Genomic DNA, 121,592 nt, shown 5'->3' on the forward strand with positions numbered 1-121,592 from the left:
AAGAAGCATTTGTCCCTAGGACAATGGGATTTAATATTTCAAATTCCCTTAAGTGGCTGAATCAGAGATACTAGAGATTAGAAAGACCTATTAGTTTTCCTGGATGTCACCCAGAGAAGGGTTGTAATTTATTATATATTTACTAGTGTTTTGTCCAATGAGTTTTAAAAACCCCAAGCATGAGGGCTTCCACTGCTTTCCTTAGAGACTATCCCATACCCTGATACCTCTCCATCTAGATTTTCCTGATACTGAGCTAACATTTTTGTAATGCCATCCTATTTCTCCCAGTGGAGCCCCCACTTTCATATACACCCACTAATAATTCCTTTCCCTTCTTAGGGTTCACACCCTTCAGATGCTGCCAGACTCTCAAGCACCCTGATCAATTTTGTTGCTCTTCACCCAACTCACTCCAATTTGTGTCAATACCCTTCTGGAACTAAGGTGCCCAAAACTGAACAAAATATTCCAGGCACAGCCACATCTGACCCATATAGAAAGCGATAATAAACTCTCTGCTCCAGGACACCTTAGAAGTGTAGCCTCAAAATTCCACAGGCCTTTTCTGTGGCCATTTCACACTGCAAATGCATTTAATTTGTTGTCAGCTGTGTCCACTAAATGATTGTAAACTTCAGGAACTTTGTCTTCATACTTGCTTGCAAAGTGTACAGCACCAAGAGGGTGCTATATGCATAATAAATCAAATAAAATAAAACAATGCCTCTCTCAACTAGGTCTCTTTCAGCATTTCTGCTTCTTAGGTTTCTCCCTGTCACTGAGCTGCCTAAATTATTTTTTCTTGGCTCTTTCAGGTGTGTGTTTCCTAGCTGAATCTCCTTGTTTAAGTGTGATTTGCTTTAATGCAAAAGTTATTGCCCCTAGCTCAATGTAAATTTATTCTGAATCTCATTATGATAGATAAAGATGAATTAAATACTGGACTGGAAGTTGGTGGTTGCCTAGGGACTAGTGATCATGACCTGACTACATTCAATATCGGAAAACAACAGGACAGTCATAACTAGTAATATCTTCAAAAGGGCTAATTTCCCAAATCTGAGGAAAACTGTGAGCAAAATTGATTGGGAAGACAAATTTAGACAGAAAAATGTGCATAAAAATTGAGAATTCTTTAAGAATAGTTTATTATATGGCTAAAAAGCCATCATTCTACTAGCAAAAAAACAGAACAGCTTTGGCTAAAAGCCCATCCTGGTTCAGCAGCGAAATGAAGGCAACAAGTACAAATAAATAAATATTTAATATACATATAACAAATTAATAAGGACTAGATAGCAATCTGCATATATTAGAATTTATTAAATGCAGAAAATTGATGAGGGAAGCTAAAGACACCTGAAAAAAAACCCATAGCTGCCAGGGATAAGGATAAGAAGTTTTTTCAAATATACTAGGAACAAAAGAAATTCTAGCAATGGTATAGGTTAGATGAATATGGTAAAATTATTAATAATGATACAGAAAAGGTAGAAGTGTTCAATAAATAGTTCTTTTCTCTATATGGAAAAAGTAGGATGAAGTACGCATACCATAGGAGAATGACAAAGTGCTGTCTAGTCCACTAATAACTGAAAAGGATGTTAGACATCTGCATCGAGTGATGAACATTTTTAAATCAGCAGTGCGAGATAACTTGCACCCAAGAGTCCTAAAAGAGTTGATTGAGGAGATCTCTGGTCCACTGATGTTAATTTTTAATAAATCTTGGAATACTAGGAAAATTCCAGAAGGGTGCTAATATTGGGCAATAGTCAAAGAAGGACAAGTGGGATGACACAGGTACCTATGTGCCAGTTTGACTGACATCAATGTAGGCAAACTAATGACAAGCTGATATGGAATTCAACTGATAAAGAATTAAAGGATAGGAATATAATTAATGCCAGTCAACATGGTATTATAGAAAATAGGTCTTGTCAATAAATCCAATTTCATTCTTTGATGAGATTATAAATTTGTTTGATAAGGGTAACCATGTAGATATAATGTCCTTAGACTTTTATATGGTGTTTGACTCAGTACCACACAACTTTCTGATTTAAAAAAGGCACTATGCAATATCCATAAAGCACACACTATATGTATTGCAAACTAGCTAACAAGCAAAAAGAAAAGGAGTACTTGTGGCACCTTAGAGACTAACACATTTATTTGAGCACAAGCTTTCGTGAGCTACAGCTCACTTCATCAGATGCATTGGATGTAGCTCACGAAAGCTTATGCTCAAATAAATGTTAGTCTCTAAGGTGCCACAAGTACTCCTTTTCTTTTTGCGAATACAGACTAACACGGCTGCTACTCGAAACCTAGCTAACAAGCAGATCTCAAAAAATAGTTGTCAATAGGGAAATAATCATTGACTATGGATGCTCTGACACGGATGGGTTTGTTGTACCAAGAAGCAGGGCCCCGCTGGGACCAGTGATTCTGCAGGCAGCCCCAGTGCGGGCTGGGGACTGTGGTCTCTGCAGGGGGTTGCACTGTGATATGCAGACCCTGCTCTGCTGGCAGGACCTGGAGCTGCTTCCCCAGCCCCAGGAGGGTGAAGGTACCAAGGTGTGGAGTGCACAAGAACACACGCACCTGGAAGGTACCACAACGTGTGTGGGGGACACACATCCTCACCCCCCCCCCCGAAGGTACCATAACATGTGGGGTGGGGAGACATGGCACATCTTGACCCCCTCCCCATTCAGGTATACCAGTGGGGCGCAGCCTCACACCCCAGAAAGTATAGCAATGTGTATGGGGGTGGGGGGGACCGCCTCACTCCCCTGGAAGGTACCACAACGTGTTGAGGGGTAACGGCCCATCCGGGCACCCCGCACCCCCAGAAGGCCCTACAACACGGGGGGGAGCAGATCCTCACCCCCCCCGGAAGGTACCACAACGGCGGGGGGGGACACACACCCTGACCCCCACGAAAGGTACTGGGGAGCGGGGGAATTAATGCGCCCCCTCCACCCGCCGGAGCCCTGGCGTTCAGCGCGTGAGCTCTGCCGCCGCCTTTGCGTCACTTCCGGCGGGCAGTGGGCGCTGTGGTTCCGGGGTCACGGGGTCTGATCCCCCGGAACGGTTCGTTCTGCTCGGAGCCGGCGCTCCGGTAATTTGCCTGGGGAAGGCCCGGGCCCGGGCGATGGGGCGTGGCGGGCCGGCGTGAGGAGAGAGACAGTGGGGGAGGGGCGGCCTCTCTTGCCGTGGGACCGAGCGCGTGGAGGGGCCGGGGGCGCCCCCCCCCCCGGATTGGGGGGCTCGGTGCTGCCGCGGGGGGGGAGGGTCTGTGACATTGATACACGGCCTGGGAGGCTGCCAGTCTTGCCCCTGGCGCAGTGGCCGGGACCTGGCCCCTGTGCCCGACTGAGCAGGGTCCCCTGCCCGGGGGCAGGTGTTCAGGGAAATCGGCCCCCTCCCAATCGCGCATGGGCGCCAGCTGTGGTGCCTAAAGGGCTGACAGCCCCGGCTGCGAACAGATGGGGGTGATGCTTAGCCCTTGCTGCTGGTATCCAGACTACTACTTAGCCTCCCTGGGGTGTGACGAGAGGAGACACGTCCCAGGAAATAACCCAAACGCCCATCCTGCTCCCTCGCACCGAGGCCCTAGGATCTGCTGTAGAAGATGAAAGGATCAGTTTATGCCGTTGCATCAGGGAGTTGATCCCGTGCGATGTTTATACAGATGATCCCTACTCAGTACTCTAGGGGAAGGCACAGCCTTCCCCCCCCCCAACACCTCTTTCAGAAGGGCTCTGTGCAGGTGAATGGGAATCACAGTAGCCACAAATTTAATCCTATTTTTTCCTAGTGCCAGTCCCAAATCAAGCTCCAAGAAATAACTCAAATATAGTATTTCATCCTTTATTCTCTTCCCCTCTCCCTTGTCCCCTCACCATATGTCCCTAACCCCTGTTTGCCAGAAGCTGGGAATGAGCAACAGGGAATGGATCGCTTGATGATGACCTGTTCTGTTCATTCCCTCTGGGGCACCTGGCATTGGCCACTGTTGGAAGACAGAATACTGGGCTAGATGAACCTTTGGTCTGACCCAGTATGGCCGTTCTCGTGTTTAGGCAATAAAGGACTCTGCAACATAATTCATATTTCCAGTTTGAAGGTATCTGCTCTTTAATCTACTATATATTTGAGGAACTGTTGCAATAAGAATTTGTTTCTGTATCCACTACACTTCTCCAGTCTATGCACTGCAGTACATTCCAGTATAATTAAGACAGGTACTTCTGGAATGCTACACATCTGACTATAAAGTATCTAATTGCCAAAATGACATAAATGTCATAAATGCTCATTGGCAGTTACACACCACTTTGTAGGGGATCTCAATGAAAACTTCCTGCTGCAAGCCGATAGTCAAGAGTTTCTTAGGGTAGTGATTGTGACTTGACCAATGCCTTATGCAGAGACTTAGAAAACTTCAGTCAGCTGTATTGATACAGATCTGTTGGTGTAAGAGACCCTAAAAATCCCAATCAGGACAATTTATATCCAAATAAAAACTGAAAGTAAATGAAATGCTAATACAACCTTATTTCTCTTTGATTTACTGTTCACAGTTTATTGGTGGCACAGCTCCATAGCTCTGTCATCATCAACTGACTTAGGTGCAAAAGCTTCTTCTAATATTATTTTATACCGTTTTGGGGCATAAAACAATGACATGGTCTAGTAGTCTGATTCTAGGACAGGGACACAGGAACTCCTGAACGCTAATTCTGGCTCTAATACCAATTCCCATTGTGCCTGTGATTGAGCCACTTAGCCTCTCTGTGCCATAATTTTCCCACCTGTTTATTATGGATAATACATATTATGTAAATAGTAAGCATTATGACTGATAGTATGGGGATTATTTGTTGTGTGTGTTGTTTTGGACAGACTTCCTGCTAACTAATGTCAGGAGACAGTGATTGTACCCGAACAAGCCCATCCGTGGGGTCTCCATCGGATAATGAGTTCCTGCCAGATCGGCCAAGGTATGTGTGCTCACTGTCTCCTGATCTTATTGCCAAGGCTCGTGAAGAGCTGCAGGAGAAACCTGAATGGAGGCTTCGTGATGTGCAAGCCCTCCGAGACATGGTGTGTAAGGATTACCCTACTCTGGGCACGTGTCTGGACGATGCTTTCTTGCTAAGGTTCCTTAGAGCCAGGAAATTTGATTATGACCGAGCGCTACAGCTTCTGGTGAACTATCACAGCTGCAGGAGGAGCTGGCCTGAGGTCTTCAATAACTTGAAACCATCTGCAATTAAGGCTGTCCTAGCATCTGGCTTTGTCACTGTGCTGCCTCACTTGGACACTGAGGGACGCCACGTTGTCTGCATTCGTCCAGGTATTGTAATGCCTGAATTCCCTGGTTGGAACAAGATTCTTTGTGTCTTTGAGGTATCTCTGACTGTGCCAAAGTCTGTTTCTTGCTCCCTTGCAGACACTGGTGACTCTTGCAGATTACATGGTATTGCTTCCTTTTGAAATCTGAAAAGTTACTTGTGAAAGGATTAATGTCTGTTGTTTGCCCAATTTAGATCACTTTTTTCCTATTTTAGCAATAGCTGCAGTTGACTAAAACCAAAAATACAAAGTGGGTTAATGTGGTTGCCTGATGATTTGAGAAAAATATGAATGTGCAATCAGTCTGAGATAGCAATAAGTCTGCTGTCTTCTAGATGCACGTTTATAATAAGCCTCTTCGACAACAAGCTGGGGGTTCAAGGTGGGGCAAAGAGCCTCTGACATCCCAAATCTGCTTTCAGTGCTGCCAGGTTTGCTGTAAACTGTTTTCATACGTTGCTTTCCCGTCTACCTGCTTTCTTTCTGAGATGAAATGATTTCTCTTCTAGTAATCTGTGCTGGGGAAAGTAGGGGGTTCTTAAGACCACGGCCTTTGCTCCTTGAAGTAAATATGGCATCTTGCTTGAGAAATGTTACTGTGAACTAGGAGTGTGGGTGTTAAAGAATAACTTTGGAGTTCTGGAAAATAGATCATCATTTTTTGGCATATATATATAGTCATTTTATATTTACTTTCCAAATAACCATACGTTTTGTAACCTTAGACAGATGGACACCAAGTAATTATCCAATTACTGAGAACATTCGTGCCATATACTTAACATTAGAAAAACTCATTCAGTCTGAAGAGACCCAAGTGAATGGAATTGTAATCCTTGCAGACTACAACGGAGTCAGTTTATCTAAGGCATCTCATTTTGGTCCTTTTGTAGCCAAAAAAGTGATTGGAATTCTTCAGGTAAGACCTGCCTCGTGCACTGTAAACTACTGCTTCTATGTCTAGAGTTCTGCTAATGCTAACAAAAATATTCATATGTTGGCTTTTACCTGAATGCTTTTAAAAATGCGTTTCTGCCTTCTGCCAGCTCTTAACTGGTTGATGCTGGCTGCTAATGGGTCTGACTTTATACTCCGGGCCTCCCAAGTCTGCTGCTACTTTGAGAACTTGAAGTTTGAGTTGTTGAGCCCGCTTGCCATCTGGTAGGGAGAGGATACATGAAGTAAGACTAGGAAGAAGAGACCCCCCTGCTGATCTTTGAGTGTTGATAATATGCTCTGCTGTACAAATGGTCTTTGCTAAAGGAGCTTCCAATCTAGATGGGACATAGAACCATTCACACACTGAGCCTTGGGTGATTGCGCAAATTTCAAGTGGTGCTGCAGGAATTTTGCAGAGTTGACTTTTGAAAGTCTTCCCTGAAAGTTGTGTTTTGAGGAAAGATTTCTAAGAGGAAAGAGGTTGAGAAGAGAGAGGCTGCTCCAAGCCTAGGGGGGCAGCATAGAAGGAAGTGCAAAGCAGACACAGGTTACTTTGTCTGAGTGGCAGGAGAGGAACATAATTTTAGTTGTAGCATTTTCTGTAGTCTAGAGCAGGGGCGGACAAACTTTTTGGCCTGAGGGCCACATCGGGTTTCCGAAATTGTATGGAGGGCCAGTTAGGACCCCTGCCCCATCCAACCACCCCTTCTCCCTTACCGCCCCTGGAACCCCTGCCCCCACTGCCCCCTGCCGCCTCATCCAACCCCTCCCTCCTTCCTGACTGCCCCCCTCCCAGGACCCCTGCCCCCATTCAACCCCCCTGTTCCCTGCCCTCTGACTGCCCCAACCCCTATCCACACCCCCGCCACCTGATCCCCGCTCCGAACTCCCCTGCCCTCTATCCCCCCCCCCCCCACACACACACACCTTACCACGCTGCCTGGAGCACTGGTGGCTGGCAGTGTTACAGCCGCACGGCCCAGAGCACTAGGACAGGCAGCCATGCCGCCCGGCTGGAGCCATCCACGCCACCGTGCAGCACAGAGCACCAGGTCAGGCTGCGGCTCTGCAGCTGCGGTGCGTAGCAAGATCTCACAGCCCCACCACCTAGAGCATTGCGCTGGCAGCATGGCGAGCTGAGGCTGCGGGGGAGGGGGCTAGCCTCCCAGGCCAGGCAGGACGGTCCCGCAGGCCGGATGTGGCCCACGGGCCGTAGTTTGCTCACCTCTGGTCTAGAGGGGAGCATGGTAATGTAACTGTGGGCCAGCTCCTCTTGAATGACTTTTTCTTCTTCCCGTGAGCTTTAGTCTAGTCTGAGCTGTGCATGCTTTTTTGCTGGATCCCTGCAGGGAGAATGGGGAGAGTTCCGTGGAGACAAGAATAGACACTTAATTGCACACTGGCTAATACTTCTCACCATTCTTACAGAAGTTCCACAATCTGAACATGATTGTTTTGCAAAGTTCTGTCTGAATCCACAATTAACTTACACAAGTAAAATGGGTGATAAATTTCAATTGATAAATACAGATATAATAAAATAATTATACAGAAGTTTGGGTGAGGGACTAATACTTGCCATTGAAGACCCCAGTTGAAATATGGTGTAAGTCACATGTGAGATGAGTGCACTAGTTCTTATTTTATAGCAGATGCTGTTTGGCACACTTGAAAGCCTGTGGTGAGAGGAGATGACCCCAGGGCTAGAATAATCGGAGTTTTTGCTAGCTAGATTTGGGGTAACTTGGTTGACGCATGCAAAGAAGCTTGCCCAGATTCTGACCACACTACCTTGCTTTTGCAAGAGTTATCAATCTCTCGCTGCCAAGAGCCCCCAGCTTCATTAAACATTTTACAGAGGGAAAACATTTGTGCAGTGCAAGTGTCCACTCTTCAGTCCAAGCAATGAATGCGTTCTCTGTACGGCCAGAGTTGGTTATTGGAAGAGGGAAGCGTCAGTAACTCAATGATGAGACCATAATCCTTAAAAACACCTTTTCCCTTTAGTGATTCTTCCTACTGAAAGCCTCCCAGTGAAAGCACCATGACTAACCTTATTTTTTAATTGCAATTTATACTGCAGAGCCCTGTGTTCCACTGGCAGCTGAGACAGCCTTCTAACTTCCCTCTGCTCCATGTGCTGATGTGGTGTCCACCAGTGTAGGGCCCCTTTATCTTTTGCAGTCAATTTGACCAACTGGTCAGATTTCCAGTTGAATAGTAGCAATAGGTTTTCTCCTTCTGTGCAAATACATGAAAGTTTTCCCAAATAACATGGGCTCTGACCTTTAATCATTTAAAATGCTTTGTTTAAAACATGGGCTTCTTTCTGGCCAGTCAGTGCTTTTGATTCCCCAGTAGTACAGGGAATCCGACCCTCAGAATCCAGGGTCATTCATTTTGCGTAATTTTTATATAGGAGCTGCTCCTGCCTTAATTAAAAACATATTTTTTCAAAAGAAGGCTGGGGCAAAAGTAGAGACATAGTAAATGAAATGTACTATTGGCGGTACATCTCCTGATCCAAGAGTGCTGTCAGGCTCTATGAAAGTGCCAGACACTCTGGTTTTTGTCTGATTCTTGCACCCATATACTCTACTTCACTGCATCAATTTACATTTGAACTGCAAATAGAATCTTGGGAGCAATTGGGTTGTGTGGGCAGTCAGTGTCAGGAAGGTTAAATAGAAAAAGCTGTCCAGTGTTTCTAAACCGCTGTAAAAATCTCCTCCTCCCCCAGGATGGTTTTCCCATTCGAATCAAAGCCGTCAATATTATAAATGAGCCTCGCATATTCAAAGGAATTTTTGCCATCATCAAGCCTTTTCTGAAGGAAAAGATAGCAAACCGGGTAAGTGATTGTGCCTTTTAATATTGGAGTTAATGACAGGCTCTTTGCTGGACATGAAATGTAATGAATATTGAAACAGATAAAAGTTGGAAATGGCAGTGTCCTTTACTCAATCTGCCTGTGACTATATCATCCTTTGCTTCCTGGCTTTTGTCTGGCTCTGTCATAACTGTATCACTTTGAACATGCTGAGGGTTAGGGAGACTGGTCAGTAGGATTTCTCAGAAGAATGACAGAAGTGATTGGCTTTCTTTGATAAATACAACTTGGCATTTTACCTGGTTAAATGCACATTTTTAGGACCTATATTATGTAATCAGTATAGTAACTTTCCTCTGGAGTTGGGATTATTGAGCCAACAGCATCCTATGCATTAATGTTATGTTTGTTGGAGGAAATCTTCTGAGTTGTCCTTTCTCTCACTCCTCTTTATTCTTCCCCTTCCTTTCTCAAAGGTCCTGTGTTGTTGTAACTTTCTCATCAGCTAAACAGGTTGGATGCAGTTCCCCCTGCAGTTCGTTGATTCTTCTCTTTCACATGCAGAAGAGGATGCCTCTCTCCACAAGGCTGAGCGCTGCCTTCTCTGCACTCCCAGTCCTTGTGAATGAGTTTAGACTCAAACTGAACTGGAAACGTAGTTACTGTGATTAAGATTTACTAGCTGGATCGCCTATAAGGCGAGACTTTCAAAAAGGTATTGAACTGGCTTCTGCTCTTGCATGCACAACGTTGTGCACTGTCCTTTGCAAAAAGAAAATGATGTTGCTTGCAATTGTGCGTGCAGAGCCAGTTGAAATATGCCCCCTTAGAATTATTTAAAGAGCAAAATAGACTCTCCCTACTTGTCATGTGCTGGTCTCGCTGGAGTTTTAAAATGCTTAATTACAAGCTGAAAAGGTGTCTGATACTTTAATAAAATATATTTTGGGATTTTCTTCCTTAGTTTTTTCTTCATGGCTCTGATTTGAATTCTCTTCATCAAAACCTTCCACAAAGGATCCTTCCTGAAGAATATGGTGGCACATCAGGGAAGCTGGACGTCGCTGCCTGGAATGAGTTGCTGCTCGCCTCGGAAGAGGATTTTTTGCATGACTTCTCTCAGCTGGTTCTTCCAGGTGACAGCTCACCATCTGAAGCTGTAATGAGTGGGGATGCTGAGGAGAAGCAGAGTGAAGAGCCTCTGCGAGGCATGAAACCTCAACTCTACTACTGTTATTAACAAGTCAGTTAAAGGAAGTTTTTCCTTGCACAGTCAGTCTAGATGCCCTGTCCTGTTCTGAAAGGAGTAAGAACACAGTGGGGTTATGAACTCTCCTTACCCCAAACCTCCAGTTTGTGAGTAGAGGCATTTTACGCTGTGGAACCAAAGCAAGTTAAAGTGGGTGAGATGGGGGGGCAAGGCAGAGTTCTCTTTGGAATCTAGGCAGGTCACACAATTCCCAAGCCACCTCAAGTGTTAAGGATTGTTAATCTCAGTGTGAAAGATGCGGTCTAGAAAATTCCTCTTAATAGTAGTGAGAGAAAAAATATCTCATTAGAGTGAATCTCATAAGTGTGTGTCTCAGGGTAAAAGGCAGAAAAGACTTGCTAGTTTGGCAATCATCAGAAAACAGCATCATCACTGCACCCTGCAAAGTGAAGCTCTGTCAGTGGAGATTGTCAGAAATGTCCAAGTCACAGTCCTGGACCTAATTACCTGGTCCTGTCTGTGTACTAGTATGTTCCAGGAATATCAGAATGTGTACTGGAGCTTCTCCCTGATATTTTGCACACTCTGTGTGTGTAGAATTCCTAACAGATTTGCCCTTTGGATTTGAAAGGAGAAAGTTACCGTAATTTTGTAAACATTGTGACTAGTTATTTCAAAGCATAGTGTAATCAGACACAAATTCCACTTCCAGAAAATCGAGCCTTTCAGATCATGTATTGCATAGCTTTTTTCCAATAAGATGCAACTTTGAATATTTACAACAATATAGACAACCTGAGAAGAAGTGAGGTCATTCACTCAGATATAATCAGTTGCTCTTTCCTTCAGCTGATCGCTTTGATGCCCTGCCTTACTTTTCAACTTCCCAAGTAACTTAAATAGAATCTATGTGGAAAGATTTTGTAGCAGGTAGCATCTATAGAAGGCAATATTAAGTAAGAGAAAGCACGGTAGTTCTTGAGCTACATTACTTTGGATAGAATTTTTGAATCTGAGTCTTCGTAAACCAAATGCAGACAGATATTTTTAAAGAATGTTCAGATTTGTTGTATTGCAGTTGTTCTCTGTTCATGTTTGTCCTGATTTAAGTAACACTGTTGCTATTTGTCATCCCCTTGTCTTTGGATGGCAGCTTCTTTTGTAAAGTGTAGACTTTGGTCAGTTCTGTAGGGCTTAAGCTTAGGTTATGTGTTCCAGTACTTCAGATCCTTAGTTCTAATGTCAAATGAGGTTAACACGTTCTGCATCTGTGTAGGCTATTCCCCAAGTTCATTCTGTGTCATGGTATTGAATTTTAAATGAACTCTGAGCACATTATCTTTGCACGTCATGCACTATATAAATAGTGCAAAGGTGAAACCTCATTACAGCCAGGAAAGCACACCGCGTTATTTAAAAGGGTTTGTCAGTGGACAAGAACACTGATTATAACCAAACACCTCATCTTTATAGCACTTTTTAAATGGCTGGAATTTCTTTGGGGGGATAGGGAAGGTAAATCTTTTTACTGAGGGCCGAGTGGGAAACAGGGACCGGTTATCTTACTGTAAATATGAAAGGTATGGTCTCAAGGAGTTGGACCATCCTTTTCTCTGAGTGCCAAACTGTGCTTGTTTGAATGTCTCTTCCTAGATTACACCATAGCATAACTTTGTTGCCAAAAAGAGTTTGGGAAGGAATAGATTAGGGAAATCACAGCTCCCTGACTTGGTAAAATGCTAGCTCTTTTATTCAAGCAATAGAAGCATGGGATTGGGTTTTGAAAGGACTAAAAAGTATAAAGCTTTTTCCAATTAGCAGTTCATAGCTCCAGTGGGGACAAGAAGTTCATATCCTGTCACTTGAACAGAAAGACTTTAACAGAACACTTTTACTGTTGTGTAGGATGCTGGCAAGAGTCTACTGAGAGAGAGAGAATATAGCTTTCTTCTTTCCTTCCCCTTTTTAGGTATGAAAGATAATGGGAGCCTGCCTCTAACATCAATGCATGACAGCCCCTGCCCCTTTCTATACTAGTCTTAATTTTCATGGGGGAAAGCATTTCAGGTGAGAAATATCATTCCTGTCATTAACAATCAGTCAGCCCCCAACTTTTGTGCAGACCTGGCAGAAATGCAAGGCTGGCTAGTGTCCCTTCATTTGAGCAAAACTTTCCTCTCAGATCTACTGTGCAGTGCTTAACCTTCACGTTGCTTGCCGTTATTGTGGAGATAAATCCAGCTCTTCTTCCACCTAGCAAAATAAGCAGAATGTGGCATAGCTTAGGTTGACAATTATGGTTTTAAGCAATCTAACTAAATTAACTGCCAGAAATGTGTTGGGGTGTCTTGGATGGTTTGAGTGAATGCTGACTATTAATTTCCCTCTGTCCACCATGAAAAATTAAAAAAAACAAAACACTCCAGGATGCAGCATTTGTCTTTGAAGTGGGTGCATGGCAGGCTTTATTCTTCCTCTTTCATGGTTGGGTGGTTTCCCCTCTTAAGACTACATCTACACTGCATGCCCCTTTTGGTGGCATGTAGCATACACACACTGCATTTCTCCCTAGCACTAGTATAAAAAGCAGCACAGATGATAAAGTACTCCTTAGGTGAGTAGAGGAAAGCCATGCCTAAAGCTGGTGCATATGTATCCTACTTGCCCACATAGTGCCTCCCCACTCACTGCTATTTTTAGCAGCATAGTGTCCTGCTGCTAGAGTCTTTCCCCAAAGCAGTGAAAAGTTCTGGCACTGAGGAGCCACCAGAGCCTCTCCTGCCCCAGAGCCTTTCCTTGGCATGTGTAGCTACACACCAGTGTGGATGCTGCCTGCTTTTCACTGTGACATGTAGCTACCTCTGCCCTGCATGCCACCAGGGTGCAGACATAGCCTAAGAGGAGCTGCTCTCAACTAGTGAAGAGGGAAAGCTCCATGTTAGAAAACTTAACTTCCTCCTTAAAAAGGATTTGTAGGGGGGAAAGTCTCCAGCAACCAGGGCAATACCTGATTTTTTCAGTGCTTTTTCACTCTGGCATGCCTTAAACTATGGCAACCAAACTAGATTTCATTTGTAGCCTCAAACCAAGGTCTTCTTTGGAAGACAAATTGACAGTTTGTAGTACTTTATCCTTAAACAAAATAGCTTTGGTCATCTTACTTGTAGATGGAGACTTAAGTTTTCCCTCTCAGAACTTTTGTTTTGGAGTTGTTAGACTCTTTGGAATCTAGCTTTTAAATTCATGATAGCTCTGTCATCAGTAATACAGCATATGTAAACAAAGCCAGTACATTATCCATTACTATCAGCTGTAACTTCCTAATTCCCTCATGGGGGCAGATGCTTTGCTTGTCTTCCCAGAGAAAGTGTGGACTCTCACAAAAGGAACTAAGCTTAACATCTAGACGCTGTTAGTGCTTTGGGTACCAAAATATTATTTAAAAAAAAAAAATGTAGAAAAGTTGACCTGTCAAGCCCTTTAATGACAGGCAGCCCTTGTGTCTCAGAGGCTGATGGAATTATGAAGCTAAATAGGTAGTGTAGTTGACAACAAGCCCACACTTCTAGTGACTTATCTTTAAAGTAGAAGGGAAGGAAGAGCAATGGAGTTAACTCAAAAAATCCCTTTCGGTATTAGAATTATCTGGCTGTTTCAACTAAACTTTTTTCTAAAAATCAGTTCCATGTGAAGCTAGCTGAGTGAGGACAATGTTAGAAGTAACAATTCTGGCTAGGCATTAACTGAGAGAAAGGTACTCAAACTGCCTTGAGCAACCTTGACTGTCTCATGGGAAGTAGGACAAAGGTTAATTGCATACTGTAAATAAAATACTTGAATTTATATGAGGGTAAATAGGTGTTATACATACAGAGGTCTTTTTCAGGGAATGAGGGTGTTTTGGCACAAGTTTAGTAATATACAAGATTGTTCAAATGATTTTGCTTTTTGGTTTAAGTGGACTTAAGGTTGTTAGGTTTAATATACATCTGTTATTTTGATAAAATGTTTATTTTTATATTGCATTTTATAAAATGGAGTGGTCAATGTATGTACTTTTATTATGCATGACTGGGTATTAAACAATTCTATCATAACAATCTAGTTCATTTTAAGTGTACATGTACAATACCCTTTTTCCAAGTTAGGTTAGATGTCATGGAATCACTCCTAAAGATGCAACTTTAAACTTATTTCCCTCTTGCATTTGTAATTAAGTTGTACTAAACTGAGCATGAGCTGCTTCACTCCTACTCAGGCAAACTGAACTCTTGATTCATCAAATATATAGACATGAGGCTAATGCTTCCAGCAAGATGGTTGAAGTTTGAACAAAAACAAGAAGTGCTATCAACTTGAATGTTAAAGTTGGCTTAGTTAGCTCAACTGAAATGCCATTTGGCCATTTTAAACAAACAGTCTGAGAATCTTCATAGGTGAAAGTAAGATGTGACCTGAATCTGCTGAGATGCAAGAAGACATGTCTATTCCAACTAATTAACTAAACATAGTTAAAGTACCCGTAATAGGAGATAAATCTAACAGTAGACAGCATTTGGTAACTGGTAAAAACTCAAGTAGGCTAGTGTGCTGTACACCATGCAGTCAGCATCCAGGATAGAATATGAAATGAACATCTGTTGCCTAGTATCGACAACTACATTAAATAAAAAGGGAGTCCTAATATCTATAAATTAAAAGGTTATCTGACTGCTAATTGTACTTTAGGGTTGGCTGTAGGATAGAAGATAGTGGGTAGGCTTTGCCTCTTGTCTAGCTTTTCCATCTTTCCACTCTCCTTCCTTACCAGCATACAGTTGTGTATCGTGTCCTTTGTTATAAAACACACTTATTGGCCAAATTACAACTCCTTAGCATGTCCACTTCCTGCTATGGCTGAGAAACTTAAACATGCTCTTAGGCGTGAATTGTCACCAACATTTTACTAAAAAGAAAAAGGAGTATTTGTGGCACCTTAGAGACTAAAATTTATTTGGACATAAGCTTTCGTGAACTACAGCTCACTTCCTTCAGTGCCTTGCATAATGACAGGTTTCAGAGTAGCAGCTGTGTTAGTCTGTATTCGCAAATACAGACTAACACGGCTGCTACTCTGAAACCCAACATTTTACTGCATCCTAGTGCACATACAAAGCTAAAAATTGAAGACGTAAGCTTGGATACCTACCTCCTTCTGGTAAAATAACTAGTGTTAGTGGTCTAATTGTAATAGTCTGCAGTAAAAAGATAAGTCCACTTTGCTATGTGTTTTGTAAGTGTGCTCATCACAGACTCACCATCCAATATATGATTCAGCATTGGAGGACTGGAATGAAGGTGTAATCACCATGTTTAATCAGAGCATAGATTAAGTCATATGACACACCACTTGAGCCACATAACTTTCCTTTAAGTCATATGGTAGGCTAATACAGCTGCTGAAGTTAATTCAAAATATCATGGGAGATTATGAACTTGCTGCACCAGTCCCTGCACCTACCTGGAACAGAGTTTGAAAGATGCTTTGAACAGTTAATCTATATTTTAATCAAATGCATTTATAGTGCAAACATTGACAATGTGTATTAACTCAGACAAGCACAAATTGAGAATTAATAAAAAAATTTCCAGCATAATTTTAAATTTGAAACAGAAGTATCTGAGTTTAGAGTTAAATCAAAGTTAAAATATTTGGCAAATATACTAAATCAAAGCATAGTTTCCATAAAACCTAAAAGTATTATTCTGGGAACAGGAATTACAGTTAACAGCTACACATCTTCAAGATATTGGTCTTGGAGGGAATGTGTAAGTTTCTGCCCACAAACAGGAGGGTGCTCTTTTAGACAACCTTTTGCAATGGAATGTAGAAGCTTATGCAGCATGGCTTACACTTCCACATACTGAAGCATTTAGTGCATTATGCTAAAAACGCAGCTTCTTTTATATTACTGTGTGTTTAATTGTTCTCTTCAATATTGTGTTTTTCTTCTGTGCTGTAACACTACTACAGTTGTGGTGATAGATTTCAAAAATGCACTAACAGCTAACCTCACGTATAGGTCAAAATAAAATAGTATCAAAATTAATGTAGTTGAGATACAGCATCAAGCATTACACAATCCAGCAGTTTCTATCCACCTGCATGGAACATGAAAAGATGCATTTGCCTTAGTTTCAAGAAATAACTGAAGCAATACATGACGTTTTGGCTTTCAGCAGAGGAACTTCAGGCATTTTCATAATCTCAGACAAGCACAATCATTTAAGTGAAGTCCCGATTGGTAATGACAAGAGGAGCCACTAGGGTCCAGACATAGAGAAGGAGGCAGACCCAGCTTGAGGAGATCTTCACCCACACAGCTGGCCACTTGCTTGTCACGGTTTTGAAGTCTGCATCAGGGCTGTAACAATGGAAAAGAGAGTTGTTAACGACAAGCCTCCTCTTGCCACCGTCTCTGCACTTTTACTGAACTGAAGGTGCAGCATGTTTGGAACATTCCACCATCATTTCCAAAAAGGCTCCTTGTCTTATAAGTGAAGACCCTAAACTGCAAAATCCCTCCTTTCAGAACTTTAGAGGTGTCCTGCCACCTGCCAGTCTAAGTACATCCCAGCCTATGTATGTTTATGCATCACCATTCTTACAATTGGCCCCACAGCCAGTTATGAACCAACTTCCGTTCTTTAATTACAGGCAGCTGTTCTTCCATATACTCTTTCCTTGTTTAAGACAGCACTCACAGCAGCACTAAATGAGAAAATGCAAAGCCACCCCATGTAGTAGGTCAGCCAATCACAAGAAAAAGGCAGTAAGTAGGTGGTGGGGGCACAGCCTCAAGATGGACAGTCTCAATAGCTCTGGGGGAACCCTCAGCACATAAGTGGCTTCCATGTCTGTAGCTACCAACATTCCTTTTCCTGTTTGTCTTCTCAATCTCAAGCTGGGCAAAACCAAACTTTTCGAAGGACAGAGTCCCTGACTAACTCATTATGCCAACAGGAGGAAAGATACACAACCACAGGAATCTGAAGAAAAATCTAGTCAGTCTGGTATCTTTTGTCCTTGCAAATTTGGACAATCCTTTATGCAGGCCGCCCCGCCCCCTTCTGTCAATGCCTCAATAAAAAAAAGCTAGTCACCACAACTTTGATGCAACTATCATGAAGGAAAGATCTGAAACCACAGATATCCCAGATTTAGGAGTAGCCTTCAGACTTCCAATCCCTAAGCTACCAGTGAACTCACTGAATATCAAGGGGAATGGGGCATAAGAATTCCTCTCCCAGCTGGAATTAAAGCTGCACAGATAGTCAGATCAGCCACCCAGAGTTGAGGTAGCAGGTGCACCTTTCACCTACCTTCGTAAATATATTTTATGTTTAAAAAGTTAAACCCATTTTGTTCCTACCTGTACCAGTTAGTGAGTGTCATCATGATGTAGAGAGAGGCAAGGAGCAACATGAAGTGAAAGAAAGCGTAGCTGTACTGAACTGCCCCTTTCTCATTGTCCATGACCCGACGAACTTCTCCATCTTCCACAGATCCACCATCCATTCCCACAGGGTCATCCAGCATGGCACTGTCACTCCCAGACAAAGTCAGCTTGTTCACCTGGCTATTACTGGAAGAGCGGATGCTGCAAAGTGACCCAAAAAACAAAAGTTAAAAATCCACCCTAGAGAACACAGGGGTGGGTTTCACTAGTGACTATAACTAGTCAAATCTTTTATATCCCCCAAAATGTGTTGCAATTGACTGACATTTTTCCAAAAGGGTAAACAAGGAACGCTCCTTAGGAGATCCATTTCCATTCATGTTACATATCGGAGACCCAAATCTCTGGAATAGGAACATATCCCTCTCCAGAGGCACCTGACACTGCTCTGGATATCACTGCAGGTGGCAGCATCACACCAGCAAGTTAACTCCTAGCCCCTGCTAGAGCTGGAAACTCAAGACTAAATGATTCCAGTTGCTATCAATGGAAGCAGTGTGCTACTTCTGAACTTCCAGTCCAAGCAAACACCTTACCCCAATGTGTTTATTGTGATTGGAGGTCAGTTCAGAAACTCCTCTCCTACTATTTACCTCTGACTTAAGTAACATCCCCCTCCCCACTTCATGCTATTATGGCCTATTTTAGCTTAAGACTTCAACTAATTAAGAACAGGGCTGGTGAAGCCTCTACCCTCCTCACAGTTTTACTAGTCTTCCATATTTTTATTTGCCCACATCAAGCTAGACAGAGCCTTGTGTGCAAGGCAGGTAGATTTCATTCATAAATGCACCCAGTTTTCACAAAAGGAAGGCAAGTGCTGTTTCTGCTTTGAGTGACTCAGATCTTACCTAGAATACAGGAGACAAAGAACAAAGATACCAAGTCCAACAATACTCTGTGCATCCCACCACTGCAAGGACTTTGGTGGAGCCTGAGTAGCAGGTACAACAGTTGCATTAGCTGGAGTTATTGTGGGTGCAGTTATCTGTGTGATGATGTTCAACAAACTTGGGTTGCAGCTTCTATCTGAAAGAGGTTTACAGAAAAAAAAAGTTTAGTAAAACTCATCCCTGTCATCTTCTGTCAGCCAGGTTTGTAGTCTAGAGTTCCTGTTGGACTTCCAATTGCTCTTGGATTCCCTAGTAGCATCAGTGGCAGGAAGTCTTCCCACATGCACTTGACTAGATTAGTGTACTCCAATCAAGCCCTTTCTTAGATCTTTGCACAGATACCATCCTTCCCACATGCCCATCCCCACACTGCTTGATTCTCAAAATATTTAGTTCTGTGTTTCACTAGGAAGGATTTCACATAATACAACAGATAAGCCTGGACTAGAGAATTAACTTCAGTCCAGACCTTATCAACCAGGTCTTCGGGACCTCCAGACTAGATTGCTGCAATATGCACCACACAAAAGAAAGCCACTGAGAAGCTGAATAGGACCACCTGCCTATGTAGCAATTCTATACCCGAGTAAGCACACGTTGCAGGGATTCTCAAATGCATCATTTGATCATCAATCCCAGCACAATGGCTTCTGATAACAGTAAGCTCCACTGACACGTTTGTGTTTTAAAAATGGAATACCTTACTACCAAGGCAGATAGATGCTTACCAGGCTCATTAGACATAGCTGACCAAGTGAGATACATTGTGTAGAGACTAATAACAGAGGACTGGAGGAGGCCAGAGTGAGGTTGATGTTCCTGTTTAAAGACAAAATGCTCTCCAGAGTCAAAAATGGCATTTCAGATACATCTGCATTTAATCCTAATTGCTGCAGATTTGCCTAACATCTAGTACAGGGATCGGCAACCTTTGGCATGTGGGCTGCCAGAGAAATCCGCTGGCGGGCCAGGCCGGTTTACCTGCAAGATTCAGCTGATCACAGCTCCCACTGGCCGAAGTTCGCCATGCCAGGCCTGCGGTGGCTGTGGGAAGCCAGAGACACACATTCATCCCTCTTGACCCAAATACATGCACTGCGCACACCATCTTTGATCAGAAGCTCTTGCTTGACAAGACTAACTGTAGCAGGTTTGCAAAATAAGAGTCTAGCATATAACTTCTGAGCAACATCTAGTAATCCTCTGTGGCATATTAGCAGAGGTGGTGACTCAAAAGAGATTTTTTTGGGGGGGGGGTGGGGGGGGGGGAGTAGCAGCTTTAGAACCCAAGACCTGTCTTTAACAGATATGCCCCGTATTCTTCAAAGGGTGTTTAACCAGGTGAAGCACGTGTATTCTACCTGATGCAGAACTATTTTGTGTTTAACAGACATCTAAAACAGGTCATCAAAGTATCTCCCTGTTACAGTCACCCAAAATACAACCATCCAAAGTCAACCCTCAATTTACCCATGTGGAAACCCGCATTAGATAAGAAGGGTTGCAGAGTTATCATAAAGGGCAACTTGGTTTCTTACAACAGCAACACAAACAATCAGAGCAAAGGAAGACTAATCTATCATCATTCATTGTTTGCTAACTAGGCCAAGGGTTCTTAGAAATTTTCATAGCGCACCATATCTCATGAAAGTTTTCAAAAGCATCTTAATGACTTAAGAACCTAAATCCAATTGATGTCATTTAGGTATGCTGAAAGTTTTACCCAGCAACTCTTGGATGCCTCCCCTCTGATCCATGATAGCTGTAGTATCTCTGAGGCAACCACAGCAACTGCTTTCACTAAGTGCACCAAGAAATAATTTGGTGCATTGTATTTCAGATGTGTCTAATACAATGACAGCTAGAAATCAGCATCATGTGACATGCCAGCTTTCTGCAGATGGTCAGTAAAATGTTCTAAATGTCCACAGTTCAGGAACTATTGCATTAGGCTCAGTTTTCTGCTTATTTCTAGTTATCCCACACAATCATTAGCATGGTCTCATCCTGTGACAATTTTTTCTGAATGTGTATTATAAAACAGCAAATGTATACTTCAAAGGAGATTTAAAGATATTGCTATCTGTGTACAAAAGGATTTAACCAAAAATAGAAAATGTAGTACCTGAACTTTTGGAAGGATAGAAATGATGGAAACAATAATGCACAAGATCATATTAAAGCTGATGAAGAACTTGTTCTCGGTACAACCATCAGGTTTAGTGTAGAATACATAGAAGAGCACAACAGAAATTATTGACAAGATGTAGGTCAAGCTCGTACAAGAAAATAAAGCTGAAAAAGAAAGACAAGTTAACTCAACACAGGGTGGAAACAAATACTTCTGCGGGCTCCCCATTGGAACACTTATCAGCCCTGAATTTTAGAGGCAAGATTTTCTCTCTACCCCACACAGACTGGGTGCCTTTATAGTGCTCTTCTTTCAAGTTATTTATAATCTAAGGAGCCACAGAGGTTAGTGTTCTCAGCTAAAAGAGTTAAATTGCTAATTGTTATGGTTTTGTTGCTGGAGCCATTAAAAAAAAAAAAATCACATCAACAGCCTACAAGCATGAGGTGCAAGCCACATTATCACCATTATACAGACAGGGTGACTAAAAAGAGCTGAGCTGACTTGCCTGAGGACATTAAGGGAGTCAATGGCTGTAGCCCTGTATTCAGACCATACCTCTCTATGTAGCTGGGCACAACAACATTTAAATTTTATTTCTTATGACCATCAAACTGGGCAGTGACTGACAGGTCTACTTCCCATTTTAATTAATGTGACTAGAACCAACGTGTACATAGAGCTATAGTGGAGCAACACTGCAGCTTCTACCTCCTCAGATACCTATGGAGCTTCAGCTGTCGGATGCAGATCAGAGTACAGCATGTACACAGTGGCAGGGCTGTAAGAGGCTACACCTTATTTTTGTACTTACACTACGTACGCATGGTTTGTTTCTTCTAGTTAGGTTCTGCATTCTCCGATTTAGATACCTACCCACATACCAACACCTAGAATTTCCTTCCTCCATTCGTTCAACCCAGGACTCGTTCCAGGAGTGAGCAAAGTCCACAAGCAGCACCAGCTGGATGAGGATAAAGCAAAAGGCTCCAAGAATGCCAATAATAAACCATGCTAGAAAAGACATTAAAGGGATTTAAGTTAGAGTTATTTCTCATCATTTGTATTTTACTAGGTAGAAAAACTAGCCTCAGATTAACCTATAAACTGGCTTATCAGCTTTTAAGAGGAATAGTGAAAATACAGCCTGGAAATTCAGTCCCCTAATACTCTATGGCATCGATCCTGCAAATACTTACACATGTACTTGGCTCTAGAGCATGCAAGTAGTTTCACTTACTTCAATGTGACTCAAATTAAGCACGTGCTAAGTATTTGCAAGATTGGGCCCAGAGTGTTTTCAGAGAGAAGAATTCAAGATTTAATGTAAGACACTATTTTCATGTACGTAAGTGATCATCGAAGTTTATGAAAGGTGATTTAACTCCCCAACAATCCTACAAAATGGATGCAAACAGTACTAGTCATAGGTAAACACTTCCTTAGCATAGCTGACTGAAGAGAATAGAACTTCTTAAAGGTCTTTGCAGAAGATCCCTAAAATGCCTTGGCAAACAAAGTCTTTCCCGACATCTGCTAATATCAACAGTGACAGAAGAGAAATGAAAATTTTGTCAGTCATACGAACACTTAAAATAATTAAGGTATTTAACTATAAATATGGAGCTCAGCCCCGTTTATCTGAAACACTGCAGCTATGCCCCAGGACATGTACTGCTTACCTCGTTACTTCCCTAATTACCAGAACATTCCAGGGAAATAGGGTTGCACCGTATGTATTCTACAATAACCATAACTTGGAATGCACCAACTATAACCTCTGGTAATTTGTGAAAAAGTTTGTATTTTCAAAAGCGATTCCACGACTATATATTAACTTTACCTCTTGTGAAAGGCCCTTCAGGAATGTAAAAGGCTCCAACCATGATACCAACTATGGCAGCTATTTTGAAGAACCAGAACCTTTTTAAAATAAAAAGACAAACATGTTTGACAGTGTTGGTCCTCTATCTGTACAACGAACCCCGTTTTAAGTGAACAAAATATGGCTGATTAACAGACATGATTGTCTAATAATGACAGTACAGAATTGTATACAGTCTATTTGGGGATGCTCTGAGATGGTCTTTTCACACAGGAGACTGCCAAATAAGAGTAGTCTTTTGAAACCTGCACATGCTCAGACAAGGTACTTATACACCCAAATGGGTTCTTGGTGATGAAATAATACCTATAACATTTCACAACTGAATAGTGTGAAAACACTGTTCAGTGCTTTAGCCTGGAGAGAGAATGTTAAATAAGACATTTAACAAAGGCTGTTAGTTATTTTAAAAGGTTTCTTTTAATTAAAGTATCCTAAAAATATATTTGTCAAGAGTCTCCCTTTCCACTGCCATCTTCTTTTTAAAAAAGGGAGATAAAGATGGAGTTTTAAATGAATGCCAAACTCCAGAGAATGATAAGTGTTTGGGAAAATGACAGAACAGGTGAGTTATCTGATTTCAAGGCATAATGTTTCAACGTCTGATCATCAGTACTTTAGAAATGCAGTGCAAGTAGGAGGCGTCCTAGGGATCTTGGTTACCCCACACACTTTCGGAAGCAGTGCTCTCTAGCAATCAGCAAAGGAACTAAAGGACTCAGTCCAGGCTGTTCATCCAAATACACCAAAGGAATCTGTCACTATCTGGGAAAGAAATTGGTAAGAGACAGATGAAGCAAGTTAACAGGCAAGTCAATACCATGCCTACATACCCATTGTGCACGGAGGCTCTCGGATCATTACTCGTTTTCACTTGTATCATAAGAAGAGAGAAAATGAAGAAGAACACTGCCATGGCAAAGCTGATTCGATAGACTGCCCTGTATCCAACCAGCACATCGCAGTTGACAAAGCCATTCATGTGTGGTAGCTTGGTATGAAGCCCCTCATCACAAAATCCAGGCACCTGGATAAAAAAGAGGACTTGTAACTTGCAGTTCTAAGACCGCAGTCACAAATATGTGGAATACACAAATAACACAAGGGTCTCAGCTAGCTTCCCTCTGGTAGCCATTGTGAGAAAAGGCTTTGCATCTGGTCCACAGGCAGAGATCAGATTTGTTCCTAGTGTCACCTTTTCCTCCCCATTTCACTGCATAACCAACACAGAGAGAGTAACTACTTTCCTTCTGGGTAAATTATCAGGGTGTAAGGCTTAGAGCAAGGATGTGAATTTGGTATCCTCATTCTCTAGGCTTGAGATGTCCAAGTGTCACAAACGTGAAATCAATATTTCAAACCAGGAGCCAAACAGAAAACCATTCCATATATATATTGTGGCAAGTCTCCATTATATTCCTTTGCCTACTCCTGCCTGGCAGCCTCAGTGGCACCTCACTTCTGAACAGACAACTGGACTTTTTGGCAGAACTCAGGCCACACTGGTCAGTTAATATTTTTGTTGCTCCAGGTCTTGGAATCCTCTTCTCCAACCACCACCCTTTCTTCCTATTCAAGGATTTAAATCAACACAGCAGGAGCATCTGAATTAGTGGTGTAACATAAATCTCTTCCCCAGCAACGTAAAACCTGAATGAACTGCTCTACAGAGAGAATTTGCAGGACAGTGACAGACACTCCGAGCAGTGCTGTGCTGAAGACAATGTGAATTTAAAAGAAAAAACAATTTACTTAGTTTACATTTCAATTGTGCACATGGGCGACGCTCTAGCAATCCAAAGATTTACAACACAGTTTATTTTTCTTCTATTCTGAGAATTTCCCCCCTTTCAACATCTCCAATTTATTTGGGCACGTGTGTGTGAGGTAGTCCACGGCGAATAATAAGAACTTGGGGCTACTAGCATAGGTCATGGCTTTGTTACAAAAAGATCACAAATGTCTTATATATACACACCTTTTTCAGCTGCTCTTCCATTCCTGGTGCTAGCATGATACAGGCAACAAGCGTACTGAGAAGAAGGAGGAAGGCATAGATAAGACGTGTCACTGTGGAATTCTTGCTGTTTGGACAACATCGGCACAGCAAACATGAGGCACCACTGCACAGACATGGAATCTGGAGAACCAACATGGGAACAGTAAGGGTATTTCTCTATACAGATCTCACTTTCAAAAGGGCTAAACATCATCATTAACCACAGTCCCCTACTCAACCAAATACTGCTTCCCTGGAAATTAAAATTAATAGCCCCAGTCACTCACTTCCTGCAGAAGTTATCACAAAAATTAGAGACCAAAGTGATCAGTTTAGACAGCAAGATTCACCTTGATGGCATTTTTCCCCCACAATAAATTCTTTATTGCTCTATCGTCTTAATTTAAACAGTGGCTCAAGTGATGGCACTCCCTTTTACACGTGATTATATTTTTAGTTTTATAACAGTACTCCAAGGCATAAAATTATGCATGTACAATACAGTTTAGTTTACAAATCAGAAGATTAAAGAAATATGGCATGGTCATGTCAAGGACTCGAACCCCAGACGGCACGGTTCGTTGTCTGACCGCAGAGAGACAAACACCACCAGCAAGGTCCAAACACAAGCTCTTTATTGAGGAGTGCACACAACAATAGAGAGTGCCCGTCTCCAAGGAGAACCAGCTGCCTCTTAGGTAAAACTAGTAGGTTTTTATAGACAGTTCCAGAGTAACAGCCGTGTTAGTCTGTATTCGCAAAAAGAAAAGGAGTACTTGTGGCACCTTAGAGACTAACCAATTTATTTGAGCATAAGCTTTTGTGAGCTACAGCTGCATCCGATGAAGTGAGCTGTAGCTCACGAAAGCTTATGCTCAAATAAATTGGTTAGTCTCTAAGGTGCCACAAGTACTCCTTTTCTTTTTACATAGACAGTTCCGTGCATCACAGATTATTCATTAAGCAGCCCACCCCACCCATTAGTTAAAGTTCTCTTTCTCTATTATGCATACCCCTATTGTATATAGCTTTTAGCAAGTCCTAATGCCTCACCAAACTTTATCAGTATGGTTGTCAGACAGGAGACGAGGAGTTAAGAACAGACATAGAACAGGAACGTGGAGTGAAGACAGTGTGTCTCCTTATCTAAACAAACCGTTCTCAGAACATCTGGTACAAAAATGCAGGTCTCCCCTTATCTCACTCCGGGCAACTTAAACAAGTATTTTTTCATTCTACTTGTCTCGTTCAGGGACTTTCCCAGCAACCTTTATTGGCCTGACTTTGGTTCGGTTGGCATAACTGCTTCATGTTTAATTATTCTCACTTAACAGTCACAAGCCCTGTAATTACATTAGAACAAGTAGTTCTGCACTTCTCAGCATGAACATGCAAGACTTATTTTGCTTTCTACTTATTACAAATGGCTACCAGGCTGTAGGAACCCACTAATAGGAAGGAAAAAACACAGGGGGCAGAGTTCACAAGCAACACCACTCCCCTTTTTAGAAAAAAAATGTCTATAATTCATAATGTGCATAAAGTTATACTGGGGCAGCAATGAATGATTTGCTGTTGTCAGGAATTCTATTCCTCATGAATTGTGCACGCTCAGATTTGAAGTTCTTGATTACAGAGAAGCTTTAGGAGATGTTATTTATGAAAGGTTGAGTGTGTTTGTTTCTTTCTACTGCTATCAGCATTTATCAATTATGGAAACAAGTATTTAAAACAAGTTTCTCAATTTCTTATTTAGAAAGTGATTTCAAGAGCATCAAGCTTAGGAAAAAACCCAACCTAATCGGTTCCAGTGTTTTATGGCAGTACATAGAATATACAGTACCAACAGTTTTACAACTATTTAGCTACATCTTAAAAGTGTTTCAAAGGTCATTGTCAGTAATTTACACCCACAAACAACATAAAAAACTGAATTAAATAATTTATAGGAAAACAGTTCTTGTTTAAACTTAGACATACCATTGCAGTATTTGCAATCTTAGCACTGGACTAATGCAAGAGAACTAGAAAGTGAAGGTAGCAAATACATTTTCATTGTTTTAAGGTTAATGAAATAAAAGTAGTAACAACAAAAGACAACATAAGTGGTGTCACTAGATGTTTAAGATTCTTTGTTATAACAGACTAAGTAACCAGCATTTTTTAAAAGCTTCGCCGCCCCCCACCCCGGGTTTGTGGGCTTTGCCCTACAATAACCCAAATGAGCCTGTGCTATGTTCTCAGAGCAATTTGTGTGTTGTTGATGACGCAATGATTACTTCCTGTGTTACGCTTCCTGAAGTTACAAACACGAGGAGGGACTTCCCACAAATAAACAAAGAGAATGTCTATAGTATTCAAAATGAGGCAGGAAACCCCTGAGCTACAGCAAGAAATCCCCTGGGTCCCTCGGGACATTTACCAAGTACCACTTATCAATGTCAACCCTTCCCCCCACCGCCTGCCTATCCAGCTCGAGCCTAGCAGCTCCTGGGGGCTGGGCCTGCCTCTCGCTATGTGACCGTACAGCGCCGTGCACAAGGTCTCTAAACTCGGCCACTGCCTGAAGGCGCCCCCCGAACAGCCGCGATACAGGGCTCAGCGCCAGACACAGCAGAGCCCCGCTGGCAGCCAGCGACACTAGGACCCAGAGCTCGGGGCGGCGGCGGGGGGGGGGGGTCCTCCGGGCCTGGAGACGAGCGTTAACGGCAGTAACAACACCCACCCCCGGGCGACCAGGCCTCACAGCCCCATCCCCCCGGTGGTGGGGCGGAGGGAGGAGCAGCATTGCCTCTGCGCGGATCACACGGGGCTCCCGCGATGGACGGAACTCGCACCCCACCGTCAGCGCCCTTCAGGGGAGGCCACCCCGCCACTCACCCAGCTGGCCAGCGAACAGACCCCCAGCACGGCCCCCATGGTAACGCAGCGGCTGCTTCCAGCTCCCTTGCCGCTTCCGATTTCTTCTTCTCCTCCCCCTGCAGCGACGCCACCTGCGTCATCACGGTGCACCCGCCCCGCAGCCTAGCGCTCATTGGTCACGTCCCGACGTTTGGACGCATAGAACGATCCGTTAGGAGAGGGGAGGGGAGGAGGCAGATCAGCCAATGAGAAGACAGAGAGCCCCTTGGAGGGTGGGCTGAGGTGGCCGCCTCCAAAGCGGTGATCGGTGACGTTTTGCGCAGCGAGGCAGTCATTGGCTGAAGAGACCAAGTGGGTGGTACCCGTGTTCGAGCCAGCCTATGGGGGCACTTAGTCAGCTGGGTGGAAGGTGACAGGAAAGGCCCGAGGCCGTTCAAGGTCCCCTATATCTTCCACCCCGTGGGCGGGGCCATTGGCGGCTCCTCTCCCCCTCCCACCAACTGCTATGGCAACCGCCAACCGCCTCCCGGGGCATCAGGCCTCAGCCTCCCCTCAAGGCAAGCCGGCCAGCCCCACCACAAGGCCACTGTACCCAACCCCAGCAGCCGCGGCGAGTATCTGGAGAGAGACCAGAGACAAGACCGATATGGTCATTTTCTTAAACGGCAGAAGTGGGGCCACGGCAGCATCTTTTGCTGGCCACAGACTCTTTGAACATTCGCTCTCCCAGTGTATTGTGATAATAATGCAAATCCTTACCGGCAACTGGCAAATTCATAAAAAAACCCCATCCAGGCCGGTCGAATACCTGCCAGGTGGTAACCCTAAGAGGGGAGTCATGCCAGCGTGATGTCACAGCGCCATGACGGCACAGGGGCATGGTCCCACCATGATGTCAACGTGCCAGCACCGGGGTGTTGCCGTGAGCCATGATGTCCCCTCCTTGCATCCTGTTTTGGCGACGTGTCGCAAGTGGACATAATGTCATGTTTTGCCATAGAGAGGTGGGGCCCCAGTGGGCAAGCTCATGAAGGTGTCCTGTGAGGGGGTGCTGCCTGGGACTTACTATGCATGGCTGGAAATACCCATAAATCAAAACCAAATAATGAACACCGGTCTGTGCAACCAGATGAACCATGTCTGGCATCATGTTGTGGCCACTGTTTTTCTTGCCTGTTCTGATGGGGAGAGAGAAGAAAACGACCCCACAAAAACCCAGGTAGCCTCCTAAAATACATGTCTGTCTGTTCACACTCTGTTTTACCATGGTAATAAAGTAAAATGATTTTTGAATATTGCTGTAACATATTTTAGTCCCATCAGCATAGGTAAAACCAAACTCTGTTGTAACACAGTTGGGATTACATCACATCACCCAACAGGGCATGTGATCATGTAGATAGGCCATTGTTGGATTGTCTTTCATTGTAAAAGTTCCCCCAGAGCTTTACAAACATACATTCATCACTGAAACAGAGTCATCGCTGGACAGAATCTGGTAAATCTGAACTGGAAAATCAAAGATTGTGGAACTTTTCTAAAGTTCACCCACTTGAGCTGCCAAAATTAGATGCAGCTATCAGTAGATTGTGAAGATGTTCAAATATGATCATGCATACTGTCTGGTCTTTGGTGGACTCCTTGGACTTGGCTTCTTCATGAGGGGTGGGGGGAGTAAATGACGATGCTCTCTCACACCCACCCACTCACAGCACTGAAATGAGCTGTTACTGAGCAGATTGTATGATGATTCTCTCTCCTTTCAAACATGCTTTGATGAGCAATGAAAATTAACAACGTTGACCTTTATTATAGTATCACTACTGGCATTTGAGTTAACCGCCATTAGAGTGGGGCAGTTCACATGTCTGGGAGCTATTGTTTCCGGCTTTCTTCAAACTCAAGACATTGATGCATCAGTTACACTTTTACAGTCACAAAGGAAAGGGCAAAATCAATTTCAAAGCTCCCTTCCCTTATTCCCATAAATACTCTCTATACTCCACCTAACCCGATAGGGGAATGAGAAACAAATACCAACTCTACCTCTGTTTGTTGTACCTCTATCTCTTCTCATATGAGTAAAACAATGAAAAAGTCAATACCTCTCGTTAACTTGGGGATGAACTGCGTGCTATCTTTAAATTTAAACATTGTAAGGGAAAAATACACGCATGTGCTTCTGTGAGCTCTCTTCCCCTTCATCAGCAAGCTTCTTCATGCTTGCCTAGCAGGACTGGCTAGACTCCTGCTGGGTTTCAGATAGGTCCTGGCTCTGCATGGTTGGTGTCCCCTGCTGTATCTCCCCTCTCCTCCTCCTTTCTATTCACAGCAGGGGTCACTGTCTCAGGCTCCACCTCCACATGGGTCTGCAGGGTGGCTGGTGGGATCTCTGCCAAATATGGCCTGCAGCTCATAAAAGCGGCAGGTCTGCAGGGCAGCACCAGATCCACTGTTGCCTTCTCCAGATATGTGGTATCCCTGGCAAAGTTCCTTTGCATTCACTTGGAACTGCTGCTCATCCCTTTTCCTGCATCCCCTGTGCAATCTTCTCATAGATGTCCAAGTTTTTTATGACTGTTCCACAGCTGTGCTTGCACCACCTTTTCTCCCCACAGGCCCAGGAGATCCAACACTTCCCGTCTACTGTGGGCAGGAACGCTTTTACTACCTTGTGAGTGTGTAGCCAGCATGGTTGTTTGGGCTGTTACACACAACAACGATCAGCTGCTAGGTGTGCTTACCAAGGTGGGCAATCAGGAAAGGCATTTCAAAAACACACAAGGCTTTTAAAGGTGGAGGGAAGGGGAGGCAGGAGCAGAGGTTTCTGGCCTCTGAGACCCCTGGACACTGGAGTTTAAAATTGTGACCAGACCATTGTTGGAGAGCTGTTGGAAAACTGTTAGGGTTGACAGAGGTCATGCAGAGTCCACAATTGCAGTGTAGGAACATAAGTAAAGTAGGTTGACCATAGCTCTATGCCCTTCAAGGGAGGTGGTTTTACTGTGTCACCATAATGGGTTCTTACATTGGCTGGAGACAAAACTCAGTGTAGTCACATGCACAAATAGGCTGATGCAAGGTGACGGATATCAACTTAACTTTGTAGTGTAGACCAAGCATCAGTTCACATTTCCAAGGTTGACTTCACAGCTGAAACAGCAAGAGACTTACTCCTTTAAAATGAAAGCTGAGACTGGAAAATAAGAAGCAAACTTAAGAGAGGTGCTGATCTGCTATAACACAGTGTTCCCGCCCAGTTCATGCCCTGCCTCTAGTATATTGCATCTGGTTAACAACACACAGCAAAAATACAGAATTTAGCAAAGACAGCAAAGGAGAAGCCCATGTCTGGCTACCTAGATTCCCATATCAAAGCCATCCCTGTAGTATGTGAGCAAATGAAACTGAAAGGGAATGGAGGAGGGGGCTGTAGTGAGGAAGACTAATTGATATCAGTGGTAAATTAGCTAGGGCACCAGAGTTTATATGCCAACTTTGAGGAAAGGAAACTTGGAATTTTTAACGGATACAAATGGTCAGAGCCTTGGTTGTACTTCTCATCTAAAAACTGGCTACGAGATAACCAGACGTGCAATAAAGAAGCCATTTTCAGCATGCAACTTTAATACTTAGACCTTCTAAACAACTTTATAATTTAAAGGCATAGTGTAACACAAAGCAGGGGGAAATCAACAAAGCAAGCTAAAAACCTATACATTTTGGCCATGCATGTAATCAGAGCACACTCAACACATTAGATTGGGCTTTTCATCCTGAGTAGGGTGACCAGACAGCAAGTGTGAAAAATCAGGACTGGGTGGGGGTAACAGGAGCCTATATAAGGAAAAGACTAAAAATAGGGACTGTCCCTATAAAATCGGGATATCTGGTCACCCTAATCCTGAGACCCATCATCTCTGGGCCCTTCCTCCAGCTGAATATGGGAAATTGCACGCTGGGACCTGTCATCTCCATGGGCCACACTCTGTAATCAGGTCATCTGTGAAAATTAAATGCGCTCCCTGGGACATGACTCTCCTAGTAAGTCACTAATATGGTCTCTGGCAGGAAATACCCAGACCTTTACCCTATTAGAAGCCTAACTTTCTTCTCCTTTTCACATGCACCAAAAAAATCTCTAGGCAGGAAAGTTCACAGCTGAATCTCAGCTGCTTCATTGTGTGTGCAACATCAGGAATTCTGCATTCTCTTCCCAGTTGTATCACTCACTCACTGTGTGAGCAAGTAAGTCACTAAGCAGTTAGATACCATTGTGATGGATGCTATAAAAAAGTTTTAGCTATAACAGGGGGATAAAGATGTCTTCACAGGCCATGTGAGGCTTAATTAATGTTTGCAAAGTGCTTTAGGCTCCTCACTCAGATGGCATGTGCTCAGGAAAGGCAAAGGATCATTATTAACATAGAAAGCTTTTCCCTTCAACTTTATGCATCACAAGTGATTTCCAAATGCTTGTTCTGTTTCTGAGCATGCATCTGGTTCTGCATAACATCATTTCAAACCACACGTGTCTAACAAGAGATAAGGATGAAGTCGTCCTAGTGCTATCAACTGTGGGAAAAGAAGCAGAATATGCCATGAGGTTATCCTAATCATTTACAAAAATAAACTGCTGTGGTATGTGAATTGCTTGGGCCAGACTGAGCAAATGGTGCATCCCGTAAGTATCTATGTGTTAGTTGAATGAAGGGGCAAGAATTAAGTGCTTGAAATGTAATCTTGCTTGGGCAGTTTCTAAAGCAAAGTGTAGCGTATCTGGCCAAGCCTTTTTGGAGACAATTCACTGCAGTTCTTTGTGCAACACTACTGGCAAGAAGCTATCAGGGTTGTGGATTAGTGCTGTCCATATTAATCGCAAGGGTCTCCTTACATGATAGTGAAGATGTGGAACTTTCCTCTGTGTTCACTGTAGTAGATGATGCTTGTTTCTGTTTTTTCACAAGTGACAGATAGATCCTGAGTAGAATTAAAGAATTTAGAATTTTTTACTTTTTAGCCAGACTATTTAACATATTGGAATTTCAGAACAGGAAAGTCTGGGTTGTTGACAAGTCAAGCTTATAATTTTACAATTACAGGTAACATACGTGTTCCTTTGATCATTGTTGCTCTAACCTATGTACATGGCTGGGCACTGGCCTGTCTTGTGGATCGTATGTGTTTCAGAAACACTAAGCCCTGGTCTACACTAGGACTTTAGGTCGAATTTAGCAGCATTAAATCGATGTAAACCTGCACCCGTCCACACGATGAAGCCCTTTATTTCGACTTAAAGGGCTCTTAAAATCGATTTCCTTACTCCACCCCTGACAAGCGGATTAGCGCTTAAATCGGCCTTGCCGGGTCGAATTTGGGGTACTGTGGACACAATTCGACGGTATTGGCCTCCGGGAGCTATCCCAGAGTGCTCCATTTTGACCGCTCTGGACAGCACTCTCAACTCAGATGCACTGGCCAGGTAGACAGGAAAAGAACCGCGAACTTTTGAATCTCATTTCCTGTTTGGCCAGCGTGGCAAGCTGCAGGTGACCATGCAGAGCTCATCAGCAGAGGTGACCATGATGGAGTCTCAGAATCGCAAAAGAGCTCCAGCATGGACCGAACGGGAGGTACGGGATCTGATCGCTGTATGGGGAGAGGAATCTGTGCTATCAGAACTCCGTTCCAGTTTTCGAAATGCCAAAACCTTTGTCAAGATCTCCCAGGGCATGAAGGACAGAGGCCATAACAGGGACCCGAAGCAGTGCCGCGTGAAACTGAAGGAGCTGAGGCAAGCCTACCAGAAAACCAGAGAGGCGAACGGCCGCTCCGGGTCAGAGCCCCAAACATGCCGCTTCTATGATGAGCTGCATGCCATTTTAGGGGGTTCAGCCACCACTACCCCAGCCGTGTTGTTTGACTCCTTCAATGGAGATGGAGGCAATACGGAAGCAGGTTTTGGGGACGAAGAAGATGATGATGATGACGAGGTTGTAGATAGCTCACAGCAAGCAAGCGGAGAAACCGGTTTTCCCGACAGCCAGGAACTGTTTCTCACCCTGGACCTGGAGCCAGTACCCCCTGAACCCACCCAAGGCTGCCTCCTGGACCCAGCAGGCGGAGAAGGGACCTCCGGTGAGTGTACCTTTTAAAATACTATACATGGTTTAAAAGCAAGCATGTGAAAGGATTACTCTGCCCTGGCATTCGCGGCTCTCCTGGATATACTCCCAAAGCCTTTGCAAAAGGTTTCTGGGGAGGGCAGACTTATTGCGTCCTTCATGGTAGGACACTATACCACTCCAGGCCAGTAACACGTACTCGGTAATCATTGTACAACAAAGCATTGCAGTGTATGTTTGCTGGCGTTCAAGCAACATCCGTTCATGTGTTATCCTCAGGAGAGTGAGATATAATCCATGGTCACCTGGTTGAAATAGGGTGCTTTTCTTCAGGGGACACTCAGAGGAGCCCATTCCTGCTGGGCTGTTTGCCTGCGGCTGAACAGAAATGTTCCCCGCTGTTAGCCACAGGGAGGGGGGAGGGTTGAGGGGGTAGCCACGCGGTGGGGGGAGGCAAAATGCGACCTTGTAACGAAAGCACATGTGCTATGTATGTAATGTTAACAGCAAGGTTTACCCGGAAAGAGTGTAGCCAGTGTTTTATAAAATGTGTCTTTTTAAATACCGCTGTCCCTTTTCTTTTCTCCACCAGCTGCATGTGTTTCAATGATCACAGGATCTTCTCCTTCCCAGAGGCTAGTGAAGATTAGAAAGAAAAAAAAACGCACTCGAGATGAAATGTTCTCCGAGCTCATGCTGTCCTCCCACACTGACAGAGCACAGACGAATGCGTGGAGGCAAATAATGTCAGACTGCAGGAAAGCACAAAATGACCAGGAGGAGAGGTGGCGGGCTGAAGAGAGTAAGTGGCGGGCTGAAGAGAGGGCTGAAGCTCGAATGTGGCGACAGCGTGATGAGAGGAGGCAGGATTCAATGCTGAGGCTGCTGGAGGACCAAACCAGTATGCTCCAGTGTATGGTTGAGCTGCAGCAAAGGCAGCTGGAGCACAGACTGCCACTACAGCCCCTGTGTAACCAACCGCCCTCCTCCCCAAGTTCCATAGCCTCCACACCCAGACGCCCAAGAACGCGGTGGGGGGGCCACCGGCCAACCAGCCACTCCGCCACAGAGGATTGCCCCAAAAAAAGAAGGCTGTCATTCAATAAATTTTAAAGTTGTAAACTTTTAAAGTGCTGTGTGGCATTTTCCTTCCCTCCTCCACCACCCCTCCTGGGCTACCCCTATTTGTGTGATGAATGAATAAAGAATGCATGAATGTGAAGCAACAATGACTTTATTGCCTCTGCAAGAGGTGATCAAAGGGAGGAGGGGAGGGTGGTTAGCTAACAAGGAAGTAGAGTGAACCAAGGGGCGGGGGGTTTCATCAAGGAGAAACAAACAGAACTTTCACACCGTAGCCTGGCCAGTCATGAAACTGGTTTTCAAAGCCTCTCTGATGCGTACCGCACCCTCCTGTGCTCTTCTAACCGCCCTGGTGTCTGGCTGCGCATAACCAGCAGCCAGGCGATTTGCCTCAACCTCCCACCCCGCCATAAACGTCTCTCCCTTACTCTCACAGATATTGTGGAGCACACAGCAAGCAGTAATAACAGTGGGAATATTGGTTTCGCTGAGGTCTAACCGAGTCAGTAAACTGCGCCAGCGCGCCTTTAAACGTCCAAATGCCCATTCTACCACCATTCTGCACTTGCTCAGCCTGTAGTTGAACAGCTCCTGACTGCTGTCCAGGCTGCCTGTGTACGGCTTCATGAGCCATGGCATTAAGGGGTAGGCTGGGTCCCCAAGGATACATATAGGCATTTCAACATCACCAACAGTTATTTTCTGGTCTGGGAATAAAGTCCCTTCTTGAAGCTTTTGAAACAGACCAGAGTTCCTGAAGATGCGAGCGTCATGTACCTTTCCCGGCCATCCCACGTTGATGTTGGTGAAACGTCCCTTGTGATCCACCAGAGCTTGCAGCACTATTGAAAAGTACCCCTTGCGGTTTATGTACTCGCCGGCTTGGTGCTCCGGTGCCAAGATAGGGATATGGGTTCCGTCTATGGCCCCACCACAGTTAGGGAATCCCATTGCAGCAAAGCCATCCACTATGACCTGCACATTTCCCAAGGTCACTACCCTTGATATCAGCAGATCTTTGATTGCGTGGGCTACTTGCATCACAGCAGCCCCCACAGTAGATTTGCCCACTCCAAATTGATTCCCAACTGACCGGTAGCTGTCTGGCGTTGCAAGCTTCCACAGGGCTATCGCCACTCGTTTCTCAACTGTGAGGGCTGCTCTCATCTTGGTATTCATGCGCTTCAGGGCAGGGGAAAGCAAGTCACAAAGTTCCATGAAAGTGCCCTTACGCATGCGAAAGTTTCGCAGCCACTGGGAATCGTCCCAGACCTGCAACACTATGCGGTCCCACCAGTCTGTGCTTGTTTCCCGAGCCCAGAATCGGCGTTCCACAGCATGAACCTGCCCCATTAGCACCATTATGCATGCATTGGCAGGGCCCATGCTTTCAGAGAAATCTGTGTCCATGTCTTGATCACTCACGTGACCGCGCTGACGTCGCCTCCTCGCCCGGTAGCGCTTTGCCAGGTTCTGGTGCTGCATATACTGCTGGATAATGCGTGTGGTGTTTAATGTGCTCCTAATTGCCAAAGTGAGCTGAGCGGACTCCATGCTTGCCTTGGTATGGCGTCCGCACAGAAAAAAGGCGCGGAATGATTGTCTGCCGTTGCTCTGACGGAGGGAGGGGCGACTGACGACACGGCTTACAGGGTTGGCTTCAGGAGGCTAAAATCCACAAAGGGGGTGGCTTTACATCAAGGAGTAGTTCAGGCAGGACTTCACGGAGGGTTCCAATAAGAAATGGTGCACCTAAGTTATTGTTCTTATTGGAACAAGGAGGTTAGCCTGGCCTCTGATTGATACATGGCTAGATCTACCTCGCAGCACCTTCTCTGTGAGTGACTGCAGTGTGACCTAGAGGAATGAGTCCCCTAGACAGGGCAGGAGGCAAATGAGTACAAAACAAATCTTGTCTATTTCTTGTTTTGATCCACTCCATCTATCTTTTACATCTTTGGCTGGCAGCAGACGGTGCAGAAGGACTGCAAGCCATCCACATCTCATGGCTGCTCGGCAGAAGATGGCACAGTACGACTGCTAGCCATCCTCATCTCTTGCCTGCCTGGCAGAAGATGGCACAGTACGATTGCTAGCCATCGTCATCTCTTGCCTGCCCGGCAGAAGATGGTACAATACGATTGCTAGCCATCGTCATCTCTTGCCTGCCCGGCAGAAGATGGTACAATACGACTGCTAGCAATCCGTATTGCCTGCCTGCTCACCATTAGACGGTTCAATACGACTGACTGCAGGACTAAAGAGAATGACCTGGTCAAGTCACCAAAAATTTAGTCCCTGCGCCCATGTCTGCCCAGGCGCTCCCAGCCGACGTGGCCAGGAGCACCTCGGACATGACGAGGACGGGTACCAGTTATACTGCACCGTCTGCTGCCAGAAGGCAATGGGTTGCTGCTACTGTGTAGCAATGCCGTACCGCGTCTGCCAGCACCCAGGAGACATACGGTGACGGTTACCTGAGCGGGCTCCATGCTTGCGGTGGTATGGCGTCCGCACAGGTAACTCAGGAAAAAAGGCGCGAAACAATTGTCTGCCCTTGCCTTCACGGAGGGAGGGAGGGAACGGGGGCCGGACAATATGTACCCAGAACCACCCGCGACAATGTTTTAGCCCAATCAGAGTGCTCCATTGGGCTGCTCTGGACAGCACTCTCAACTCAGATGCACGATTGTTTGCCGTTGCTCTGACGCAGGGAGGGGCGACTGAGGACACGGCTTACAAGGGTAGAGTTCACGGAGGGTTCCAATAAGAAATGGTGCACCTAAGTTATTGTTCTTATTGGAACAAGGAGGTTAGCCTGGCCTCTGATTGATACATGGCTAGATCTACCTCGCTGCACCTTCTCTGTGCGTGACTGCAGTGTGACCTAGAGGAATGAGTCCCCTAGACAGGGGAGAAGGCAAATGAGTACAAAACAAATCTGGTCTATTTCTTGTTTTGATCCACTCCATCTATCTTTTACATCTTTGGCTAGCAGCAGACGGTGCAGAAGGACTGCATGCCATCCACATCTCATGGCTGCTCGGCAGAAGACGGTGCAATAGGACTGCTAGCAATCCATATTGCCTGCCTGCTCACCATAAGACGGTTCAATAGGACTGACTGCCGGACTAAAAAAAATGACCTGGTCAAGTCACTAAAAATTTAGTCCCTGCGCCCATGTCTGCCCAGGCGCTCCTGATCGACCTCACACAGGCGACCAGGAACACCTCGGACATGACGAGGACGGCTACCAGTCGTACTGTACCGTCTGCTGCCAGAAGGCAATGGGTTGCTGCTACTGTGTAGCAATGCCGTACCGCGTCTGCCAGCACCCAGGAGACATATGGTGACGGTTACCTGAGCGGGCTCCATGCTTGCGGTGGTATGGCGTCCGCACAGGTAACTCAGGAAAAAAGGCGCGAAACAATTGTCTGCCCTTGCCTTCACGGAGGGAGGGAGGGAACGGGGGCCGGACAATATGTACCCAGAACCACCCGCGACAATGTTTTAGCCCAATCAGAGTGCTCCATTGTGACTGCTCTGGACAGCACTCTCAACTCAGATGCACGATTGTTTGCCGTTGCTCTGACGCAGGGAGGGGCGACTGAGGACACGGCTTACAGGGTTGACTTCACGGAGGGTTCCAATAAGAAATGGTGCACCTAAGTTATTGTTCTTATTGGAACAAGGAGGTTAGTCTGGCCTCTGATTGATACATGGCTAGATCTACCTCGCTGCACCTTCTCTGTGAGTGACTGCAGTGTGACCTAGAGGAATGATTCCCCTAGACAGGGGAGGAGGCAAATGAGTACAAACAAATCTGGTCTATTTCTTGTTTTGATCCACTCCATCTATCTTTTACATCTTTGGCTGGCAGCAGACGGTGCAGAAGGACATATTGCCTGCCTGCTCACCATAAGACGGTTCAATAGGACTGACTGCCGGACTAAAAAAAATGACCTGGTCAAGTCACTAAAAATTTAGTCCCTGCGCCCATGTCTGCCCAGGCGCTCCTGATCACACAGGCGACCAGGAGCACCTCGGACATGACGAGGACGGCTACCAGTCGTATTGTACCGTCTGCTGCCACAAGGCAATGGGTTGCTGCTACTGTGTAGCAATGCCGTGCCGCGTCTGCCAGCACCCAGGAGACATACGGTGACGGTTACCTGAGCGGGCTCCATGCTTGCGGTGGTATGGCGTCCGCACAGGTAACTCAGGAAAAAAGGCACGAAACAATTGTCTGCCCTTGCTTTCACGGAGGGAGGGAGGGAAGGGGGGGACTGACGATATGTACCCAGAACCACCCGCGACAATGTTTCAGCCCCATCAGGCATTGGGATCTCAACCCAGAATTCCAATGGGCAGCGGAGACTGCGGGAACTGTGGGATAGCTACCCACAGTGCAACGCTCCAGAAGTCGACTCTAGCCTCGGTACTGTGGAAGCACTCCACCGAGTTAATGCACTTAATGCACTTCTGTGGGGACACACACACTCGAATATATAAAACCGATTTCTAAAAAACCGACTTCTATAAATTCGACCTTATTCCGTAGTGTAGACATACCCTCTGATGCTGTAGTTTGCTCTTTTATAAACCAATTAATCACTTCTCTGTCAGCTAATAATAATCACTGGACTTCTTTTTTGTAAAATGTTTAGTCTTCCCCATTATTAATGATTGCCACTTCAACTGGATCTACTGGGCACAATTAATAGTGGAGTTTTCATTTAGGAGAATTGTTTTCCCAGGAGTGTAGTTCAGTTCCTGTCGGTATTTTCTTTTAGGCTGAACTGTATTCAGTTATCCAATCCTTACAACCTGCTTTGAAAACATCACTTAAAGTCATTCATCCCTAAGGAACATTAATAATTAAGTATTGGGCCAAGTTCTGCCTTCAGTTACTCATACATGGCTGTCACTACTGTTGACTTCAGTTATTCTTTAAATTGGACACTCATAGTTTCCACAAAATCTAGATGTTTTGTCAAGGCTGGGAAACTCTCCAAATACAAACACCCTAACTGCTACAGAGTTCCCAAATTAGTTTCACTGGAACATGCTCTACTGGCATCCAGTAAATACGGTATTCTTTCACTGTTAATGTCTGGGTGTTAACACATATGGTTTATCCATAATTCCCCAGTGAAGCACCAGTCAGTCTTTTCAGTTGGGTCTCTTCCCTGCTTACTGTCTTTTTCTAGTACCTCAAGAAAGCAGTGTTTGGTGGGGAGTGGAAATCTACAAGGTCCATATTCTTACGTGCTTGCATTGGTCCCACAATGACGAAATCTTTCTTTTCTTTTTATTTCTCCTTGTCTGAAGCACTTGCTCACTATTTAATAATTTCCATATTTTTTACTGTATGTACCATTACTGCATTGTTAGCATCCTTGCCCTTCTGAGACTCTCCACTCTTCTGTCATGTCATGGGGATAAATGAGTCATTCTATTTGTGATCTGCTGAGCTGATTGGCAGCTAGTCAGGGTAGTATTTTGCGCTCTGTGGCTGTTACTAATGCTGCTAAAAGTTTTTTAATATATTTTTTCTCTGTCTAAATCTTTAACAGGTTGAGTCACTGTTTCATTCCCATCCCCTAAATGAGTGTGCACACAAGAGTCACTGTTATTTTGATAAAGGGGTTATAATCTCTGTATCTTTCTAGTTTTGTTTGACCAGTTGGTTCTTTCAGAATTTGTTAATTTAGGGTCTCGTCTAAACCCCTAGAAATGGGAACCTTTCCACCGACTTCCATGGACTTTGGATCAGGCCCATTGTTTCCTGAAGGTGATTGGTAAAACAGTTGGAGAGACATATTAGTATCTATCTAACATTCAGAAATTCTATTATTGAGCTATTTATTCTCATTGTTTACGGATGCAATAGTAAAATGCAAACATATTGAAGAGTACAAAAATAACAGAAAAAAGAAACTTTTGAAAAAACTTTAAAGACAGACATGCTAGTATGAATATTGTACAGAACTGCAGTGACATCTGTGAATCAACCTCCACAGGGACCAGCAAAACTAGGTTGCCAAGCAGAGGCAGGTCTTTAATTAAAATGTGAACATTTCACTGGAAATCAAAAAGATCTTAAACTCTGACTTTTGGGTCCAGCTGAGCTGCACTGGGTATAGGACCTGAGAAGGAAGGGCCAGCATGTCTCTCCCAACCCCTGGGGCTGCTGGTGCCTGTTAGAGCCTCAAGGCTGTTCTAACTTGCACTGGTAGTAACAGCCCACAAGGACTGTTATTTTAGCCTGGGGTTATTGGAACCCAGGGCACACCAGCCAGTCCTCTTCACATCCCAGCACATTCCCAATGCACACCAATGCCAGAGGTACTATGCTATTAGAAAGTAGTATAAAGCCAGCTCTCCCACCTGGTGGTACTAATTAGAGCTGCTTTATGATCTCTTTATGCTGCCAGAGCATTGTAAAGCATCTATGTGAGGACTGACCAGCCCTTAATTTAAAGTGAGCACTTCAGACATGGGGTTGCCAATGGAATTTGGGGTCTTTAGTGTGTGCTTCTTTGTGTTCTGATATCCCTTTAGAATTAAAACAGACCAGGTAAGCTTTCAACCGGAGCAGTGTACACCCCCACCCATGAACATAACTCCAGTCACTGTTTCAAATGTTTTTCATCTTTTTTTCTGGACCTCTTTATTTTGGTTCAAATGAGGTTTTGCTGCCTCTCAGCCAATGCCCTCCCATTGGAGCCTGCACTGAAGTCATGCTGTTAAATCTATAACATCAATTATTCCTACAGCAATAGGAGAGGCAGCATGACCCTAGTGGAGTAATGTCGGGACTGGGAGACAGGAACTCCCAAGTTAATCCTGCTTCTGTCAGTGACCTGCTGTGTGGCCCTGGGTCAGTCCCTTAACCTGTTAACTGCTCTCTCATCTATAGAATTGGAATAATAAAATTAATGCAGCCCAAAGGGGTGTTGGTAACCTTAATTAACTCCTTTTTGCATACAGTTTGGAAGATATAGATTACTATGCAAGTGTTTACTTTTGTATTTATTAATTGATTCTGCTGTTATATACTCACAATTATGAATGACTTTGCTCCAGGATTTGGAAGAGGTAGCAGCAAGTCGGGGGGGGGGGGGAGCGGGATCATAGGTCTTTATGTAAAACATAAACATACCTCAGCTGGTATCAACTGGTATAGCTATGAGCGCTGCTGATTTACACTAGCTGGGGCCCTGGCTCAGATATCTTCAGTGATAGCATATATAACAATACAGAAAAATACAGAGCATGGCCATTTCTCTTTGTTCTTGACGTCCTCTCTCTTTCTTTCCATTGTGCTCTAGCACAGACTTCCGCTTTTCAAGAGGATGCTCTGAAGGCAGTGAAGGAGTTAATACTTCTCATAAGTCGTGTTAATCATGTAAATCCTCCTGGCCTCATCACTGACATTTTAGATGCTAGATTTTTGTCGCACTGCCAGGAAGTGTTTAACATGTGACAGTTGCTCATGTTGTTTTTGCAGTGGTTTAAAAAAAGAGGGGAAAACAGTCGCCTTGTGTTTCCAGTTAGGAGACTGAATACATTCCTAAAGGAAAAACACATGATCACACAGTTGCCTGAGATAAATCCCTGCCCACATTTTATATTTAAGTTGAATTATTATTGTGCCCAAATCTGATAGCTAGAACTGTTGCCTGGCTTGACTTTTCCAAACATCTTTCTCCTTCTGTTCAGAAACTTTAAGGGAAGAAAGCGAAAAATGAATTCCTTCAACTTCTTAAAAAGATTTACTTTCTTGACCACATTACCAACACAAACATTTCTCCCTGCAGTTTGTTTGTTTATTCAAAGCTGGTTGGAGACCCAGGCTGTAGGTTCCAGAAATATTTTCAAGATAACAAAAGTGGGCAGCAACCTCCAAAGAGGTTTCAAAAAGATTCGCATCTGTATTTAAACTCAAAAATGCCATTTATCAGGGTTTGTAGAAGTTTGAGATTATCCAAGTCTCAGTTGATCCTGGTGCACAGTAATTATTAAAGGTGCTATGGCCAAGATCTTAATAAATGGGTGCCAAAATTAGGCTCCTAAATTCATATTCAGGCATCTAAGTAACTATATGTGCTGAGGTGCTGGCACCTTCTACTGACTTAAATAGTCAATCACTATATCTATCTACCTCAATTATGCTAGCAGAAGCACAAAAACAAAATACAAAACAAAAGAAAACAAACCCTCTCTCCCACAAACCACCAAACCAAACCATATATATATATATATATATATATATATATATATATTCAAACTAGCTGGTCTAGCTTTAAACTTCTAGGAGTGTTTTACAACCAGTCTTTTGCAAAGTGTCCTTGTAATTGTATTGTGTGCAGCCCACTAATTAACATAACCACAGTATTCTTGGTATACACATACATTTCAGAGTCTTTGACAGAGAACAGGATTGCAATGTTTACAGTTTTCCTTTCTATTTACTGGGAGGTTTGATCCCAAGTGAAGAGGGTTTGGCCTTTGGGACATTCTTCTTCGTGTGATGAGGATTTAGGAAACTGCTTTTCTGTCTCTCATTTCAAAACTCCAGTTGGATTCTTTTTAGCACAGAAAACTCACACACAGTGTTGAGATGAGGCACTTAAGGATACAGGATGCTTCATAAATTACTATTAATAATTTGGTCTTTCTCTTCCAAGTCTTGTCGCTCAGGGTGTGTCACTGCATTCCAGCATGTGTGAGTGTTTTTTCCATCCTAGACTTTTTTTTTTTTTTTTAGTGCCCCTGGGAGTCTAATAACAAGATATCCAGCTCCAGGCCCCATCATCACCTTCAGTGGCGTCAGGAGATGCTGAATCAACTGTTCTCCCTTGGGTAATGTTGGGCAAGTTAAACGCAGATGTTTAGTGCTCATGAAATCAGTACACACTTTATGCAGAAACTGACCACAGTTTGCAATGTCTCAGGAGTGGGAAAGTGGGGGTGTTGTGACAAGCAGCTATAAAGAATAGCTGCTGCAGATCATGCCTGAGACCAGTGGGCCAGTCCAGGAAATTCATTTGTTAAGACTTAAAGAATAACTTTTTTGCAGTCACATTTTTGCAGAGCTGAAAGAGCTCACTGAACACAAAAGCAGCAAACCCTGCCAGATTTTGCCTTCATTAACATTTCAATATCTGAAGTTAAGTATTTTTTCACTCGTATAAATAGCTCTATTATCAGTTTTCTGTTCTTGTGAAATACAGTCACACTTTGTTTTTCAGATTTCAGGGAAGAGTTTACATTTTTAATTAAAAGTGACCAAAATTTGCCCCTGATGTAACTATATTTGCTACTGCTTTTAGGTCACTTCACTGGGCTTTGGATCAGGCTGTAGTGGATGAACGATTTGGCACCATAAATGCTTCTAGTGGATATTCCTCTCCAAAGATGACGCTGCTTCTTACAAACACACTTTTCTGGGTTCTCTCATTTCTTGTGTAATTGTATGTATCACATACCATTGGAAGTCAGAATAGGACCTGATGGTACGTGCATGGATTTCAGAAGTTTCCCGTTGTGCCACTAATGAAGAACTGGTTTATAGGCTGAAAAATACTAAGACTTTGCAAAAATACAGCATCCTTGGCTAGATGAAATGGTATCAAATAGACACTTTTAAAATCAAAATCTTGTTGGATTTAGCAGGGATCTCTAGGATTCTCAACTCAACTAAAAAAAAAATGGTGACCAAAATATGAAACCTCCTTGTCACGAATGGTAGTTGGCAGTGTAATCTGTGCTCAGTTACCTGTCAGCAGGTGGTGAAATTTGGTTGCCATTTTGTGCAAGGCACCTGACACTTTTAACATGAAGCTGAACAAGGGAGGATTATTGACTCAGGGTATGCCCTGAAGCATGAGGATTAAAGTTCTGTGACTCAATGACATTTTAGGAAACGTGAGTTGGATGCTAAGGCCTGATTCCGATCTTGCACCAGTATACATCAGGAGTATTGCCTTTAAAGTCTGCGGCGTTACATTGTTGTGAAACCTGTCTAACAGGGAGCAGAAATCAGGACCTAAATCTCTACAGGGTTTCTTCAGATCCGCAGTGAGACTCATTATTTTAGCCATTAATAGGGAGGGGGGAGGGATCACGGCCTGTAACCTTTAGCACCTGCTACAGGGAGAGTGAAGGACCTCATTTACTTGTGTTTTATTAGTGTTTCATTCCACTCTCCAAACCCGAGAAGCTCAAGTGACAATCTATCCTGCTATCTACTTTCCTGTAACTAGCTTAGCTGGCTTTTAGGAAGGAAAGGGAAAATCAGAGCATAGCACCTGAAAGTCTCTCTGTTGTAAACAACTCAGAGCAACTCACTTACCAGATCTTCCCTGATACTACATTATGCAGGCTCTCATTTTCCGCTCCTGGTGTGTGCTTGGCCCTGGTTGGTAAACAGAAGCCTCCAATAGCTAATCCAACCTAACATTTCATAAATGCACCATATATTTTTTTCCCCGTTCTGAATTATGCTGAGAGCTACCCATAGCAGATGCTGATACTCATGTCTGTGTCACTCAAACAAGACAGCTTTTGAAAGTAGGATTTTTTTTGATGAATAGGTAGCTGGGTGCATGACCCTTGTGGGCTTACACTGAAGAAACCTCTGGATCCCTTTGGACAAACAAACAAACAAGCAGGATTTATGCTTGTTCTCTCTGCTTTGCGCTGTTAAATGGTTGCTGCATTTCATCCCACAGGGTAAAGTGATTCCTATATCATAGATAGTATGTAAGTTAGTTTGTAACATGCTTTGGGATCCGTCTGATGAAAGGTGCTATATAGATTTATATCAGGATTCAAATTAATCCAAGATTAAAGGCTAAGAATAAAATTAATGTTAGTCACCATGGGCTTATGGAAAATAAGTTGTTTCAAATAAACCTGACTTCATTCTTTGATGAGATTATAAGTTTGGTTGATAAAAGTCACTGAATAGATGTGATATACTTAGCTTTTCATATGGCATTTGACTTTGTACTGAATGACATTCTGATTTAAAAAATAGCACTATACACTATCAATACAGCACACATTAAATGGATTTAGAATTGGGTAACTGACAGATTTGAAAAAGTAGTTGTCAGTAGGGAATCATCATTGAATGCGGGTTTTCTAGGAGGGTTCCATGGGGGTCAGTACTAGGCCTGACGCTATTCAATATTTTAATCATGATCTGGAAGAGTCACTGCTGATAAAATTTCTGGATGACAAAAAGATTGGTGGAATGGTAAATAATGATGAGGACAAGGCAGTCATACAAAGCGATCCGGATCACCTGGTAAACTAGGCCCATTCAAAAAAATGTGTTATAATGCAGCCAAATGCAAAGTTCTCCATCTAGGAACAAGGAATGCAGGCCATACCTACAGAATGGGGAACTGTATCCCAGAAAGCGGTGACTCCAAAAGGATCTAGGGGTCATTGTGGACAAGCAACTTCACATGAGCTCCCAGTGCAATGCTAGGGCAGGAAGGACGAATGTGATCCTTGGATGTATAAACAGGGGAGTAGTAAGTACAGCAGGGGGTGATTTTACCTCTGTACAAGAGTATTGGTGAGACCAATACTGGGAAACTGAATCTAGTTCTGGTGTCTGCATTTTAAAAAGGATATTGAAAAACTGGAGGAAAAAACACCCCCAAAAATGATTCAAGGGCTGGAGAAAATGCTGTATAGTGAGAGACTTAAAGAGCACAATCTGTTTAGCTTACCCAAAAGAAGACTGAGATGTTGGATGATAACAGTGTATAAGTGCCATTATGGGGAGAAAATAGGGCACTAAAGGCCTCTTTCGTCTAGCAGAGAAAGAAAGGCATAATAAGACCCAGTAACTGAAAGCTGAAGCCAGACAAAGCCAAATTGGAAATAAGGAACAATTTTTTAACAGTGAGGGTGACTAACCTCTGTAACAAAATCCTATCTTTTGAAGACTTCAGATCAAGAGTGGATGCCTTTCTGGGTGTGACAAGTTACTGGGCTCAATACAGGGGTAACTGGGTGAAATGTAATGGCCTACGTTACACAGGAGGACAGGCTAGATGATCTAATGCAGTGGTTCTCAACCAGGGGTTTGGGGCCCCCCGGGGGGCTGCGAGCAGGTTTTGGGGGGGCACCAAGCAGGGCCAGCATTAGACTTGCTGGGGCCCAGGGCAGAAAGCTGAAGCCCCACCACGCACAGCTGAAGCCCAGGTCCCTGAGCCCTGCCACTTGGGGCTGCAGCCAAAGCCTGAGCAACTTAGCTTCACGGCGGGGCCCTGTGGTGTGGAGCCCCGAGCAACTGCCCTGCTTGCTACCCCCTAACGCCGGCCCTCGGCTTTATAGGCATAAAATCAGTGGTTGTGGCACAGGTGGGCCATGGAGCTTTTATAGCATGTTGGGGGGGCCTCAGAAAGAAAATGGTTGAGAACCCCTGATCTAGTGGATCCTTCTGCCCTTAAACTGTATGAATCATCATCATCAAGAGGTAGCATAGCTCACTATTAGATCTAAATCTGAGATCTGCTCACATATGCTGCCTCTCTCTACATACATAAAGAAAAGGAGTACTTGTGGCACCTTAGAGACTAACAAATTTATTTGAGCATAAGCTTTCGTGAGCTACAGCTCACTTCATCGGATGCATTCGAAAAGAAAAGCCTTTTTTATTTCTTAGAAAAATGCATATTCTCTGGAAAGAGGTTGCGATCAGACTCAAGCAACTAAATAGCTGGGACAAACATTTAAAGAAGTGTTTGATTAAACAGCAGAGGAGACAAGATGCCCTGGGACCAGTGGCAGGGCTGGGGAACAGTATAACCTTGTGGAGTGAAATTGTCCAGAAGCCGCGCACCACCACTCACTTTGCAACAAAACACTTTTGTGTCTCCATGCAGATTACTGGCACTATAAATAGTTTCTGCTCAAAGTAAATATTTTTTGAGAGTACTCTGCCCTGCTGGCATGAGATCCTCAGGCTGAGCAGCTCAGCAGCAGCTTCCCAAGTCTCTCTCTCTCTCTCTCTCTCTCTGCACGGCCACACATTCCCAGTGACACAAAGCTGCTAATGCCTCTCCCCTCACAAACGGCCATCAGACCCCAACCATTAATACAGACAATCCTGATGTGGCTTGTTAGTGGGTTAGACTCTTTACAGATTCCTCAATTTCTGTATATTTCACAGCCTGGGGCTGAATATATCTGGTTTTATAACGACTTTGAAATTGGCCTGGGAGTTCGGGATGATTTGTATGGGGACATGTTGACGCTCCTGCATTATCTTAGGATACTGAGAAACAGGGTCCACTCTTTTAGATTTGGGGCAGAGAGAAAGAGGGTAATTTGTCACTAAAACTGCTTTCAGCCAATAGTCTTTTTCTCATCTCAACACTGCCAGCTTTCAATGTTTTATTGGAATGTTGCAGACTTCCCCACTTTCTTTAATGATCCCAGCAGCTTGTTGAAATGAGCTCTGCATTTTATAACCTAGTTTGTTTAAAGAGTGTGTGTGTATGGCGGTAGGAAGTCTGGCAAAAATCAGAGCTTGCCACATTTTTTCCAGGCCTATATTGTGCAACTCCATATTTCTTTGCCATGTTGGCTTCATGAAGTAACATTAATGGAGCCCTTACATACAGTTCAGTGCTTGGGAAATGTAGTGGAAAATATAATTTATGCAAGAAACATAGATAATCCCATGTTCTTTGCAAGCTTGCTGTAAAAATGTCGGAGTTACCTTCTGTGGAGAACTAGATTCAGATGGCACTTAAGTCAGGTCAGAAGCAGGTCAGGTCTTTCTGAAAGGAGAGTCTATTTCCTTGCTGTGCGGGAATTCCTAACAGTCCTTTCTGCTGTTTGTTTTCCTTACTGGAACATTTAGTGGGTGCGCAGTTAAGCAGCACACAGCTGCTATGGCGATTGCATCTCAGTGTTATCAGCTTTGAGGATGGGTTCACGGAGCCCCCTGAGAATGCCACTGTCCCAGTTCCCTTTGATCACATGCTAAAGACCAACAATCGGCCCCAGGGCACCTCGGGGCTCCTCACTGTCACACGCTTTGTTATCCTTTGCTGCACCAGAGTCCAGTGAAGTCCATGGCTTCAAAATCACAGTCCCAGCTGCAAAGCATGAGAGTTCAGCTAATTCCTTGCAGGGCGGCTCTGAAGACTGTTCCCTGCCGCATAATACATGAGTCTCAAGAAAAAAATATTGCAATTCCTTGCAGGCCAGCTCTGGTGGCTCCATAGGAAACAACAGACATCAGCAGCATGATACAGCAAAACCAACATTCCTCTTGTCCAAAATGGCCATGTCACTTCCCACCTGGCCTGGGCCACACAGATCAAGAAGGCAAGAAACAGAAAAACAAACACTTTAGAAAGACGCAGTTGTGAACTGGTGTAAAAGTGACATGCAATGGGCCTTAAGGCTAGCTGTATCTTTTGCTGAACCAGTTTGCTCAACTTTGTGTTAATCTAGTCTATCAATTTCTTCCTGTCTCTCTAGGCATATTGATACATGTTCATCATTTTGGCCTGGAAGGTTTTTTTATTTTTTAACCCACTACTTCAGAAAGTCTGTGAACCAGAAAGTCTCTGCCCCAAAGATCTTACACTCAAATCCAATAGAACAGTGGTTTTCAACCTGTGGTCCCTGAATCCCTGGGGGTCCACAGACTATGTCTAAGGGGTCCACAAAAGGTTGCCATTACCATAGAACCATGGTTTTCAACCTGGGGTCTGTGGACCCGTGTCTAAGATTTCCAAAGGAGTCCGTGCCTCCATCTGAAATTTTTTAGGGGTCTGCAAATGAAAAAAGGTTGAAAACCACTGGAATAGAAAAAGGCAGTACAAGGGGAGGTGGAGATGAGAACTATTAAGAAAATGGTGGGGGCAGGGGGGCGGGGGAAGTTTCCTTAGACATTTTTTTTACTTTCATCAAAATATCAAAAACTACCATTTTTTGGCCAAACCCCCAAAGTTATCAGTTTTTGGCCACAAAGATTTGGGTTTCCAGTTTTCGATGAAAAGTCACCATTTTGTTAAATTGAAAACCCATTGAAAAAGAGCTTTGGTGGAGAATTTTTGACCAGCCCTGGTGGAGGCAGCATCAGTGAGGAGATGGCCTAGGTGTCCTCAGGGAACACGTGGGTTAGTGGGAGGAAAGGAAGAGGTTTAGGCGCGTGGGGTAGGGAGGGCTGTTCTAAACATTGGAGGCAGAGAGAAAGAAGAACCAAAGCGGAGAATGGGAGAAGGAGACAAAGGGAGCAGATAGGAGGCAGGATTGGAGATCCCGAAGGAGTCATTTTATTTAAAGAGCAAATGTAGTGTGCCCATGCTCCTGCATCTCTATCATGCTTTATTATTATTATTTAATATTGGCACTGTGATGGTAGCTCGTAGGGGTCCCAGACAAGGAACCTAAAAGCCAGTCTCTGCCCCAAAGGCCTTACAATCTAACCATTTGTGTGAGGCACCCTAGTTTTGTGGGTTTATTTAACATCCGAGTTGGAGCAAGTGCAGGAACTCCAGCCCTTGCTGGATCAGCAGAGCAATCTGTTGGTGCTGTTTCTGGATAATGTGTCTCTCAGCAGTCACGCTGCAGAGCCTCCCTCTGCCAATTATGTGTCTCTAATACAGGCATCGCTTTGTATTCAGTGGTGAATTCCTTTCAGTTATTTTCGGGTAAGTAATCGTGCGTGACTCAAAAGTACCATAGAGAGATTGGTTGATGTCAACTGATATGTCTTTGGAAATCAGACTCACTTCCTGAAGTTGGCCTCAGAACAGAAGAGAATTGAGTCAAGATGCTCAGGGATTCTAGGCTCTCCAGGTTGGTTTGGGCTCAGAAATCATAAAGAGAGAGGGAGCACCTGGCTTTGCTGACTGGCTTTTCTCCTTCTTCTATGACTTACTGGAATCACCATGGCAATTCTTTTGCTGTCTACTTTTTCTTCTGGGTACTGTTCTCTCTTCCGGCATGTGTGGCAGGGGCTAATGAGGGTCTATATCAGACTGAATGGTTTGTTCTTTTCTAATGAACATAAAAAGAGAGTCTCCCTGGAAGAGACAGAGTAAGACAGATTCACAGCAGACCCAGCTAAGCTGCCTTTTTTTGGTATGAGGGGATTTTCCCAGCTGGTGTGCAGGCTGCTAGTGAGGTTGAGGCCGGATGGCACCAATGTCCATCTGGTATCTTATGCAGGAAGCACAAGGTGGGAACATCTCCCAGCTACTAGTCTGATTTGGTTTCTATCATGTGTATCGCAAGATTGAAGCTGGAGAAACCAAGTTCACTCCTTTCTTGTTATTCTCGCCAAATTGCTCACCTTGGACCCAATCCAAATCTATTAAAGTCAGTGGGAAAGCTCTCATTGTCTCTAGTGGGAATTGATCAGACTCTGTGAGTATGTAGCATATTTTCCATTTATGCCACACCCACTGATTATATTTTATCTTAAACTAGACTGTAAACTCTTTGGGGAGGGACTGTGGCTTCCTAATTTGTCTGTACAGAGTCTAGCACAATGGGGCCCCGATCCTGATTGCACTAATGTAATACAAATAAATAATAGTATTTATCTATCTATCATATCTGGATTTTCACGCTGCTTGTCACTATGCTGTCTCTGTGCCGTCTGTCCTTAATTGTTGTATAGTGCTGTTAATAGTTGCTGCTTTTCACCCCAGAGTTGATTACATTTCAGTGGTGGTTGAAGTAAAGTGTGCATGGACTTCAGATCATTTTTTAAAGTATTGTATACACTTTGGGATCTTTTGGAGCAAAAAGTGCTCTATAAAATGTACGGTTGTTACTCTATTGGGTTTTTCCTTTTGCTTTTACACCAGAACACTTAGGGAAAAGGAAAAACACCAAGGTGCAGCTGAGAAGTGAATCTGAACAATATACAAAGGGAACCTCGAACAGCTGTCCACACAAGGCACTAAACAGGTGGGATGTCTTTAGTGGTTGTTACAGTAAGTAGGAGACCTCTGTGACAAAGGCAACAGTGTTCAAAATTGAAGGAAGGATGTTAAGCCACACGCAGCTGCTGGGAGATGAGGTTTCAATGCAAATCTAAACAAAGCTTTTGCTAAAAGGAAATAGATCCTCCTGCGTGCAGGGAGGTTGAAACTGAGCAAGTAGCTGCTTGACATCATCAAGCTGAGCATTGGATTACAACAAACAGGGACTTGGAAAGAGAGGCAGGACACGCCCCCCAAACCCTTGAAGTGCAACTTCATTTAGCAGCTATTAGTACAAAGAAACTGTAAGTCTGAAACTGACTGTGATAAGCTGGCCAGCTTGGCTGCTTGCCATACCAGGCAGGTATGCTGTGTGTGTGTGTTGGGGGGGGGGGGGTTAATTGAGCCTGGATTTGTTCATTAACGGCTTGATTTCTTAACTTGGAGAGCAGCTGGAGCTGTGTTCCGTAAGTACAGTTTTACATGCTGCTAAGAGAGAATGAGCTGCAGAGAATACAAATGTTAGCAATTTACGGTGCATCAGATATAGGAGTCGTTATTTTTACACAGTGATACATATGCGATTACAAGGACGTGCTGATCTGGTCCAAAGCTCTCAGCATTGTTGTGCGGGAGCCAGAACTGTGACTCTGATAGATTATTTGTCTAAAGATATATTAAGCTTTTGCCTAAACTACTGGGAATGGCAGAATCAAACTGCCCACAAACCGCAGACTAGATGGAATCCCATTTTTCTACATAGTGTTTGTAGGTTGGTTGGTAGGGATGTGGCTACCATTCCACTTGAAAGGAATGCCATTCAGTGCATGCTCCATAGGGCAAGTGGAGAGAGTGTATTCATTATTTAGCAATCAAAATGCAACGTGTCTCTGTGACACCAATGGGAACATCTAGCCTGATTTCTGTAGTCTGTCTGTTTATTTCCAGAAAGTGACCAGGCACTGGCACAGAATATCCTACAGCATTGCTTTAGCCTTTGGTTTATGAATGAAACAATAATACAAATCCACAAGCTGTCTTGAGGGACTCTGTGTATGGAGCATATACTGTACCAGGCACGTTGTGCTGCGATCAGGGTGGTCATGTTATAACATGAAATATCATTAAGTACTGCGAGGAATGGCATGTGTACTAACGGTTCAGTCTGCACCATTGATGTGAATGGGAGTTTTGTCACTAGCTTCAATGGAAGCAGAATCAGAGATGCTGTAGGGTCCAGCCTTATAAGCAAATGCAAAAAACTCACTGTTTTAAAATGAAGAGCCTTAAATAAAGCCACAGTGGGGAGGGATCAGCAAAACACTTTAGAAACTGGATTGAAAAATCCTCCCTTGTGGATCAGGGCTTTGTCCCCCTGAGCAACTGATATGGCTTATGGGGGTGCAGATCATATGAACCGCACAACAGGTGAAAAGGGATGAAGGAAGGGAAATGTTTCCATTTGCTCAGGAGGTGGTACTAGGTCCACAAAATGTGAACCAAATCCAGCTTGCCTTACTCACAGGAGCAGTCTCACTGGTGCCTAGATTCTCCTGGGATGGATGGATGGATAGCTGAGTCTATTAAAGAGTACATCAAATAAGAGGTAGACCTAGACAGTATGTTGCACCAATGAAGTAGCACTAAGGTGAGTCCTTTAGAGAGGGGAAAACTCCAAGCTCAGCCTGCAAGCCAGATGCAGCCCATGGAGTTCTGCACTAAGAATTGCCAGAACCCTCCTGTTTAATAAGGAGATGCAGCATGTAATGCAGTAAGCAGTCCATTCCACGACTGCTGAATCCAGGCCAAGACAGACCCTGTGTGGTAACTGTGAAGCACAATCTGCATTTTCCAATCTGCGAGCTAGAGAGAGCTACAGAATTATGAGTAACCAGCATCCTGAAGACACTTCAAGCCTCTTCTCTCTAGTGAGGGACACTACGTTGGTGGCAAGGACATATGGATGGGTTGAGGCTCAACACCTGGTTTCATTACGCCGCAAATGCAGTTTCACTGAAGGTCTCTAGAGACACCAGTCATCTATCTCAGTGATACCCAGCCATCTCAACCACAACAGGAAATGCCAAGTCTCCCAGGCAAAGCTACACCTAGTTCCTAATATTCATTGAGAGATCCCATTTCGCATATGAAAGAGTAGAGTGAAAGCTCAAGTACCTTACAGAAATGGGTATCATGGGTAAGATAGATGGACTCCAACCATGGATATCTCTGATAATGAAGGCACCAAAACCCAATAACCCAGATCAAATCAGAATATGCATGGATATGCATCTCCCCAAAACTGTGCTCTTCTGGGAGTGGCACGACTCACCCAACGTTGATGCCACCATTGGTGATTTTGAGGAAACCACAACTTTCTCCTCGTCATTGTCAGTGCTAAATGTCATCAGCTTGAATTTACACTGGAGTTGAGCTCTCTCATCACGGGAACTGCTTGAGTCTTTCAGATTAAGTGAAATCTGGCTTTTTTTAAAAAAAGCAGACTTTTACACAAAGACTTTCTGGTTTTAATTTTTTATGGGTTTGGACATTTTTAAAAAAAAAATTTCAACAGATATTTTGAACAAAAACATTAAGCTTTTGTTTATTCTGAAAAAATGATTTCTTTTCTGTTTCCACATTGACACGTTCCATATTGAAAGTTTTTGATTGGTCATTTTAGTCACATGGTGAGTTGGAATGTTCCATTTTCAAAATATGCGTATTTCAAATCAGAAAAATTTTGAGTATAATTCTGTAGAACATTAAAACTGGACCATCGTAAAACATAAAATGAAAAATGCTTTCAAATTTGCTGAAATTCCTGTGTATCTACAGTATTCATATAGCCCTGGAACCAGTCTGAGCACCTAACTGTCTTTAATGTATTTATCCTCAAAACTCTCTTGTGAGTTAGGGAAGAGATATCCCCATTTTGCAGGTGGGGAACTGAGGCACAGAGGGACTACGTGACTTGCCCAAGTCATGCAGGAAATCTGTGGAAGAAAGAGAAAATGGAGCCTGAGTCCCAGACTTTTCCTAATCACTGGACCATCCTTCCAATTTCTGTGGAGCTGTGCCCCCCACCTTTTTCACCCAGATCTGATACAATCTCAGCACCCCTTAGTCTTCAGCGATTCACAAGACTCAAACCCCCAATCCAGCAGTTTCTACAAGACTGCCTTAGCGCCAAAAAATTTAGCAATCAGATCTGATTCATGGGACTCATGGCAAATCAGTCAAAGCAGTCTGGGTATTTGAAAGACTCCAAGAGAGGAACCTCACTCTCAATTGGGCTAAGTGGGAATTCCACAAATCCCCAGGAGAATATTTTGTCTGTGTCATTTTGGTGACTGGACTAGTCCCAGATCCTAACAAGGTAGCAGTTATCAGAAGCATGTTGGTTCCATAGCATGCCAGTGAGGTACACCACGTCCTAGGAATGCTTAACAATTGTGTATACATCATTCCCAGCTACTCAGGATCATTTCTATACCTTGGTAGTAACATCATTCCAGAAATCAACCAGTCTAGGGCCAGTGATTTAAGTGTAGGGAAACTTTCCTCTACCGCCTTAAACTATTTATTCCTTGGCTGCAAACATTTCACTGTGTCTCACCCTGGGGGTGTGTATTTGTCCACTTCTCCCCCATACGGTTCCATGGCTTGTGCTATGATTTGCTAAGTTCTTTATATCGCAACCCAGCATTTACATTGGGATGAGGCTTTGAGACCTTTGTGTGTCTTCTCTGTGCCCACTCTCCACTAGAAAGGTTACAAATCACAAGTCACTGCATGGGGGCATTCCCATAAGAGCTCTGTAATACTTGGATTTGTTGGTGATGGCAGTGCAGGCACAGCTTATCCGTGGTGTAACTCCATTGACTTTGGCAAAGTTACTTTTTACACAGAGCATAACTAACCTGTGGAATTCATTGCCACAAGATATCACTGAGACTAAGAGTTTAGTAGATTTCAAAAACAGATCAGGCATATATATGGAGATGAATATTCACAGTTATAATGAATAGCATATACTTTTGTTTCAGGACAACTACTAACTGAGGTGGGGGGGGATATTCTACAACTGTCCATTGCAGGATTTCTTGCACTTTTATCTAAAGCAGCTGGTGCTGACTATTGTTGGAGGCAGGATATAGGACTATCTGGGTCACTGGTCTGAGCTGATAAGGCAATTACTATGTGCCTCAGGCTGAATTCAGTCCATTGTTTGCCCATGAATCAAGAAGTGTGAGGCTGACCTTTTCCAAGCTGCTGTCACCTGGACTTAACCAAAAGGGATTTCCTCTCTAGATCAGAAGTGATACCAAAGCATCTGTTGTGCAGAATAATGCTGAATTATGCCAGAATAGTTCCAGGACTTTTGGAACATCTGTTCATTTTGAAACTGTGCTGGGATCACTGCATTAATTCCACGTGTTCAGCTACCACCCAGTAACGTCAGAGAATGGAGCACAAAAAAGATGTGTATTTGGCTGAAGGCAATGCTAGTGTGATTCATGCACAATCAGGTTCAGACAATCAGATACACTGGGATGGTCCTTCAGGTGTCCTGAAATAGTTGCCCATTAAAGTCACTAGATAAAGGTACCGGATAAAGATCTGAAATGCCAGTATTCCTGGATCAGTTACTCCAGCGCCTCACACAAAGCCTAGAATGAGACTCCTATGGTTACAAGGGGAACCTACTGTGTGAAAGTCATCCCTGCCTGGAAGGCCTTTGCATCACATTAATCATAGAACTGGAAGGGACCTCAAGAAGTCATCTAGTCCCTTCCCTTGTACTCATGGCAGGACTAATTATCTAGACCATTCCTGCCAGATATTTGTCTAACTTGCTCTTAAAAATCTCCAATGATCGAGATTCCACAACCTCCTTAGGCAATTTATTCCAGTGCTTAACCACTCTGACCATTAGGAAGTTTTTAGTTTTTAGTTTCAACCTAAACCTCCCTTGCTGGAACTTTCGCCCATTGCTTCTTGTACTGTCATCAGAGGGTAAGAAGAACAATTTTTCGCCCTCCTCCTTGTAACAACCTTTTATTTACTTGAAAACTGTTATCATGTCCCCTCTCAGTCTTCTCTTTTGCAGACTAAACAAACCCAATTTTTTCAATCTTCTCTCATAGGTCATGTTTTTTAGATCTTTAATCATTTTTGTCACTCTTTTCTTCTTCTAATCCAGCAATAGCCCTGGCTGGGAGGATGCATGAGCCGCACAACCCCAACAGGAGGCATCTGTACTCCCACATGCTCCAGAGAGGTCTACATGCCAGGTCTATATGGCTAAGTGAGCCCTTGGGGACTGGCTCTTGCCAAACCTCACGTATGCATCTCCAATGGCCCAGAATCCTCATGTAGGGGATTGGGGTGGGACAGTGCTCACTGTTCCAGTCCACAGGCTGGAATCAAGGCTGTGGATGACTGTGGGTTGGAAAGTTGAATTCCACCCTCCAGCCAACCAATGAGTTGCCCTCTCAAAGTTGATTACTTTGGGGGGCAAAGGCAAATTCCACCCCAGAAGAGCAGGCCTGCACAATCCTACCTCTTTGCTTGCTAGTTCAGGCGAGCATGCCTTTATGGATCTTTTGTTTTAAGCTCCTCCTGGGGCAGAGCCACATCTCTATTTGCAGCAAATCTGAAGCACTGGGCTCTGGCTCTTTGGGCTGCACAGCCAGTGAGACACAGAAGAGCAGGAGGGCAAAGAAGCAAAATGGAAAAGCATGGACTTTCTGGGTGGGCGTCCTTCCTTCCTAGATTCATGTGCCCAGGTGGTACCCTACTGGGGGCAATGTATTTGCCAGACATGTGGGAATGCTGCTTCGTTTCCAGCCTGGCATGCCAGTGGAGCTCCTGATTGTCAAAGGAGGAAACAATGCAGTAAATGTGTGTGGTCAAATTTTCCCTTCTTTATCTGGACTCTAATAATAATGCTTAGTATTTTGCATTTATATAGCCCCTGTCATCTGACCATCTCAAAGTGCTTCCCAAACATTAAATAAGCAAGTCTCCCAACTCCCTCTGTGAGAAAAGCAAGAATTAATAATAGTGCCATTCTACTGACGAGGAAACTGAGGTACAAAGAAGCAAAGTGACTTGCCCAAGGTCGCACATGAATCAGTGGCAGAGCCAGTGATGGACCTTATGAGTCTTGCCTCCTGCTCCAATCACGCAATAATTCAGTGGAAAGCCAAAGAAAAAAAAGAAAGGGCCCAGATCTGCACGATGGTTGCAGCTGGGGAAGGATTATGCCTGTCGTAGCAGTACACTGGGCTAATGAATTAAACCAGTTAAAGTTGCTGCACCAGCTGGTTCTTGCTTTCCATTCTGCTAATATTTGTCCCTGGGACAAAAGGAAAAAACAGTCCATGATGTTCCAGTTGGTCTGAAAGCTCAAACAGCTGCTAAAATAAATAAGTGCCTTGGCTGAATTTTGCAGGTCCAGCAGTTGTTAGGACTACAGAGGAAATTTATTTGACTGAGGTTCAGGGACATAGGGATAACATTCAGCTGCAGGCAATGGTGAGTAAACCTAAACAAGATAAACTAAACAAATCATCTAAAAGCAGAGTACCAAATTTCCCTTCTGGTCTTAAAGCATCTAATAGGGAAGTTTCACTGATTTAAACGCCAATTTGGCTGGAAACTGAAATGTATTTACATTCTTGAGAGAGCCAGTGAATCCTCTGACCCTGCTGGGTTCAAGCTGTCAGAAGTGGGGTTGTTGCACTTCTCCACAGCATATGCAAATCAGTTTAAAAGAGAGAGAGAGAGAGAGAGAGAGAGAGAGAGAAACCACTTTTGGAAGCAGGGCCTCTTCCTAGGCTTTGTCTGCATTGGGGCTATAGCCAATGGGGTTGCTGCACTGTTGCAAACCCAGGATGTAGACATCGTGGTTCACACGAGCGGTTAAATCCCAATGTAGATGAGTTCCCTGCCTTCGTTTCCATCAAGCCAGGCCCTGGAAAGCCAGGTCCCCAGTCTGCCGGGTAAGGCCCTTTCAGCACGTGCATTTCCTTGGCAGCTGCGGTCACAGGTAGATTTAAAGAGGGGTCCGCACAGTGAAGTTACTAATTAAAGCATAGCCAATTTTCATGATAGTTATTTTTCCTTTCTCCTGTTCCTCAGAAACATTTGTCCTGATGTGTACGCAGCTGAACATCTGAAGACATGGATAATAGGAGGGTCAATTAAATAAGGTAAGATTTTACATTCTAATTGGTTATCTGGAAGGGCAGCTGAGGTGACTTGATTTTTTCATTTACAGGGTGACTTAAATTCACACAAACTGGAAGGATTTTTCCCCCCTCCATTTTGTAAAAAGATACATGACTGCTTGCTACATTGAGAATAACTGCTAGAAGGTAGCTGAATGAAAGCTAAAAAGAAGCTTTAGGACACACCCATACATCCTACTGACTGGACTGTGTTGGCATCTAACATAGGTCTCCTCTAACTTCTATAAAGGGTTAATTAGATAGTGAGACCCAAGCAATGGGTTGAAGGTACAGCAGTCTGGGAGCTGACCAATGAAAGGAGATAACACATAAGCCTTAGGAACTCATTCTGAATAATATGCAGAAAACCTTTGTGGAGTGGCATAGCTGGGCCATGGAATTAAGGGGAATTGTTGCAAATTCCCCATTTGTTTGTATGTGATCCTGGTGTCTGTACACAACCCCAACTCATGTGTTATTAGCAAGGGTTTTGCCCCTGAAAGTCTGAACCTTAAAGTTTGCGTGATCCCTCCTAGATTCCAGACAGGACTCATTGCTGGATGTGTAGATATTGCACCCACCTTTATGGTTAACATCTACTGTACCGTTGTACATGACTTTCTTACAGTAGGCCTATACTTACAACATATGCCATGGTACGGTACTTTACCAAACCATGGTGAAATGCTGGCTGCCAGGGCACATGCTAATGCAAACCATGGTCTGCTGTCTCTCAGTTTGCATGGCATGGGTCACTTGCTGGAGAATTCTCTGCACCTTGAAGTCTTTAAACCACGAGTTGAGTACTTCAATAGCTCAGACATAGGTCAGGGGTTTGTTACAGGAGTGGGTGGGTGGGATTCTGTGGCCTGCGTTGCGCAGGAGGTCAGATTAGATGATCATAATGGTCCCCTCTGACCTTAAAGTCTATGAGTCGTTGATGTATTTTGTGCAGCATTTGGGGTATATTTTGAAAACATTGAGATACACACACCCTGCCCTTTGCTACACGTTGCACTTACACATTCATTAAACATTTCTTGCCTATACAAATGCATGTCAGAGACCCTAACTCTGTGTTTAGATTATATCTAAAAATCCCTGGTGAGCCCCAAATCCTCACCCTTTTGCAAAGCCTGAATAATGCACACAAGGGTTAAGAGATCCAGTGGACAGAGTCCTCTGGCTCTGTAGCCACTGCTTCCCCATTGTGGAGGACAGGTGTTAACGGATAAATCCATGCAATCAGAGTGCCGTTGGCTATGCCCTCTAGGCTTCCCAGATTCAATCCCTCGCTCTATGGGCGAGCCATTTAGGCATCAGCTATGCTGGGTTTTGGTACTATTGGCTGGTAATGTGGACCTCTCTGCCATCACAATTGCACTGTCTGTAGCTTTGGTTATAAAGGACCATAATCCGAAAGGATTCTCTGGTGCATCCAGCCTCATTTTTCCTGCAAATCCTCTCAATGGTTTGCCATGCACCTGCTGTGCACAGCACTCTGCCCCTCAGGTGTTTGAGACAGTGTATGTACAGCCATCCCAGCCTAGTGGGAGATCGGGGGCGGAGGTGGAATCCCAGTGGAGGCATAACATATGACTCTTCTACGTGCTTGGGCGCTTTCTCTGTTTTGCTGATTAAATCAGTCAAGTCCACGTGGGGGAAGACTGCTGCCCCGACTCTGTAGCATCTGCATGTGTATCTGGCTCTAGTGCTGCAATTTACACAGAGCAGGATTTAACCTGTCTGTAGAGAGAAGCTGCTGTTGCTTAATGCATGTCTGCGAAGGAATTCTCCACCTTTCTTTTCCTAAGCACACAGAGGAAGAGTTGTTTCAGCCCAGCCTGGCCATCTCACTTTGGGCGGGAAGTTTTAAGGAGTTTCAGTGAGTCAGCATAGCAGGTGAAGATGACAATTCTAGGCAGATAACAAAAGCATTTGGACTGGGCTTGTGAGTCCCCTTGCTCCACAGCAGGACTGATTCTATTATGCCTAAATTGTCTCTAATACATGGATGTCTTGTCTAGTCTTGCCTGAAAGCCACTGATGACAACTTTGCAACTGCCCCTGGGAGACTAATTCCACAGTCTCGGTTTTTCTTATAACCCCAAAGGTAGGGATTTTCCATCATCATTCAAGGCAAACATTACAACTGCCCTATTATGGATCATATAAGATGTTTTCTTTTAATGGGAGGGAAGAATATATAAGATGCTACTTTGGGAGCAGACTGGAGCCAGTGTTGCTAATCAGACAGGCTTTTTCCTTAGTAACGTTCTCTAGCGTCATCTGCTTTATTTTTGTGCTCTTACCGAGAGCTGCTGGGGACGTGACCCACGAGTCAGCTTGCTGCCTACTCCCCAGGGCCAGACCCTTCAGATCATTCCTATTGAAAAAGAAATATTTCTTTGGAAAGCTGAATGTGACTCTCCTAGGCTAGCGGAGGTTTGACTAGGAGGAGAACGCTAGAGGTGCCCTGGGTTCTGTGCATGTTGTGCTCACATAGTCTACCTGAACTCTTTTGGGCTGAGAATTGTATACCCTAGCCTGCAAGACGGGTGTCTGGGCTCTCCCTTCTTAGTGAGAAAAGCAGCATTCTCACAAAACAAGAGAACTCTAGTTTCTCCCCTTCTCAGGATATAAACAGAGGTCACATCAAATTCATTTCCTTTCCTCTCTGGGTACAGAGCACTTCCCCAAACAGCAGGGCCCTCAGTCTTCCTGAATTACTGCTTACTTCCCACTCCCATTACCCACACCTTGTGTCTTCCTGCTTCCTTTTATACATGGCAACAGCCACTGGCTGTTGTTGAAAATGAGCCCCAGCTGTATCTGCTCCCCAGCCATTTAACCCTTCCATGCCTGGTTCCACACCCCTACAGCCCTGCCAGGGGACATGGAAGCACAGCCTTGAATGGAATGCCCTAAACCAGTGGGATTAGAAGAAGGGAACTGATGCAGTCCGTATCCTGACAGGTCACTCGGAATTCAGCAGCCTGGGGAGAATCTCATTGCCCTAATGCGCTGTGGGAATATGGGGTAGTTTTCACCCTTTGAGTGGACATACACCAGTGATCAGAGTCTGTTTTCTGTAGACCCTCCTTTCAGTCTTTTCCATACTCATTGTTTTATTAATATCTTCCATACAAACAACTAAAAGCACCCAGGGAAAAATAAAAATAAAAAATATGCCACCATAATACTTCCTGCTGCTCAGTGATATTCCCCCCTTCCAGCGCTCTGTGAAGGGCACACAGACATAGGTTAGAATCAGCAAGTAGGGGCTAACCGCCATGGAACAGCTCACCCCAGAAATACAAGGCTCCATGTGTTACATCTGTTTGGTGGGTAGCAAGTATAGTGCCCTGGATTCTTCTCTGCCCTGGTACAAAACCTGTCACAGGATGGAGAGCAGAGGCAATGTGCCTGCCCTAGTCTGAGGCTCTTGGAAGTCGGCTAGGCCCAAGGTGCAGGTCAGATCAGGCCTGAAGGCTGCTTTACATTGCAACTGCTACAATAGCCTTCCAGGGCCATTGCAGCTCTACAGAATAGCCAGGGGATAGGCATGTTCTGACCCTACCGTGTAAATCCCTGACACCTCCCTGATATGCTACCTGTGTCCATACCTGGCAGAAAGGTGCCCTACCACTGGGGTCTCCCCCGTAGGGCCTTGTGGCTGCTTGGGTTCGTATAACCGGGCCAAAAGGCACTGATGATTTCCCTCCAGCAGAAGTATTTTTATCTTTATCACTAATGTACTCATGTGGGTGCTGGATCATCCCAGTTCTGTGGGTTCAGCTCTTGTTCTTTTTAAGCTAGATCGTTAACTTTAACGTGCCAGGTCTTCCCTTTCCTAGAGAGGGCTCATATGTAGAGATTGGTACCCTGCAGTACTCTGTCTGCACTGACCCCTGCTTTGCAAGTGGAGCCCAGCTCTTCAGTAATGTGCTCCTTCCCTAGAGGATGTAGAAAGAAAGACCCCTGATTTATTAGCACTTAGAAACTATGGGATCCGTAAAACAAATTCAGCATGGGAACAAAGCAAAAATACAAACACTGTCATGGCAACTGGCTTATGGCTGAGTGAAGGAACCAATTATTTCCATTAATCAACATGCTGAGAAGGTTTAAAATGCAACTTTGAAAAATCAGGCTAGATCTCAGAAAAAACTTTATAAAAGCTTGGTTGCCAAGGGAGACTGTGAATCACTGTCACGGGGGATTTTTAGGACAGACACTTGTTCCTAAGGCAGAATGAAATCAACCCTGCCCTCATGCAGGTAGACAGACTGGTATAGTGTCTCTTCCATCCCCAAGCAAGGGCCAGATCCTCAGCGGGTGTCAGTTGGCTTAACTCCATTGGACAGAGCTGCAGTGACTCACACCAACTGAGGAGCTGGCCTCCCAGCTGAAAGGGAAGCTTAGCTTGGTCTGAAACTGACCTTCAGAGAAGTATTCATACCACAGTGAGGATAGGCAGAATAAATGCCTATCCAGACAGACAGGTGATATTAAGGACAGAGAGAAAATGAGGAGAGAAGAGGACTGTTATGTTCAGTTGGCCTTTTTCTTCCCTCTCCCTCAATCTACATTAGTTCAGACAGGAACCATGACAGTAACTTGGAGGGGCAGTTCTGTTCTGAATGGGATAACGGTGTACAAATGTCACCATGGCCTCTATGTTAATTATTTCTCTGACTCAGGTCCAAAATGCTCCCTTTTCAAGCCAAGAGCGCTTTTCCCCCTAGCTGCCCATGTCCCAAACTCAGCCTGGGTCTTGAAAGTCAAGCTGGGTTCATTCTGGGTCAGGCATCCTCATCACCAGTAATAGAGATTCACTGTCTTCCGAGGTGTTGCACAGGGCAGAATATGGAACTGAGTAACAAAGGTTGTTGGTGTTTTGTGAGTCAGAATAGACTCCAGCTCACAGCTCCCCCTACCATAGCTTGGTTTCAATCCCTTGAGTCAGCAGCTCTGACGCAGGATACTCAGAGGGAAGAGTTTAGTGGAATAAGGTGTCACATTACCTGTATTGCCAATCCCAAACATTCAAACTAATGATCCAGGCCCGCAAGACTCGTGAGATTTTTATAAATATATAAATCTGGAGTTATTTACTTTGCCTTCTGGTTTCTGAGCCTTTAGGGGGCACTTGGGTCAGGTTTTCAGACTTTTCCCTGCTCACATAGGGGCAATGAAAGCTGCGATTCTCACTTAATCCCTGACCCTAGAGCTGGGGCTGTAAGAAAAACATTATTGCGAGCAGTGTCCCATATCACACTGGGGAGCCGAAGCACACTGTCTGGCTTAAAGCTAGCTCAGGTATGTCTACACATGTTACAGTCACACCTCCCATTGCTGTGTAGACACACCCACTGTCTCATAGTCCAGTCTCCCTTCACAGGCTGGTGTGATGCTGGTTTGTGCCCCTTGAGGCTGCAGACAAGGGAGAACAGTAAGTAACTTATGCTAGCTCCCTTTCATCACTCGATTACTCAGACATGCTTTCTGCTGCATTTATTTATTGCCATTACATGGGATTAGATGTAGCCTTTTATCACCACCATAAAGTGACACTCTGGTGCTGCCAGTAACAGGTGGCGCAGGATCAGAGCTGCTACTGGGGCGCAGAGGTTAAGGCTGGCTAATGCAAATGCTATTAAGGCTGTTACCACTGACAAAAGCAGAACAATACACTCCTGAAAGCCTCGCCACAATTCCCTCTTTCAAAGGCAATGAGGAGGCACAGCCACAAACGCAGTTGTTCTATTCAACTGTCTGGGGCCTTGTTTGTTACTTTGCCATCTTCCCTGAATAAGTTATGTCTGTTGGGATCTCTGCCAGTACAATGCCCCGGAGGAACGTAGAGTGTCTTGAGTAGCTGGAGTGGCAGGAGATGCGGTGGCTCAGGAATGAGGTCTGTTGGCAGACGTGTGAGGAGCCTGGGGGACTGGACAGTTGAAGGTGCTGCAGGCCAGAACTGAGATGCACTGACAGAGTTTCTGAGGTGCATAGAGCTGGAGCAGAAGGGGATGCTGCATGCTAGGCTTGAGGTGCATTGGGAAAGCTGTATGGGTGCCCCAGAACTGCGATAACAGGAGATGCAACAGCTCAAGTCAGGATTGAAATACATGGGCAGAGCAATGCAGGAGGAACCCATGAGTGGAGCAGTGAGGGATACTACCAGGTCAGTGCAGAGGTGCACTGGCAAAGCTATGTGGGGTCCTCAGAACTGGAGCAGCAGGACGTGCACGAGGGCAGCAGGTGGGCTGAGGTGCATTGGCAGAGCAGTGTGTGGGGCCCAAACTTGAAAGAGCAGGGAGTGCAAGAGAGCAGGTGAGGACTGAGATGTTTTGATGCTATGCAGGGGAAGTTCACCAGGCCCCTATGCACAGTCGGGTTAGCTCAGGCCATTTCAGATAGTTCTTTAATTCCATGAGCACGAAATGCATTTATATTTTAAAACAAATAAAATATAAAAGCATTAATCTGTTGATGAACAGAGAGGGTTAGATCCTTAGATCTCCTTCATATGTTACTCCCTTATGCCCTGTCTTTTTGGCAAATCTTAAAGAACGCTTAAATCTTTCCTCCTCTTGCAATAACCAGAAAGCTGAAGGAGGTGGCTGTGTTTAACTTGGGGTGGCTGAGCTTACTGAACTTAGTGTGAGAGCCAGAGGGTGCAGTGTTATTTACAGTGACTTCCTTCCCAGAACAGCAGTGAGCTATATACCACAGTCCAGCCTGACATCTCATTTGTCTGGGCTGCTGCTGGGAGATCCCGGAAAAGCTAGTGGAGGTTCCTGGCAAGTCTTTCCCATTAGGTTCTAGTTAATAGGAGTTACATGCATGGACGGATCCAAGACTAGAGACCCTCCCTCTGATTACTTTTTTCCTTTGCCAGCCAAGGAACGTGGAGCCTTTAAGATGCTGTGCTCCCTGCCTCCCACAACATAATGGGGGGAGGGGGATAGCTCAGTGGTTTGCTAAACCCAGGGTTTGAGTTCAATCCTTGAGGGGGCCATTTAGGGATCTGGGGGAAAATTGGGGATTAGTCCTGCTTTGAGCAGGGGGTTGGACTAGATGACCTCCTGAGGTCCCTTCCAACCCTGATATGCTATGATTTTAAGTGCTAATAAGAGCTGGGAACATTCAGCACTTTGCAGGAGCCAAGCGTACCAGCAAAGCACATTAAGACTGTGAGCTTTTTGGGGCAGGGACTGTCTTTGCTCTGTGTTTGTCCAGTGCCATGGAGTGCCATGACGGGGGCTCGTACATGTTACGGCAATACAAATAATAAGCAAGAAGAATGACAAGTTTGAGAGAGTTATATTAGGGGTGAGGAGGCAGTTTCTTGCTCCGACCTTGTTTTCAGGGGCTTATACCCCACTGAAAACCTCCTCGCTCTTTGGGTTGAAATTTCTTCTGCTCGTTCACAGGCACAATGTCATTGGAACGGCTGCTAAAATTCCAGCTGGCTGTTGCCAGAGTCCTGGTGAAAACCCCTTGACCCTTCGTGCTGGTTCATCCTTGTGGGCGAAGACTTGCTCCCCCTCTGGCTGAGGCTGTGCCGCAAGAGTTTTCCCTGCAGACCTGAAGGAAGCACAGAAATCCTGTCGCTCCCTTTTCTGTGCTCTAGCAAGCCCCTCAGAAAGAAACCACCTCACCCTATAAATATTTTAAGAGCTCAGCGGGGCTGGTGTGTGTGCTTTGCTGTTGTTATGGATCTTGTCCCAAGGGGGAAGTTCTAATAATAGATCCTGTACTGCGGAATGAGAGGGCAAGGGGCTGATTCTTAGAAGAAAGCTGTTTGTCTATACAAGAGATTGTACAAATTCACTCATGTCCCCGCAGGGTATTAAAGGGGAAATGAAGCAGGATGTAATGTAATGTAAGAGCAGCCAGGTTCAAAGAATCTCCCTTTGTAAAGGAAGGTGAGTTTTTTCTGCCTACCTCTGTGGAGAAATCTAGCGTTGTGTTTAACTTTTGAACTTCCCTCCTTCCAGTCAGCCGAGGAGTGGCCACTTGATCTGGGTGGAATGTCTAAGCCTGAGAATAGAAAAGGGAACCCTCTCAAAAAATGCCTGAAGTGCCAGGTAGAGCTGGGCAGAGCCTCCTTCAGTATGCAGGGCCTATGTCCTCGCTGCAATGCCAAGGCAGGAGAGGACCAAAAGAATCAGAAAGGCAAGAGGTAAGGAAGCAAGCTTAACAAGGGGGAAGAACGCTTGAGTGCAGTGTAGCCATTTTATCCACTGCCATCTGGCAGTGGCACCTAGGGCTGTGTTTGTATCAGCAACATTGATGTAGCCTAGACATGTATGCGGCTGTTCCCTGCCCCAAAGAGCTTCCAGTCCAACTCCTGCAAAAACAGTATCCCCGGCCATAGGCAATGGCCAAAAGATTTGGAACACAGAGGCTTTGTGAAAGCAGGGAGATTTGAAGAGGGAGGTGAAGGCTGGCTCATGGAAATGGGAGTGTGTTTAGCTACTGGCGGGCAGCCTGGAGGCAAGGGCAAAGCAGAGAGAGGGATTTGGCAAAGGGAGCAGCTGGCTGAGGGAGGACTGCAGAGGTGTGAGATGGGGTGAAGGATGAAATAATAATGTAGATTGTCAGAGCACTGGATCAACATGAACTAATTTATCCTCCCACGCCCCTGCTACGCAATGTCCCCATTTACAGAGGGGGAAGCTCAGGCACAAGGGAAGTGACTTGCCTGAGGTCACACAGCAAACCACATCCATACTGGGAGTTCCTGTCTCCTAGGGCTGTGCTTAATCCACTGGACCATGCTGCTTGGGCAAATGAAAGCAGGGAGGCAGTCAGGGCTGGAGTTGTGAAGAGCCTTGAGGGGGATGTGTGTCCAAATCCAAAGGTGGAGTCTTGCTTCTGACCAGACTGAAGGAGATGAAACGCAGTCTATGTGGACGTGGGGAAGGGCTTGCTGAGAGTGGACACCTCTGATTTACTTTAAAGGTGTATATTGGTACAAACCAGATTTTGCTGGAGGAATCTGTACATTACTCTGTGCTGTCATCTCTTTTGGCCTGAGCGGTTAGACAGCATTCAGGGTCTTGCAGGTTGTCTCCGTTAGGAGAAGAAATCAGGGACAGTCAGGTATTTCTTTATGTACGCTCTTTGTAAACAAACTGGATTAAATTGCAGCAAGGGAGGCTTAGGTTGAACATTAGGAAAAACTTCCTTTCAGGGTAGTTAAGCACTGGAATAAATTGCCTACAGAGGTTGTGGAATCTCCATCATTGGAGATTTTTAAGAGCCAGTTAGACAAACACCTGTCAGGAATGATCTAGATAATATTTAGTCTTGCCATGAGTGCAGGGGATTGGACCAGATGACCTCTCGAGGTCCCTTCCAGTCCTATGATTCTATGATTCCCTCAAGGTCCTATTTCCCTGAACACAGCAGGAATCAAACAGGAGGTTCACAGTTCTAAGTCTCTTTCCAGCTAGCACTCTACCCAAAAAGCTGTCCCTCTTGGCTTTTTCTCAGGGCCATAATACTACTGCTTCTCTTCCTGTCTGCTTGACTTTCCTGCTGCCTTCTCTGTCTGCTTCTGCTCAGAGACACATCTACCTCCATCAAATAATACACAGGGAAACCTCTCTGCCCACAGAGCTCGGTTTCTGCCTAGCTTTGCATATGATCTGCGTTTTTGTTGGTGACCCCTATGGTTTCAGCTGCCTTACTTGAAAAAGGAGCTTAGCTGCTTCTTACATTTATCCTGATTGAAGGGCAGCCATTAAGTCCACCCGCTTCAGTGAGGTTTCACCCAATTTCCAAGACTCTTGTCCAACCCTGCAGAACTACCAGGCTGGATTCCTCTCCTAGCCAAACATCCTGTCACGGGTGAAGGCTAAGTGATGCAGGGTTGTTTGAATGGTAATTGCTATGTAAAAATTCCCGCTTAGCCAGTTCTCCTCAGGATCCAGGGGAGGGTAGTGCAAACCCAGCAATTAAAAGGCAGCTTTTCCAGTCTCATGGGGAGGGAGCTCATCCTGGAAGGGTTAGCCCACATCATTGGCGGATTTCCTGAACAGCTTATCCTGGTGCCTGCCAGGAGCAGATGAGTTATTCTCCAAGGTCTGCTCTACACTTTCCAAGGGCGAAATTTGCCCTTTGCAGAGAGCCAGCACCAGTCCTAGACATCCAGTTGCACTTTGGCCTCTGTACAAGGGTGAATAGCACACAGAAAGCACTTCCACCAGTGCTGCAACAGTGCTGGACCACTGTGGGGAGAAAGCCCTCAATGAGGACTGATATGTAGCCCTAGGTAGCACCCATCCACAGGTGTTAGCTGCTCTTGTCTTGGTCTGAAAGTGGCTCCAGGCTAGGGCAGACAAGATCTGCTGCCTGATAGGACTAGGTCCATCGCTGAGCATAGCTCTATCGCTTGGATCAGGAAGGCGAGTTAGACCTGGTGTCCCGGTTCAGGTCCATCTCTGAGTGTTAGCTGGTTTTACATTTACTGTGCGGACTCCCAGACTTTATGCTGAGTTTAGCCATCCCCCGCACGTTCTGTTACATCTTAATAAAATTCATTATTTGTTTGTTCTATTACTCTCCCCCGCTTAGTCCCCCTGTTCTCCATGGGATTGTCATCCATCTGCAACCCCGAACAAAGGTAAGGGGGAAAAGGGAATTAACTGCTGAGTTGCTACTCTGACTCAGAGAAGGAGAGAGAGTCAGAGTGGATCTACCTAGCAGAAATTGTCCCATTTCAGCCAGAGAAGTGGGATGCCCAAAAGAACAGGTGAGTTTGGGGTAAGGGGCTGCAGGTTCTTAGGCTGCTGTTGAATTTAGGAGTGACACTGGCTGAGGCAGAGTAATGAAACTACTCAAAATGCAGAGGCCAAGTCAGTAAAGACAGGGAATTAATTATTACTCCAGCTCTGTTGTTTCATGAGCAAGGAATAATAAGCGCATGCCAGAGAGTGTGTTTGTCAAATCAAGATGATCTCCCCAGAGCAGCTGAGTGGAAAAGGTGGAGGTCTTTCCCTCAACCCTCTGCCATTGCAAAGCTTCTGCTGTCAGCAATGAAGCCAGATTCACAGGCAGGAAATGATGTCTCAGCTCTTCAGGCAAGGGACTCTCTCACTGGTGCCCATGTCCCCTGCTGGATAACATCATCATCCCCCCAGAGCTGAACTGAAGGACTCCTCTGTCCTGGGAAGGTAGAGAGGTTTGTGAGAGGTGTTGAATGCTTAGTCTGAGAATCATCCAGACCACTTTGAGCAGGGCCTCTGGTCTTAAATTACCCCAAAGCTCTGTTTCCACTGGAAAGTCTTCTGCACACACTTCCCTGTGACACATTGGTGCAGCAGCTGTTTATATGTTACTGTAAATAGCAAATGGGGAAAGAGATGCAGGCAGTGACCCTCCTGGGGTAGTAAGAGACATCTCTCTCTCTCTCAAAAGCCCAGGGATTTCTGTGCACTGATGTGGTTTAATAAACTGCTACACTGCATGCACACTTCCTCATGGAGTTCTTGGCAAGAGTCTGCCTCGTTTATAAATTCCCTCCTCCCCCTCGACCTGAAATGAATATTAAAAACAGACAGTAAAAGGTCAGGTTATGATGTGAGACTAGATCCCAGTGTTCTCTAGATATCTCTAGTGTGTTGTTGTTTTCCACGGTGGTGGTGTTTCCAATCTCTGCTAGGCAGGGAAGGGAAGACCGTTCCTTCTTGCAACCGACAGACGTTAAGAGACATTTTCAGTGACTGAAATTTACCAATACACTAAGTTAGAGACTCATCTGTACCCGCCCGGAGATACAACATGCACAGTTACTATGCTGCCTTTTGAAAATCAGCCCCTAAGAACAAAATTAGGGTGATGTCTCATGGCTCCCCCCGGTTCTCTGTACAGAAACAGCTTCCCAATGAGAAGAGGGGCTCAGCCTGAGGCTTTTAAAGGGCTAGAAACCATGAAAAGTTTCCAGAGGAATCGCACAGCCTTAGCAGATCTACTGGAAGCTTTCCCCAATAGTCTGTTCCCAATCGGATCCCAAGAAGCAAGCCCTGCCATGCAATAGAAAATGAGCCAAGTGAGCCACCTGCTGGTCAAGACGGGGCATGGCCAAGGGTTCTCGTTCAGAAGACAGGTTTCAGAGTAGCAGCCGTGTTAGTCTGTATCCGTAAAAAGAAAAGGATGACTTGTGGCACCTTAGAGACTAACAAATAATGCATCCGATGAAGTGAGCTGTAGCTCACAAAAGCTTTGTGCTCTAATAAATTTTAGTCTCTAAGGTGCCACAAGTACTCCTTTTCTTAGTTCAGGAGAGCCTCATCATCCCAAGCCAATGCTGCCCATGATTTGCACAGTGTCTTACCCTTTCCCAGAAATGCTCCAAGAGCAAAGTCTCCACATGCTGACCCATGACTTTTCCAAAGTGGCAGGACATTCCAGTGTACATTATGAAGCATTGCCCCAGATAATCAGAACTGTTCTGTCAGGCGCATCAACCAACTAATGCTACATTCTCTCGGCCTTTTTTCTCACCAGCTCCTCGATTTGTGGAATCCAGCCATTCACAACGTGCAATGCAGCCGCCAGTGCAAATGCGTGAGGTTCCATGCTAAGATTAGATTTGTCTTTAGTCTCACATCATGGGCAATTTGTTGAGATCAAGATCCTTCTGTGAAGATCTCCCATCCCACCCACAGGGCCAACCCTGCATCTCCTTCCAGGAACTACTGCATAGGGCATATGCACATGGAGAAGTTGTATTGGAAAAGAGCTAAGAAACATATGGAAATGCAAATGTTTGAATGCACTGTGAGGGTGCTGCATTAGGTTCCTTCCCCCCCGCCCATTCTGTACCTGGGCTGTTTGCATCCTGTCCCTACATTTTGGACTTTCCATGTATTTATCTGCCTGCGTGCTCTCCCACTGCTCTTATATCCCCTCCCCCCCCCCGGCCCCGACACTTTGCAATTTAGCCCAGGATGCCTATGTGTTTGCTTCCCCTCCCCCCTTCAATTTTGGTTTCATCTACAGATATAGCTCAGGGTTGAATTTATGCCAAAAGAAATGTGCCTGCCAAGGAAAGAAGTGAAGCTGCTGCAGAGGGGGGCAAAACAGCCCTTGGAAACCTTCAAGAATCCTTGCCGGGGCTGCAATCACTGCTTGAACAATGACAGATACTTCCCCATCGCAAGAGAAGCCATTCTGTGCTCACCGAGAACCACTGGTCTAATGCATTTGGACTCGGTGCTTTTACAATGTAAAGCCAATACTCTGACTAGGGGCGAGGGCAATAGCTGATCGTGCTTTCCCAGCAACTCTAACTGCTGGAGGCTGAAGTGGTGGAAGGAGAAAGGAAAAGAAAGATGAGAAAAGCGGCAGCTGTGATCTCTTTCCGGGGGAGCAGGAATGCAGACCGCTAACTTTCCTCTCCCTGCCTGGAGCACTGTGTTAGAATCCTTGGAACGCTGATAGCCAGGGAAATCCTGAATGGCAAGGAAGTGAGGAATCCTGATAGGAATTGACAATTGGTTTTGTGAATAGCTCTTGAATCATGTGGTTTCTTTCCAGTGCCGCCCTCCAGCTACCCGTCAAACCCTGTTACTAATGCGCTGGGAGCTCTGCCAACGATCCTGTGCATTGCTGCACAGGACAGCAGGGCTTTGCACTGTGCACTAATGAGCAAGTCACTGGCTTCTGGGGAGGTGTCATTCTCATGGTGAGGCCTGCAAACTGATAGTTATGGGATAACATCATGGCAGCATGCTAGGGAAAAGGCCAGGACTTATTCTAGCCGGAGGAGGAACTTCCTTCCCCAAATACTGACTGCAGGGAAAGCGATGCTGCTGGCGCTGGGGAAACCAGGCAAGAGGTAGAGAATAACCAGAAGCATGAACACAGTGGTTGCAGAGGCTACATCGGCTGGAGGAAGGTAATGGTGGGGAGGTTAAGAAAAGTGAGGTGAAGTTACAGAAAATCCTATTTTCTTCTCTCCCTGGAGGTGGGGGGAGGCCGCCCTTTTGGCCTCAACTACAGGATCTCTCCGTCGATCTAGTTCCAGTGGTGCAGACCAGTTGCTGGTGCTTTTTTATCTAGACCTGCTGTGAGCAGGGCTGGATGACAGGAAAGTAAAAACACACAAGTCCAGTCTACACAAGCGTCCCCTCCATGGCTAGCACCAGTGCTGGAGCAAAGGGAGAAGAATTTCAGTCTTCAGCATAAAAGCCACTGTAAACATACTGCTTGCCATCTTCCCTCAGAGGAGTTTTCCTTGTCTAAGGCATATTGGGGTTATGAGATTAGCCACTGCACCTCCCGTTATAAGCCATATTCCAGGGCAGGGGCAGTGGTTGTTATTTAAGGAGTAGCAGAAGAGCACATATGCTTTAGAAACAAGATTCTTGCCCTGAGGAGCTTACAACCTAACCTGACACAGGACAATTGCCAAGGGAAAGAGTGGGGCAATATGACAATCCCCCTCCCAGCCAGTCCCTCTGCCTTCTGGAGCTGATAACTGAAGAGAGACTTCCATTAGCAGCGATTTCTGTGAAATGTACAGGGAAAGGTCTGACTCGTTTCATTCCCTTCACTCACTCTCTCCTTCCTCGAGGTATCAGTGCTGCACTCCTGACTCCATGCAAGCCAGTGGGAGTTTTGCCTGATCAGGTGACCAGGGTCAGGCCCTCCTCAAAGTCCTGAGCTGCTCGGAGGGCAGTAGCTTGCATTTCCTGTTTGGAATATTTGCAGAGTCTAGGATTTTGAGAAGCAGATTCCACTGTAAAGTGTGCAAAGGCCCTTCTTCAAATCCAACATCCAGCAACTGAGCCAACCCCAGCACTTCCTAAAACGACATTAACACTCGGAGTCACATCAGCAGCTGAAACGTACCAGTTTTATAAATATTTCCCTTGAGGCTGAGCCATCCGGTTAAAACTCAGGATGAAGGAGTATTTAACCTTAATCCTCAATTTCTTCTCCATCTCTCTACCCAACTCTCCCCATCAACCATCAGCTTAGCCTCCTGAGGTCACATGATAATGATTTTTATTTCTCTGTGGGTCTGACTCTCAGGTGCGGCTGGCCTGTGTTCAGGGCAGGACCCAAAGAGAAAGGAAAAGTTGGCTTTTATGCTCTCTTGGTAGCTCTGCAATTCTTTGTTCAGCCCCTGGAGTCATTTAGAGCAGCTTAGAGCTCTCCTAACTTAGGTTGGGTCACCTATGGCCCCAAGCAACTGTTCTAGCACCTGGAAATAGTCAGAAAAGAGAGACTCTCCTGCCAATCCTTTTCACTGGCCACTCCCCTTCTCAGCTGGCCAGGGCTGCTGAGTTTAAGGCTTGTTTGTCAGTGGAGCAGCACAAAGGGGCCGTACCATACTGAAGAAATAGGACTTGCATTTCCACAGCCTGAGAAAGTCACTGCTGTGGGCCCTTGGAATGAGCTTGGCAGAGTTAAACCCAGCCCTAGAGTACATAGGAGGGCTCTATTTACTTCAGTGGGGAATTTGGCCCTCAGGGGCTCCTTCAGAGCAGGTCTGTCCATTGTGGCAGCAGGCCCTGCTTTGTTTATTACAAGCAATGGGGAGCTCAATAGCTGATGGGTGTTTTTTTGCTGGCAGGATACATGGGTTGGAGAGAAGAATATATCTGTACTGCTGAAGGTGAAAGTCCTTTTTGGGGCAGTCAGTTTTTAGCCCTGACTGTGTCCCCTTAAACTCATCAGTCATGAGTGTTGCAGCTGCTTTTTGGGTCACATGCCCAGGAAATTCTGTTTCATTCCTTTCTGTGGCTGGTAAGAGCTGAGGAGGGACAGGAGTAAGCACGCTGCTGCTGCTGGCAAAGCCTCCTCAAGCGGCTCATTTGCTTTAGAACTTGATACCCTGCCGAGCAGGCTGGGCACAATCCACTGCATAGGCAGAGGTCAGCTCAGTCCCTGAGAGATGGCACTCCCGGGCTCTCTTCTGAACCAAATGCAGAATAAACAAGACATGAATGGATTTCAGTATATGGCGACTGCCAAAAAGTGAGTTAGGAACAATGAGCAGTTGCATCAGGAGGCAGTTCCTTTTCCTGGATGTCATTTTCTGGCACAGGTCCATCTGAACGTGGCATCTTTGGCAGCTCAATGCTGAGCACAGTCTGTGAGGGAACTAAATCAGTCTCCACCTCACGCGGAGCTTCACCTTAGGGGCATTTAACCACATGTCGCAGAAACAGGTGGGTGCTGAGGAGTTGAATTTTAGCTTACGTCAGCAAGGCACTGGTAATCAGGACCCCGCTCAGAGCATTTCCAGCGTAATCTAGGTGAAAGCTACTGCTTTCAGTGGCTCAGAATCAGAGAGAGGAATAACTGATAGTCTCTTACTTGCATGCGGATAAACCAAACAAATGCCTAGTAAGCATGAACAGGAATCAAGAGTGCCAGATTTCCAGAGCAAAGGCAGAATTCCAAGTGAATTTCACAGCGAGCTCCATGCTTAAAGACAGTGTGTCTTTTCCATGGTCTCAGAGCCTGACAAAATCTCTGAACAGGGTGTGCTGTACAAATGCTGGCAAGTTACAGTCAACTTAAATGAAAAGGAGCAACTTAAATACAAACCACACCAGCGAAGGAGCTGGCTCAGGGAGTTATTGACATGGCTGAGAGGATCTGGCCATTCAAACAGTTCTCAGAAGTTGAGCACAGAAATAAGCCCCAGCGTCAGATGGCCCAGAAAGATCATAGAAGGTTTGAATTTCACACCTTTAATTCCTTATTGCCAAGCAGTTTAAATGAACACTTCATTATATACATTTCAAAATGAAACTGACAAAACGCCAGCTGAGATCAGTATGGACTCAAGGACATAGCACTGCCCGCTCCAAGGGCCTTTCAGAGGAGATAGAAAGCAGATACCTTGACCATTTGTGGGTCCAAATTCAGCCATGGCATACAGAGGCATAACTCCACTTAGTGCAAGAGCTGAATCTGGCCCATGATCAAAGATCCCATGATGTTTTTTAGGAACAGAGGAAACTTAGGGACAGGGTTCGGTAACATTGGAGCTCAAGTCATTAAAAACCAAACCAGTTTCCATTCTCTCTGCAGACGCAGGATGAAACCTGCTGTTCTCACATGCCTTGTTCTGACATTAGATCAAATCCTATCAGGGCTTTCTCTTTGCTGCTATCTGTTCCATGCCCATCAGAGCAACACAGCCGAGTTGGAGGTCTTCTGTTGCGTGGTGCACACAGGCAGGTTGTTCAGGTGAAATTCACCCCCCAGCGTGATGACTGCTGCACCACTTCAGCCCTATAAGTGGTGCATGGGTGGAGCAGACAGGTGGTGGAGGTGGGGACTCCAGACCTGTTCCAAATAGACTGGTGTGGAAGATAGCAGGGCAGCAGCACTGTAGTGAATTTCATCCAAGGGACATCTCTGTGCACAACCCATTGCAGAAGGTCCTCCCTTCCCCCCAGCCTCCACTGACTATCCTCATAAGAACATAACAGGAAACAGCAAAGATAAAGTTATTTCTGCAGAAAGGGCACAGCCATTTCTCATGTTAACTCCTAAAGGAGAAGGCTAAAAAGGGACAGTCAAGTGCCTCATCTTCTTTGCTTCCAACTGCAGAGGGTGTAATAAAGGCCAGACCCACAGGGGTGCTGATAAGAGACAGATCTTTATTGTCTGGCCCCGCTCACCAGACACAGGTCAGTGTTACAAGCAATGCCCTGTCACACGACAAAGGTTGTTCTCCTGCAAATCTAGTGGCGCTATTAGACGGCCCAAAGCAAAATTAACCAGAACTGTTTTTTTCATGCTGCAGTTAAACTCCACGTGATCATTTAACCTGAGTAGAGCTCGGAAGAGGATGTAGCAAGATTTCGCTGAGGACCCCCTCACCTCAGGACTGTCTCTTCCCCACAGGGATTCCTATGCATTTGGAAATGCAAGTGAAGTAATGGAGATTGAGCCCTCGTACACTGACTTTATTTCCTGTGATCGCACTGGGCGGAGGAACGCTATCCACGACATCCAAGGAGACTCAACCACCATCAGCATGCGGAAGCTGGCAGGCGACATAGGCAAGCTCTCCATTGAAGGAGCAGGTAAGTGTGCAAGGTGAGGAAACTGACAGGCGACATAGGCAAGCTCTCCATTGAAGGAGCAGGTAAGTGTGCAAGGTGAGGAAACTGACATGGGCTCCCTAGGCCTAGCCTGAAAGGCCAAGATATTCAACTCCATGCAAATTCAGGGAGTCAGGTGTGACCTGAAAAGCTCACAGCTGGAAAACCCAAGCACATTGAAGAGGAATGGTCCATTCTTTCCTAGTGTCACTGCCTTCTTATTTAATGGGTACGTTTGTCTGAACTCGTCACTGTGAGCTCCTTACAGTGAGTCTGAGGGTGATTCAGGTTTTAATTCGTAACGGGTAAAACACTAACATGCTCCTGTCAAAGCTCTTTGTGTAAACCAGTTCAAGCGCTGATGTTTCTACTGCAGGGAACGCAATGGCAAAGGGCACCGGCAGGGCAAACTGACCCCCACTGTGCCAAAGGCTTTAGAATAATAGACTCTTTGAAAACCTAAACAGTAGTTATGTTTCTATGATTTTTAATAACAATAGAATTTTTTTTTGTAATCTTTCCCCTGCAGCCATTCTGCTGCTGCTGTCACACATGCTGACCAGCAGGGAGCACTAAGGCCAGGGAGCCTAAAAGTGAAACCAACTCAAAGCAGTTTCAGAGTAGCAGCCGTGTTAGTCTGTATCCGTAAAAAGAAAAAGAGGACTTGCGGCATCTTAGAGACTAACAAATTTATTAGAGCATAAGCTTTCGTGAGCTACAGCTCACTTCATCGGATCCACTACGTGCATCTGATGAAGTGAGCTGTAGCTCACGAAAGCTTATGTTCTAATAAATTTGTTAGTCTCTAAGGTGCCACAAGTACTCCTTTTCTTTTTTCAAAGCAAAGTGACACTGATCAGTCTACCTGCCTGTTGTGTAAAAAGCACAAATGGGGACAGTAAAGTTTTTGTTTTTAACATTCCTTCCATTTTTATCTTCTGAGCTTTGATTTGTAACAGGGATAAAAATGTGTTTTCAAACCCTTTTTACCCTGATAATACCCCTTTAAGTATGTTACTAGTGGATTCTAATGTGATCCAGCAGCCATAGAGCAAATATATTGGCAGCCAGCTACCAGGAGTTTCAGAAGACATCCGAAAGAACTCACTTGTGTGACCCTGTAACTGCAATGTCCCCCGCTTAGAAAGCAATCGTTGCTCTAGCACTGCCCTACCTAAGCATTCCAGGATGTCATCTCAACCCCTAAAACCCACTTTCGCACCCAGCCTCCCTTGTTCTAGAATAGCCTTTTGAAGTTTGGTGCATGTTACAGGTTGCATTCAGCAGCATACAGCCTGCTGCTTTTAGGCCAGTGGTTCTCAAACCTTTGTACTGGTGAAGCCTTTCAGATAGCAAACCTCTGAGTATAACCCCCCTTATAAATTAAAAACACTTTTTTATATATTTAACACCATTATAAATGCTGGAGGCAAAGTGAGGTTTGGAGTAGAGGCTGACAGCTCACGACACTCATGTAATAACCTCGCAACCTTCTGAGGGATCCCGACCCCTAGCTTGAGAACCCCTGTTTTAGGCCCAATATGTGGCCCCAGTGAAGTCAGTGGTGGCTTTGCCACTGACTTCAGTGCGATCAAGATTTAGTCATTATTGGTCACTTCTTTGAGTTTGGGTACATGGCTGTGTGTACATAAAACACAGCTGGCTATACAAGCACAGCAGAAGTAGTTTGCTGGTGGTGGTTGGGAGTGTGAGGGAAGGCGTATAAGCTTCAACCTGACTGGTGGCTTCTCTTTTAGTGGAAGTCTTATCAATGCTCCTTTTCATTCGTTAGAAAAAATAAGGGCCACAGTCTCCTGTAGAGGGGCTAGATATACATCATGCTATTTTGGATCATGAAAGAGGGAGGCTAACATTTTGAGGCATTCCATCCCCTCCTCCCGAAATGGCTTCTGAAAACAACATGCTTAACTGAAAACCATGATAAAAAACCACTCTCATTCCCTCCAGTGAAGTTCCCAAGCTCTGCAGGAGGCAAGTACAGTGGGATCAGAGCATACAGCCTGCAGCCTCTTCTACTCTATCAACAGCCAGAGAGCAAGAGCCAGCCCTGCAGTGGTTCAAAATTGCTGGTCCAAGTCTCTCCTTGAAAATAACCCAGAGGCTTGCAAATTCCATCCACTTCTCCAGGACCTGCTCTGGCATGAGCTTGGGCCACTAAACCCAGCCGGGGGGCGGGAGGGGGGGGGGAAATGGAGGTCTCAGTGCCTGAGCTCCAGCCGGTGTGGGAATATCTACACTGCTATTTTTAATTCAGTAGGGTGAGCCCCTCACACCAAGTCAGTTGATGCAGGCTCTGAGACTTGCTGCTGCGGGTTTTGTTCTGCAGTGTAAATGTACTCTAAAAGCAGTGGCGTTACAGATGGAGCGAGTAACCTTTTGTTCTCTTAGTCACAAATTTAATCCCCCTTGCTTCCTTTCGGTTTACAGGAAACCAAGCTGCTGCTTCTGCTTCTGAGAAGGAACCTGAAGTGAGACTCAAGGGGCAAGATGGCACCCCCCCATCATGAGCATCGCAAGAGTGGGGGGTGGGGAAGGAAGGGTGGGAGGAGGAAAGAACTGTAAACACTAAATGGGAACGTTCCATCAAATTTCCTGACAACTGAGAGCCAAACCAGAACAATGAATTCTCCCTTTAAATGCTTCTGCTGCGACCATTCTGTTCAGATACCTGTAGGAAACTCATCAGTGAGTGGTACATCCATGGAACTCTACTCCCATCTAGAACAGCTCAGAACAACACTGTACGGGTGGTAGTCACATGACCCACTCTCAAAGTGCCTCAGTAGCAATTTTCCTCTACAGGACATTTAAAATCTACACTTCAGCCTTTGCTGTATAAGGTACATTTTCTACTCTGTACATTTAGACTATTTATTTATTTCCTGTTCCCATAGATTAGAGATTTTGGCGCTTCCCTTAATTCACCTTTCTTCTGTATCCAGCTTAGAGGTGAATGGATATTTAGCACTGCCTACACAGACACCTGGAGTCATGGGGATCAGCTGGGGAGGGGTGACGGGAGTTCCTGCTGCATTAATATTGAACACTATTAACCCGTGCTGCTACTTTTTGGGAATCACAAAAGGACCAAAGCTCACAGGTGCATGGACAAACTCCACCTGCAGGCTCAGCAGCACCACACATGGGCACCATTTGGCATTGTAGGGTTTTCATATACTGTTAGAAGAAGGGCAGAAGAGGCTTTTTTGTGTGTTGTGACAGTTGATAAAATTCAGATTAATCTCTTCCAGATTCCATCTAGCTCCAAGGTATTTATTTCTGGAAAAGTTTCACATGCTCTCACTTCGGAGACATTTTTCATGGTAAAAATTGTTTGATAAACTATAAGCTTGTTGTAATAAAGAACACACAACTCTCAGATAATAAAGTTGAGTGGGGTTTTTCTGCAATTGTCTGTTCCCCCCACTTCTATCTCCTGAAACGTGGAATCGCAAGCTCATCACACTAGATCACATCTATGTTGGGAACAGAGGGAAAGGAGCTATTTCAAATGACACCAGTGCTGTCCAGCTTCATATGCTCCCAAGTGCTGGAGCAACTTCCAGCTGAGAGTGGACTGGAAGCCGGGCTCAATAAATGCAAATTAATCCACTAGTTTGACACCAATGTCCTCCTATTTGCTAGAGACCAACTCCCCTGGCAGTGGTTATTTGATGTCTCTAGGATTTTCATTTGAACTTTGGAGCACAGCTCCTTCAGGGTCCAACCTCATACACGAAGCACGATTGGGCGGGCTCAGGACTTGGCTGAGAGACCAAGGTGCTAGAGGAAATGCTGCTGGTGACGTAAGGTGTCCTTTCCACTCAGAAGCACTGAGCCTCCCCCCAACACACAGCGAGTGCATGACCAGAATTCCATGTGCACTATGAAAGAAAGAGTGATCCAGTTAGGGCTCCAGAAGAGGACAAGAGCCCAGCTGGAATCCGATGCTGTGTTTTCCTCTCATGTCTCCCAAAGATTAACGAATGGACCCCATGCCACCTCCAAGAAAGGAACGAGCACGTTGCACCCCCACGCCACCCCAACCTTCCCTTCCCACAAAAAAGGAGCTGTAATCACTGGGCCACACTAATCCACAATAGCCTTTCTCCCACTCGGTGGACCTTGGCACTAGCACTAAAGCAGCTGTAAAGAGTGCGACTAGGCTGAGGCAGAAAAGGAGAGAGAAACATTCCCACATGGTGACCCAACACCAAAATCTCCTTCTTGGCAAGAGGGAAATTAGAGGGGAACAATATTACGAGTTCAAATTTTATCAAACTAAACAAGGCCATAAACGAGGTCGGAATGTGCTGCCAGACAGACCAGACACCTCCAAGGAGCCTAAGAAATGAGATGACTGCAGAGCCAGGATAGAGACTTTTATGGCTCTGAAGCACCTAGAAAACAAGGATTTAGCAGCTAGCAGGTGCAGCTTCTGCCTTTTTTTTTTTCTTTGACAATCCAACAACCAACCTCAGGTCAATCAGCTTCTCTGGATCATGCTGCCAACTTTGCTCCGACATGGTATGTAAGAGCCCGCTCTTGTTCCCATTGAAGTCCGCGGCAAACTGGCCACTTTCTCAGTGACTCCAGTAAGAGCACAGTTGGGCTTTAAATGTCCAAGTCTCCTGTTCTCTAAAGCTCTGGCTGAGTAGAATCCATGTCTCATCCAGCCTCCCACATGCTCATAAGAATGGAGCAGCCAGGAAGAGCAGAGAACAGAATAATACGCTATAAACTCAAGCACTACAAGGGATGGGCAAATCTTAGGTCTCTCAGCTCACAAGAGTGTGCATTCAAGGGTTATTTTTAGCCCAAATCACCTGTTTGCAAACTACAATTGGATAGGAAAGATGGGGGCATCAGATTTCCCCTGTGAGTAAAAGACCCGTGTCAGCTGCCATCCCCAATTGTGCTGAAAGAACAAGCACATCATATTATTTAGTAACATCCTGGCTTTCAGAGATGCTAGGCCCACAGAGCTCCCACTGACTTCAATGGGAAGTGGAAGTAAAACTCTGATCATGGACATAGTGGTAGAAGACCCTTGCAAAAGTGGGCCTCCAAAAGTGAGCTGACACTAGGATCTAACTGACTGCAGAGGGAACAGTTCCAAGTTCAGCGTTGCCTCACAGCTCTGATTAATTCTGCACAGCCCGGAAGGAAAAAAACACCAAACAAAACATTGTTTTTGGATTACATGGCAGAAAAATCACAGCCCAATGCCCAGTAATAACACTGTCATGTCTGGCAGTGACAGGTCTCTTTCTTTGAGCATAATGGGGTAAATGATGTGTGAAATTGGAACAGCTTATATCGACAGCTCTGAGGAAGTTGTGAGCCTCCAATGTCTGAACAAGAGACGCGTTTGCACTTCAAACAGGAGTCTCCGCCCACACCAGTGTAACTCCACTGACTTTGAGAGAGTTACTCCTGATTTGTACCATTATGGGGGGGGGGGGGGTTAGGCCTCAAAGTTACTGAATAACAACATTTGCCATGTGTACACCCAGGGCCTGATTCTGATCCAAGATGCATCCATTCTATAATGGTGTAAGTCCTGTGATTTCAGGGATGCTATTCCCAATTTACATGTCTGCTAAATGGGAGAACAGGTCCAACCTGGCCTCTGCTTCCATCCATCCCATCTCCAATTTTTCCCTTCAAGCAACCAGAGCCCAGCTTGTGGCACTCAGGGTAACTGCACAGATTCCACCACTGGTTGTGATTGACTGCAGAGGCCCTAGGGATATGGAGGTGAGAGGAAAGTTCAAAGATTACCCATAGAACTACAGTATGGAAAAATTCACGTTACTTTTTTGTAGGTCCTGTCAAAACAGCAGCTAGTGATGGTGGTCAGTAGGTAGATGTTTTATCCTTTTTATTATGTTGGCAACATGCTATTAGATACTAAATATATGTTAGATATATATAAAATCCCAGAGTCAATTATCCCCCAGGTTCTAACAATGTGGGTCACATTTGGCTAGAACTATGGTGCAGAATTTGACAGTTTCCTTTTAACTCTTTAAGCAGAAATTAGAAATAAAATTAAACCAGAACAACATTTCACTCAGGGTCTCCAGAATGCGAACAGGTGCCCCCCCCAGTCCTCCCACCCCCGATTTCTCCTGCCTGGAGCAGGGTTTACTCTGCTCAGCCTGTGGGCGAGAGAGGCGGCTTGCTGGGTCCTGCTCCCTCGCTGAGGCTGGCAGGACGCTGCCTCCTGTGTCCTAGTGCCCATCGTTGCCGTCTTGTGTGTGTGCTGGGTCCTGTTTCTATACAACTGGTGAGTGCCTGTGGAGGGGCAGGGCAAGGGGGTGGGGGGGAATAGGCAGTGGGGAAGGAAGAGGGATGATATAGGGTAGGGGGGAGAGAAGGGGACGGGGAAATGAGGCAGGGGGACAGTGTGGAGAAGAAAAGGGATGGAGTGGGGAGAGGAAGAGGGAGGGGATGGGACGGGGGAATAGATGGGGATGACAGAGTGCGGCCACCAGAGGGAGCACTGCCTACTCGCTTCGCAGAAATGGCGGTGGAGGGATGCCCTCTCCCCCCCCCCCAACCCCAGCTACATGTCACCTTTTGGAAGGATGTGCATGCTACAGGCTGCAGCAGACAGCAACTGCCTGCCCATCCACTGCTGGCCATTTCCAGACCCTTTTTTTCAATAAATAGATTGGGCTACTTTGGGGCTTGTTTTTAAGTGGCTTTGGGCCAGTGGTTCTCAACCTGCGTCCCAATCAGCCCAGAGCTGTGCCCATGTGACATCCTCAGAGCCATACTGGTAGTATTGGATGCTACAATGGTAAATAGGTTGAGAACCATCTGGCTAAAGGCTGTAAACGGGAGGTCCTCCCTGGCCTCTGCACACTAGACAAATGGCCAAATTCAAAACATTTTGAGTTAGGTCACTGACATTTTCAGTTTGTACTCAGCAAATGCAAGAGAAATCCGCGAATGGCTCTGGGGTGACTAAAGCTGCATTTTTTGGCAAATAAACTATTTGCTGAAACAATTTCACCCAGTTTGAAGCACATGAGGAAGGTGGGGAAAATACTGTCTTCTACCATGGTTTGACCACAGCCGCAGCTCAACATGATTACTTCTGTAGTGCAAAGAGGGACTAAAGGTAGATCAGCAAGGGAACTAGAGCACCAAAAAGTCACATCAAAATGTTACCACCACCACCACAAAGAAAGAGGGCCTTATTTTGCTCTCATTTACACCGGGATGTAAAACTGGCATAAGCCACAATGGAATTATGCCAGAAAACTCCACCTGTACATTTGTGAGTCAGAAATCTAGGAAATCAGATATCTATTTAGTATGTGGGTGCTGTATGTAGGTATATACGGTGGGAACCATGGAAATACTGCTTTATAGCGTATGCCTCGGACTGTAAAGGTCAGCAAAGTAATACCATGGCACCTCCTCCCCAAATGCTCCCACTAAAACAAAGAGGAGTCGAGCACACATGGGGAGAGGTGAATGCAACCTGCCGGCTGGTAGAAGCAGGATTAGGATGGGTTGTTTGGGACCATCCCGTAGGCTTCATACAGCTTACTGAGAAGCTCGTTCTTTTCTTTCTCAGGCAGGAAGCTGGACTTAGCTGCGTTGATGTTCTGGGAGGAAAAGAAGAAAAAAGACTGAGATAGCTGGGTAATACCCACAAGTGTGAGTGTGGGGTTCTACGTGCACAAATCTTTGTGCATCAGTGAGTGTGAGCGAGTTGGTGTAAGTCAAATGACACTTTTGTTAGCACTGCTACTCTTGAGCTCTTTTCAGCAGCCTCAGTTTTCAAAGGAACCTGCTCCTACTCAGGATTTGTGATGGGCTTAAAAAAAAGCAGGAGATAAACAATGTGTCTTAAATTCCTTTATCGGGTTCCAGGATGTGCAGTTCAGGGGCCTGATCCAAAGCCTATTAAAGTCAAGGGAAAGACTCTCATTGACTTCAATGAGTTTTGGATCAGGCCCTGCCTGATATGCTGCTGTTGTAACAAAGTTCACTACTGGCTTCCCTTAACAATTTACAAAAACGTCTCTCTCCCCTTAATTTATAAGCTTCCTTTCATTAAACAGAAAGGAACAGCTCGTCTTCTGCAGGAGCCTGCAGCAAAACTGCCCATGGATTTAACGGTATAAAGATCAGAACTTTCTACAGCTGGAAGGAAGAACTAACGCATAAGTCTACTCTCCAGGAAGACAGACGCTTGCTCCTTAAATGAGTCCCCTGATACAGGCCCAGTGCTTTCTCCTGCACAGCTGCATTCTGCAAATTCATCTCCAACACACAGAAAGGAAATCAACTGGTCTCCAACATATGGTAGGATGCATGAATGCCTGGACAGTACATATCTCCTTTCAACCCAGTGCACATCTAATGGTGAAACAGGAAAGCATCAGAGGTTACCCACAAACAAGTGAAACTCTATCAGACTATTTTTCTGTCCCTTTATCTTAGGTACAAGGCAGATGAAAAACAGAATTATTAGGATTTTCAGGACACTGCACATGCCAATCTGCATGCAAAAATGCAATGACGGACACCATGTGACCCTATAGGTAATGGCAAAAGGAAATGGCCACGTTGTAGCCAATTGGTTTGCATATCAGTTACACTGGGCTAACTGCATGCTCGTGTTGAAAACTGCTATTGCGCCCCCACATAATTCAGCTTTTTCTCCCCATAGTTTTAACTCCGCTGAACTCTCTTCCAGTTTCATGTTTAAAAATGAGATTTATCTCAGAAATGATGGATCACGTTCGGCTCCAACACGCGGCTTTGCACAGAACATCCCAAGACAACTTACCACTCTCTTGAACTCCTCTTCAGTGAAGCCCAGGAACTGCTTAGCTATTTTGTAATCAGTCTCAATTGTACAGTTCAAAATGAGTGGGCTATCAGAGTTCAGGGAGTAATTGGCTTTATCATTCATAAACCTGGGAAAACGGAATTTAAAGTGGGACAAATATTAGAGTTTGCATAGTTTGTGTTTTTCCAAGTGTAAAATACACTAAAAAAACCCCACAGCTTGCCACCCAGTTTGGCTACTTTGTATCCAGCTAGATAGACAAATTCCAATGAAAGTTATAGTTTGCATTCCAAAAGGTCATGTTGCTATTCACCATCCTATTTTTGCAACAACAAACCATTTGTTGGATATATGTTCAAAGTGCTCGGCCCCACTATCCACTCCAGAGCCAGACAGCAATGCACTGCAATCAGGAGCTTAGCCTCCTGTTTGCTCAGGGCAGGGGCCTGAGGCTGGCAGAAAGCTCTCTCATAAAAAAAAATCTAACAGTATATTTGTTACAGAGGCTCTGAACTGATCCCTTAGCCTATACACAATACTCTGACAAATGGTTAGAACTTGCTTCTCATGTGAAATAATAAGGTAGCTATACAAAAGTGAAGTCTGAATTAATTACTTGAAAATAATATATTTAAACGTCTTACTGAATTACTGGGTGTTTCCTAAAGTCTGGATCACATGCTCCAGTGAGAACACTGCACAAAAGACACGCCTATATGTGTAGGGGGGGAAAAAAGCAGAGTCAGTCTCTTCCATAATGCTGCACACAGAGACAAGTTCTGAAGCTCTCTAGGCAGGGCTGGGCCTGAAAAGCACCATATAGATTTACAGCTCTGTGAAAACAATAATGATCGTCAACTCCCAGCTTCTGCAATGAGCATTTACCCCCATGCCTGCTGGATATAAACATTTTTGAACACTTGTTTTTTGGCTACTTGTTTCTGCCCATGCATAGAAGCCCTTTGTCATTCCCACCCCATCTCTCTCTCCCACCTTAGCCCAGCCATTCTGGTAAAACAGCCCCCATCGGAGTGAGCAGTGACCTATGATATTGCCATGTGTAAATGAAACCTTGGTTAGGAAAGTGATCGCAGCCATCTGCTCAGGATGGTTTTGTTAGTTAGTTTACACTAAATACTCCTGGGGGAATTCTGCACCATTGTGCAATGCAAAATTTACACAGAAATTAATGTTGTGCATGCAGAATTTCCTTTCCCCTCCCCCATGACAGAAATGGGCTGCAGAGCTGCTGGCCACCAGTAGGGTCCGCTGGACTCAGCAGAGCCCAGCTCACAAATAGAAGACACTGCTGTGGGGAGGGGAAGGGAGCTGGAGGGTTCCCCACAGCTGCAGTTCTCAGCAGGACTGGAAGGAAGGAGGCAGTGTACAGCATCAGGTGGTTTCTCCCTCTGGATCCTTGGGCTCTGAGGCTTAGGGGATAGGCTGAACAGATAGCAAGTGTCAAAAAATCAGGACAGGAGGTGGGGGGTAATAGGTGCCTATGTGAGAAAAAGACCCAAAAATCAGGACTGTTCCTATAAAATCGGGACATCTAGTAGGGGATGTGGGCTGGGCTATGGGGACGGAGGGGTGCAGGTGACTCCACTAGGGGGGCCTCGCAGCTGGACTCTGGGGGGATGCCCCGTGACTGGGCTCTCGGGGCGAAGGGGCAAAGAAACAGGAACTGGGTTGTCGTAGGGGTTTCTTTAATTCTCTACTCCTCGGGGAATTTTTGCGTGTGTCTGTATTGTTACAGACATACATGCTGACAGGTATTTTGAAATAAATTACTAAAGTAATTGAAACTGGCATGATTATATAGTGTTATTTTGACAAATATAGCCAAAGCCCTGGGCCCTTTAAATTGCCGCTGAAGCCTGGGTGGCGTGGACCAGGCAGCACTGAAGGGCTGGCTGGGGGAGTCTGGCCCCAACCCTGCCTCTTCCGCCCGAGGCCCTGCCCCTTCTGGGGGCCAGAGCCGTCCCCGCCCGACCTTGCCCAGGACCCCAGCCACCCTGTGTACCGGTAAGTCCATTAAGTTACTTTCACCCCTGCCCAACACTCTGCCCCAGCCTGGAGCCCCCTCCTGCACCCAAACTCCCTCCCAGACAGAAACTAATATAATAGCTGTTCTAGGGTAAGAAGCAGCAGGCTATTTTGAATTACCTTAACTATATTCTACATGTTTTAAGACTGAAATGTAACCACAGAATGGCTTTATGTTAATTAAAAGGCAAGTTTAGTATAGGGTTAATAGCCTCGATGCCATAATTGTGATCATTTTGTTTCAAATTAGGAAAAATACTTGTATACAGGTACCCCACAAAATCTAATAGCCCCAGGCCCACAGGAGAGTTAATCCAGCCCTGGTGACTCCTGTGAGCCTAACACCATGACCACTCACCCTCTGGCTGGGAAGGGGTAAAGGCGTCTCTCTACTCAGAGAGCCGGTGCTGCTCCAAGCATCAGCTGAAGATGGACTAGATAATACAGGCTCCCTTTCCCCAAGGCTGAGCATGACTCGACCTCTGGCACTCAGCACAGAGAGGGATCCAAACTTGTATCCCCTCACCAGCCTAGTCAGTTAAACGCTGGAGCCTTGTATGTCTGGTTTCCACCAAGAGTCTCAGCTATATTCAAACTGTGGTGTGGCGAGCGGATTTCACTCTAAACGCTGTTAGCACTTGGACTCCAGGTAGCAGCAATTTCACCCCTATAGTAAAGGCATTTACGTCCATGTTCATTATCTGAAGTGCTGACTTGTCATACAATGCAAATGAGGGCTGACCTCTCACTCTCAGACAGAACGATCCCCACCCCTGCAGAATTAGTCATTACCTCAAAATGCATCTTCCTACCCAACAGCTCCCTATAAAGGGCTGGATCTTCCAGGACATGGTAGCCGTGGCCAATCCGCTCGGTCTTCAGGACATTGATTGCCTGTAGAGAATAGAAAACATGTAAAGTCTCTCTTAGCTCTGTGCAAGGGCCTGACTCCTGCTCCCCAGAGGATTAGGCAGGCCCACAGGAGCTCCTGAGCCCTCCAAGCCCCAAACCAGGACTCCAATCCACGCCTGCATGCATGACGTGGGGGCCCAGTTCCTAGGAGAGCCTGCTCCTTCCAAGTGCTATATGAGGCTTGATCTCCGGCTCCCTCTTTGTATGATGCACAGACTCTGCTCCCTTAGAGCAATGGGGGGATTTGGCTCCAAGGGGCTACTGAGTGATGGGCCAGGATTTGGCCCTAGCTACCTTTGTCCCCTGCATTACAATACAGAGTATTTTGCAGCTCTGCTGTAACTTATTCCACTGCCTTGCGCTGGGGTTTCTTACCTCCTTGATGACAGACGGTGCCCCAACCTCCCCAGCGTGGACAGTGCGATGAATGCCACATCTTTCAGCTTCCTGGAAAAGCCCACATGAAGCAAAGAGTGAAAACGCTGCTGTGGGTTTGGGGAGACACAGAGGCACGGGGGGGGGGAGAAGGGATGTGAACAAACTATCAGGACAGCAGCCCCACCACTGACTTCTCTCTGCCTTTAAGACAGAGCGAATGCTTTCAACAGACCATTAGGCTGAGAGCTCCAACCCCAGGAGTAACCACTGTGGAGCAACACAATCAAAACAAGAAGAAAATCAATTACCAATCTCAGACCGCGTAGGAGCTGGGTAGGTGAGTGTCTGGGAAGCCCAGCCAGCACTAGGGAATGAAAGCAGTCACCAGCTGGCAGTTATTCATAGCCCACATGCAGCAAGTTCAGTGAGTCTCAGTCCAGTCCCTGGTGTCCACATCACACAAACACCCCCACAACTACAGTACAACTGTCTCTCTTACTGGCAGTCTCAGCAGACAGGCCAAGGACTAACTGAGCCATGGAGACCGACCTGTCCTCTCCTCCCCTTGAGGCACGTTGGCTGAGGTGATGGGGCAAGGGGGAAGCTCCCACTGCTGTGGCCTCTGCCGTACCTGTTCTAGAGAGGAGGGCCTGCTGTCCCAGGAGCTCTTAGCTTGGCACCTTTCATCAGTCTCACACACACAGGTTGCTGCAGCTGTTTTGTATTACTGAATTTTTCAGGTGCTTTGTGAATTTTCCACTTGGTTTGCAACCACTGCATATCCAGTCTCCGCTCTAAACTACTGGGTAAGACACGGCTCCGCTTGGTATGTTAATAAGAAAAGCCCTAGATGCGTCCACTTGAAATTAAACCAAGACTCCCTGTGTCTGCAGTGATAGCTTTGTTTTAACACACTCTTGTCATATGTCCTGCACAGAACAGGGACTCAGACAGTTACCCCGAAGGCTGACCATTCAGTCAGGGCTAAGCTTACCAGTCTTTCCCTTCACACTGGCCTTTCACTCATGTGAGAAAATGCTAATTTGGGGAGTTCTGAGGATGAACAGATTAATCCAACCCCGCTGAAATCTATGGAATGACTCCAGCGTGTTTTGGATTGGCCTCTGAACTATCAGAGTGAAATGCTTCTCCTACTGATCCCTATGATTAAGTAAGAGTGAACGAGAGTTTTGCCATTGACTTCAATGAAGCATGACAGGGCCTTCAGGGCTCTGAGCAATGTGTTTCAGAGAACTCAGAGGCAACAATTTAAGACAAAGATTCTGTGCTCAGGCAAAACTCCTTCCATTCCATCAGTTCCAGTTACCTGCTCTTTCATTAAGAACCAATGTGTCTGCTCACTTTTATTGTTTATTTACTTATCCCCCTTTGGTGTGCTACGCAGATTAGAAAACAGCGAGATGAGCAGGAATTTCTGTGGGGTTGTGCACGGGGGAGGAGGGAAGCCAGGAATCTCTCTCCCACCTCCATTCTCAGGGTATGTCTACACCGCAATCACAGGCACGACTGGAGCTCGGGCAGACATACGGGAGTAGATTTAATCTAGCTAGCGCAGGTTCCAGAGCAGCGAAGCTGCAGTAGCGCACACTTCAGTGTGGGGTAGCTGCCCAAGAATTACACAGGGTTATAGACAGGTCTGCACAGAAGCATGTGCTCTCACACCTTCGCTGCTCCACGATCTGAGATAGCTGGATTAAAGCTTAGCTCAGGTATGTCTACATGAACTGCAATCACACCCCTCGATTGCTATAAAGACGTCCCCTCCAAACAGCATCCTCTGACTCTAAATAACCCAGAACTTCCCAACCAAGGTGACTGTCCATTCCTCTCTGCATGCTTCTTTGGTTTATAACATCACTTACCTAGGACTTTAGCACGAGCTAATTATCTAAAGTCACAGCTTCAAGATCTTTACATGGCTTCCCATGATCTCCCCACAACCTACTGCAGGCAAGTCACAAACAGAACTCTCCCTACTACCCCCAATTGTAGTGACAGTCATTGACTTCTCCCAGCCGGAGTTTAAATGGCAACACAACTGAAAACTGGGAACATGGGTCCAAAGGCAGACATCGGATCCCTTCATCATAAGCCTCTCATTTCATAAGTCATATTATCCATGTTACTGTTGATACGTGAAGCTCCAATGTGAGGGCAATTTAGAAAAGGATGTGGCAAATTGCCGGCACGATTATGATGCGTCCCACGCTTCCTCTTCTTGGGGGGGTTCAGGGCGCAGTTTCCTGCCCTTGAACTAGGGTATCTACTGTCCCACTAGTAACCCAGAGAAGGGTAGTGGAGAGGGAGGGACCCGGGCCCACCCTCTACTCCGGGTCCCAGCCCAGGGGCCCTAGGGATAGCGGTAAACCACTTGAACTAGTGCTTCCTTCCTCTGGACTACTTCCCTCTCCTGCTCTTCAGCTTGTGGGGCTTCCCGCCCTCTCTCTCTGCACAAGCCGGGTGTATCTTTACCTAGAGTCTTGGTCTTCTAGCCAGCTACGGCACTTCTCCAAACTGCACTCTGCTCCAACTCCAAACCGCTCTACTCCAACTCCTTCCCCTGGCTGATTGAAGCAGGGGGGTTTTATCAGGTGACTAGCTTCAGGTGCTGTAATTGGCTTCAGGTGCTTTTAATTAATCTATAGAAACCTTTCTTCCCTCTACAGGGAATAAGGCTTCTCCTCATCCTGAGACTTACATATCTCTCCTATATCACTCTCCTGCTGCCTTCTGGCCATGCTGTAATCACAGGGAGCATTCTACTTTAATGCCGGCTGAGAAAGCCTGACAAATTAGAACTTTTGTTCCTTCCGTGTTTCTCTGAGTCTGAATGAGATGCTGGCTTTCAGACAAGAACACGTCAAATCCTTCAGGTTGAGACATTTGGACTTTGAGACCCCACGCATAGGGAAGCTAGATATCAACTGATAAACTGTTACTTTCCATCCTGTTTTATCAGCCTTTAAACTACCTGGATGTAGCGTGATAAGCAACTAATTGATTCATCTTGTATAAAGCAGGTAAAACAATTGCACAAGATGAAGGTACAGCGGCTTGATTAGTGCTCATGACAAGGAACTTCAGCATGTTAGAAAGGATAAGAAACTGCTACGCAAGTAATATCTTATGAATAAGTGCTTAATGGAAAGATGATAGCAAGTGAGAAACTGCATGGATTTCAAAAATGGCACTGGGCATTTATGCAAGGGGACACCGATTATGAAAGTACAGAAGTTCAGGGCCATGCAAAACAAAGTATATTTCTTCCATACTCTTCCCCTCGCTCTCAAGTTTTTGCTTTCACATTAGGACATTTGTAATGATTCCCATGACAACCACAGATGGCAGTCGGACTGTTAACTACAACAGTATACCCCTGAGATATTCCTGATTCTACCTCAACCAAACACCTGACACCCACACTATTTTTAAAGCCAGTGTCCTCTCAGGCTGGGTTCCTGAGCACCCTCAGCTCCCACTGACCTATGCCAATCATGTAACTTCTTAAAATACAAACACCCCTAGAGTCCTAAAATCCTGAAATATAGATGGGAGATATTTGTATGGGGCTTCCTTTTTAAGCTACAGCAACATCTAGTTAAAAAGAATACATTTGAGGAAAGAAATCTCCTCCAATATCATCATCTTAGTTTATTACAATGGAAAAAACTTTGAATATATTTTTACACTGTTTATCTAATTGATTTAGTTTCTGCATTTTACTCAGCTGGAGGCAGTGAAGATGCACTAGCCGATTTCATATTTGGTATGGAGTTCTGATCCTGCAAATCAACGTAAGCAGGCAGCCCAATGCAGTCACTGGAGCAGTCATGCAGATCTGAATGCATGATCATTTTACCACCAATTTCACTTTGTGGTTCTGTGCACCAGCTCAACGCTGAAGAACCAAAATTGTAAATGCCGCTGGAACACATTGAAATAAATACATCTCTTTATACTTAAATCCTGTATATACTCTATAATTAATTTAAAAACCAAATTAAAAGTAATATTTCTACTATGCCAATAAAACACTTCTAGTAATTTTAAGACATGGTTTTTAAGCCCTACAGGCCATTTTTGGTCTGAACTACTTGCCAGAAAGAAAATGATACAAGATTTTTCAAGAAGCTAATTGAACAAACCTCATAAGCCTTCCTATGCTCTGGGAAGGTCTCAGCCACCAACAACTCATCCCCAGCCAGGTCTATGGCTACCACCGTATTGTTCTGGTATTTCTTACACAGCTCCACCACCTCCAATGACCAGCCTGGAAAGAAGAGCAGCAGGATTCAGGAAAAACATTCCACCAGAGTCACCCCTGAGCTCTTGTCCAAACCGATGTGGTTGTTCACCAGGCATTGGACAGTATTGGAAGACAGGATTTTGGGCTGGATGGACCATTGGTCTGACTCAGTATGGCCGTTCTTATGTTTTTATGAATAGAAAAATTAAGTTCATTTCCAGGATTTCCCCCAAGTTTGAAGCCCTATAAAAAGCAACAAAACCCTAGAGCCAGATTTACAGACCAGAGCCAGAGAGGAAGAGCCCCACCAACAAGTGAGCTCACTGCCTGTAAAGTTGGTAGACATGACAGGTTTTAGCCCTGGTTATTAGGCCTTCCAAGGGAGAGCCCTTCGTTATCATTACAGCCCTTGACAAGAGCAAAACTCCATGAGTCAGCCCCAGTAGATTGTATTACGTTGTTACTTTGCACTTTAGAATGTATGTGCCTGACTATATAGTGTGGGAAGAACTGCAAACCCCTGCTTTCTCATTATCACAGGTCAGACAAAAGGGTTGGGGATGGGGTGGGCAGAGAGATCCTGTTTAAAATGGAAGGGTCATGCACTAGATGGATCTACACCCATACTACCATCATCTGGAGTTACACTCTGGGCATTAAGTGCAATGGCAGAAACATAATAATCCTAAGAGTTAACTGCTATTTCACTCTTTTCATCCATAGATCTGATAGCGCTAAGTCTAAAAGAAGGTAAAAGTATTATCCCTGTTTTATCGATGAGAAGACCAAGGCACAGAGGAGTGAAGTGATTTGCCCAAGGTCACAGAGCAGGTCAGGACAAAAGCCAGGATTAGAACCCAGCGCTCCTGATCCCCAGTTGGGTGTGCTAGTTATTTATGTACTGAGGTTTGTACTAACGACGCAAACAAGCACCCATCCCAAGCTCTAGACACCATTTGCAAACCCTCAGAAGAACGATCCATACATTGCACTCTAGTTTTCAACTCACTTAGGGCATTAACCTGGCAGCAACGTGAACAAAAAAAAAAATCAACCCAACTAAACCATTCCTCCTATACGCAGCTGGGAAGACCAAGACCTACATAAAAAACAAAACAGCATTTAGCTGGGCACAGGGCAATCATTGCTCAGAGCAGCAGGGGCATTGTGTCTTTTAACATGTGTAGAGAAAATGATATTTTCCATACAAAGAAGCAGTATAAGAAAAAGAGCATCAAGGGACAGGATTCTATTCCCAAGGCCACATTTGACTATGGAGGGGGGTGAGGAAGGCCTTTTCTTCCACAGCAGTGCATCTGAAGGTGCCAGATGAGATCCCTGCTTACCCCTTTGTAAATATTCCTCTCCAAGTCTAGATTTATAGGAAGCAATTAAAAAAAGATTCATCTAAACCACTTTCTAAGGACTACACAACCATCCAGATTCCCTGAATGAAAGTGTAAGCCCACGGACAGCCTGCTGTGAGGATAAGCAAGTTTCAATGATGCCAATGGATGGAAACAAGCGGTTCTGCTTTGGAGATGGAAGAAAATGCCACTCTCTCTTAGGAGATAATGAAGGAAAAGATGAAAAGTCCAGAGGTGAAGAATTCAGGTGCTCCAGGCTCCACTGGCAGATTAAATTTGGGAATGCTGCCAACAGCATAAGGAGCACAGCAGTTCCCTCTTAAAGCCCTTACTCACTGCCCTTTGGGTTTGTTTAATTTTTCTTGGGGGAAGGGAGAAATCAGAGAAAACTTCTAAAGATATTAAACTAAAACGGGCAGAGGAGGGCAGACAAAAAGGTGTGGTCAGCTCCAAGATTAAATTCAACACAGCCCAGAAACACAGAGGGTGGCAGCAACAGGAGGGCAGAAGTTATGAAAAACTATTCTAAAAAGAGAGAAGTAAAAGCAGTAACTGACTAGGAAACATGAGGCTTTTCTAGATGTGTCTGTCATCTCATTTAGTCTTTCTGAAGGACCTTCAGAGTTAAGACAGCAGGGGACACACTTGCTGAAGGCCCCTAACAATGCACCTGCAGCACTGCCTGGCTTTCAGGGACAAGGGCTCTGTGGCATAGACACTATAGAGTTTGCATGTGGGCAAACAGATGAGCTGGCAAACCTAGTGGGCGCTCATTCATTGGCCCTTTAAAAACACAGCCTGGAATGGAACCTGAAAGGTTTTTCTGTAACTATATGTGCTTCGTGGCTTGGAAGTGATGGGCTGATCACAGTTACAGGAGGGAAAAATAGAGAACGACTGCATCTGCCCAAGTAACAGCAATCTATGCTTTAACTGCTCAGAGAAGAGAGTCTACACACTACCACACTGAGCATGAGGTCTATGATGATAGCCAGAGGAAATTATGGAAGTGACCACTCACTACAGAAACACCTGCCGCTAGTTTGGATCTGCAAAAAGAAAAGGAGTACTTGTGGCACCTTAGAGACTAACAAATTTATTTGAGCATAAGCTTTCATGAGCTACAGCTCACTTCATCGGATCACTTCATATAGGATCATTTCCCACCTTTTTAGATATAGACCTGCCAGACATTACTAGTATGCCTTTTCATCACCCATCTACTAAGTATCCCGAGGCAACTGTTTAGCAAGGATTTCAAAATGTCAGTACATGCCTTTGTTTATAAAAGGTTAAGTTACTGCAAAATTGTTTCCTAGTCTTCCTGATTGTGCTATTTCTAGAATGCAGCAGGTCAAGATAATATAGAAAATTGGCTGACTTACCATATAACCCCTATTTTAGATAACGGTATCAGCTGTGGATAAGTATTTTATTTATAGAAGTCAATGAGTTTAAGGCCAGATTTTAAAAGATATTTAGATGCATTAAAATGCGGATAGGCACCTGGTGGGATTTTCAAAAATGTTTAGGCACCTTTCGAAATCCCACTAGGCACCAGGCTGCATTTTCAGGCACCTACATACATTTAAAATTTTGGCCTTTAGTGAACGTGGCTTAGTGTATTTCACCTGTTTTTTGGACCTGGTCCTGCATAGAGTATGGAAACAACAGGTTTATTTAGTTAGCCCTCATCATAACCAGACAATGGAAGTGCAGTCATTATATAATTGTTCTCCTTGCCCATGGAATGTTTCCAACTTGAGCATCTACTCTGCAGCTTTACCTGAAGTACTGCCAGGTATCTTTGTTACTGCTTTTAAGTACTGATCATTTTTGTTCTACACTGTGCTTTGGGATGGTGGGAACAGCACTATCTGATACACATTTCCAACCCAAAGGAGTCCAGAAATTTGTTTCATTCTCAACTAGGAGCTCAAGTTTCCCCATCTTTCTCATGGAAGGGCATAATACTGAACGAGGTTCCAGTATGGACTGAAGCAGTGTATTTCAAGGGTTTGGTTTGTTTAATACCAGAATTAGAAGAAGGCATATTATACATGGTATTTCAATACATAACTAATAGTCTCTTCACAAGCAACCTATCTTCCCTGAATCCCAGTTATAACAAGCAATCCCTTAACCAGGCCACATCTCCTCTAAACCCAGCTGGAGCTGTCCTGCATCACTCTACCCAGCTCTTGGTTTTTATTTTAAAGCTAGCTGCAGGAAATGGAAATGAATGACATCCACTCCACTTAACCTCTATTTCGCATCCACAAATTCATTTCTTCAAGGCAGGCCCAATGTTTCTCCCTTTTTCACCTTGTATCTTGTCCTAAGGGGTACTAAACACCAGGAGAGAACAGAGCCAGAGGCAGCCATGCAGTGAGCCTGAAAGGCCCCCATGGAACATTTCTCCAAGTCCACACAGCCATCACCTGCACATGGGGTCCACCGTAGACACTGCTTCCCTCCTAAGGGGCCCTCTCAACAACACACTAACAAAAGAGTGACATTCAAAGCTTCCCGATGGGAGGAGTGGGGCCATAGAACTAGAATACATTGCTCTCTTGGGTTCAAACACCTGACATGGATTGTGTGTATTTCTAAAGAGACAGAAATGCCACAAAGCAGTCTTTGCTGCTCTAAGAGCTGCTGCTTCCAACTGATACGCCAGAGCACGTACCCTACCCCACAAAGTGCCTTTGACTAACCTGGGCACAACTCTAAGCTGGTTAGAAATTGCTTTTTGCAGAAATAGGAAAAACTGAGCTGGCATCCTTCAATCTTGAGACTGGGGAGATGTCAGATTTACCCCCTCCCCAGAGAGAAAAGACCTGGAAATCACTGAGTGGGTATGAAGAGTGTCTTCTCCTCCCTCCGTCTCTCTCTTCCACCAGCACCTACATGGGAAATAGCCATCACCTTCCCACGGCACTTAGACAACATTCAAACCAGAACTGAGCAACTGATGCTTCCCTAACATTTCCCCAAAGGATCGCAATTCAAGGCATTTCACACACCCCTCAAAGGGTCAGGAAAGGAGGGAGCAGAGCAGCAGGTGAACTGTAATACATTACTTGGCATATGGCGCATGCAGCACAGAATAGACCTGGCTTTGATGTTGAAATTCCTTTCTCCATCCTGTAATCCCTGATTAACAAGGTGAACCACTTCATCCGGAGTGAGGTCGCCCCTGTGGGAAGAAAACTTAGAAGTTAGCTAGCAAGCTCGTGAGGTTCGACACCCCAGCAATCCCAGAGGAAGAGAAACTGCTTCCCTAATGTAACATCACTGAGCTGGCTGTATTATTGCTGTATGCTGTAAAATACAGGAGAATCCAAACACTGCCCAACCAATGTGACCACACTGGCAAAATGCCAGAAAGCTAAGGGCCAGATTTATATAAAAAAAAGGAGTACACTGCACCCCTTCAGAGCAAGAGGGAGCATGGTCTGCCAGGAACTGTAGTTTCAGGGCCAGATTTATAAAGGTTTTTAGGCCCTTAGTAGCATTTATAAAAGTGTCTAAGCAGGTTAGGCCTCTGACTCCCTTAGGTGCACCTGTGAATCTCCCTTTGCACCTATATGCAGCACTAGCCTCCTTTGTAACTGAGGTCCTCAGTGACCCACATCTGTTTGGAGGATGAGGAAGGCAGCACTGCAGAGCTGCGTAGGATGCAAGTTGGCCTGAGAGATGCACTTTCGCAAACCCCGCGCTAGATCACCGCATTTCTTTAAATAAATGAACCAGTTTGCCAGCTGGGGAAGAGGAACTTTTTTCCTTTTGGCCAAAAAGTCTTAAGATGCAGAGCTTTGCACTATCCTGGCAGCAGTGAGTGGTGTGACACAAAAAGCAGCAGATGCCTCAAACCATGTTTTGTGAGAAATCCCAGAGCTCTTCTTGCAAAGCTCGGTGCTGGTTTACTTAGCGACACGCTGTTCTAAAGAGCACAGATGACATAGAAAGATAGACTGAGAGCTACAAGGGCTGCTCCCAAAGGCTCAGCCCACTAACCTTGCTGATAGAAAAGGTTACATTGTGGTTGGGGTGGGGATGTGTATCTGAACTGTGGTGACTTCTTGAAGGGGGAGCAGCTTAAGCCAAAAATCTAACAGCTGTTTCCCACAGGCAAGACAATGCCCCTGGGGCAATTTGTCCTCAGAAGAGGGCAGCAGATGGAGCAGTTACCAGAGGAAGAACATTTTTAGGGGGGAAGGAAAAGCGTACACATAACTATTACTGAATTCCAGATAGAAATAAAAGGTGTGCTGCCTCCCTCCTGTCCTGGGAGCAAAACTGTGTTCTCCATTTGCTGGTCAGTGGCTTTCGCGCAGATCTCAGCGTGCTGTGTTGGCACAGTCTTACACTTTATGGATTCACTTACTCTTCTTGGCCCCATGGAACAGGATGAACTTTGCAGTTGGCTAGGAGGTGAGGGCTGTACCTGACCTCAACATAGATGACACCTTCTTTTGCTTTCATTTCTACAAACTCATAGGCTATTCTTCTCACAGCATCGCGGTCCCCCCTGTAAGGAAAAGAACAGGATTAGTCTGATTTATGAGTTCTCAGCAACTTATGGGCTGCTGATCAACAAGATAGGGGAGAGTGCACCTGCTGAGGGTCTGAATGCTTCCCAAGAGGCATCCCCGTCTCACCAGCACATGAAAATTCATCACACACTTAGAGAAATTAGAATGCAAGAGTCCTTTGGCTTGGAAGTGACCTATCTAGTGAGTCATTTAGCTTCTCTCCCTGCATGGTGCCAGGACTGACTGCATCATCTCTAAACCAGCTGGGCAAAAGCCTACTCCCCCACTTCCCAGGAACCAGTGATTTTTTTCAGATAAGCAAATAAAATACCATGATGTTATCAATCATCATTATCATAGTAAAGGGAAATGAATACATTTTGTAGCTTAGAGTCTCCCAAGCAAGCATTCTCAGGACCATTCAAGCCCCAGATCGGCAATACTAGCTTGCAGACGCCCGAGACCGATAAGAAACTTGCAGTGGTTACCAGGCAATAAGTTACTTACGCAATGGCAGGCATGTAGAGAGCAAACTTTTCTAGAAACTGGGTGAGAGTGAGTGGCTCCGTGTAACTGATATGCTGCAAGAGGTTTTCAACAGTGTCGCCAGGGAGCGGAATTCCTCTTTTCCTAGAAATAAATACACATTTCACTGACAAGGATTTGGGTTACACCTTTAAATAGAAACATAGTCCATACTGCTGAAGCCTGCTTTGAGTCTATTTCTCCACAGAACAGATACAGCACAGGCAAAAGATAGCTCAGTCTTTTAAAAAATGCCTCAAAAATATGCCTCAGGAGCCCCACCGGATAAGAGAGGAGACTGAACTCTATCAACAATGCAGCAACAACAGACCCAGAACTATCCAAAGAAATAGAACCAAAACAGAACCTCTCTTTTCCTGGTGCCTTGGTACTTCCTGGTCCCGGAAGCATAAATGCCTAATTATTTCACGAAAGTAATTTCCCACCCCAATTATACATAGTCAAGAGCTGCCAACAAACATCGGATTACATGTCTAAACTGAGCCACGGAACCTTCTCAGGACTGCCGATTGCTAGTCTCCAAGAGCTGGTCAATCCTTAACCTTTCTGCTGAGGCTGCCAACAATAGACAACAATTGTGATGTGGTTTCTCAGATATGGAAATCTTTACACTGTGAACCAAGGCTGACACCCAAGCCCCTTCTCAGAGAAGCCACCAAAGAGCATCCAGATAGGAAAGCCCTTCCATTGCTACCAAAAGTGGGCTGTCTCTGAGCTTGTGAGCTGGAGGGGAAAAACTCCAGATCTCATTACCGAGTACTTGGCCTTCTCCAGTTCCAACAGCCAACTACATAACCTATCTGCAGGAAAATACCGTGACTGATATTGCTCCTCTGCTCAATGTACACACATGTTTTATTGCTCTGTGGTGTAGGAAATCTACACTACATTCAGAGTTCAAAGGCAGTTACCACAGATTAAGACCCTGGCACTCAGCATACATCATTCATTACCGTTAAGGATTACTCTTTCCACATTGCCCTTTCCACTCTGATGACACATCGTTTGTCCAGTTTAAATGACAGACACCTCCAAGCCACGCCCTACATTGAACACTGCCTTTCCTGAGCCCGTGAACAGGCCCTTATCCTATCCTCATTCAAATCCTTCCTGCAGGCCTTTCTCTGTCTATGGTACACTTAACTACAGTGGGCTGGATGCAGGGTAATTTGGGATCGTCTACACATATAAAGATATAAGACTTAGACACACTAGACTGTGTGGAAGTCAACATATGCACCATAAAAGGTGGATGAGTGAAGTCAAGCCTGACAGAATTCAAACCTGTGCTTTTAGGGAGTCTAGGCAGGGATTGCAAACACAAGACTTAGAGCACCAATGCAGAGTCTCTCTCACGTGTCACTACAACGTTGCATTATTTGGATGTAGTCAAATTGAGTCAATCACCACCCAGCAACTTTATTTATTTGCTGTTTGATCTGTACCAAGCAGTTTTCGTGTCACGATCACGAAGTCATGATCACAAGCAGCATTCTATGCTTGGGGCCAGATTTTCAAAGCAGACTCCTAGACTGCACCCACAAAATGCTGTCCCTGCACAAAAACCAACATGCATTTTTGCTCTACCCTGAACTGAGCACTATATGTTGGGAGTGGTAGTTTTTGTAGGCTCCAGCTTTACAGTAGATATAAAAATAGCTCCAGTCACCTCCATTTATACAAGCATGGGGCAGCCCTGGGCTCCTGCCAAGTTGCAAGCACAGTTCCCTCAGGTGCGTGAAGTACGGACACTCCCATTTACAAGAGTCAAGAGAATCGCCCAGGTAACCATACAACCCAATCACCCACATTGCCATAAGGAAGTAGAAGAGCTCCAGAGAGTCAGATGTGTCAATGAATCCCTCACATGCACAGGATACCTATCCATACACTGAAATCTTTAACCCACTCCTTTGATCCTACAATATGTATAGATGGGTGAAATCAAGGGGAATTCTTACACAACATACCAAAGGGGCATCCAGCAATTAATGAGAAGGATTTTCTTGATGCACCTTCTGAATATTTATCTTGGCTGCATCGCAGAAACTATTGCAAGTTCTGAAGGCACCTTAGTCCTGGCCTGAGAAGTAATTTTTTTTCCCCACACAAAAATATTTTATCAAATCCTCCAATCCATCCATTTTAGATGATGCCACATCTGTTCCATTTTTACTGGAAATTGCGTTAATGGCTAAAGCCCACACAACTATGTTGAAGTGTTATTTGTTGGGACATGGGCAAGAACCTGCAAAGGCTGGTTGTTACATTCAACCTAATCATGACGTTCTTGATAACAGGGATTTCCGCCATACTTTAGAAATCTGGCATTGTTTGCCAATGTCCTTTATCTTTAAATGAAACTTCTTCCAGGTGTGAAAGTTTATGTTTATCTTGTTTAAAATTATAGAGCCAGGTCCTCAAGTTGTTAATTATTTACCTTGCCACTCATCAAGTGTATGTGTCAATTAACCAGAGTTTGCCTCCCCTACAGAGCCCATCTGCTCCTTCTTGCTTAAGCCAGCAATGAAGCCATAGCACTGAAGATTTTTCTTGGCAATGGGTTACATCTAGAGTGAGGCAATTTTTTTTTGCACAGAACTCTTTTTTTCCACTCCAAAACAAAAACAAAAAACAACCCCACAGAGTCAGGTCGAATTTGGTGTTCTGGAGAAAAAAGTTTCAACTTTTCTTCATTTTGGAATTTCCCTCAAATTTAAACAGATTATAAAATTTTCAAAATCAAAACCAAATGTTATGGCTGACATGACACAAACCGTTTTTTCCAACATTTCAGTTTGGCAAAAATTTCAAAACATTTTCTTTTCAGGTCAACCCAAAACTATTTTTTTTTCAGATCTGCTCCTGAACTGAATATCCAATTATTTACACAGCCCTAATTATACCATCGGGTTTTGAGATGGCAATGCAGGATCAAACAGAAAATTTACACTGAGTGCTAAGAGAAAAAAACCCCTGCTGAAAACACAAACACTAGCATTAGTAGTGTGGCAAGTACAACTGACCCAGCCAATTGCTTTCTGCAGACCAGGGACTGGCAGTCAACTACAAGGGACAGCTGGTGGCAATGCTGGTGAGCTAGGGTTGTTTGCACTTTGCAAAACTCTATTAATGAGACAGAACACTGCGCTGTTTTATGTATATATTTAGAAATGGACTCATAATTCACTCTTTCTAAATTTGTTTGAAAGCCTGACCACAAAATCTGTTTCCTCATCTAACCTGTTCATGTTGTTGTTTATAGCTCTGTTTGGTTTGTGGCTTATGAGCATAAGGAGACGGGCACTAGGTCACTATTTGGTGACATATTTGACACCAATTCAATCCAGTTTCCCTACTACACTACTAGAAAGTGGTCAGCTCTGTGCATCATGCACTCCGTCACAGTGCTGGTTTACACTCCGACTAGGACATGCTAGTGACAGCCATTTGTTGTTTGCACATTTCAAGCAGAGTTTCCTGGACGGACATGGACAGTAAACTTTTGAGAACTGGGTGGAGACATACAGTGCTCTATAGGACAGTTTGGCTGGCAGGGCTCAGTAAAAAAAAAAAAATCCTTATCTTTGTCAGGTAAAATCATGCTAATGGAAAGTATTATAATTGTAAGTCACACAGGACTAATCAGCAAGGACAGGGCCAAATTCTAGGAATTTTCTTTTTTAAACAGAGGTGCCTCTGTCCAGGAAATCTTTACAAATCAAAGCACCCAGCTAAACACACTGAAGCAAATTGATATTTTTAAACAACTCACTTGCCAAAGTATAAGATTGTTTCTGGCTTAATGGCTCCATCCAGGTGGACATGAAGGTCTACCTGTAATAATAATAATAATAAAAAAAAAGACAAAGAACAATGACACATTCATAAAACTGTGAAAGTAATCTCTGGATCAGAATATGCTACAAATATAGCCAGTGTGGTGGAGTCACAAGATGGGAGCTAAAAGAGAGAACACAGAAAGCTACTGAATATAGAAAAGAAACATAGTAAGCGTATGGGGGGTTTTTTGTTGGTTTTTTTTTTAAATGTCTGAAAATTGACAGAATTGGATTCATTGTTCTTCCCGGAGGTCACATTTTTAACATTCCTTCACAAGCAAACTATTTACAGGAACCTTAACACTGGTCAGGAAATTGTCCTACTCATATTTGGTCCCATAATGAATTGGGGTGGAGGGGGGAGACTTTGTTTCTAACTTGCTCCAGCTTGATATTCATAACCTCTTAAACCAGTGGCTCTCAGCCTTTCCAAATTACTGTACTCTTTCAGGAGTATGATTTGTCTTATATACCCTCAAGTTTCTCCTCACTTGAGAACTACTTACTTACAAAATCAGATATAAAAATACAAAAAAGTGTCACAGCAGACTATTACTGAAAAATTGCTGACTTTCTCATTTTTACCATATAATTATAAAATAAATCAATTGGAATATAAATATTGTACTTACATTTCAATGTATGGTATATAGAGCAGTATAAACAAGTCATTGTATGAAATTTTAGTTTCTACTACTGACTTCGCTAGTGCTTTTTATGTAACCTGTTGTAAAACTAGGCAAATATCTAGATGAGTTGATGTACCCCCTGGAAGACCTCTGCGCACCCCCAGGGGTACGTGTACATTGACTTGAGAACCACTGTCTTAAATGCTGACTAATACGGATTTCTGCTTGCTGAGAATGCCATTCCATAAGCACCTCAGTTTCTCAACCAAAAGCTACTCTTGCTTAGATCATGTTTCAAAATGGTGCTTTAGTTTAGACCCATTACACTTGAGACAATAGCCCAAATCACCTTTAATTCTAAACCTCTGCTTGCCACACACTTTCAGAGATAAATAATTTCTGCTAGGAGCAAGACCTCTTGGAAGATAAAAGACTGGTACCTTTTCAACACGCGGTGGATGTTGCAGATTATTTGCACTTGTCCTTGTTGAACCTCATCAGATTTCTTTTGGCCCAAACCTCCAATTTGTCTAGGTCACTCTGGACCTTAACCCTACCCTCCAGCGTATCTACCTCTCCCCGCATCTTAATGTCATCTGCGAACTTGTGAGGGTGCAATTAATCCCATCATCCAGATCATTAATAAGGAAGTTGAACAAAACTGGCCCCAGGACCAACCCCCGGGGCTCTCCACTTGATACCAGCTGCCAACTAGACATCGAGCCGTTGATCACTACCCATTGAGCCCAACAATCTAGCCAGCTTTCTATCCACCTTACAGTCCATTCATTGAATCCATACTTTTTTAACTTGCTGGCAAGAATACTGTGGGAGACCGTTATCAAAAGCTTTGCTAAATCAAGATATATCACATCCACCGCTTTCCCCATATCCACAGAGCCAGTTATCTCATCATAGAAGGCAATCAAGTTGGTCAGGCATGACTTGTCCATGGTGAATCCATGTTGACTGTTCCTGATCACCTTCCTCTCATCCAAGTGCTTCAAAATGGATTCCTTGAGGACCTGCTCCAGGATTTTGCCAGGGACTGAAGTGAGGCTGACTGGTCTTTAGTTCTCCAGGTTCTCTTTCTTCCCTTTTTTAAATATGGGCACTGTATTTGCCTTTTTCCAATCGTCCGGGACCTCCCGCGACACGAATTTTCAAAGATAATGGCCAATGGCTCTGCAATCATATCAGCCAACTCCCTCAGCACCCTCGGATGCATCAGATCTGGACCTATGGACTTATGCATGTCCAGCTTTTCTAAATAGTCCTTAACCTATTCTTTCACCACTGAGGGCTGCTCACCTCCTCCCCATAATGTGTTGCCCAGTGCAGCAGTCTGGGAGCTGACCTTGTCTGTGAAGACCGAGGCAAAAAAAGCAGTGAGTACTTCTGCTTTTTCCACATCATCTGTCACTATGTTGCCTCCCCAGTTTAGTAAGGGTCCCACACTTTCCCTGACCTTCTTGTTGCTAACATACCTGTAGAAACCCTTCTTGTTACCCTTCACATCTCTTGCTAGCTGCAACTCCAATTGTGCCTTGGCCTTCCTGATTACATCCCTGCATGCTCTAGCAATATTTTTATACTCCTCACTAGTCATCTGTCCAAATTTCCACTTCTTGTAAACTTCCTTTTTGAGTTTAAGATCACCGAAGATTTCACTGTTAAGCCAAGCTGGTCGCCTGCCATATTTGCTATTCTTTCTGCACATTGGGATGGTTTGTTCCTGCGCCCTCAATAAGGCTTCTTTAAAATACAGACAGCTCTCCTGGACTCCTTGCCCCCTCATATTAGCTTCCCAGGGGATCCTGCCCATCAGTTCCCTAAAGGAGTCAAAGTCTGCTTTTCTGAAGTCGAGGGTCCATATTTTGCTACTCACCTTTCTTCCTTTTGTCAGGATCCTGAACTCAACCATCTCATGGTCACTGCTGCCTAGGCTGCCACCCACTTCTGCTTCCCCTACCAATTCTTCCCTGTTTGTAAGTAGCAGGTCAAGAGGAGCACGGCCCCTAGTTGGTTCCTCCAGCACTTGTACCAGGCAGTTGTCCCCAACACTCTCCAAAAACTTCCTGGATTGTCTGTGCATTGCTGTATTGCTCTCCCAGCAGATGTCAGGATGATTGAAGTCCCCCATTAGAACCAGGGCCTGTGATCTGGAAACTTCAGTTAGTTGTCCGAAGAAAGCCTTGTCTACCTCATCCCTCTGATCCAGTGGTCTATAGCACACGCCCAGCATGACATCACCCTTGTTGCTCTCACCTCTAAGCTTAACCCAAAGACTCAACAGGCTTTTTTTTCTCCAGTTTCAAACTGGAGCTCTGAGCAATCATACCACTCTCTTACATACAATGCAACTCTTCCACCTTTCCTCCCGTACCTGTCCTTCCTGAAGAGTTTATACTCATCCATGACAGTGCTCCAGTCATGTGAACTGCCCCACCAAGTTTCTGTTATTCCAGTCACGTCATAGTTCCTTGATTGTGCCAGGACTTCCAATTCTTCCTGCTTGTTTCCCAGGCTTCTTGCGTTCGTGTACATGCACCTAAGATAACTAGCCAATTGCCCTACTTTCTCAGTATGAATCAGGAGACTTCCCATCTTGTACCCTCCTCTTTGTGTTTCCTCCCGGTATCCCACTTCCCCACTTACTTCTGGGCTTAGGTCACCATCCCCCGGTGAACCTAGTTTAAAGCCCTCCTCACTAGGTTAGCAAGCCTGCCTGCGAAGATGCTTTTCCCTCTCTTCGTTAGGTGGATCCCATCTCTTCCTAGCAATCCTTCTTCCCGGAACAGCATCCCATGGTCAAAGAATCCAAAGCCCTCTCTCAGACACCACCTGGGTAACCACGCATTCACCTCCACAATTCGACGGTCCCTACCTGGGCCTTTTCTTTTAACAGGGAGGATGGACGAGAACATGAATTTCACCTCAAAGTCCTTTATCCTTCTTCCCAGAGCCACGTAGTCTGCGGTGATCCGCTCAAGGTCATTCTTGGCAGTATCATTGGTGCCCACGTGGAGAAGTAGGAAGGGCAACTAAAATGATTCGGGGTTTGGAACGGGTCCCATATGAGGAGAGATTAAAGAGGCTAGGACTTTTCAGCTTGGAAAAGAGGAGACTAAAGGGGGATATGATAAAGGTATATAAATCATGAGTGGTGTGGAGAAAGTGAATAAGGAAAAGTTATTTACTTGTTCCCATAATATAAGAACTAGGGGCCACCAAATGAAATTAATGGGCAGCAGGTTTAAAACAAATAAAAGGAAGTTCTTCTTCACTCAGCACACAGTCAACCTGTGGAACTCCTTGCCTGAGGAGGTTGTGAAGGCTAGGACATAACAGGGTTTAAAAGAGAACTGGATAAATTCATGGAAGTTAAGTCCATTAATGGCTATTAGCCAGGATGGGTAAGGAATGGTGTCCCTAGCCTCTGTTTGTCAGAGGGTGGAGATAGATGGCAGGAGAGAGATCACTTGATCATTACCTGTTAGGTTCACTCCCTCTGGGGCATCTGGCATTGGCCATTGTCAGTAGACAGGATACTGGGCTGGATGGACCTTTGATCTGACCCAGTATGGCCATTCTTATGTTCTTATGGGTAGTGGTCTGAGGTCTTGATCAGTCTCAGCAAACACTCCGTCACATCCTGGATTCTAGCTCCAGGCAAGCAGCACACTTCTCAAGTCTCCCAGTCTGGTCAGAAGATGGATGACTCCGTCCCCCTTAGAAAGGAGTCCCCGACCATCATCACCCTTGGGAGTGGTGGTCATGGAACCTCCACCCCATAGGACAATGCATCCCATGCCTTCTGGCCGATGGGGGTCTCCTTCTGATATCTTCCCTCAGAGGGCTCTTCCAAATCCTTCTCCGCAGTAGTACCTGTGCAGAGAGCCTGAAAACGGTTTCACACCTCTAGCTGCATTGGAGGTACATAGGTTCTCCTCTTTCTTCCTCTGGCGGTCACATGCTGCCAATATTCTTCCTCGCTCTGCACTGCACTCTCTGATTCTTCAGCATGTTTTGCTTCCAGAACCAAACACTGACTTTTAGCCAGAAAATCTTCATTTTCTCTGATGCAATGCAGGGTTGATAGCTGGTTCTCAAGTCCTCTAACCTTCTTTTCCAATATGCAGACCAGCTTGCACTTCGTACAGACGAAGTCGCCTCTGTCCTCTGGGAGAAAGACAAACATGGCACATTCTGAGCAGGTCACAACAGCTGATCACTCACTATCTATGTCTTCCTTCGAAGAGGCTCCTCATATGTTGTATGTACTCTCTCAGGAGCCTGAAAGGCAGAAACACTCTGTGCGAACTCCCCACAGGCAAACTCCCTCTGTTTGCCTGTCCTCGGGTCACTGCTCACTTGGTTCACAACTGGCTGCCTTTTTATAAGGCTGCTGGCTCGAAGCAGGTGGCCCGGCTCAAAGCCTTCCCTCCAATCAACCACTCAAGGCCCACCTGGAACAAAGCACTCCGAATTCACACTTTTCAATCAAACACCCACAGGGTCAAACTGTCTCACTATTCAAACAAACAAGCACATGGTCAAACAAATGGTCACAGCAGACAGACACTTGAATATTCACCCCACCAGCTCACCCCACTAGCTTCACAACATTCAGGTCTAAATACAGTACAAATTCTTTTTCTTCGACTGAGCTTTCCAGCAATAGGTCTCTCGTATTCTGGCACTCATGTTTCGTTCATTTACTTTTAAAAACACATACAGACAACCTCTGCCAGCGGGCTTTATTGTTTTTTATTCTAGGGAGGCATTCAGTTTCTAGGGAGATGGATGCAATACAAGAACCCAGATAGACAAGGTCAAAACCTGGTCATTCACAGGCATGAGATTTCTACCCATACATAATTATATGGTTCTAATAATTAGGACAAGGACCAGAATAGAATGAGCTGTGGGGGGCAAGATGGGGAGCAGAGGACAGGGGCAACAATAGAAGGAGAGAGGTGGCAGTAGGGAAGGAGGGATGGGAGTCAAGGTGGAAGAAGCTAGCAAGAGGGACAGGAGTGAAGGATGTGAATGGAAGAAAGTGCAGCAACAGGAGGGAGCTGTAGACCATGCAGAGCACAAAGTGATACAGATCCTGGATCCGTCCTCCTCAAAATGTAAACACCTGGCAAGTTTTGAATTATTGGGCTCCAATTCCATTCAATGACTGAGGCTTCACAAAGGCATCACTCCTTGAGCGTTTTGGTGGCCGCACAACCCTTTGATGAAATTATAGGCTTGAGGCTCACGATCCATATTTATTCCATATTGTGCCATGTACAAAATCCTAGCAACATGCATCTACATGTTCCTAGCTCATCTCAAACATTTCCTGCAAAAGCGACCCACAAGTGCAGTACTTTCATGGAAGTGACAGCAACATTAAGTAACTTCCTTTAAATTGTGGGCTATCTGCCCCTACCCTCTGTTGCTATTGTAAACAAGACACTTGTAAACTGCAGCAGGAAAGTAACAAGGTTCCACTCCATGTCTCCGGGAGAGGGTTCTCTCCCCCTCAAATACCTTGCAATAAAACAGGGTTAATGAAATTGGGCGAGGAGCATCTGAGCAACTCCACCCAAAGTAGCGTGCAACTTGGAAGAAAAAAGCGCAGCACCATCAGGTTCCCAGGGCTGTAAGAACTACCCAAAGCTAACTGGAGCCTTATCTCTCCAAATGAAATGGACAAGTGGGGAACTGGATAAGCACAGGACTTTTCTTATTGTTTATAATGGCGGGTTACTTCTTTGTTTCACTCTGCCTCCTTGGGACTGGGGAAATGTACAGGGGTTTTATTTTGGGGGATACCATTCCCTTTCCCAGAAACTCTTCTGCCAGATGCTGTTGGTTCTTGAGGAAGTGGATGACTGTTACAAAGATCTAGCTCTTCTTCCACCCTATGCAGTCCAGACATCTAGTGATGCCTCATCCACCTTCACCACTGCTGGGGAACCTGGCCCTCATCCACTGGGTCCATTGTTGGCTCTCACTCATTACCCTGAGCAGGGACCCTTATCAGGTACTATTTCAAAGTCTCCATTGATGGGGTCAGTGTGTGCACCCCTTTGCCTATCTGGCACCACCTGCAGGGCCACCCCAAAAATGTGTGAATTTACAGCATTGAGCCACATCTGGGAACTTTGCTACACGATGCCTGGTGTGACATCATGAACCATGACACTCTGGTTGGCACAGTGGTCCTCAGTAGACTATGTGTGTTTGATGATTTTCCCAATGTATATAGGGGACATGACCTTTCTAACCATCAGGAACATTTCTGGAACAGTGGATTGTCCCAATAGGAGTGGTGGAGGCAAACAACTTAATTAGTTTTGAGAGAGAGCTGGACAAATTTATGAGTGTGACTGTATGACGGGGTTGCTTGTGATGGTAGGAGGCAGGGCTCAACAGCCCTGGAGCTCTCTCCAGTTTATGCCACTAAATGGTCATGCTTCAGGGTTTCAGCTGGCTACCTGAAGGGGTCAGGAAGGGATTCCAATTGTATTCTGAGGTGGAGGGGGGGTTAAATCTTCTTCCTTGGAAGCATCAGGGATGGCCACAGCTGGAATGGGACATTGGACAGAGTGGGCCGGGGCTTTGACGTGGCACCAAGCATTCTCTCTCTGAGGTGCTTGACTACTTGGTTCTTGCTCACATGCTCAGGGTCTAACTGATCACCACATGTGTAGACTGGAAGGAGTTTATATTAATATAAATCATCAGTATTAGACATGTGAGATCTTAACAGCAAGTGTACAGAAAATACTGTTGCCGAGACAGAAGCCACATACTGCTGTCTCATCTCTCCTCTGTTACTTCGTGTTGGGTGTCTCACCATTTAAAAAAGGTCCCGGTCTCACACGTTGAACTTTGGAGGGTTCGGAGTAACGCCCGCCCTACATTAGAAGTGCCTGGGATTTATTAGGGAATGATAACTCAACTGCAATGCTACATGTCTATTGGACAGCATCTGTACTCCTGTTCCCTCCTCACATTCCTCCCCTGGATCCACCCCTGGCCACGCTGCTTGCTGCTTGGGACTGCGAGCGCCCTGTCTGCTGTGCAGGGGGTGGGAGGGGAGCTGATGTCAGGTGTCCCCTCCCCCTGCCCAAGTACCTGGTCTCCGCTGAGCCAGGGTGACAGGTCAGAGGGGAATCTGTGCTGCTGCCTCTTTGGGTCCAGAATTGCCAGCAGCTGCTAGTGTCTGAACAAGCCTTCAGACTCCTGATCCTGAATGCTTTCTTAAAGAGACAGCTTGCTCATAAAAAGAAAAGGAGTACTTGTGGCACCTTAAAGAGACTAACAAATTTATTTGAGCATAAGCTTTCGTGAGCTACAGCTCACTTCATCGGATGCACCTGAAGTGAGCTGTAGCTCACGAAAGCTTATGCTCAAATAAATTTGTTAGTCTCTTTAAGGTGCCACAAGTACTCCTTTTCTTTTTGCGAATACAGGCTAACACAGCTGCTACTCTGAAGCTTGCTCATATACTCACTTAGGCCCATACCCTTTCTTAATGATTTCCATCATTCTGTTCGCTTTTTTGACTGCCACAGCACATTGGGTGGATGTTTTCAGAAAACTACCCACAATGACTCCAAGATCTCTTTCTTGAGCTAATTTAGACCCCATCAGTTTATATGTATAGTTGGGATTATGTTTTCCAATGTGCATTACTTTGTGTTTCCCACACACTCTGTGACATACTCCCCTTAACATACACACACTCCCTCTCACACACATGCACTCTCTCTCACACTCCCCACACACATTGTCTCTCACACACTACCCCAAGAACCAACATGCACAGTCTTTCACTTACACACAATCTTTCACACACATGCATTCACTCACACACGCTCTCTGCCCCAACACACACACTCACTCTCACACACACAGTGTCCCTCACACAGTCCCCCCAACACACACAAAACCAGCGCTCCCTGCATCCAGGTCATTTTCCCCACCTGGGCTGGGCTGTGAGGTGAGGAACAGGAGCTGCTGCTCTCTTGCCTTCTCCTTATGCAGCCCAGGTAGGGAAAGTGACCTGGATGCAGGGAGCCCTGATGTCATTCCTCGCTCTCCGCCCTCACAGACTCTTAGGGGTGCACGGGGCAGAGGAGCAGCAGTTCCAGGGGGAGTGAGCAACAATGCCAGCTGCTCTATGCATCCAGGTCAGTTTCCCCACGTGGGTGTAGGAGGAGGATGAAGGGATCACAATGCAGGGGTTAGGGGCGCAGAAGGGGAGGACAGGGTTTGGGATGAAGAGGGTACAGTGCAAGGGTTAGGGGCACAGGAGTTAGGCCAAAGGGGGTGTAGGGATTGGGGGCACAGGAAGGGAGTGGAGAGATTAGGGGCACAGTGTAGGGGTTAGGGCACAGGAGGGGGCAGGGGTTAGGGGTGCAGGGACTGGGGCGCAGGAGGGGGGCAGGCATTAGAGGCACAGTGCAGGGTTAGGGGTGAAGGGAGTGTGGTGAGACTGTGGAGCCCATGGGGGCCTGGGGCAATGGGGGCGCCACGCCCACGGGGGCCCGGGGCAATAGGGGGGCGCCACGTCCACGGGGGCCCGGGGCACCAAAATGCAAGTTCGCCCAGAGTGCCATTTCCCCTAAGGCCGGCCCTGGGGGTGGCGGCGGCCACGAATCCGGCTCCAGGCAGAGGTGCGAGGGGCAGGGGGAGAGAGAGAGCCCCCCACTGTCCCCGGGGGGCAGGCACGTGCCGGGGTGTGGGGGGCTGCCCCACCGCGGAGCCGCCCGCCCACGGAAGGGACGCAGCCCCCGGCTCGGACCCAGGAGCACCCAGCACGGGGGAGGCAGCCGGCGCCCGGCTCAGAGCCGCAGCTCGCTGCCCGGCCCGGCGGCGCTGACCCGCTCGCTCACCTTAGGCAGGTCGAAGACGGGCGCCCCGCTCCATGCTGCAGCCGCGGCTCCCCTCCAGCCCGCTCTGTCGGGACAGCGGGGCTGCCGGGAGCTTGGAGCCCGGCCCCGCCCAGCGCTCGGGCCGGCCCCGCCTCCCGGACACCCGCCCGCGCCCTTTCCTGAGGCCCACCGCCCCCTGGGTGCTCCGCTAGGCGGGGAATCCCTGCAGCCTGGCCCGGCCACCAGACCCCGCTCCCCTCTGCAGCCCGGGGGTCCCCCACGCACCTCCCTTGCAAGCAGCTTCCTCCTCTCTCCCCCAAACACCCGGGCCCCTCAGATCACCTACAACTCCCCCGCCCGCCTCCCCGCTCCCTACTGGAGGCTTTGCGGAGGTGCCCGCTGTCCGGAGAAGCCCTGAGGTGGGCTGCAGTGAGTGAGGCTGGGGGGTGCTGGGTTGAAGGAGAGGAGATGACGCCTGCAGCCAGGGGCCACGGTGCCACCATCGCCAACCCTGTCAGACCCGTCGCACCCTGGCACAAAGCAGGGAAGAGAGAGAAAACCAGGGGTCCATTGCAGCCCAACCTCCAACAGCAGCCCGGGGAGGGTAGCCGGTCCTGGGAGACCTGTGTGCAGGTGCCAAACCACTGTGCAGAAGGAACCAGCACCATTGCAGTTACAAGAGAGCGGGAGCGTTGTGACATTTGCTGCCAACACATTATTTGCTTTGTTTGTGTATTAAACTCATTTCCCCTCCCTTTGTCTTTCCTATCAGTTTACAGTGTAAGCTCTTGGGCACAGGGCCTGGCTACTGCTCTGTACAGTGCCTAGCACAATGGGGGACACAATTTTGTTGGGCCCTAGGCTCTACTGTAATAAATATGAATAATTATGCATGTTCTCCATCAGAATGTTAGGAACCATTAGGAAAAGGATAGGCAAATAAGACAGTAAATATAATGCCACTATAGAAATCAGTGGTACACCCAACCCTTGAATACTGCATGCAGCGCTGGTCATCCCATCTAAAAAATATGTATTAGCAATGGAAACAGTACAGAGAAGGGCAACAAAAATGGCAAAGGATATGGAACAGCTTGTATATGAGGAGAGATTAAAAAACTGGGATTACTCAGCTTGGAAAAGAGATGCCTAAGGAGGGATATGATTGAGGTCTGTAAAGTCATGCATAGTGTGGAGAAAGTGAACAAGGAACTGTTATTTATCCAGGGGTCATCCAATGAAATTAATAGGCAGCAGGTTTAAAACAAACATAAGAAAGTACTTCTTCACACAACGCACTGTCAACCTGTGGAACTTGTTACCAGGGCTATTGTGAAGGCCAGAAGTATAACTGGATTCAAACAAGAATTAGTTAAGTTCTTGGTGGATAGGTCTATCAATGGCTATTAGCCAAGATGGTCAGTGATGCAACCGCCATGCTCTGGATGTTTCTGACTGTCAGATGCCGGAGTGGATGACGGGATGGATCACTTGATGATTGTCCTTTTCTGTCCATTCCCTTTGAAGCATCTGGCACTGGTCGCTGCCGGAAGATAGGATACTGAGTTAGATGGACCATTGATCTGACCCAGTATGGCCGTTTTTATGTTCTTAATAAATAACACACCAAATGTTCTGAAATCTCTAGTGCACAAGACCAGCAGTCCCATGCTACAAACTGATCCATGTGGGTGGACCTCTGTGCTGGCACAGATTTCCACGGGTCAGTGGGGTTCCCCTACAGATGCAGAGGGCTGCTAATGTTCTAAAAACAGCAGTGTCACGGAGGCTGCACGAGCCAGCCGGAGAGGCTAGCTTTCCCGAGTATCTACCTAAGGTTATGGAAGGGATCATATTCGGGCTGGCTAGCTTGCCCACCTTGGCTACACTTCTATTTTTAGTGCTCAAGCTCGACCAGAGCTGGCACAAGTATGTCTCCCTGAGCTGGAAATTACATCTTCCAGCTCCAGGGTAGACTTATCCTCTGCTTTGTCTCATGGCCCTTTCAGTCCTGGGCTTCTCTGTTGGGAGACTGCTCACAAGAGAGCCCACTGTTTTCTTGCACTCTCACCATTCTCTTGTGCTCATCTGTCACCTATGTCATTAGATTTTTCCAGCTCTGCAAATCCAACATCCAGCCACTGAGCCATCCCCAGCACTAACTAAAATGACATTAACACTCGGAGTCACATCAGCAGCTAAAACGTACCAGTTTTATAAATGTTTCCCCTGAGGCTGTTGGGGCTGAGCCGTCTGGTTAAAACTCAGGATGAAGGAGTATTTAACCTTTATCCTCAGTTTCTTCTCCATCTCTCTACCCAACCCACCCCACCAACCATCATCACCTTAGCCTCCTGAGGTCACATGATAATGATTTTGATTTCTCAGGTGTGTGGCTGGCCTGTATTCACGGCAGGACCCAAAGAGAAAGGAAAAGTTGGCTTTTATCCTCTCTTGGTAGCTCTGCAATTCTTTGTTCAGCCCCTGGAATCACTTACAGCAGCCTTAGAGCTCTCCTAACTTACACTATGGCCCCAAGCAACTCTTCTAGCACTTGGAAATAGTCAGAGCAGAGAGATCCTCCAGCCAATCCTTTTCACTGGCCACTCCCCATTTCAGCTGGCCTGGGCTGCTGAGTTTAAGGCCTGTTTGTCAGTGGAGCAGCACAAAGGGACCGTACCATACTGAAGAAATAGGCCTTGCATTTCCACAGCCTGAGAATGTTGCTGCTGTGGGCCCTTGGAATGAGCTTGGCAGAGCTAAACCCAGCCCTAGAGTACATAGGAGGGCTCCATTTACTTCAGTGGGGAATTTGGCCCTCTGCGGCTCCTTCAGAGCGGATCTGTCCATTATGGCAGAAGGCCCTGCTCTGTTTATTACAAATAAGGCTGTCGATTAATTGCAGCGATTAACTCAAAAAAATTAATCATGATAAAAAAATTAATCACGATTAATTGCAGTTTTAATTGCATTGTTAAACAACAGAATACCAATTGAAATTTATTAAATATTTTTGGATATTTTTCTACATTTTCAAATATATTGATTTCAATTACAACACAGAATACAAAGTGTACAGTGCTTACTTTATCTTATTTTTATTACAAATATTTGCACTGTAAAAATGATAAACAAAAGAAATAGTATTTTTCAATTCACCTCATACAAGTACCATAATGCAATCTCTTTTTTGTGAAAGTGCAACTTACAAATGTAGATTTTTTTTGTTATGTAACTGCACTCAAAAACAAAACAATGTAAAACTTTAGAGCCTACAAGTCCACTCAGTCCTACTTCTTGGTCAGTCAATCACTAAGACAAACAAGTATGTTTACATTTACGGGAGATAATGCTGCCAGCTTTTTATTTATAATGTCATCTGAATGTGAGAACAGGCATTCACATGACATTTTTGTAGTTGGCAGCACAAGGTATTTATGTGCCAGAGATGCTAAACTTTCGTATGCCCCTTCATTGTTCGGCCACCATTCCAGAGGACATGCTTCCATGCTGATGACGCTCGTTAAAAAAATAATGCGTTAATTAGATTTGCGACTGAACTCCTTGGGGGAGAATAGTATGTCTCCTGCTCTGTTTTACCCACATTCTGACATATATTTTTATGTTATAGCATATCTCAGATGATGACCCAGCACATGTTGTTCATTTTAAGAACACTTTCACTGCAGATTTGACAAAACACAAAGAAAGGCACCAATGTGAGATTTCTAAAGATAGCTACAGCACTCGACCCAAGGTTAAAGAATCTAAAGTGCCTTCCAAAATCTGAGGTGTGGAGCATGCTTTCAAAAGTCTTAAAAGAGCAACACTCCAATGCGGAAACTACAGAACCCGAACCACCAAAAAAGAAAATCAACCTTCTGCTGGTGGCATCTGACTCAGCTGATGAAAGTGAACATGTGTCAGTCTGCACTGCTTTGGATTGTTATCAAGCAGAACCCCTCATCAGCACGGACACATGTCCTCTGGAATGGTGGTTGAAACGTGAAGGGACATATGAATCTTTAGTGCATCTGGCACATAAATATCTTGCAACGCCGACTAAAACAGTGCCATGCGAACGCCTGTTCTCACTTTCAGGTGACATTGTAAACAAGAAGTGGGCAGCATTATCTCCTGCAAATGTAAACAAACTTGTTTGTCTAAGTGACTGGCTGAACAAGAAGTAAGATGAGTGAACTTGTAGGCTCTAAAGTTTTACATATTTTATTTGTATTTTTGAATGCAGCTTTTTTGTACATAATTCTACATTTGTAAGTTCAACTTTCATGATAAAGAGATTGCATTATAGTACTGATATGAGGTGAAGTGAAAAATACTATTTCATTTGTTTTTATAGCACAAATATTTGTAATAAAAATAAATATAAAGTGTGCACTGTACACTTTGTGTTCTGTGTTGTAATTGAAATCAATATATTTGACAATGTAGGAAACAGCTAAAATATTTAAATAAATGGTATTCTATTATTAACTGTGCGAGTAATCACAATTAATTTTTTTAATTGCTTGACAGCCCTGCTGTAGACACTAAAAATGGGACCATTCCATCAAATCTGCTGACAACTGAGAGCCAAACCAGAACAATGAATTCTCCCCTTAAATGCCTCTGCTGCGACCATTCTGTTCAGATACGTGAACATTCTGTTCTGTAGGAAGCTCATCAGTGAGTGGTACATCCATGGAACTCTACTCCCATCTAGAACAGCTCAGAACAACACTGTACGGGTGGTAGTCACATGACCCACTCTCAAAGTGCCTCAGTAGCAATTTTCCTCTACAGGACATTTAAAATCTACACTTCAGCCTTTACTGTATAAGGTACATTTTCTACTCTGTACATTTAGACTATTTATTTATTTCCTGTTCCCATAGATTAGAGATTTCGGTGCTTCCCTTAATTCACCTTTCTTCTGTATCCAGCTTAGAGGTGAATGGATATTTAGCACTGCCTACACAGACACCTGGAGTCATGGGGATCAGCTGGGGAGGGGTGACGGGAGTTCCTGCTGCATTAATATTGAACACTATTAACCTGTGCTGCTACTTTTTGGGAATCACAAAAGGACCAAAGCTCACAGGTGCATGGACAAACTCCACCTGCAGGCTCAGCAACACCACACATGGGCACCATTTGGCATTGTAGGGTTTTCATATACTGTTAGAAGAAGGGCAGAAGAGGCTTTTGTGTGTGTTTTGACAGTTGATAAAATTCAGACTAATCTCTTCCAGAATCCATCTAGCTCCGAGGTATTTATTTCTGGAAAAGTTTCACACACTCTCTCTTCAGAGACATGTTTGTGTTAAAAATTGTTTGATAAACTATAAGCTTGTTGTAATAAAGAACACACAACTCTCAGATAATAAAGTTGAGTGGGGTTTTTCTGCAATTGTCTGTTCCCCCCACTTCTATCTCCTGAAACGTGGAATCGCAAGCTCATCACACTAGATCACATCTATGTTGGGAACAGAGGGAAAGGAGCTATTTCAAATGACACCAGTGCTGTCCAGCTTCATATGCTCCCAAGTGCTGGAGCAAGGAGCCCAAGAAATGAGAAAAGGAGTACTTGTGGCACAAGTACTCCTTTTTTTTTTTTTAACGGATATAGACTAACACGGCTGCTACTCTGAAAGAAATGAGATGACTGCGGAGCCAGGATAGAGATATTTATGGCTCTGAAGCGCCTAGAAAACAAGCATTTGGCAGCTAGGCAGAAGCTGCACCTGTTGTTTGTTTGTTTTTACAATCCAACAACTAACCTAGCTCAATCAGCTTCTGCTGGATCATGCTGCCAACTTTGCTCCAACATGGCATGTAAGAGCCCACTCTTGTTCCCACTGAAGTCCGCGGCAAACTGGCCATGTTCTCAGTGACTCCAGTAAGACCAGAGTTGGGCTTTAAATCTCCAAGTCTCCTGTTCTCGAAAGCTCCGGCTGAGTAGAATCCATCTCTCATCCAGCCTCCCACATGCTCACAAGAATGGAGCCGCCAGGCAGAGCAGGGGACAGAATAATACACATCTATAAACTCAAGCTCTGCCAGGGTCAGTCAAATATTAGGTGTCTCAGCTCATAGGAGTGAGCATTCAAGTTTTATTTTTAGCCAAAATCAGCTGTTTGCAAACTACAATTGGACAGGAAGGACAGGGGGCATCAGATTTCCCCTGTGAGAATAGGACCCATGTCAGTAGGGTGACCAGATGTCCCATTTTTAAAGGGACAGTCCCGTATTTAAGCCCTCCTGCAAGTGTCCCAACTTTTTCTTTAAAATGGGCAAATTGTCCCATATTTTCTGTCTCCTCCCACCCCCATCAGTAGTGGTGGGTCCACTCCTGCTGGTGGCCGGATCCTTGCTCACCAGCCACCCATCCACGAGCGGTGAGTGGGAGGGTCCCGTGGCCGACTATGGGGATGGGTGTGCAAGGCTAATGGCGGGGTGATGATGCAGCCCGCAGGGCCAGGTGCTCCGCACTGGTCTGTCAGCGCAGCCCCCGTTGTGTGCCAGCTCTCGATCAGCAGGGCTCCATCCCATTTCCAGCCGACACTGGCTGTGGGCTGCAAGCTGCGGTGGCTGGTGAGTGCAGGTGGGGTAGGCACCAGATGGTGTGGGTGTGTGTGTGTGTGTGTGTGTGTGTGTGTGACACCTCTCCCCCTGTATGCGTGTGGGGGGGTAGGGGTGTATGTATCTTCCCTCCTCATGTGAATTAGGGATGTAAAATATTGCTTACCAGTTAACCGGAAAGCAACAGTCTTACTGGTTAACCAACCTTAAATGTTAACCCTGTGCCAACCCCAGCAGCCCTGCGTCCGCAGGAACAGATCCAGCCCCAGCTGGAGGGGCCACAGCCAAGCCGGCGGGATCAGCCCCCGCCCCGCCAGTGGAGTCTGCCCCAACCGCTTAATCAGTTAACCCTTTAAATGACAAATTTTAATAGTTTAAACGGTTAACTTTTAAAATGGTATTTACATCCCTAGTGTGAACCCTAAAGCCTTAAAGATAAGAAGTTAAAGAATCCAACTATGCAGTATTATCTTTTTAACAGGGGCTCAGTCAACTTGATGTTAATCTGAATGTTTGTACTGCATAGTTCTGATTGATTGCCGTTGAACTCACTGGAGTACGAGTAATTTTACCAGGTGTCCCATATTCAGCATTGGGAAATATGGTCACCTGACATGTCAGCTGCCATCACCAATTGTGCTGAAAGAACAAGCACATCATATTATTCAGTAGCCTCCTGGCTTTCAGAGATGCTAGGCCCATAGAGCTCACACTGACTTCAGTGGGAAGTGGAAGTGAAACTCTGATCACGGACACATAGTGGTAGAAGACCCTTGCAAAAGTGGGCCTCCAAAAGTGAGCTGACACTAGGATCTAACTGACTGTAGAGGGAACAGTTCCAAGTTCAGCATTGCCTCACAGCTCTGATTAATTCTGCACAGCTCAGAAGGGAAAACACACCAAACAAAACATTGTTTTTGGACTACAAGGCAGAAAAATCACAGCCCAATGCCCAGTAATAACACTGTCATGTCTGGCAGTGACAGGTCTCTTTCTTTGAGCATAATGGGGTAAATGATGTGTGAAATTGGAACAGCTTATATCGACAGCTCTGAGGAAGTTGTGAGCCTCCAATGTCTGAACAAGAGACGCGTTTGCACTTCAAACAGGAGTCTCCTCCCACACCAGTGTAACTCCACTGACTTTGAGAGAGTTACTCCTGATTTGTACCATTACTGGGGGGGGGGGGGGGGAGTCAGGCCCCAAAGTTACTGAACAACAACATTTGCCATGTGTACACCCAGGGCCTGATTCTGATCCAAGATGCATCCATTCTATAATGGTGTAAGTCCTGTGATTTCAGGGATGCTATTCCCAATTTACATGTCTGCTAAATGGGAGAACAGGTCCAACCTGGCCTCTGCTTCCATCCATCCCATCTCCAAATTTTTCCCTTCAAGCAACCAGAGCCCAGCTTGTGGCACTCAGGGTAACTGCACAGATTCCACCACTGGCTGTGATTGACTGCAGAGGCCCTAGGGATATGGAGGTGAGAGGAAATTTCAAAAGTTACCCATAGAACTACAGTAAGGAAGAATTCACAACATGTTACTTTTTTGTAGGTCCTGTCAAAATAGCAGCTCGGGATGGTGGTCAGAAGGTAGATGTTTTATCTTTAATATTTTGGCAACA

The 121,592-nt window shown here is 45.2% G+C and overlaps 4 protein-coding genes across 18 annotated transcripts; 2 read left to right on the top strand and 2 right to left on the bottom strand.

Annotated features, from left to right (window-relative positions):
* The first annotated feature begins 3,045 nt into the window (after nt 1-3,045).
* On the top strand, nt 3,046-14,438 carry TTPAL (alpha tocopherol transfer protein like). Of its 3 annotated transcripts, none has more exons than XM_074970110.1 (5): nt 3,046-3,130; nt 4,918-5,371; nt 6,096-6,289; nt 9,050-9,160; nt 10,104-14,438. In XM_074970110.1, exons 2-5 carry the CDS (start codon nt 4,933-4,935, stop codon nt 10,377-10,379), a joined length of 1,020 nt encoding a protein of 339 aa, XP_074826211.1. In that variant the 5' UTR covers nt 3,046-3,130; nt 4,918-4,932; the 3' UTR covers nt 10,380-14,438. The 3 variants fall into 3 exon arrangements, with proteins under 3 accessions (XP_074826211.1, XP_074826213.1, XP_074826212.1); XM_074970112.1 differs by lacking the exon at nt 10,104-14,438 and adding an exon at nt 9,616-10,056; XM_074970111.1 differs by lacking the exon at nt 3,046-3,130 and adding an exon at nt 3,965-4,138.
* A 705-nt stretch (nt 14,439-15,143) lies between these two features.
* On the bottom strand, nt 15,144-27,794 carry SERINC3 (serine incorporator 3). Its single transcript, XM_074970109.1, has 10 exons — nt 27,637-27,794; nt 24,736-24,897; nt 23,591-23,784; nt 22,716-22,795; nt 21,749-21,886; nt 20,867-21,036; nt 19,470-19,560; nt 18,700-18,877; nt 17,762-17,989; nt 15,144-16,753 (listed from the first exon to the last, which is right to left on the bottom strand). The coding sequence occupies exons 1-10, from the start codon at nt 27,673-27,675 to the stop codon at nt 16,615-16,617; spliced, it is 1,419 nt and encodes a 472-aa protein (XP_074826210.1). The 5' UTR covers nt 27,676-27,794; the 3' UTR covers nt 15,144-16,614.
* A 22,670-nt stretch (nt 27,795-50,464) lies between these two features.
* Nucleotides 50,465-80,640, top strand: PKIG (cAMP-dependent protein kinase inhibitor gamma). 13 transcript variants are annotated; one of them, XM_074970129.1, is made up of 4 exons: nt 50,465-50,527; nt 58,958-59,028; nt 76,835-77,117; nt 79,584-80,640. In XM_074970129.1, the coding sequence occupies exons 3-4, from the start codon at nt 76,970-76,972 to the stop codon at nt 79,661-79,663; spliced, it is 228 nt and encodes a 75-aa protein (XP_074826230.1). In that variant the 5' UTR covers nt 50,465-50,527; nt 58,958-59,028; nt 76,835-76,969; the 3' UTR covers nt 79,664-80,640. The 13 variants fall into 13 exon arrangements, with proteins under 13 accessions (XP_074826230.1, XP_074826232.1, XP_074826225.1 ...); XM_074970131.1 differs by having other exon boundaries at nt 50,468-50,527; nt 76,936-77,117; XM_074970124.1 differs by lacking the exon at nt 50,465-50,527 and adding an exon at nt 50,598-50,675 and having other exon boundaries at nt 76,936-77,117.
* Nucleotides 80,641-82,616: 1,976 nt separating this feature from the next.
* On the bottom strand, nt 82,617-119,186 carry LOC141997661 (adenosine deaminase-like). The gene is made up of 12 exons (XM_074970093.1): nt 119,159-119,186; nt 113,400-113,557; nt 103,804-103,865; nt 99,990-100,112; nt 99,335-99,478; nt 98,028-98,143; nt 93,477-93,601; nt 89,308-89,379; nt 88,813-88,914; nt 86,619-86,686; nt 85,972-86,101; nt 82,617-84,781 (listed from the first exon to the last, which is right to left on the bottom strand). The coding sequence occupies exons 1-12, from the start codon at nt 119,184-119,186 to the stop codon at nt 84,677-84,679; spliced, it is 1,233 nt and encodes a 410-aa protein (XP_074826194.1). The 3' UTR covers nt 82,617-84,676.
* Nucleotides 119,187-121,592: the final 2,406 nt, after the last annotated feature.

This window comes from Natator depressus, chromosome 13 (assembly GCF_965152275.1).
Source record: "Natator depressus isolate rNatDep1 chromosome 13, rNatDep2.hap1, whole genome shotgun sequence".
Taxonomy (NCBI): Eukaryota; Metazoa; Chordata; order Testudines; family Cheloniidae; genus Natator; species Natator depressus.

Bases quoted from the DNA above. Each gene is read 5' to 3' on its own strand.
- TTPAL (XM_074970110.1), top strand. From the start codon at position 4,933: ATGTCAGGAGACAGTGATTGTACCCGAACAAGCCCATCCGTGGGGTCT. The intron at 5,372-6,095 runs GTATTGTAATGC...TTGTAACCTTAG, and splicing joins CGTTGTCTGCATTCGTCCAG to ACAGATGGACACCAAGTAAT. The intron at 9,161-10,103 runs GTAAGTGATTGT...TTTCTTCCTTAG, and splicing joins AGGAAAAGATAGCAAACCGG to TTTTTTCTTCATGGCTCTGA.
- SERINC3 (XM_074970109.1), bottom strand. From the start codon at position 27,675: ATGGGGGCCGTGCTGGGGGTCTGTTCGCTGGCCAGCTGG. The intron at 21,037-21,748 runs GTAGGTATCTAA...TTTCTTTTTCAG, and splicing joins TTCTAGGTGTTGGTATGTGG to CTTTATTTTCTTGTACGAGC. The intron at 17,990-18,699 runs GTAAGATCTGAG...GTCACTTTGCAG, and splicing joins CTTTGTCTCCTGTATTCTAG to CATCCGCTCTTCCAGTAATA.
- PKIG (XM_074970129.1), top strand. From the start codon at position 76,970: ATGGAGATTGAGCCCTCGTACACTGACTTTATTTCCTGTGATCGCACT. The intron at 77,118-79,583 runs GTAAGTGTGCAA...TTCGGTTTACAG, and splicing joins GCTCTCCATTGAAGGAGCAG to GAAACCAAGCTGCTGCTTCT.
- LOC141997661 (XM_074970093.1), bottom strand. From the start codon at position 119,186: ATGATCCAGCAGAAGCTGATTGAGCTAG. The intron at 113,558-119,158 runs GTTAGTTGTTGG...GGTGGGCCTCAG, and splicing joins GCAGAAGCTGATTGAGCTAG to GAAAGGGCGCGGGCGGGTGT. The intron at 89,380-93,476 runs GTTTGTTCAATT...GGGCTTTTCCAG, and splicing joins AGCATAGGAAGGCTTATGAG to GAAGCTGAAAGATGTGGCAT.